This window comes from Perissodus microlepis, chromosome 14 (assembly GCF_051167445.1).
Source record: "Perissodus microlepis isolate ML-2025 ecotype Zambia chromosome 14, ASM5116744v1, whole genome shotgun sequence".
Taxonomy (NCBI): Eukaryota; Metazoa; Chordata; class Actinopteri; order Cichliformes; family Cichlidae; genus Perissodus; species Perissodus microlepis.
Window position 1 is genome coordinate 31,567,289 of NC_140474.1, and position 144,179 is coordinate 31,711,467.

General features: G+C 42.0%; 1 protein-coding gene and 1 long non-coding RNA gene across 4 annotated transcripts in view; one reads left to right on the plus strand and one right to left on the minus strand.

Moving 5' to 3' along the window:
- Positions 1–31,520: 31,520 nt before the first annotated feature.
- LOC146374225 (uncharacterized) lies at positions 31,521–88,938 on the plus strand. Of its 2 annotated transcripts, XR_014802288.1 has the most exons (3): positions 31,521–31,796; positions 32,437–32,539; positions 88,769–88,938. It is a non-coding gene; the product is annotated as an uncharacterized LOC146374225 (long non-coding RNA). The 2 variants fall into 2 exon arrangements; XR_014802289.1 differs by lacking the exons at positions 31,521–31,796; positions 32,437–32,539 and adding an exon at positions 85,802–86,260.
- Positions 88,939–101,986: 13,048 nt separating this feature from the next.
- The window catches only part of epha4l (eph receptor A4, like), a 61,437-nt gene continuing 19,244 nt past the window's right edge, over positions 101,987–144,179 (minus strand). Inside the window, exons 4-18 of one of the 2 annotated variants that reach the window (XM_084951805.1) lie at positions 136,132–136,287; positions 126,669–127,004; positions 121,367–121,491; positions 121,101–121,260; positions 119,303–119,414; positions 117,120–117,175; positions 116,559–116,672; positions 115,842–116,027; positions 112,471–112,532; positions 111,780–111,989; positions 111,520–111,669; positions 110,890–111,086; positions 108,562–108,720; positions 105,701–106,960; positions 101,987–103,697 (exon numbers count right to left, since the gene is read on the minus strand). In XM_084951805.1, the coding sequence (XP_084807931.1) occupies positions 106,846–106,960; positions 108,562–108,720; positions 110,890–111,086; positions 111,520–111,669; positions 111,780–111,989; positions 112,471–112,532; positions 115,842–116,027; positions 116,559–116,672; positions 117,120–117,175; positions 119,303–119,414; positions 121,101–121,260; positions 121,367–121,491; positions 126,669–127,004; positions 136,132–136,287 (2,138 nt within the window). In that variant the 3' untranslated portion in view covers positions 101,987–103,697; positions 105,701–106,845. Of the gene's footprint in view, positions 103,698–105,700; positions 106,961–108,561; positions 108,721–110,889; positions 111,087–111,519; positions 111,670–111,779; positions 111,990–112,470; positions 112,533–115,841; positions 116,028–116,558; positions 116,673–117,119; positions 117,179–119,302; positions 119,415–121,100; positions 121,261–121,366; positions 121,492–126,668; positions 127,005–136,131; positions 136,288–144,179 lie in introns of both variants that reach the window. The other variant, XM_084951804.1, reaches the window with a different exon arrangement.

Below are 144,179 nucleotides of genomic sequence, written 5' to 3' on the forward strand. Positions count from 1 at the left end.
TTTGGTGCTCTCAGTGGTGGACAGCGGTCAGCATGGACTGTCTTCTGAGCGTATGCTGTATTCTGACACCTTTTTATCAGAACTAGCATTAACATTTTCAGCTACAGTAACTCATGATCAGTGATTATGATCCTCAATGATCCTTGGCTGTCTGTCCCTGATTCCTCCACCACTCAACCATTCAGTTCCATCCACCACTTTTAAACAGATACTGGCCACTGCAGACCTGGAAACCCCCACAAGAGTTGCAGTTTTGGAGATCTTACCCATTTGTCTATTCATTACAGTTTGGCCCTTTTCTTATTCCTTCAAATACTTACCCTAGCCCATTTTTCTGCTTCTAACATCAACTTTGAGGACAAAAAGTCCACTTGCTACCTGATGTATCCCACCTAATAACGGTACTATGATGGAGAGATAATCAATGCTATTCACTTAACCTGTCAGTTCTCATGGGGCTCTGCTTGGTTATTGTACTTGATCTCTGGGACTTTTTTACTTTGTATTTCAGTTTAGGTCAGTTCATACTTGTTGTCAGTTCATGTTGCCAGCTCATACACGGAAACTGTGGGAAAGTAAAATAACCTTCTGCCTAAAGATTAAGAGAATTGACTGAAAGGTAAATAAGTAGTAACTCATACTTATCTGATTAAATATTCATTTTACATCCATATCCATACTTTTAGTGCTAATTTGTTTACTTTAGTTTCATCTTGTGCATGTGTGTATTGTGTGTATTTTTCCTTGCTGATTGCCTCCTATAATATACTTTGATTGCGCGGCAGCAGCTCTTATATTTCAGGGTTTTTTGTATTGCTTAAGAATATTGTTTCTCACAGACAGCCATATCCATCAAGCCAACAAATGAAAGTAAGTGATGGCATAAAGCAGACTCCCAGAGTACATGATTGAAATGTGTCTAACAACACTTTGAAGCGAAGGCCAGCTCTCCATGTAGACCGACAGGCAACTGGCGGAGAGCTCAAGTGAGGACAGACCACTGAGAGTCGGGCTGAGGGTGGTAGACAGGGATGGAGGGGAGAGGGGGAAGGAGGGGGCGAAAGTGATAACCTTGTCTCTCGTTCATTGCTGTCTACTCAGTGATTTAATTTGGTCGCGCCGTCACACCTGAGCTAAACCTCATCCATCACAGGTACTGCAAGATCCCTTCATCGCTCCTCTTCCCTCCATCCATCCTTCTACTTTCTCTTTCTCTCCTGCTTCTCTTTTCTTTCAAGGCTCCATCAATTGCTCACCATCTCTCTCCATGGCTGTCCCAAATATGCTTTTCTCCGTGTCATTCTTTGAGTAACTGCCTCTGCAGACTTCTCTTTGTCTCTGCTCGGAAACTGATGGCTCTCCTGGGGTTTCTTGGTTATGATAATGCAATGCAATGATAAAGGGTTGTTTATAAAATTTGAATATGGCCACTAATGAAATGAAATAAAACTTAAGCTTTTCTTAACAGCACACACGCAAGTTGGTACACTCAGTTAATACATGTGCAATGCACAATTAGTGAAACCACCAAAATTGTAGTGATCTTTGCTGAACAGTGGATACATGCCCCAAATGGTATCTTAAAAATTAAACTGGTCCTAGTTAGTGTGGACATTTAGTTAGTACTGGGTTGTAGCTGCTTTTGCCTTACAGATTCAACAAGGTGCAGGAAATTTTCCTCAAAGATTCTGGTTCATATTGACATGATAGCGTCACACAACTGCTGCAGATTTGTCAACTACAAATCTATGATGCAAATTTCCTGTTCAAACACATCCTAAAGGTGCTCTGTTGAATTGAGATCTGGTGACTGTGGAGGCCGTTAGCCTACTGTGAACTTGCTGTCATGTTCAAGAAACCAGTTTGGGATGATTAAGCTTGAAGCAGTCTCACTATTCTTCTGCTGCTCATTGGATGTTTTCTTTTTCAAACCATTCTGTATTCAAACTAGAAATGATTTTGTGTGAAAATTCGAGTGGATCAGCAGTTTCTGAAATACTCAGACCAGACCATCTGGTACAACAACCATCACACCTTCAAAGTGTCTCAAAATCGCTTTCTTTTCCTATTTTGGTGCTTTGCATTAATGAGTGGCTGCCATGCGATTGGCAGATTAGATGTGTGCTTTAATTAGCTTTAATGAGCAGTTGAACAGGTGTACCCGGTGAGTGTATGTTGAACTAACAACTTAAAATGTCCAGTAGGTACACTATGTGTTTATCATATAAATATAGGGAGCATTTAAGAGTATTTATTGGGTAGATTAAGCTTCTTCTTTTTTTTTTACTTAATGGCAAAAGCCAGTAAAATTTTAAAAGAGAGACTATCTGATTTAAATTTATGTGTGGATACAAGCAGTCCAAATGAATCTTGAAATTTTCTGAGGTGCACAGATGGGTAGAGGATCAACTGCTTATGTTTAGTGATGATGTCAAATCTGTGCTTAAAGCTCTGACACCAAATGACTTTGTTGGCCTTGCCAGCATTTTTGGTTACTATACATTTAAAACTTTTAAGAAAAGAAGTGTATTGTAAATTTCCCTGCAGGTATATGTAAACACCTTTATGGCAAAAGCTGCAAGGTTGGCCAAATTCTTCCCTGCATTTTTGCCAGTGCAGCATATTTACAACAAAACCTTTGCTTTGCTCAAGCAGAGCCCCTCTGGCGTGTCTCTACTGCATGTTGTGCTTACACAGGTTCACCTCAAAGCATTTTGGTACAGTCCACAGAGCACCCAGTGGGTGTTCTGGCTCAGCCTGGGCCAAACTAATCAACGCATCCAACAGGGGACATGGGACCCCTCCCCTGTGCTGATAGACCACAGGAATATCCAGCACACCCGAGTTCGGCCAAGTGGGCACGAGTCACACACTCACGCACGCTGCATGAACATGCTCAAATACTGCTGCTTTACACAAGCACCCAGTGTCAAAGTCACTTTTTGCTGTCCGTAGCTTCTAAAAGGGTTTTACAGCAAGACAGCAGCTAATGAAAGGGCCTCACAGGTAGAGTAAGAGCAGTGCTCATCTGTTTGCTGGCTTACTGTTTCTCACAGAAGTGCCATCAATTTCTCAGTGGACTGGTTACTATGACAATGGCTTGGCCTCACAAAAGTGACTGGAGTGCTGTTGTGTGTGAGGTTGAACACTGAGAGTGCTGCCCTTGGAAAACAGCAGCAAACACAGTTACAGATATATGGTAAACACACAGTCAGACTTCCACTGCTTCAGAGGCCATTATACCAACTGCATTCATTTCCAACCTCTTACCCTAACCTTCACTGAAGTCTTTGACTGAAAATGAACAGACAAAGCAACTGTGAAAGTGAGCCTCTGCTGTGCATCAGGGGGAAGTGATTCAGCTCACATGTATCTCAGTTCAGCTAAGAGTGCCACGTGTCTCTTAAGTCTTTAGTGATGCAAGCATACCTGCACGTGCACACAATCAGCAAACGCAAACAAACACCACATATTATTTTTCCAAATGTATTTGCAGTTCTGAAAACACTGAAACATTTTTTCTGTGGTTGCAGTTTTATTATGAGAAAGCTGGATATTAAATCTGTCTGTTTTGAAGTTATTGTTCGAAATTGTTACAGTGTAATACAGTGCCGAAAAATACCAGGGATATTTTTATTTCCCATATTGATCAGATCTCTAAATCTTCTAAATCTTTAAAGAGTCTAAAGAGTGTTTTAAAGTTGAATTTAAGTGAAGTCAGTGGGGTGTTTTGAGCTTAATGAAAAAATCAGCATGCTAACATGCAGTGTTAATTTGATGATATTTAGCAGGTGTAATGTTAGCTACACTCAGGGTTTCTGCCAGAAAAGTTGTTAACCCTTGCAACTTTGACCAGCACAGGAGGCAATTTAATGTTGCACTCAATTAATGTAGCGCTGTCAGTCCCCTATTTCGCTAATTGTGAGGCACAGATGGGACAGTGGATAAGCATGAAGTACACAAGACAGGGAGAAACCAAGGCATTTATTTCCCATTTCACTTTACTCCAGCACTAACCCACAGTTAGCATTGTTCACATATAGCAACAAATGATCTACCGTACTGTTATTTGCAGTTACCATACATACATAGAGAGAAATTTTAAAGTTGTAAAAGTGGTTCTTTACTCATTGCTTTATTTCAGACTGTTTGCATAATTGCCAAACAGCAACAGTAAGCTAATAAAAAAATAGTTGTGATTAGAGGTTTACATCCATTCATCATGGGCAATACTGTCACGGTCATTTGGAGATCTTAATGACTTCTTTGAACTGTCGTATGATTGTAGTGACTCCTCTGACAACACAAGTGTGCAAAGGTGTGAATTTATTTTGGAGCCAAGCCCAAAATTACAATGAAATCTCTGCCTTTACGTACATCTGAGTGTATGTAAACTTGTATATGATGCAGGTATTGCATGGAGTTTAAATGATTTGTGCAAAACTAAGACTTATAATTTATGCAAACAGCTACAGTGATCTAATAATGCTCAGGGACTGGGCCTCCACAGAGGTGGCCCAGTGTCCCACCTGGAAAACACCTGACACGCTCTTACTCTGTAATATTACACACTGCCTCTTCTGTTTCAGGAAGGCTTGCTAGCATAGAGAAAGACAGTCTCCAAGGATGTGAACTTGAAAGAACGTAAACATGCAAACATGAACTAAACAAAAAAAAAATATGAATGAACTTTGGTTTTAGATTAACTGGGTCATAATGGACAATATGGACAAAGGTATTAGGCCACAGGTCTTAAACTCAAGCAGGTATAAAAGTTTGTGAACGAATGAAAAAGCTCACTGATTTAGTATTGTTCAGGACGTCAACATTGCAACAAGTCAGGTTGTGTCCCTTCCTCTTTCCTAGATATAAGTGAAAGAATTTAGGAAGCACAGCAGCTCAGGTATGATGTGGCACACCGTGCAAAATTCTAGAGTGCTGAGGCAGTCACCAACTCTCAGTAGCTGCAGAGCTCAAACCTCCTCTGACATTAACATCAGCACAAAATGTGTGTGCCAGGAGCTTCGTGACACAGGGTTCCATGGCTGAGCAACTCCTGTAACTTTTAGGTGGCCCAGTTTGTCAGTTTGTCCACATAGCGTATATCTGTAGTACGAAGTGAGATGTGAGATGAGATGCTCTAAGACTGTAGTGAGGTGCTGACATGATGCAGGATGGGGTAAGAAGATATTAGACCAGAGAGAAAAGAAAAAGGAAAACCACAGGAAAAAAGGCAGACGAAGCAGAAATGAGAAAAGTCAGACGCCACACTGTTAGCATGTTTAAAAAGTACCTGCACAAAATCTGATTATGCTCGCTGCTGATCTGTGCTGTTCTCAATGCAAAACTTACTTAACTCTCTGTGTATTAATTCCATCATGGCATGTAAAGAGAAGGATTGGTATTGATCGGATGCCTGTAAGCCACTGATCAATTCATTAACAGGTCATCTCTCCGGCCTCAGCACTGGCCTCGACACTAAGTGATTTTTAATTAGCAGATACTCTCCGGGCATACACAACACAGCACTCACCTAAGTAACTCTATGCATGTGCATTTCTGTGTGGCAGGAGCAGCGTGTGTAGGTGAGTGTGTTTGCATAAAAGTGTGTGTTTAAATAGAGCTGGCAGGTTACACGGTGTGCTGGCTGGCAGGATCGTGACCTGGTGGCCCTGAAGGGGAAAAAAGTTGGCAGAGAAAACTGTCTCCCTCCTCCCTGACTGGCTCATGCTTCCTATAAACAGCTCAATAAACAAAAACACAAAAAGAAAACCAGCACTGCTGTCCATTTGGGGAATTTGTTGTTTAATAAGGAGCATGTTCATTATGAAAAGAAAACACACAAAAAAAACCCTACTTCTCTTGTGGATTCTCCACCAAGCATGACATGACAGCATCGCCAGGGCAAAAGCATGCAGGAAATTGCAAATAATATGCTTCCTGGCTTAGCTAAAGAGACAGTTTCATCAAGAACCCCCCCCCCCCCCCCCCCAAACATCTATAAATACAGGGAACAGAGACATCTTCAGTGGAGCATGCTGGTGGGGTCGTGCTGGTTTTCTGCCATGCTTCGCCACTCACTTAAGCCGTGGCAATGGGATTTTCGGACCGGAATTAGACTCTTGTTTTCATCCAGAGGGACTGTGGGATATTTTAATAATGAAAGAAATACAGACATGTCTTTGCATTTACTCTGTTTTTTTTAAAGGTGAAGGTGAAGGGTGAGTTAAAAGAGCTGTTATAGAGAGGGGGTGAAAAAAAATTCTCATCTCAGCCCTTCCCCCTGCTGCTTCTCCCTCTCTTCTTTCCTCATTCTGCCTCTTTTTCCTCCCTTCTCAAGCTCTCTCACCCCCTGCTTTTTCCCCTTAGACGAGAACCCTAGATAACCCCGCATCACCACATCAAAGAAGAGATGAGAGGAAGATGGATACAGGGGGCGAGAGAGGACGAGGAGGAGCGGGCCAAGCTTGGGGAGGTGGATCAACAAAGGTGGACGTTAGAGGGAGGGAGCAGAGCAGAATTGGGGAGGGCTGAAAAAAAGTGCCGGAGAAGATGTAAACACCTGAGCAGGATTGAGATATAACCGAGAACTCTATTTATATCACACCATGTCTGTCTGAATCTCTCAGCGTGCCGTTCAGCGTGATCGCTCTTCACTGTCGCACACGCGTGTTAACGCACACAGTTCCCACGTCCACTTCTTTTTTTCTGCCTGAAAACCGAGCGAACAGTTCAATTAGCCGAAGCTGTCAGGGCGCTCCATTTCTGCGCTCTCCTCTCACTTCAGACTCTGGGATGAAGGGAGGAGAATAAAGCAGGGACATCAAAGCTCTTATATTCAGAGAGTGCTGCACTTCACTGGTGTGTGTGTGTGTGTGTGTGTGTTTAGTTGCAAGATCAGTCACCAGCCATCCTGACCCATGTTCCACCAAGCAATAATTAAGCAAAATTCATCTGTGGGGGATTTTTACTCCCTGTGAGCTCATCTACTGGTGTTACACTTGTAAGTATAATTCATCATGTTTAAATCTTCATTCATTTGTTTTTCTCTGGTTAATTGTAATGTTGTGTACCTATGTAAATGTGGCCGGGTATTTTTAGATTTTCACTGTGCAGCCTGTGCTGGGAGCAGGTGTACAGATAACAAGTAGAGGACGGATGAGGAGGGAGAGATCAGAGAGGCAGGGAAGGGAAAAAATATCGCAGATAAGTGGGTTGACAATGATGCCACCAAGGCTTCTTTCAGAAGAAGACGTGAGGTGGAAGGGTGCTGACCCAGGTAATGTGACCCTCACTGGGAGTGACGTGGAGAGATGAAGGGCAGGCCGAGACAGACACAGACACAGAGAAGAGAAAGTTAAAGCAACAGAGGACAAAATAATAATAGGATCTAATACAATATCCAATATGGGGATGCTGTGTGTCACACATGACTTAAATGTGAAGTAATTGATTTCCCGGCCTCTTCGTGAGAGAGCAACAAGCTCTAATTGATGCTGACCAGGGCCGGAGTGGAGCCAATTTTTAGAGCAGGAGTTTCGTCCTCACGAGGTCAGCCCAATTTCTTCTCATGTTGGAGGAAATAAGATAAATTATGCTACAGTTCAGTTCTTGCTAAGCGTTAATATTTTTTTTGCTGGTCCTTATCAATCACCTGAGTTCACTAACATGCTTGTAGGTAGTTTATTGCAAGCTGCTGTTGTCTCACCGCTCTCTGTCCGTGTCCCTTTTATCCCTTCTCCAAAATAGTCCCACATATGTTAACAGAGACATTTCAATAACGAGAGATCATTTGAACTGAACATTATTAGATTGAGTAAAACTACATTTGGTGAGTAGACTCTGATAAAGCTGCATAGCTTTGTGAAATCCAACAGCAGTAGAGGAGCTCTATCTGGATGAAGTGTAGATGTGGAGGAGCTGGGTCATATGAATGAGAGGCTGAAAGGCAGAATGACAGAGGCTGATTGGCTCACAGAGAAGAAAATGATTGGGCCAGAGAGAGGACAGCAGATCTAAGTTTGACAGTGTGGGGAAGTGGAAGTAGGCTAGCTAAAGAATAGACTAGCAGCCCACACGGGAAACCAGGCAGATAGATGAGCTTCTTCATAAAGTTAATGTGATGTTGGATTGCACATGTCTGTAAGTGCAGCTAATCAAGTGCATTGACTGCTAGTGGTGTGGCATTAAGTGAGATAAAAAAAAGAAAATCATGACTTCCAAAGTTGTATTATGTGTGAAAAGGTATTTTTCTACAAATGGTGCTTTGGAATCTGTTTTGTGCCAATGAAAGAAAAAAATGAAACAGAAGAATGTCAGGTTGTTCCCACTAATGACACATACTCATCTATTTTTCTTCCACTTTTCCAAGTTAAGGTGTTGGGAGTAGCAAAGATTTGCCAGACCAAAAGGCTACTAAGACAGCCAAGAGTCATCCTGCCCAAAACACCTCACCTGGCTCCTTCTGATCTTGAGGAGCAGCAGCTCTACTCTAAGAATCTTCTTAATGACCAACTCTGTCTCTGAGGGAGAGCCTGGACACCCTTCAGAGGAGTCCTGTCCTTTTCCTGCTCTTTCAGGTACTAACCACAGCTTTTGGCTGTAGATGAGGGTGGGACTGGAGATCGAAGAGTAAATGGACAGCTTCGCCTTGGGCTCAGACTTTTCTTCACTGCAGCAGGCTGGTGTGTAAATATTTATATAAATAGAGAGAGAGAAAGAGAGAGCAAGAGAGACAGAGAGAACCTGAGCCACGAAATATTTGCCAGAAAACAATCATTGAAAAATGATTGTTTACTGAAGGTGAAGCTCCAAAAGTATGAAGGTTTTTAAAATCAATTACATATTAATTTGAGTTTGTGAGTTTAGATTTCTATCATATTTACTTTCCTTTTTTGCATTTTATTGATTAAAAATGTATTTTGCTACTTTTTTCGTTTATCAGGGGGAATAAAATCAAATTGATGATGCAGAAGTCTCAAAGACTTACAAAACCCCATGCAACAACACTTGGCTTTAAGAGGTAAGAATAAACAGATTCTAGTCCTGTTTTGTACCTTCTTACCCTATTGTGAGGGTAGGCTGCATTACAGTAGGGAACGCCTTTGGGTTCACATGTCTGTCGTCTAACTTGTTGTATTTTTGTAATGATTTGGTGCATCTCTAGCACCAAAGATCACAACATCTTTGGCCCGTAGACTTAAGGTAATACTGAGGCTTTGTCTTTCTGTGAGTCTCCAAAGGTATTACTGTTTAAAGTTAAATCTTAAATCCTAAAATTGTAACTCAAACCCACTCCAGCCCTGAGAATTTAAAAAAAGCCTTTATTTTGGAGTAGATTTTCTTCTCTTGTCAAAACCACCACAACACACGAGGCTGGAACCAAAAACCCAAGTGCACTGGCAACCGTGTGCGCTCCACCAGTGAGTCCAAGATTTCTCTCTTTACTAAAACATCGAGTTTGTGTAGGATTCAGTCATGGGAAGGACCGCTGCAGCTCTGCCAGGGAAAAAAGAATGTCATATTTGGAGTCCAAGTCATGCACTCGTTTCTTGTCTGTGATCAGAGTCCCAGGAAAAGATTTAGCAGTGTGTGTGTGTGTGTGTATGAAGCACAGAGAAGGTGCTGATGTGGGTGAAACAATGACAGGTTTGTTGCTTTTACACCCTTTCCCCGTGGCCTTGTAGTGGAGAATATGGCTGTGAGTTCTCACAGCTCCTGCATACTTATACACACACGCCACACACACACGCACACACACACACACACACACACACACACACACACACATGTTGAACATACAAACACGCTCTCAGATCCACATAAACTGTGTAAACCGCCAAGAGGAAGATGTCATTATGCTCCCTGAGGAGCTCGCAGGATGTAATTTAAAAAGATAAGAGAACAAATTAACTGCAAATTCATTATGTGTTTATATTCAGTGAGTGGGCATTATGGGAAGGCTTTTGAAAGGACTTCAAAGGACGAACGGCGGCAATGAAAAATGTATTCTATGCAGTGTTTTCTTAGTGGATCATTTCATCTGAATGGCATTTGTTTAACCCGCAGTATCAGCCAAACCCGCTCTCACGTTTGTTAACATATTTTGTACATGTACGTATAGTTTCGCTCGTGTCCAGGAGAACTGTTATGATTTCTTGTTTCTAGGAGAGGCAAACAGCAAAAACCTGATCCGCTGTGGAAAATCAACAGCATGGGCGGAAAAGGGTTCAGACACCAAACAGCCCGTGTTTAGATCCATGTTTGCCCACTTCCACTTTGTTTGCTTTCTCTGCTGGGCCTGGGTAGCATAACTGTGGGGGTTGTACTTGGCTGTGGTGATACATGTAGGCATATAGAGAGCTGGGAGGTTGGGGGTAGAGAAGACAGATGTTGGGATTAAATGGGTGGGGTGGATTTTGAGCTGGGAGAGTTAAGCTGTACATGAAGAACAAAGGGTTTATGAAGGGATTTTAGGATGGCGGTTCCACATGTAATGACTCAAAGAAACAGCGTTTCTGCTCTAAAGAAACAAACCTGCAAATTAGAATGAGGGGTACTTGTAATACTTTTGATTTAGAGCAATACAATAAATAAAAAGAACCTAAACTCACATTATTCTTTTCTTTAAACTAGTTTGGTGACACGCTGTAAAACACAGCCGTTTTTAATTTCACATGGCTAATATGCTTGTAAACATTTACATATCATATGAATGTGTGAGTTGTACTTTTGTCCACATTTGATATTGTCTCTCCTTTAAGATGTTTTTGATTAAATGTATTTAGTGGAAACTTTATTTTGCTACAAATGGAGACCACTGAGAGATGTTAAAAGGAATGAAAAGTTTAAGGGTGCAACATTAAAACCCAAATATGTTCAAAGGCATTAATATTATAGACTGTATATTAAAGATGGATGTAGCCACAAGGTCTATAAAAGGCCACCAGGGGGCAGCCAAAAGAAGTAAAATTTTATAGCAGTCTGTGAGAAAGTGACCTTATATCTAATGAGTAAATGTCTCAGTCTAGACTTATCTAATATAGCATCATGTTCATTTTGTAAATTATTGCCACATTCAGAGTAAACAATAAAGTAGAATAGAGTAAAATAGGGTGGCTGTGGCTCAGGTGGTAAAGCAGATCAGCTACTGATCGGACGTTTGGTGGTTTGATTCTTGGCTTCCCCAGTCTGCATGCCAAATATCCTTGGGCAAGATACTAACCCCAAGTTGCTCTCCGATATGAGTATATGCATACTTTTTTACTTTTCAATCCTTACCCCAGGCTTAACATGCACACAGATTTGCCATGTTTATTGTCACCCCCACTTCACCTCAGCACTTGTAAACAGTCACCCCACACTATAGACATATTCATCTGTCATTAATTTCATATTCTTCCAAAAGTTTTTTTAACTGAACAATGTGTACATTTCTTCACTTACTCCACAACTGGAAATACAAAGTACTTACCTGCTGTTTCATCACCATCCTGACACGCCAAAGTCACTTTGAAGACTGAAGCTCCCTATTAGTGGCTGTAAACCCGGTCACCTCAAAGGCAACGAGTCTTTAAGTTCATTGTATAATATACCAATCATTATGGTTATTTTTTAAAAAGAAAAAATACATATGGTAATTTCAAAAATTCCGGCCTTAAAATGATGGTCCACTAAACTTCAGGGGCTGTCATTCTAGTTTTCTTTCATCTTCTATATACAGTCTGTAGTTTAAGTGTCCAATATAACAAAAGGTACGTCCACTCCGAAATTGTAATAATCTGCAGTTTTATTGGTCCTTTCACATTAAATATACTTATTGAATTGAACATAAAAAATAGTTTTGCAATATAGGGCTGCCTTCATTTTAGACACTAAAATCCTCTGTGGCTTTTTAAAGAAAACAGTGGTTGTGTTTATAGAAAAACTATCCCAGTACCATAAAACAGTCCTGTTATTACTAAAATGTGCCAGAAATATGGCTAAGCTCGTGTTTTATAGCTCCATGCTTAAAATTTTCGGTCGGGGATGCCTTTGAAGCTGCAGTCCACTTCATTACACAGTGTGACCATGAAAGTGATCAGCAAATTAAACAGAACTAATTAAATTCTAGCTGGATATCGTGTTGTGATCAAAATAAGCAGCAGAGAAGACAAAAAGAGAAGAAAATAATTTTTAGCTTTCATGTCCAGTGTTGCAACACCAGAAATTCATTTGGACAAAAATCACTTCGTAAAACAGATGCTTGTTAAGATGCTTCAGCCAGTGGTGCAGACCAATAAAGCTGTGTACATCTACAACAAAAAAAATCTGCTTTTACTAGTTATAGCAGAAATGAAAGCGTTACAGTTCCTTTTTACATTTTTTTGGATGGGTGTGGGGGGATTTCATAACCCACCTAAACCACTTCATAAAGAGTTGTGTTTTTACTGGGACTGGTTGGGTGTTATTACGTGTGTCTGTGTTTGACTGTTATTGTGTGTGTGTGTGTCTGTGTGTCTGTGTTTCTGCATGATAGACCTGCAAAGATGATGAGGGGAACGTGAAACTGGAATGCTAGGTTTCACTTAATCATCTCCTGATGCTAGTGTAAACACTGAATCTGATTTGAGCTAATTGGGTTTGCAGTCAGGGTAAATAGTGTAAAAGGAAACCGCTCGCACATTCAGCAAGATCGTTCCCAACTCCCAGCCACCTCCCCCGTCTGTTCACTCATTATTCCTGCTTTTTAGCAGGATGACAAAAATGTGGAAACTGGTGCCAGGCAACCCTCGACTTACTACTGATCCTCCGTCATAAAAAAGGCCTTTCCTCCCTCAAAGTCATGTGTAATTTAAATAATGCTCTTAGGTTGGACTGTTTTTTCTGCTGTGGTATTTGGATAATTTGATTTTTGAGAAAAAAAAAGGACAAAGAAAGGGAAGAAGGGATGATTATATATACATATATATATATATATATATATAAATGTATATATAGATAAAGAACCGCTCAATTGATTTCCTGGCTTTGGGATCTGAGATATTTGTGGTTATGGAGCTCCCCTCCCTCCTCCACCCCTCCACCCTCCTGCTTGGCATTCGCAGCACAGTCTTGAAAAGTTTTTGCCGTCCAACATCTTGTCACTCACATCTCCTCTCTCTGCCTCTCTCATCATACCCGGTAATGTAGTCACACTGATTGCATTCTCCCACTAATCTAATTCTTCCCTCTCTCAGCCCCCCAGAGACTTTGAGCGGATTCACATCGCATCCATTTCAATGACCTCCCACCCCACCACCACCACCACCTCCACTAGCCCGTCCTCATGACAGCACATACTAAGTTTGGATTGAAAAGACCCATAAGCTTCGCCTGCCTCAGCCGCTCCGATCACATTACCGCCCTCTCAAAAACAAACCCTGCTTCAGCTAACTCCTTAGATCTCATTATACATCCTCAAAAAAACGCTGGACATCAGTGATCCACATCAAATGAAACCCAAAGGGGGAACCGTACCTGCCAATTAAGATAACATTTATTCGCATGCAGCAGATTCCCTTTATCGTATCATTAATTTCACTACAGCAAATGTAATTAGTGCAGGCTTCAAAAGCAGTGACTATCGCTATGTGACACTAATTTGTTCTAGATTAGCTGTCCCAATCCCACTAGATCCATATGGCCAGATATCAAACCTGCAAGTTAAAGGAACCCTCACAGGCACTCAAATGTGTCTTCACTCAAGGACTTCACATCCCATCGTGCATTGTTGTCACAATGATCAGTGGCTCCCCAGGTCACAGGGGTTAAAGGTTACCAACCGGACTTGTTAGGGATCACTGATTCTTTGAGCTGCAGAGACAGGCGAGACAAAACAACCATCCTCCTATGCCTTTGAAAAAAACAGAAGAAGAAGAAAAAGAAAATGAGGGGGGAAATCAAACTGCATCTCAAAGACATAACAAATCAATCTTTCCCCTTCTAGCAAAAGATCAGAATCGATTATCTGGATGCACAAAGGCCTTTATGTTTTTTCCAAGTCTGAAATGGAAGGATAAACAAAACATAAAACTCAATAGTTTTCAAAAAGTGGAAAAAAGAGCACTTTTCTTCCAAAGAATTGTCAGATGTAGTTACTGTATGTCCTTGTTTACTGCCTCTGCCTTTTAAAAATGCTGAGCGCTCACAGCACAGACCTCGCTGCTGGAATAAACCAGCCCGCTCTTATGCTTGGGGTGTCCAATAACCCACTGTTGTCAAAGCCTGTGGCACGTTTATGCACAAGGTGTGCTTTGGAGAAGGAGCTTTATTTTTTAGTGTTATGGTATTAGTAAGCCGGGTCTGCCTCTGCACATGTCAGTCAAAAACATGCTCTTTCCCAAAACCTTAAATCAGTTTTTATTGCCGAAGCCTAACACTGTAGCCGCCTATGCTACCTCTCCCATCTCTTCACCTTTTAGGCCTCTAAAACAGGAAACTTATTTCTTGGTATCTCATACTGATGCAAAATGACACTTTCCCTCTGCTTCTGCAGTAAATCACTGCCAACAAATCACTCTCATTCCTTTCACTGAGAGGTGTAAGCACACAGTGCCATTCCTGCTATTCACTCTTTTGCAAATAATTGGGTGTGAATGATTCAAACAATGAGCCTTCCCTCACAGCAGGGGGGTAATCGTGTTTGTGATGGACTGCCAGAGTGCGTAAAGAGTTAACACAAGTATCCGCGTTATCACTGTCTGTGCTGCAACCACTTAAACCGCTCAGGGTCCTTTTTGCACAGCTACATGCCTTGAGGAGCAGCAAATGAAGCTTTAAGGCTAGACCTACAATTGCACAGTGGGCAGAGCGCAAGTGGAAGAGTGGCTCGTTAGTTGTGTGGGGTTTTTTTTTTGTTTTTTGTTTTTAATCGTTGTGTGTGCCAAACAAGCCCATGTTCATCCCAGTGTGAGTTAGCTAAAATGTGCCAGACACACTGCGTTCCAAGGCATGTGCGTTCTATTTTATTCAGCTTTACTGTTTGAGTGTTTCGTCAAAGTGAAGTCACAGTGTGCCTGAGAGGAGCCTGCTTAGTTTCCATGTGTGCTACTGCAGCTCACATAGGTCTGCAAGGGAGTGTGTACCGCCGTGTTTGTGTCTGTGCATTCGCTCATAGTTGGGTACATGCCCACCTCGATGCCACAGGTAGCTGTGTGCTCAGTGGAGTGTGTGTCGCTACACCTGTTCTTCCCTCAGGGAGGCGCTGTCCATGTCCAGCTGGCAGAGCAGATCCGGGACAGAGAATTGGACAGATTGGATAAGCGGTGGGACATCGGGACGAGCAGAAGACATGGTTGAAGGTGAAGGCAAAAATAGAGGGAAAAGGAAAAGTACAGAAGAGAGAACAATAAGAGCTGGGTGGGTGACAGATTTTGCAGGGAGCTCTGTGAAGATGAGAAGGGCATCAGAAGGACAAATTGCTAAAATGAACTATAGCTTACACATCACTTTGCACTTAAATAAGCATGCAAAGTGTTTGGTCAGCATTTTGCAACTGATGTCAACTGAATCTTGAACTCATGTTAAGGTGATAGAAAACATTTTGTACCCGAGTGTCCCGTGACTTGAATCCTTTGTAGCCTCAGTCTGAGCACGATGTATTAAAAGGACTAAATCTCCCACACATCTCTGGTTGTGGACCTTTCATAGCACAGCAACAAGAACAAAACAAACAACAGTACAAATATACGTAAACTGGACTGTAAAACACGACTGATGACAGAAGGATCTGAGATTTTATCAATAATTATATGTATTGGAAAATGTTCTTCTGATACTTGATGCCTGTATTCGAGGTCTATTCATTCAATAAGAATTTTAATGTCCTGTATTTTGGCTTCACAGGCTGTAATTCTCTATTTAAGTGAGTAAACTATCTGAAACTGAATACAATAATCCATTCCAATTTATTTTATTCAGAATAAGAATATGTTCTAGAGTTTTAGGCTCTGAAACACAGGAGGCTAAAATGTAGTCGACACCCTCTGTGTGGTTGTTAAGTGATGATGGATAAACACTGCTTCCAGGTCAAAACTCCTACTGGGTTCATTAAGGCTGTTGGAATTCTTTCTATATTGTTCTATTTAATCTGAACGAACCCTTAAAAATAAACAGTGATCACTGTCAACCTGTCTGCGTTTTTATTACCACTATTCATCTGCAGCACGTTTTAAAGCTCAGTTTTTAAAACCTTGCGATACAACTACAGCCCATCGGCTCACGGTTTGCCACACACTAAATATTTGAACGGGTCTCACGTTAACTTTTATCGAGGGGAAAAAGTTAGCATTGATCCTCCAGCTTCAACGTGCTATTGTGTTTATATTAACCTAACCATAGCGCTGGCAATACAAAGCTAGCTACCACCTAGCACACCATTATATACCAGCTAGCCTAACTTCAGAAACCCTACAAATAACGCTGCTTAGTTTTCTGTCTTCATTTATGTCCGAAGTGATAGAAGAGCTGTGAGTTTTATTTTTTCAGAAATTCCTCAGTCAGAACATGGTATATTATCATGATATGATGCAAGCTACAGTAAATGCGTATGTGCAATAAAGCTGTAAAATGACAGATTTTGCAAAAATCTGTAAATTTGGCATATTTTGGGGGTTAGGGTTTGTTTGTTTGGTTTTTCAAATATAATATTAATTATAGGATAGAAGACTCAGTTCTGAATTATAATGATTTTTTCTTGAATGCGGTTATACTGAACATTATTTTTAATGTTCAGTACATTAGGCAGAAAATATGAAACTCCAGACAGAATAGTTTGTTCATCAGAACAACTTACTGTAAAAACACATTTTTTTATACTTGAAAAAATTCTAGACCAGAATTCTTTCTACATGGCAACTTTGTTTTTGGAGAATGAAAATGTAATATATTTTCTAGATATTTTTGCAAATCATTTCTGTTTATAGAATACACAGTGAATACTCGATTTAGTTCAACTTACTGTTGCATCTCAAAGTCTTTCTCATTCACTACACACATACCTACAGGTCATACTTTTTTTTTCAAGAAGAAGAGAATCAGCTGCCACATTCCGCTGTAGGTCTAGTGTGAGATTAGGATTTGTACCTCACGACATGACCCTCTGCCACTCAATAACAAACATCACCTTGTAACTGTGGCGAAGAGAATGCCACTAGAGGAGAGGCTACCTGGGGAGATCAGTCATTTTCAAAATGTCACCTTCCAGTGCCGAGAATTCATCGCTAACACTCAGTGAAACCGAATCAGCAGTATTTTAGCAGAGAGCCTGAAGAACTGTGCCGTAACAGTGGATTGAATTTGTTTAGTATACCACCATGATATCTACCTGTCTTTCCCTATATATGAGCTGTCTCCAACTCCTTCTTTCACTGTCTGTTAGTGTTATTTCACTATCTGTAACTTCATCTCACCCACTTTCAGTCTCTTGGGTCTAGTTAGGGTGTGTGCCTCTGTTTTCTCTGTCCTACCTCCAGGCTGAAGTGTCAGACAGTGAAGTGTAATGTCTTTCTTTCCCTCCATGTGCAGCTGTTAGCTAAAATACTGCAACACTACTGCAAACAGCCGTAGGGGCAGTCCGTATAGACACACAGACACACTCTCACATTTTATATATAGAGCGAGAGTGTTCCTCTGTGTCTATATGGAATGCCTCTATGGCTGTTTGTGGTAGTTATACATATATATCTATGAGAGAGAGATATACTGTATGAGTATTACACCCCCACACACACAACCCTCAGAAAGAACACATTCCAGAACTCATTACTTGGCAGCTGCTTCATATCCATCACCATGTTTGAGTTCATTCAGCAGGGAGCATATGTACGACTTACTGGGCCAAGACGACAAACACATAAATACACACTGTATCACCGGGATGAACCGAGTGTGTTCAGTTGCTCATTCACGTGAAAAAAAAAACACATGGTGATCGTTTATGCAATGCACTCGTCCACTGTTTCATATCTACATGCATGCATAATAACAGACAGACATCAGCACTATCCTGCGTTCCTCATTAGGAGAGCAGCCTCGGTCCCTTGAGTGTCCTTCCACATCGTCACGGCCTTGAGGGACTCTCATTCTCGCTCCCTTCTTCTCCCTTCTTCTCCCTTCTTCCTTTACCTTTTTCTCCCCTTTTCTTCAAACTTACACACACATACCTGAAAACACACACACGAACCCCGCACTTGCTTATCCATAGGCCCTATCCACTGGGAATATAGCGCAACGGAAGGTAAGGTAACAAAACAGAGTGAGAGCTGACAGTGATAGTGGGTGAAAAAGCGATGTAGGCTGAGAGGCAGTGAAAGAGGAGAAGTTTGGGGGGGGCAGGGAAATAGGTAAGCAAGAAGAGTTGAGAGAAGGAGACAGTGAAAGTGGTGGGAGGGTGCAGGAATTTGAGTAAGAGAGGCCAAGAGGGTACAGAGCAGAAAAGGCCAGGTCTGAAAGGTATGGGAGTGGGTTTGAAAGAACAAAAAAAGCATGTGCCAAGTATCTCAGAAATGAACCGCTGGGCAAGGAAAACACACACACACACAGACATGTACACACGTAAGTTTCTGAAATTGAGCTGAATTCAGCCCTCCCTTTGAACAGGCAGCTACACCCAATGTAGGCCATTCCCAAGACTTTAGAATTAGGTCCCGCTCTCCTCTCCCCAGAAAAGAGAAGCGTGAAATTTGACCAAGTCAAAGCTGCAGGCTGAGCAAAGCTGATTTCCTGTCATTGTACCAGAGGCAGCATCTATGCAGTGTGATTCTGCTGTTGTGATCTGGGACAGAGTTTATGTTTCACCCTTGAAATTCTTTGTGAGGCTTGTGTTACATATGGGATCGTGAATTTTTAGGATTTAAAAACAAGAGGACATGTGTCAAAAGAAAGCAGCCTGCTTTACCTAAACGAGCGTGTTTCACAAGTTTCAGAACATCACATATGTGCACACAGGCTGCAGGGTCCCGCATTACAATTTTGACTTGCAGATTAATTATGAATGTTAATTCTAGCAACAAATCAGTGAGAAAGAGATATTTCATCGCAGCCTGTACCCCTTTACGGCTGAATATATCCTACTCCTACTGCTGTTTTATTGCCTGCCTTGTCAGTATCCCAACATTTATTCAATATCATACAAATAAACTGAAATCTTTGTCGAGACTATCTGCCTGTCCAAACCACTGGGTATCAGAGTAATGCATGTTAAAATTGGCTAAATGTGACCAGTTTAATTGCTGCCTGCTCAACTCTGTGTGTAGAGGGGGGCACAAGCATGTATACAAGCTGGCAGTTTTATTAGCTCTCTGTTTTAGGACCTGCATTCACATTAATGCATTCTCAAGCCTCGTACCCTTAGGTTTAACCATCACAAGTCCAGCTTGATCCCCAGGACCAAGGAACTATTAGTCACTTCCACCACTGATGAGCTGTTTTGGATTTTTGGCCAGAGAAGATGGTTTCATATATGGCTCCTTTGTTGCATGACAGAACGTTTCCCTGCATTTGTTGATGGCATGGTGAACTGTGTTCACAGACAACTGTTTCTGGGGGCGTTCCTGAGCCCATGTGCTGATTTCCTTGCCAGAGTCATGGCTGTTTTTAATGCAGTGCTTTTGCACAGTGATCAGCATAAAAGCTTGAGAAATCTCTATGCGTAATAGCCTAGGCATCCAATACAGATTTTTAGCTTTGTCCAGTGCGCACAGAGATTTTTGCAAATTCTTGAATCTTTGCCCATCTTTAATTCCCAGTCATGTTAGTGACTTGTTACTAATTTAACTAAGTAGCTGCAAAATGTTCCTCCAGATGTTTCTTTTTAGCACCACTTGCAGCGCAGACGTGTTGCTGCCATCACAAATTTAAGCGAGCTATATAATAAGATTTTTTGTGAATTAATAAAACTTCTCATTTTAAAAAATATGTTATGTTTTCTAAAAATAATTAAAATATAGGTTTATGAGGTTAAGGAAAAGCTGTTTTCTGTTTTTATTTACATTTTATTTACAAAGTTACTGTTTGGAATGGAGGGAAGCTACACTCACTGAATGTACAGTGCCTCAAAGGTTTTACAACCCCTGTTGCAAAACCTTTGAGGCACTGTACATTCAGTGAGTGTAGCTTCCCTCCATTCCAAACAGTAACTTTGTGGTTCCTGAATGTGACACATTTAGGGGACATCTGTAAATTGTAGGCAGGAAAAATGACCAGGATTACACTCTCTCCAAACAGGGTCTGCTTTAGTTCTAATAATTCTGTCAGTCTACCTTTTAGACCTGCTATTGCACAGCCCTCTTCCTCTCCATCAGAACCTTATCCTCCTGGGAGACCTAATAGCGTGAACCAAAGTGTCCATCATTCATCCAAGTAATGCAACAAATCAGATGCATTCCCTCAAATCATATTTTAGGTAACTGACAACAGTTTTCTGCAGTCAGACTGTGAGCATACATCATTCTGTGCAGTAAAGCTCAATCATCTAAGGGAGACTAAAATTCAACAATCAAATGACTTGAATTTTTAAAATAGGTTTTGTAACTTGTCTATCTTTCAAGTCCTCTCACTACATGCTCTATATGCTTCTTCCAATCCACACCAGCTCCCAAGAGCATGGATACTGTGTTTGACTGTGAATAAATTTAACGCACCTGCGTCATCTCATATGATATTTAGCTCTTAAACACCAGGATTCTTTTCATTGCTACTTTTCGCCATCCAGTCTTGTTCTGCGTTTGCTTTCGACGTGATGAAAGGTAACTCAAAACAGCTTTACCTATAGTGCAGCAGGAGCAGATTCTGTGAAATGTGGCAGAGTGCTTTGGACCCACGGGAAAGCTGAATGGATGACAACCAAAGCCAGACATGCTCACGAGAGAAAGCAGAACAAACCGGGGAGGGGATCTTGCATCTGCTCTCTTTTACTTCTGCTGCATTCAGACCCGCTGCTCTGGCACAGCACGCACACACTCACACAAACACATGTGCTCTGACTTCCTCACCCAAGTATCTCTATGCTGCGTATGGTTTGCATTGGTTCTGCTGCTGGCTTTTGTAAACACAGCTAACTGGTTGTGTATGTGAGAGTCTGAATGAAAGGCTGCATCTATCTCCGTGCCCCCTTCTACGCCTGCCCCTGTGTATCGCCTGTCTTGCTTTCCTGCCCTTTGACCCGCTTTACTGTATGGGCTGCCAGAACCGCGTGCTCTTGTGTTTAGGTAAATGTCAGACTTGCAGGCCAAAGGTTATACACTTGCCCAATGATGTTGATTTTATATGTGCTGAGCACAAAGAATGTCTGTGTGTGTTCCCATCACGTCTGACCTTGCTCATTTCCCCCAGCATTCAGAAGCATCTCTTTATTTAAGGTATAACTAAAAGCAAAAGTGTATTACTTTATGGAAATAAATGAAGTTTGTGATTCCAGTTGAAAAAAGGAAAAAAAAGTAGAAACAGTCTTTCTTTATCCATTAACTAGCAATACCTGATACCTGTGCAATACCTGTGCAATATTCACTCTTTGAGGTCTACTTCTGGTCCCTACCAATTGTGTGAATCTTCATCTGTTAAATGACTCTTGAGTTCACAGCTGTCCACTGAATTTACCTCTTGTGTGGTGCTAAGCAGGTATTGCACTATATGTTTCTCATCCAAATCTGAGACCATCTTAAAAGATGACCATGTTACTGGCTACCAGAATAGCAGAGTTAAGGTCCGGAAAGCTAGCTTAAAGCTTTTCTGTATAGCTACTGAATTTGTGATTTATTGTCTTGTGTTTTTGTCTGCATAGGTCTTTGCCTGCACAGAAACAGGGATTTGGGACCGTGTGTAATGTGTATGATAGAATGGTGATTGTACAGTGGCCCTGAAAGATCAACTTAAAAAAGTCATAAAACAGAAAAAATTGCTGCAAAACACAAAGGTAGTAGAAAAAAATCAAATGTGTGAGACAGAAACCAGAGCATGTGAAGGACTGCACAGAAAAGAAGCAGAAGACTCTTCAGTGTGGTAAGGAAGTGCTTTCTTTGCATTATTCATAAAATACTATAGATACATTTTCTAACAGCTGTTTACTATTAGCTTGCGCATCTGTTGTGTTGTGTAATTGTCCTCCCAAAAACATTTATGTTGTGTTTTGGTTATTTGTGTTTTTTCTGTGACCCTTTTTTTAAATTTCTGCTGTATTTTATTCAGCTTCTGTTGTGTTTCATAGTTTTCTATTTTGTGGCGTTTTCTTAAGTTACAGTGTGATTGATGTCTCATCGCGCTTTCATATGATTGGCTGAAAAGCTGGCTAAAATGACCGAGGCATGATCCACAGAGGACTGAGAAAGAACAAATGGAAAGCATCTCTGATTAAGTGGCACAATGGATGTGGTGAAGAGTTGTTGCTGGTTTTACGTCACAACAAAGAAGTTCTCTGTCTGTTGTGACGTCTATGGTTTCTGCAGCAGGGCTTAAGCTAAATAAAGGCCAAAGGCACAAAGATGAGCCCATAGTACAACCTGCTGTTTTTAACAGTAGTGACCTACAACATGTAGATCCGAATTGTACTAGCATGGCAGGACCTTAGAGCTGAGGAAGCTGCAGATTCAAGTCAGTCTGACTGTTTTAGCTTGAGCTTGCCATTTTGAGCAGCTCGTTTAAATTTTCACATTATCTTCAGATTTTGATATGAGCCATAACTCTAACTGCAGTTTATTTACCGGAACCATGAAATTTCCCTAAACTACGCCCTAGCAGCCTGGTAACCATGTGCAGATAAAAGAGTTCATTTCACAAACATTTGAACAACAAAAAAGCTTTAGCAATGAACATAATCTGGGCTTTTGAAGAATGAATCAATATCAGCATTCTTGTGCGATGATAGGGTTGTGATAGATCATTTTCATTTTAGTTTGCAAAGCTTTATATTTGTGCGGCAACTCGATTTAACTCGTTAGCTTGGTAGAAGAGCTAAAATCTCAAACGGAAAACAATTCCTGTGTTCAATAAAAGGAGAATGCAGTTATGACTGAATGCTAAATGCATTTAATAAGAGAGCTTGTGAGTAAAATGTCAGAAGATATTAGGATTAAATCCAAGTTTACAAATACTGGAACTTCCTGTAACTCAGAGAAAATGAGATTCACATTTTATGTTCTTTTTCCTAAACAATCACTAAGCAAATCCAGACTGACTATTATTGCTCCATGTGTGGTTTGAGCTGGGAGGGGAGGCAGATTTTTAACTTAAAGGCGGGGGGGTGTTCCACTTCGTTTTCTCTCTGTAATTTCAGCGTTCTTTCCTCTTTTTTCACCCTTATAAATTTTGATAAATCTAACTCATAAATGTCTCATAAATTTACCTCATAGGGACAATAAAGATGGAATGACTTTAATATGAAATGACTATGCAAAATGAAAACAAAAAAAAGATGAAGAAAGGAGGAAAACAGATCCATAAAAATCTGACATGTTGCTCCAAAATACTGAAATCAATCAAGTTTCAAAAGCTGCAAAAAGACATACAGATGCACAAACACACACACACACACACACATCTTGTCCACATTAAGACAGTAACCCCTCGTCCCCGTTTGCAGGAAGTGAGGTCAACACATAAACAGTGAGTGTGTGTTTTGATGTATGTCCCCCCCTCCTCCTCGGTGTCTCGTTTCTCTGGGAGATTAGGTTTCAGCCATCACTGAGGCCTGCTAATTAATGTCACAACCTGCTCGCCGTGTCAGCACCAATTTACTACACATACACTCTCTATCTAAAGACTATATACACCTTTGCACACACACACAAACACACACACACAAGGTGGCTCACAAACACAAGAACAGCGGACACACACACATATGCACACGCACTTCCTCTCCTTACCTGTCACAATTAATGTCATACTTTCGCTGCTGACATTTGGGTTTTTTTCTCCTCTTCCTCTCTCCGTGTCACTCTATCCACACAGTTCTCTCCCTCACCTCCAGCATCTCATCGTCTTTCTGGCTGCGCTTTCTCCGGTCCTGTCCTTTTTCACCTCGCTGTCATGACCAATTCTCCACCTCTTTCTTTCCCTCCCCAGTCCCAGGTCCCTTCCCCTCTTATCTCACCTTGTCAGCACCCTTCCTCTCTTTGGTCCCGTTAGACCTCTCCTTTCTTCGCGCGTCTTTCTTTGCATCCTGCTGAAAAAAATGGGCTCCGTCTCCCTAATGTTTGTCTTTTCTTCATCATCACATCTGTTTACTTACATTGTGTCATCACCATCTCTTGTTGAGCAACTCTTGAGAGGGATACAGTAGCTTACATCAGATCTGGGACCTAAAAGGGAGTCCTGCAGACTTGATTCATCAGGTTTTTCTTGTCGCTTAATTTACAACAACTGTCATAATATCTTTGACATTTCTGGAGAAGCTTTGTGAACTTGGCTCTAGTCTGAAGTTTGAAACGTCAGTGTGTTTACGAGTCAGTGAGGATCTAATGAAAGCCCCTGTCTGGTTGCACTGTGGGAAAAGTTGGACCTTTTGTAAATGATTGAGCAAGGGACAACTTTCAAGACTGAGAAATTAAGCCAAGACAGTGCCAAAAGACTGCAGTTCCGAAAATGGCCACTGGAGGCAGAGTCCAAAAAAAGCAAAAATAAACATGTTTAAAACTTGGTATTCAAAAGTTTTTTACTTTCCACTTACTAAGGTCCCTTCCCATAACAGGTATGCATGTGGTGTTTTTTTTACAATTTAATTCAAAATAAATTCAAGTATATTTAAGTTACAGTATGTAAACTCTCACCACTAGATGTCAGTAAATTGCAGTCAGATGAATTTTGTTTTCCTACCGCTCCCAATTCAAGTGCATAATCCTAGCTAACGGTCCGCTGCTGTAAGACAAACAACTCTGTTTTATCTGTAGTTAATTTAGACTATCAATATGCATCCACGTCTGCTTACTCAAGAGGAGGCTGTAAAACTTTGGGAATGAGTAGATGGGTCAGTGACACTTCTGTCTAATTACAGCTATTCTGAGAGGAGTTGCTGAGGGTATTCTGAAATTTTCTGTCGGTAAGTTTTTGCTGCTGTGAAACTTTCTTTGAAGTGGATCTCACATCGTTGGACTCTGTAGACACTTTTTATCCAGATGCCGGTCAAGGTGTCCCATTCCTTCGCATTTCCTCTTCTTTGGTAAAAGCGACCACCTTTGAGGTGAGAAAACATAGGCATGATCTTTTATCTATTGAGTGTGCAAGTACAAACATAAACATTTGTGTTCTGCAGGCAAGCACATACTAGTTTTCTTCCCCTCTGCTGTACTACGTATGTGGCCGGTCTCTAGCCACATACATAAAACATGAAACATTAGGCAGAACAGCAATTTACATCTCAGCCGCTGTATTCAAGATGGCAGGGCATCATGGCGACATTTGTAAACCTGTTTGTATGATTTTTAATGAATTATTTCAAAGTTTATGTGAATGCATCACTTTCTTGGAAGACTTAATTACACAATTACTCGATGTATATTTATGAGTGCAACATTGTTTTTTCTAATAAATAAACTCAACAGATAAATGTACCTTCATGACCTAAAGTGTATAATGAGCAGTGTTGGGTAAGTCACTTTAAAATAGTAACTTAGTTACATTGCTTCCGTAACTGGATACCCAGCGAGATTGCCAGTCTTCTAGCTTGCTTACTTGCCACAAGTGCACTGTGCCACCTACCAATAGAAAGGAAAAGATAATGTGCATATTTCCACGAGAGAAATCCCAGACCTGGACCGTCATTGACCGCTGCCATGATTCTAGCCTATGTCACAGCGTCATGTGCACTTTTTACATCCAACACAAAAACTGCAGTCTCGGTGCTTTCGATTGTACTCAGAACTCGGAAATTCTGCCTTACGAATAGGAAGATGTAGGTAACACCAGACTGTAGATGAGCTGCATACAGGGCTGGACTGGGACAAAAAATCGGCCCGGGCGTTTTGACTAGAGACTGGCCCACCATTATAGGAAAAATCATAAAGCCTTTGAATGAAAACAAACACTGTTGTGACAGTGATGTACACTGTTTTGATGGTATATATGTATCAATCTATCAATCGTTTGTTGTAAGATTCAGATAATTATTTTTTAAAAGCTAGACATTTTAAATGAGAATAAGAAAGAAAAGTATTTCTTTGTGCCCACCTTTCCCTGTTAATGCCCTACCTGGCCCCCTGACAAAACTTTGCTAGACCCGCCCCTGCACAGTTACCAGCTGTCAGCTACTTAGAAAAGGATCCTGATGTTTTTTGTCTCTCAGAAACAGTTCATAACTTCCCTTCAACTCATTCATGTCACCTAAAAGGTAAACCTGTTTCTCCATCACCTGTTCAGCTCTGATGATTCAGTAAGGACATCTCCTGGTTTCATCGTCATGTTTCCCTCTCACCAGATAACCAAACCGACATCATGACCAGCAGCTTTTACAGCTGTGGCTCCAGCAAACATCAGCTGATACTAGAAATTAATATTAAATAAATTCTAACAACAGCTGATCAAGCTTAAACGTGCTGCTGTTGTTTAGCGCGACATCCACTGGTTTCCTCTTTCTGGCGCAAAGTGGGCGATAAACAAACGAGAGAAAAGCCGATCAGCTGATCATTGATCAGCTTCATGATTGAAGTAGAAACAGGAGAGGGAGGGGAGAGAATGAGAGAAGAAGAGGCAGCTGTGCAGCTCTGGCTTTGTGTCTTTTTCATTGTAGCTGAAGTACGGGACAAACTGTGTTCCTTTTCACCTCAATACGAAACGCGTGATATTTTCTCTGAATACGAGACAATTCCGTTTTTTACGGGACGGTTGGAAACTCTACTAACAAACCTTATGAACAAAATAAAGTTCAACATCATTAACATCATAGCACCCACCCAGCTGTACAGAAACTCCGTCATGCTACCTAGTACGCAGTAGGAAAAAGTCAGAATAATGAAAATAAACTCCACCTAAACTTGGTTTATATCTGACCCAGATAGACTGCAGGTCATAACTTCTTACCTGAAGTTCAGTTCACACTCGGACCGGCGGCCGCCTCGGGTCTCTCCTCCTCCTGCCTCCCCTTTCTCTCATCCACCTGCTGGCTTCCACCACTTGCTAATGTTACTGAATCTGTGGAAGCTCCGCGATAGCCACCACGCGAAGTAACAAGTAACGACCCTATCTAAATCCCAGTAACGACTAACGTGTTCCTGATTTTGGCATAATAACTAGTTACCGTGTTCGTCACCACAATAATGTAGTTACTGTAACGCGTTACTTAATAACGCGTTAGTCCCAACACTGATAATGAGTGAGAAGGGGTTCCTTTTATCAGAGTTAGGTGTAATTAAAAATAAACTTGTTAGCTGTTTTATTTCACCACACCACAATGTGTTTTTTAAGTGCCTAAACTAAGCTACAACTGCAGTCAGATGAGACTTTCAAAGGTCTACCCTTCGTCCACATGCTCATACAAAATGACAAGATGGTGACAAAGATGTGATATTCCCAAATCAGTGACCCACCGCACATGCTTGACCCTTACAAAGAACATTAGTCGAGTCTTCATCCAAAAATGTTTCACATTTGAACAAAGTATTCATTTAAAACCAAAGAGGAAAATGAATGCACGTTACATCCACTACAGGTGTGCAAGTAACAGAAGTTGGTTGCATCGAGATGGTGCTGGTTTTCTACTTAGAGTCCATTAAACTTAGCGTGAGAAGAAAGTGCAATGAGGCAGTTATTAACACTTTCATCCTAGAGATTGGAGTGCTGGGACCAATCTTCTGCCATTATTTCGAAGCTTGCTGAGCATGGAACTTGTGGTGCAACAGATAAATAGCTAGATAGGCTTGCCTGTGTGCTGTGTTCTCCCTGTGCCTGTGTTGGTGCTGTGAACTGGTTCTCTGGCTTCTTCCCACAGTCCAAAAACATGCATGTTAGATTAATTGAAGATTGTAAATTAGCTGTAGGTGTGGATGTCAGTGTGAAAGGTTGTCTGCCACTCTGTGTTAGCCTTATGATAGAGTAGCAGGGTGTACCCCGCCTCTCACCCTGTGGCAGCTGGGACAGGCTCCAGCTCCCCAAAGCTGTCACCTGATAAGGGGTTAGGAAAATGAATCCATGTATGGATGGGCAGCTAAACAAGACATAATATATACATATGCAAAACGCAATATTGTATTTTCAGCACAGCCGTGTAATGAAAATGTGAAACAATAAGAATAAGGAGTCAAAATGCATCTCCAAATAATTAAATAAATTGTAAGTGTGCATGTATTTGCAGACAGTGTCTTTTTATTTAACTTTTTTGTAAACGTCATGATACTGAATTCACAGAACATTAAAATTTAAGTGTGTTTACTTCATTTTAGACAGAAACTGTACATGTTTCTAGGATGTAGAGCGTGCAGCTTTCCAACATGGTCCTATTTCGATGCGACCTCGTGTTTAACCACACCATTCCCTCCTTCTTCTAGCAATCAATAACTCTTCATTCGTCCAGCCACTCAGAAAACCTCGCTCAACCTCTGATTTTCCTGCAGCTTTCTTTTTTTCCCCAGTCAGTCAGTATGTAAGTATGTTAATGTGTGTATGCGTCAGTGTGTGCACCTCTGTCATTAACCCTAATGATTGACAATGTCCTCCCCACTTCCTCCTCCTCTTCCTTCCTTTATTGACCCTCCTGTCAGCGACCTGTCACTGGGACTTCCTCATGTCATCAATAGCAAGACTTTATCTAGATGGACAGTCACTCCCCCCTCTCATGTACCTTATGGCTTATCTGATATACTGTAGCTGGCAGGGAGGTGAAGCGTATGTGTGTTTGTATATTTCTCTCTTTAAAAGGGCAAAGCATCCTCGTAGGGTAGAAAGGTGAGAAAGATTAGTTTTGCTCCTCACTTCAAGGGCTTACATTCCCAACAGCGTTTGACTTTAGGCTTTAGAGAAAGGTTTCCAACACCATAAAAATTCACTTCTCATAGTCATACATCAAAGTGCAATAACAAAAATGTATCACCAAAGGTTTGACCGTTTCTAACCACCTGTTTGTGTTGAATGGCACATTAATGAATGTCAAAACCAATTCAAATACTGCACATGCAAAAGAGATTTATTCAATAAAAAGAATTTACAATTTTAATACAGCTGTTTTGTTTGTATATGATATCATATGTCCTCTTTTACTTGGATTAATTTTTTTAAATGCAGGTGGGATCACTACCAACAAATCTTGCAGAGCGCATTTATATAGCTGAAAGCAGCAGCTGATGCAATATTACATCATTACCTGCTTCACAGTCTTATAACGCAATCTATAAGAAATATTGCCATACACGTAGGGTATTTAGATGAGGATTTCAGCAGCTGATGCACTGGAGTAAGTGTCAATACTTCAAATGGCATAGAGCTCAAGATGTTTCGACACATATAGTCCATGTCAATCAATTTACCTTCAAATATTTATCCTTTTTGTTCGATTTGCCACCTAAAAACTGGATCTACTTCAGGCACCTTAAATTCCTTTAAATTACACCATCTATGAAGGAAAAATCACTGACAGCTAATGTTTGGAGGAAGCCATGACCTGAAATTAGGGGCTGGCACTAGGCATTGCATACTTTAAAGGTACCACAAGGCAAAGGGGTCATTGAGGTCTGGGAATTAATGGGAAATAACAAATAAAGTGTTGTACACCTTTAACCTGCAGTAACGCTAAATGAGCACTGCCATTAAATTAATGGGCCCATTTAAGATGTTTATTGGCTTAAAGAGTAAATCTCGCTTCTTCGGGTGTCATCTCATTTCCTTTCATAGTACATTACTACAAATCTATCGTTTTAATTACTTTAAAACAGTAAGATCTGGAATATGGCTGTGATTGGATGTGAGTCAAGAATGGAAGGTCATGTGAGCTGGAAAACCTTTAACGACAAATTAAACATAATTTTCTCATAAAATTACTTCACACTCATTAAAAAAATCAGTATAAAGTACTTTTTTTCATTAGCAAAAAAAAGGATAATTTAACAAAGACAGTTATAGTCCAAGCCCACATTAGGTTATTCTGGCTTTTGTGTTTGCTAGTTTTTCCTTCTTTCTTTATTTCCTTTGCTTTGACATCAAGAGACTGTAATGTGTTTTTTGTTTCACTGTGAACTGATCTCCCTCCTCACTGTATTTGAACTTGTTCGGGTATTTATGCCCAAGATCCTGACTTTAAGTAATTTGATTATATGAAAGTTTTCCATTTTATTCAGTTACATATATACAGTGTAAAATGTTCAGTTTATTGAAATCTGATCAGATGAAATTGACTTAATTGTCACATTCAGTTTATACCCAGCATATTTTCCTTAATTATTAATTTATTTAAATAAATGGTTTATTTTACTTAAATAAATAAACCATTGATATAATATGTTTCCATTGCATTTTACCTAAAATTTTTCTGTCATTTTTTAAATTCCTTATAATTCAAATATTTCTCAGATATAAGCAACACATATTTTTTAGGTTTAAAAAGGAGTTTTTCCTTCACACTGCTGCCAAATGCTTGCTCATAGGGGGTCGTCTGATTGTTCGGGTTTTCTTTGTATTATTGTAGCATCTTTAACTTACAATATAAAGCAGAGACGACAGTTGTTGTGATTTGTGTGATATGGTGCTATATAAATAAAATGTAACAAAATTTCATTTTAATTTAATTTGGTCCACAGCTTGAACTTGGTTGGAGTTATGGACCAAAATCTCTGAGGAATGTTTCCAGGACCGAGTTGAATCGAGCCAGTTCTGAAGGCAAAAAGTGGGAACAATCTGGTAAAATTATCTGGTGACTATATAAAAATATAATTAATAGTTTCTAATGTGCTATAAATTAAGATGTAATCAGATTTGGTGTTGCATGTATCTCGCATGTGCAACTCACTTTGCAACCCACCTCCCCCTCTGCTGTTCCTGGATAAACAAAAACATATCCGTTGTCACTGATGCCCCCTGTCCTCTTAGCTGTGTTATGTGAAGCTGTAAAGCTGACTATAGCAGTCCTCGCTAAAATGTTTTTATTGTGCTTTTAAACATTAAATGTATTAAAGAGGAAAATGGGCATTTTTCAGTGTTGTGCACCTTTTAAAGACAAAGATATGTGAATGTCCTCTCATTTTAATTACAATTATTTAAGACAGACATGGAATGGAGTCATACCCAGTCCATTACAACCTTTCCATTAGTCATTAGTGATGATTCTTTTGAGTCTGCAGTTCATGGCAAATGCAAGAGGAGTCATACTGCTTTTCCAAGCAGCGAGCCAACATGACAGAGACAAAGATATACAGAAAATCAGGTTTCATCATCAAAAATATCACCAAAAGAAGCCTTGCTGTGCTGGCCACCCTTTAATGACAGCTTATGACATGCAGAACAAAACACCACGACTGAAATCAAAAGCGGGATTATAGTGCTATAAGGCACAGCACACTTAGTTCCCAGTCAGTCCCCTTCCACACAAGAGTATTCCCAGTGCGTATGCATGAGAGGGTCTGCGCGTCTGATGTCGAGAGTGTCAGATTTTGGGCTTTTTTTCCGACAGTAGTTCTAAATCTCAGTGTTTGACACGAGCTCCGAGACTCTCTATCGCTCCCTCCTTCCTCCCACTCTCCCCAACGTCTCTTTCATCTGGGATTTGGATCCTTGCTTCAGTGATACGAGAGCGAGAAAAGAGAAGATGACGGAGAAAAGGGAAAGGACAGAGAAAAGCAAAGAAGAACGTGAGAAAAGGTTAAGAGGTATTACAAGGAGAATGGAGAGTGAAGGAGAGAGGGAGAGAATGACAGATGGGCCCAAAGAAGAGAGGGCTGCTGGGTTCAGCACTGCGGCAGAGCTGAGCATATGACAGCTTTACAGTGGGCTCTCGGTGTGTGTGCATGACTGCGTGCGTCCTGGCTTTTGTTCAAGTGTGTGAGTGTTTGTGTGTGTGCGTTTGTGCACGTGCTCAGGTTCGTGCGTTGGCATGATGCCATTGTTTACCTAGGGCTGTTTCTGTGTGTTGAAAGTAGCTGGAGGGACACTTCTTCCACCTGTTAGCCTTCCATTCTTCCACCTTCCCTCCCCAGCTCCTGTCATCTACCTCTATATTGACTTAACCAGTGATAAATCTGGGCTGCTGTGTGTGTGTTTGCGTTAGAGTTGTATGTTTGTGTTAGCTGCAGCACATGGGAGGATTTCTCACCCATCTTAAATGCGCTGAAATTTGTTTACATGTGTTGCTGCACTCATTTCCTCGCCACCCCTCCCCAGTGAGGGTTTGCAGAAATTTGACAAACATTACAGAGCAAAATACAGAGTGAGCATGTGGATGTAGTTTACACACCATTTTTCTTCTTTATGCTTTTTTTTCCTGCTCCAATGAAACCCCCACCTTCCCAGCGTGCAGTCACTTCAGCTCCTTCTGATCGTCTTCCTCCTCCTGCCAGTCGTAACTTCTGCACTTCCTGTTTCCCCGGCTTTGGCTGTGATGTCTGGAGCTGAGGTGAGAGGTCGCGGGGACCAGGTGCGCTGGAGCTGGCGTCGACCAGTCCGCCTGCTCCGTTACCTTTGTCTCTCCCGCTGTTAATCTGGCGCGGTGTAAGCACATTTTGTTCTATTGTTCTCCCCATGAATAAGGTGTTATGCTAAGCTGCTTTGTCCGCCTGCCACGATTTTATGAAATGATTTGAACCAGGCTCTGTTGCCAATTTGTAGAGCTGTGTGTATCACAGACAGCACAGACTGTGCAGAAGTGGTTTCTTAGTGACGATAACAGTTCATAAACTCTTAATGTGTTATTGATCAGTTCTAATCCTCTAATAAGGCTAACATCTTCTTTGCAAGGGCGTGAAACGTTACCTTGACATTAAGATTTTTGTAAAAAAAATTTTTTTCTGCTGGTAGAAATTCAAGCAAATATGCTACTTTGCTTTTAGTTTTATTACACAAAAGAATAAAAGTGTGATGGTAAAGTGGAAATCATCCAGAACAGAAACAACTACATTACACTACTAACAGAACTTCAGCTCATTACAAGCACCTGCACAGACAGCATGCTAATACAAAGCAAACCAAGAAGTGTGTTAAAGTTGAGTGAATGCCAACCTCAGCCCAGCAGCCAGACCCTGAACTTTAACAGGAAACAGGATTTTTACCATCTACTTAATGATTAAAGAACTGACCTCACAGCCCAGTGTTAGTCAGTAGTGCTACTTTCAGTCATTGTGCAAAGGTTCTGTCTGTGAGGCTGTGGAAACCTGCAGTCAGCTGTGACTGAAGAAGTCACTTGGATGAGTGACAAAACATTTCTCACTGAAAACATTACTTCCAGATGAACAGAATCAACCTTTTGGGGAGGATTTCTACCTCCCCAAAAGGTTGGTTAATGTTAATGTTTCTAAATTAGAATCACTCTGTTTAAAGTTTCTTTGTGCTGGTTTTCAACTTTGTTTTGTGTTTTCGACTTCATAATTAAACAGTAGAAGAAAGATTGTGTCCTTATTAGAATGGGGATTTGTGTGAGTGTGTGGAACTGTAGCCTATAGGTTTATGTTGTTAACCGCTAATTATAAGACAATGTGTTTCAGGTCATTTCACATAGTTAAAAGTAATGTAAAGAGTAGTGAAACAAATTTCTTCCTCCAGCAAGTGATTAAGTAACGTCAGAAGTAATGTGTACTAAATTACTCTTTCTGAGTAATGATCCCAACGCTGGTGAGTTCAGACGCTGCAGGTAGTTGATTTGGGATCTGGGGGATCTGAAGGCTGTAATAAAGCCTCTGAATCTTTGTTGTGTTCGTCATTTTCTTTACAAGCAGTTTTTCCTGCATGGTGGACATATTATCCTTCGGGCACAAGCTGCAGCTCATAGGAAGTGCCTTTGGGGGTGCGGGGAGAGGTTCATGGTCTGCAACAATGTTAAGGTGGGTGATACATGTCAAAGGAGCATGCACAATAATGACATTTACTAAGATTTCCCAGAAGAGACTTGCACTCTAATAAAATAATCAGTGGCAGGGATTTTAATGTTGTAGCTGATGAACTAATGCCGCTGATGATCTAACAGCTGACATGTTTGCAATATTCAGTACTAACAACTCCTAGAGCTTCTTTCTATTATCTCTGTGCCAATGTCCTGCTGACTTTTTGTTCTTGGGACTGATAGCATGTAAAAAGAAAAGGAAGGAAAGACAGAACCATATTTATACCACAAGTTCTGCCAAGAATTGCACGAGCAGTTTATACTCTCAATCACTTCTTTGCTGTCCTTTGAATCCAGCACATCTCCTGTGATAACAGCATTGCTCTATTTTCAATCGATAGTTGTAAACTTGGTGTGCCCACTGTCAAACTTTATGAAAGTAAAACAAACAATTTTTTCATAATAAGGTTTCTATACTGTGTGCTGTGGCTGTTTAATGTCAGAAGCCTGTGTTAGACCTTTTATGACTGTTTCCTGCTTGAGTAAAGAGTTATCATCTGTGGTCATTCACTGCATAAAAGAATAGGGAACATTTTAACACTCATGGTGAGAAATAACTTCGTTCTTCACTACAACCTTTTGTACCTGAACCATACTGCATAAAATTTCCAGTGCCAAGTCATGGGCTCGGTGTAACAGATGTCAGCGATGATTTCTGTTTGTGTGAGGTCACAAGTTTGAGATGAGTCAAGGAGGAGAGACAGAGACAAGCAGTCTGCCAAAAAATGAAATATGCTGAAATCGTGACTGTCACACATCATTTAAGGGGAGTCAAGGGTGACGTTTACTTTCAAAAGCATGCGCCACACAGTAGGGGCTGGCTCAAAGGCATGCAGGACACACACATCCATAAACACACTGCATCACATTGTATGCCTGCAGCCGTGTTTCCGGGGCAATAAGCTAAGCATGCAGCATTGATCTACAGCTGGTTTGGCTATGAACAAAAAAAAAAGCAGAGGGTTTAGGGTTTCTGCCTTGTCTTTAAACTGCTGAGGTGGATCACAATAGGGCACAGAGTGTGTTGACAGGCCAAGCAGAAAGGCCTCATAAAAGCCTGGGGATTTAACTAGGGCTAAGGGAACACTGGGGAAAGACTGCATCAGTGTCGGAGGGAAGATGATTTAACTTTGCATGACATCTGGAGATGTGTTGTTGACGTATGAAAGGTTTTACAGGGTTTAGGGGGTGTCAGGGAACAAGGTGGAAGAAGCTCGTGAAGGAAAGAGGAAGAGGCAAAAAGAAAAGCACAAGCAGATAGAGGTGACATAAAGATAAGAGCAATATGAAGAGACACAGAGGGAATCTATGTGAGAAGTTTGCAAAGGCAAGATTGCATGTGCAAACTTGTGGCCTGTGACATACCATTCATCTTAAGTCAAGATGACTTTGAGTGGGAAGCACTGGAAACCACAGAACGATCGCTTTTCTCCTCCATTCGCTCTGGGTCGTCATTCCGTCGCTAACCTCTGGTGTCTGCTTAGACCTTGTTTGGGCTTCAGCAGATGTGTATGACGTGCCTGTACCTACAGTAGCATGCTTGAAAGTGGGTGTGTATTTCTGTACCTGGTACTGTGCCTCAGAGTACATGCTGAACAGTATGTAAATGCCAGGCCATGCTGAGCCTCGGGGCAAACAGGCCACATAGGGTTTAGAAATGTTTTCTCTGCACGCCATTTCAGAACACACTACCCTCTGCTGCTTTCTCGCCTGACTCTCTAGGTACAACCAATCGCTCACACATGCACACACACAAACACACATCATGTGACAAGCATCTGACATTTTAAAGTGACAAATCTGCAAATAGGCCCTCCCTTCAAAGCATTTCTAACACTGAACTACCAGTGACTGAATTCTAGTAACCTGCATTTAAAGGAAAAGTCTGGTAATAATATCTATGTTTTATCCTTTTCATCAAAACATTGAAAAAAACACAACACATCAAAGTGACCTGCACATAAGTGTTGTGTGTACAAGCTGCAAACCCTGGGGCCGCACTAAAAGTGCAGCTCCTGGGGTGGCCTCTTGAGACCAACCTGTACACCATTTAAATACTCAACTCCACATTGCCTGATAACTAAGCTTATTAGTATTAGCTGATAATTTAAAGCATGTCAGGTAGGTTATGTCCTAATTTATTTATACTCTGTAGTATCGAAAGCCTGATACAACCTACTCCTGTGTACTATAGAGCTAAACTGTTGTCCAGGAGTCATTGGAAATGCCTGACTATTCATGAATCCATCCATTTTCCTCTGCTTACCCAATTCAGGGTCACCATTCACACTCGCGTTCACACCTATGGGCAGTTTAGAATCACCAGTTAACTTAACCCAAGTAACTAAAAGTGGGAGGAACCCAGAGTACCAGAGGGAATCCACACAGACATTGGAACAACATGACTTGATGTTTATGGTCACTACTCAGGAGATGCAAAAGCGCAAGCTTTCAGACTGGGACTTCCAGAGAGTTTTTCAAAAAAGACTGCCAAGCCTGAATCATTGCTGGAGAGGAGAGCAGTAACATTTAAGTTGGGTATGGTTTAAATTTTTATGCGCTGATATGTGGAACACTATGATCACATCTTGTACAGCACCCTGGTGCAAAGTGAAAAGCATCCACAGGTACTCAGCTCTGAGGAACCGATAAGACCTGATCCAGTACCAGGTGCCTTTGGGATACTGGCATCAGATATTGCAGGGCCTCCATTTAGTGGCACACATCTCTAGTCTACATGCCAATTAATTAAAAACCCAAGTACATCCGAGCACAAAGTAGCACTGATAATTCTCCTCTTAACATACAGCATGCCTTTACATTCACCTTTAGCATTTTTGCAGTTATACACCAGTTCTTTTGCTTGTTAACTCATCGCTATGCATCATCATGCTGCTGGTCTGTGCAGGTTGAGCTGCATTTTAAGGTTAATTATATTTAGATAAGGTTGGCTGAGATTAGGTCCCTTTAGGCAAACAGTCTAATCATCGATTTTGAAACCTTTTTCGATCCATGAAGACCTCGAGCATGGATACACTGAAACTCCCAAACAGCTGCGTTTTTGTTTTTACTTGTCTTAACAACTCCAGAGCCCAGCTGCATCAGACAGTGAGAGTTTTCTTCTACATGAGAGTTTCGTTTTGGGATTTTTTTGCATGGAAATATGATATCAGTGGGCATTTATGCAAACAATTATATTATCTGTGCCACACAAAACATTATAGCATTGAATTTAAATGGAATACATAATGTAAGCAAACTTTTCCTTGTCCTAGAAGCCTTTCAAGGACCCCATTTGAGAACTGCTGAAACATCTCATTCCCCCTTCATACCCTTTCCTGTATCAGCACCATCCTCTAACTCTGCAGTTGTCAGCTCCCCATAATGTTTCACTCTCCTGTTCCACTTAACCTGTCTCAATTAATCCAGGAAGTCCCACTGAGATAAAGGATCTGCCCCATCTCGGCATTCAATTGTCACTCTCCTGACGAATCCACTCACCTGGTTGGCTAGATTGCAATCAGCGGGGGTTGATTGAAAGGCAAGGACACAAAAGGACAAAGACAGAATCACTTAGGCAGCCTATTAGGCCCGGAATGGGTTGCCCATTCGCAACAATACAGTAGGCACTGATAATCTGCTGCTGATAAGGAGGAGGAGAAAAGTTTGCTGGCCTCAGGGGGGCTGTCAAGAGGTGTGTGTGTGTGTGTGTGTGTGTGTGTGTGTGTGTGTGTGTGTGTGTGTGTGTGTGTGTGTGTGTGTGTGCAGAAGTGTAGTGCTGCTCCACAGATAATAAGCATCCATGTGGAAGCAAATTATGGCCAAAGTGATTTGAATCTTCGCCACTAAATATCTTATTATAAAACTGAGTCACAACTGACTTCTTAGTGCTAATTTATTTGTTCAATTTGTGCGCTTTGAAATATTTACCAGTCAATTACAGGCTGTGTCTGCATTTTCAGGGCGTTTTTTCAGACATTAACGCAGAGTCACAAAGCTATACTCGAACTGCTTTAATCCAAAAAGTGGTCTTTCAATTAAATCGCAGATATAAAATTCAGACTTAATTGGTGATAGTTAGTATCAGGACTTTTCAGGTCTGACATTTTTCTGGATTTGATTAAAGCTGCTGGCATATGTTCTAGTCATTACACAAAGCTTTGCAGACCCTGGTATTGCAGCTGTAACCAACAAAAGAGGTCAGTTTGTGCCTATATGCATGTGTAGAAACACTGTATTATTCTGACTAATGTAACAGTTTCCTATAATAGCTAAAGCAGTGTAGAGCTGTTATTTTACTTTGCCCGATATAATGTTCATATGCTCATTGTCAGGATATGTGAGCCCTCTTTGTGTGGATGTGTGAGTGTCTGCACAGTATGCCCACATTTCCCTGCTTTAATTATGTCCTTGGCCCTTGTTTCAGAATCAGTATGGCACTTGGATTACCAGTAATACCACCAGATTCCCACAACCATACAATACGGCCAGTTTAGCCAAAACCTTAGCAGCTTAAAGCCCAGAGAGCCCGAGTAGAAGTCATGGATTATGCTCTGGCCACGAAGTCCCTTATTTTATAAGAGAGGTCAGGAATGTTCTTCATCACTAACACCCCCGTAATCCTACATGTACTGTATGTGAGCATTTGTGCATGTTCGAGGGAGACAGAGGGCGAAAGTCGCTTGCTTGAGAATCTCCAAGCTTGTGTATGGATCAACAGTCAGGTGGAGGTCAACTGGCTCTGTTAACAGATGGATTGACAGAGGGATTGGGTCACTGTGTTTGTGTGCATGGAGGAGGGGAAGGATGTGTGAAGTGTGTGTGAAAAGGGGGAGGTCCCAGCTTCAACAGATGGTTTGTGACTGATTCCTAGGTGAAGGTTAAGAAAATATTCAATATTGTTTTCCAGCAGCTTTCCAGACACACCCGCAAAGTAATTTGTTACCTTGCTGTGACAGTTACATTTGAGCACATTCCCCAAATCCTCCACGAGTATTGCCGATGTTTCAGGGTGACAGTAAGAGACAGTATGCACATAGTGCACTGAGGCATCTTTTCCATTAGCAAATGTACCATAGTGTGTGGCATTCACGTCTGCAGGGATTGGTTTGAGTTTTGTGGATATGCCTTTTGTGAGAGGTTAAATCCACCGCTGTCTAATGATGCTTTCATGTTGTCTGTCTCTTCATCTCCCTCCCTATCTCTGCCTTCATCCCTCTCTCCTCTAATAAAGAGAATGGCGCTATATGCATCAGACATCAAACGACATCAAAGCCCACATAATGTTTACCTCCGATGCTTTCTCTCCTTCGTGCTCCTTTTTAGAGCTTTTTTTTGTTTTTTTGCACACACATTACCTGTCTGCAGACGTCGTTTGATGTGGAGCTTCGGCAAACAGTGAGTGTGTGCCTTAGCATCAATACATTGTGGCATTGTCCATGTCTAACAGGCTAATCAGTCTACAAGTCACCATTGCAAGTGCATTTTCCACACTTGCAGTACACCTGTATAAGGGTGTCTTTGTAATGCAATTAAGGCAGAAAGAGAAAGAGAGACAGAGGAAACCTGGTGTTCTCAGCCTGAAACTCAAACCATCTCGATTTATGTTTCAGGCTGATTTTTATGTTATATCATTTCTGTCTGCCAACATCAGTATTACCACCAAACAGAGGTAGTGCATTTTCCCTCTGGATTAGTCCACCTGCAGGCAGGCTACATGAAATTTAAAAGATGAGGATGTCTAATGCTGTTTGATCATGCATTAGACTGGGCAGCCAGCTCCAGGTGTGTGTGCATGTGTGTGTGTGCATGTGTGTGTGTGTGTGTGGCAAACAGGGTTATAAATTTATCACCTGTGACAAATCCGTCTTTCTACTCCTTGCCAATTTTGCTGTGGGACATTCTGAATTTTTAAAATAGCACACAGAGATAAACTCGGTGCATTGTGCTTAAATTGTGTCAGGCAGCCAAACAATTAAAAACTGCCTCCAGGTGCCCTTTGGAAATATCTGAATTAGAGGGTAAACACTGATACAAACATAGCAACAGCAAGAATGCTCCATGTCACTGTACTGGATCGAAAGGAAAAGTGTGTGTATGTGCCGACTGTTGAATGTGCCCCTGATTTTATGAGGTATTCAAACTCTGTTCAGGCAAGATATACAGTTCAGGAGGTACAGTTGATCGTCCGTTGTTTAGACAGTCCATTGTTTCCATCCACAGCTCATCCACACTGCATGCAAAAGTGCCCTGAGACAATATACTGAACCCAAAAAGCCCTGTGATACCCTGAACCTCTAATGCATCATATGTTAAACGTTATTGTGAAACCCCTATGTGACTATGTAACTGTGGCTTTGAGTGAGCTAAACAAAAAGACAAAATGTTTTTAAATTTGAACAGAAACACTAAGTGCAGCTGAGACAAAGTCTTTTGTTTTGAAGGTTTTTATTCATTAAGCAAAGTACTGGACAAAGCGAAATTATGCACCGAACATGGTTATGTATGAACAATTAAGGGATCATGAAAGTTCATCGTGAATTAATTTTTCACACAAAGTAAACTGTCAGGAGGTGGGGCTGTTAATGTTTGTACAAATTTCCTGAAAATACATTCATAGATTAGTAAGATTACAAGTATAATCCTGTTTATTCTGCTGTTCTAAGCTTAGCTTAGAGAAACACTGTCAATAACCTCTGCACCTCTTTACCACAAGTGAAGGAAATCAGTGATGAATCTAGATAATGATGGTTGTGGAGCAAACCTAGATGGAACTTGGGGACTGGCTGCTGGATAAGGTGATGATAAAAGCAATCAGGTGGATAGGCAGTGACAGGAACTCGACTATGTTTGATGAACAGCTTTAGCTGATCGACTGAATTGAGAAATGTGGCATAATTACCTGCAGTCAGTACTTACAAGCTGCATTTGCAGAAATATGGCAGTTTTGACGAACCAGTTGTTGGCTCTGGAAAGTAAGTTTTAATATCAGAGGTTACTTAAGGTGATAGTTAGCACCGTCACCTCACCGCATAAAGGTCCTTGTTAGTTTAACTGATTATTCTAAGTTAGATTCAGGTGTGAATGGCTGTCTTCCTACTGTGTTAACCCTTCGACAGAATGACGACCAATCCAGGGTGTACGCCACCTCTTATACAGTGACAGCTGGGATAAACTTTACAGAGTTACAGAGAAAACCACAACAATCACATGACCCCCTATGAATAAGCACTTGGTGACAGTGGAAACAAAAAACTGCCTTTTACCAGGAAAAAACTTCCAGCAGAACCAGGCTCAGGGAGGGGCAGCTATCTGCCGTGACCGGTTGGGGGTGATGGGAGCTAATACCTAACGGTTTAATGCAGAGTGGTATATAAACAGTCTAATGGGTGAAAAAGGTGAAGAACAATCACTCTGGATCATGGGACCCAGGTAACCTGATCCAGCCATAACTATATGCTTTACTAATGACAAAGGTTTTAAGACACAAATCCTAACATGGAGCTGGTTCCACAGAAGAGGAGCCTGAAAACTGAAGGCTCTCTCTCCTGTTCTCCTTTAAATATCCTGGGAACCACAAGTAAGCCTGCAGTCTGAGAATGAAGCGCTGGGGATGGGATTCAACAGGGAGTCAGTATGGGAGAAATATGCTCTCTCTTTCTAGTCCCCGTCAAGAAAATGGATGGGTGGATGGCAATTCAATTGAAGCATATGGACCACTCGTAGAATTTAAGATCTGTATGGTTGGGTAGAGTCATCAGGTAAGTTCAGATAGCTTGTATATTTTTACAGACATATGTGACGGTTGTCAGACAAACAAGAATACACTGGTTCGCTCAGGCCAACTATTGTATTATTCATTTAAATCTTAAGGAACTCTAACTTTCCTGCACTCACCATGTACTGCACTCTCAGATATTCAAGTATCTTATTGCACAAACCTAATTCTGAAAAAGTCTGGCTGTCAAACTGTGGAAGTGCAACAGCTTGTCATCAGAACACTACTCTCTAAAGTGCTGCCGTGTAACCTTGACAAGTGCTTGATAACCTTGAACCTCTGGTGACAGTTTTATAACTTAAAAAAATTCAACTTAAACTATTTAACAACAAGGATTGCAAAGTACATGAAACTGGTGGGTTGCAACAATTTACACTACTTCATAGAGGGCATAGATCATAGTTTCGCTTGTTGATGTCATAAACATGTTGAACTAAAAATTTTGGCATACGGCGGGTGATTTGAAGAGAAACACATGTGCGTTGGTAACCTTTATAGTTCAAATCGGAGATGAGTGGCAGCCAGTTTTGCTGCATTAACCACACCTTTATTTCATTTCTTATGGGCAGCAAATACAGCGCACAACATCTGGACAACAGTTATACTAAAGCTCACGCATATTTAGACACTCGAGGTTTGATTACAGTAACTAATCAATGTCAGATTGCACAACAGTGGCTGCAGCTACTTCGCAAAATTCCAGCATCAAGGAACACCAGGTCCTTGGAGGAAAAGGCTCAAGAGTATCACTCCACCTCAAATTTCAGGCCCTCATCAGTAAACCACAGCCACAGCACTTGTAGCTATGTGGATAAGCAAATGCTCATTTTGTTTCCATTGATGTTTCCAAGCATCGACTTTCAGACGGCAGCCCTGATGTGCTGCTTAGAAGCATACGGCCTTAGCAGTAAGCAAAAAGGCGTTGATGATGTCTCAGTGTTTTGACAAGGAGGCTATTGAGGGGTTACACCGGGGTCAGTCACTGAATAGAAATGTATGAGCGCAGATGTCTCTGGCTGACTGATGAGGGATTTTGAAGGTGTGCGGGATCAAAGAGTGTCAAGGATGTTGTCAGGAGTTCAGCATCGACAAAGACGTGTGCGTGCGTGTGTGTGATTGTGATGAAGTGAGGTGTCCCGCCCTCCTCCAAGGGCCTGTAACTGAGGGTTTTCATCAATCACCCCCTGTCCTCTCACTCCTTTAATTCTCTCTCACCCTGTTGCTGACACATTCCTCAGCCAAACTAGCGCTCGTCTTTTTTTTTCTCCTATGCCCTCTAAGACTCCTCATAAACTTCTTCATGTTTCTGTCTGTCCTCCTCTTCCTTTTATCTCTTTATTCTCTCTTTTTAACTCACCCTGCCTGTCACTCCCTTCGCACTTGTCCCCGTCACCTTATGCTTTAGCTCAGGTGAGTCCCATTGTGGTGGTATAGTGTATACAGCGTGCTGCCAAGGCGTCCCCCTGCAGTCATGATTTATGACTGCTTTTACAGCAGGTATGTTTGCCTAACAATCACCTATCAAGGAGAAGTCCCTCCTCCCAGCTCTTCATTTCCTTATGGACTCTTTATACACCCCAGCTGTCATCTCCAATGACCCTCTTTTTAAAAGAAGAGTCCAAATAACAGCTTGCAATCCAGTGCTCATATGTGTACCTTAAACTGTGTGCCAAATATCTTACATACTCATTTATATGACTGATTCAGGACACTTGGAGGGTGTGTGTATGCGCTGGCCTGTTTGAAAAAAACTCCTGTTAACCTTTAAAGTTCTTATGTTTGTTCACTGGGGGTGCCCTCTTGTGAACATATGCTGTGGGATATTTGAGTAATAACGAGACACAGGCGCCTGATTTCATATGTACAGCCTAGAGAATGATCGCCTGTTCTTTGTTATTGTTCTCTGTTGCTGATACAAAGGGCCAAATTAGGATTTTTGTGCATCTGTGCAAATAGATGCCGAATCAAAATCAGTCTCTCTCTGTAGATTCTTGTTTATCTTTGCATTTCGACCTCTGTTTGAACTGCTCGCGAGCGCAAAGGCCCGCTGCACATAGCGAAACGCAAATTAGTTTTCCCTAAACCCTCAGCATGAGCTAACTACTGAGCATTAGTAAGAAAAGTTGTCCTGCTGAGTTGCCTTGCTAGTCTGGAACAAAATGCCGGCAGGGGAGGTTGAAAGAACTTCAGTGTAACGTTAGAACCGGCAACGGGCCTAGAACTGTTTTTCATTTGCATCACTGAGTGAAGTACGAGGCGACGGAAAAGGAAAGGGAAGAAGGGAAGGATAAAGATGAAGAGATGTTTTGAAGGATGTTGTTTGGGTGTTTGGAGGGAGGGAGATGTGAGGATATGGCAGTATCCTCCAGAGGGGTGTTTGCTAGCTTGTAGCCATCCTTGGCTCTTGAAGCACCGATAGACATGTGCTTCATAGCACATTTAGCAGCATGTTGAAGTGAGACCAACAGCACTCACAGACTGCTAAACAGGTGGGGAGAGGTGAGCGAGGTGCCGTCTGTGTAGAACTGTAAGATTTTCTTAAGTCAAAAAGTTTCCAGACTGCGTCTGATTTGCTATCTGCATTTGCAAATGTGTGTTATGTCTCGGTGCAGTCTGTCAGGGAATCCTTCCCATGTGTTTTCAAATGTGTACCGAAGCCAAATGTGAAACTGAGCTAATTCTTAGGGGTGCAACGATACTCGTATCAATATTGAACCGTTCGATACAGTGCTTTCGGTTTGGTACGCATATGTATCGAACAATACAAAATTTTTAATTTATTTTATCAACTTTTCTTCTGACAATGCTGTCTGTGTTGAGAGCTCAGTGGATCTGCGTTCGACTACTCCGCCTAGGCTGCACTGTCGAGCGCAGATCCACTGAGCGCAGCACAAGCTAGCAGGACAGAAGCTAAGCTCAGAAACACAGGAAATCACTGCTACCTGTGGCCACCAAACTTTACAGCTCAGTGTATTTTTACCTAGTGTGTAGTACTGCTGAAGTTGGAGTACTTAACACATTGCACCTTATTTTTTAACAGTTTGCACTTTATTTTTTACTCATTTTTCAATTTTATTTATTTAACTTTCCCACATTTATATTTTAATACAGCTCTGTAGCAAAGACATTTCCTAATGAAGAACCTTCTAAAAACATTTAGGAGAAGATTCTTCTCTTAAATATTTCCTTCTCCTGTTTTTGGATTAGGTTCTTTGATTGATTGATTGATTGATGCTTCAATTAGGCCTCTATTGACCTGCAAACCAACTGTATTCAGTTGGTAGAAATTAAAGTACTTCAGGATCAGTAAATCTTCATATTAATCAATCCTATTTGTATATCTATCATTTATTTACTGTCTGACCATCACTTGAATCAGTTTCATCTAGTTCTTCTATATTTACTGCAGTTTTAGGTAGAACTTCACCAATAAGCTGAGATCTCTCTGAGCATCAACTGGAAGTCTGCAGGAAGTTCTCCAAAGACGCAAAAATAAAACAGAAATACACACAAAATCTATGTGAGCCCTACATAGAAAGCTAGCAGCCAAGTGCTCACACACACACACCTTCAAAATCTCAGCAGTTTGTCATGCACATCAAGAGAAGTGAAGATGGTTTCCCCCACTCGTTTTGAGAGGCACATTTGAAACATGCAAGAAAACAATCCAAACACTGATTTCACTGCAATATACATCATTATTAACCAGGATAGACTCAACTGGAGACAACTTTATATTCCATTTTTTTCAGCTGCTCATATTATAAATACAGTCCTTAACAAATTTATAATTAACAAAATCACTGTTTTAGGTTTCTGTAATGGTTAATATGCAAGCTCTTAAAATCAAAATGATATTTTTTATGCTAAAATATAATTATCTTTGTTATTCATGAATTTTCACATTTTGTGTTTTACAAAAAAGCAGAAAAATATTAAAGCACATGATTATTTTTTGATTAAGATGCCAAATTACGACTATTTACTTGCATTCCTGAACAGAAAAATGGGTTTTAGTGGTTGAATGTTATGCTTGATTCATTTCTGACTTTCTGACTGAAGTCCAGCGTGTCGGGTCTAATTTTAGTATATAAATATGAATTCAGTTTGTTATTTCGCATTAAATAATAATCTAATTTTTAGTTTTAAATAAAACTAAAAACCTCCTCACACATATATTCCTAAGATTATTTGATTATTATAAGAGTTACAGTTCACCAGTCAGTCTACTATCACCTCTGCAGAACAAAGCCTGCTTGTCAGCATGTGGAGTGTGTGGGGCGGGGTGTGTGCGTGCATGCATGAGGACGCTGGAGTGTGTGAACATTTGCGACCCCTCATGTGTGGTCAGTATGTGAATGGCTTATGTCATGGATGGAATTTCCACCACTTCACTGTGTCACCTGAGCTGCTCCTGTTCCTGGCCACTCACCCTGAGGCATCAGGTGCAGGAGCCTATCATTACCTGCCAATCACCTTGTCAATAGCGGCGGGTCGCCTCCCCTGCTGCCCCGTGAGTATCTCCACCTTTGCTCTCCCCTCTCTCCCTTTTAAACAGGCCCCCTTTTAATGTTCTCTGATTACTGTTGTTTTTCAATTTCATGCCCATTTCTCCCCATAATCAATTTGCACAACATGCCCATCACTTATTGCTGTTTGCCTCAGTTGCAATTGTCTTGGAATTCAATAATCATTTCTGTTCTTTTCTGCTTGGTAATTGAGGCAGTGGAGTGTGTGAGTGTGCTTTTCTTTTCACTCTAGTCAACTCCATCAGCCTGTCTCTTCGTCCTTTTTTGCATTGTGTGAGCATTGTGCGGCCACGATGGTGAAACAGCGCACAGCTTGAGCATTAGGAACCAATAGAGCACGCCACATTATTTACACTTAGATAAAAACACAGCAAAGAGCGTCCGCACTCATGTACGGGGAAGGAAACCCACACAAGGACACGCTGTCTCTGTCTCTCCCTTTTCAGCATTTTAATTAAAAGCCAGAGCTCCCAAATGTCATGAAAGTGAAACACACACACACAGGCAGCCTCAGTATTTACAATCCAATGAATTATATTTTCATGCTGAAAACACAACACTAATAAATCACACTTTTCACATTTAATGCAGGATCCGGTGACAAAATATGACAAAGTTTTATGCTGGGTTTTCATTTCCTAATGGCCTCGCCTCTCACATTCATTCCTTTTTTTCCCTTCCTTGTCAGCTTCCATCACTGTCCTCATCTATCGTGTTCTGCTTCCTCCTGCCTGCACCCCCTGAATTTCCTGCCAACATTACTTCTACCTCCTTTTCCCTCCTCCTTTGTCCTCTGTTTTCTTCATTCTTTCTTTCTTTCTTTCTTTCTCCTGCGCCACCACACACTTCCCTTTCCCCCTCATTGGGAATGCGAGGTAATTTAGAGCGATGTAGGTTAATGACAGTGGAGACTTGCGTTGGCCACAGTGGCCTGGTGTCTGGGAACACGCCTGGAATCCAGACTAGGACATCTGACACCCTCTTCCTCTCGCTATATGTGCTGATGAGCCACCTTTTATTATCTTGTTTTAAGTCGGATGAATCTGGAACAGATGCCTCTAAAAGCCCTATTTTCTTGGTAAAACTGAAATTGTTGAGGCTAACAAGGCTTCATAAAGTTTGTGCAAGTTCACATACCTTTCACTGTTACCCAACTGACACCAAAATAGAGTGCAGTGCGCTCTCAAGCCTGAAATATTCATACATTTTCTATAGGTGACTTCTGCACAGTTCCCTCTCAGCAGGCTCCTTAAGACTACCCATCCCATCCATCAGTACAGTATACAAGAAGGCATAAATCAGACAGCTCTTGACCATAACAGACCCCCTATACATCTCCCCAAACACCCCTCAATTCTCACACTGTTGTTTGTCAATGTCCAGCACTCTCTGCAGTGACAACACAAAACCCCTCTTTGTCTAATTGGCTCTTTAAGACACCCGGCGATTAAAAATCTCCCCGGTGGCGGTGGAGGAGGCAGCGGCTATAGCATCTCCTGCTGAGCTGTGACAGGCTACTGTTTACCAAAACTCTCCCTCTGTTCTCCACTCTCTGTCATCTTTGCTTTCTTTCCCTCTGATTCTCCCACACAAAGGGAGGCTGCTCAGAGCAGGGAGGGGGAAGCCCTAAGGCAAACAGAGGCCCAGGCAGGAGGACAGAGGGCCATTGATGGCCAACATATTGACAGGGATGCTGAAAGACACCTCCAATAGAGGGGTAGAAAAAGAACAGAGACAAATGGTGGGGAAATGGATGAGCTGCGTGAGGAATCAATTCACTAAATCCTATGTTAAAGCAAGGCGCCTGAGGTTACCGTTTTAATGCCACCAGAATGTCCAAACATATGTTTCTGGGTTTAACGTGACAATCAGGTTTGAGAAAGCAGAAACGCCATATCAAGACTCACAAACCCAGTCTAAATCTCACAGTCTCTCTTTTCTCCACAAAATATTAGACTCAAAAAGGTGCATTCATTTAGAATGAATTAGCCATACAAGTAATCATCAAGGCTTTTCTCCCCCTTAATTTATACAGACAGCTTCTACAAAGCTTGTTTTACCTGGGCATAAAAGACTCTGAGGGTAGGCTGAATTGGTGTTGACTTGTCGCTAATATAAACCACATATAAACTGTCTATCCTTAAAAGATGTTGGCTCTTTACTGTTAGTAGGTTCACACACCAAAAGTGGAGCACAGAGTTCATGAATAAATGTGTACAGTTTTGTTAGAACAAGTTTGTAGAGCACCAACACCACAAACATAGATGACAATATTGCATATTGTCTCAAATCAGCAAAGGTGAGCCCTAGCAGACAGCTAGTTGGCACTCATTTATTGTGGTCATATATCCACCTCTCCTTCATCTCCCACTTATCCAAAGTTGGGCTGCAATCTCAGCTGGCTAAGAAGATTATTCCAGACATTTTTCTCCCAAGGAACCATTTCCAAGGCAGTCCCAGGACAAAAATGCAGGTTCCGGTTTACCCGGGATCTCCTCCCAGTTGGGCATGTCTGGAAAACCTCTAAAGGGAAAGTTGAGGATGCATTATGATCAGATTCCTAAACACCTCAACTGGCTTCTTTTGTCACAGAGAAGCAGCAATGCGATTCTAAAGGCTTATTAGGAAGACAAAATCTAAACAGTGGTTTATTATATACAGTGATACAGCTAATCAGAATGAAATTGGGAGTGATGAATAATTATAATGGAAGACTGAAAGCAATTTATGAGAAACAGTCATGTGTGAGCGCTGGTACCATTTGTGAGAAGGGACTACTTTAGTGAAATTTACAACTGGATTGTAGCAAATTTTGTGTATTTCTGTGGAGAAATAAAGAGGTAAAGTGTTTTTGTTCTTTTAAAAAAGGACTCAAAATGTGGGTTTCACATATTTGATTGCAGCCAAAAGTCTTTTCCAGCCAGTGTCAGATTAGGTTGTGGCATAGGAAAAGCTAAATTAGCCTATATTTGTCTTTTGGGGAATTCACTTAAACAAAAGTCTCATTTTCAGACGGCGCTGATGTCACACACTGATGGTGATGTAAGAAATTTTTAACCTTGAACCAAAACTGAACAAGATCTATTTCAGTCAGAATTAATGTCGAAAGGGTTCATGTTGACATCATAAAAAAGAAGGCTTGCTCATTGTTTTCCCTGTAAAGGTCGTGAAAACTTACCTGCCTTAAGCAAACGGATACTGAGATTTTCCAGGGCACAATCAGTAGAGCAGAAATTGTGAATTACCCAAAGGTTTCCTCATGTGAATGATTCAATGAAATGCTTGAAGCGAATGAAACTGTAGAGGTTTTCACACATGAATTCCAGACAGTGCTGGAAAAATCAGGTCTGGACGTCGTCTGAAGTTGGCTTTTCTCAAAGGACAGAAAAAGGAGTACGAAATGTTCACACACTCCGTACGAAAACGAGTACAGTAAAACTAAAAACCAGCTAATAAGTGATTTTACCCTTACCACTGGTAGGGCTTAACTTGAATGGTCAAGTAAGACTAGACTAGCACAAATACAAAATAAATTCATGATTACAAATACTGTTTTTTAAAGGTCTGTTTTTGTACCATTACAGAAAATTCTCACACGAGGTTCAAGACTGGTCCTGAAGTACAAACCACAAGCCTGGTACTTTCAAGGGTACAATGGCAGTACCTTGGAGGGTTATGCCTCATTGACAAGCCATTAAAGGTACAATAAGGCACTTATTTTCTGCGACTGTAAGGAAAGTGTGCACAAGGAAGGAAGCAATGACGCCCACTCACTGGGAATGCACAGGACAATTAGCCGTGCTGTTCTTACATGGACATAATCTGACATCACACAGACTTCGTCCTAGGAAGCAGGCAGTTTAAAGATCATATAATGTCTGACCAAACTGTGCTGGACATTGGTTTCCTCACATGCTTGTAATGGAGTCAGGGTGGCTCCACTGAACTGGGTGGCTGGAAGGCAGAGGGGTAATCTATAGCGAGTATCAGGCCACGTTTTTTTTCCCTGCGGTTTGTTCATTTTCAGCGAGTGCGTATCTGCTACGGTATTTCACTCTTTTCGCCCGGGGCAAATTTGAGCCTTATTATCTGTTCAGCAATTAGCAGGCAATCTGCTCATTATCAAGCCAATTATCCTGCACTAATAGCATGCTTAATCAATCTCATTTTATCAATTATTACCGTTTAACGAGGTGCGTGCCAGAAGTCAGAAAGAGTTGGAGCGATAAGAACTAAGTTGTTTAGACTGGGAAGTTGGTTTGATCGAGTGCATATGTGAGCGTTTCGGGAATTTTTTTCTGTTGCAGTGGAGCGTTGGGTTGTGCATTGTCACTGAGTGTGTGTGTGCGTGCAGTTTTCGGTGATTGTAAAAATCTGCGTGCATGCGCTTGTGTGCGTCTGTGTATCTGCATGTCTGTGTGAAGTTGAGCGTGCAGAGAGATGAATGGGAAGCCATGAAGCGGCAGGAGTGTGTGAGCTAGTGTGTGTTGTGCTGGTGGCGGCAGCTGCTCTGAGTGCAACATCGTCCTCTGGAGATAAGAAGACGGGGCCACGGTCACAACTGTAGGACTTATCAAAAGGGACCACGCACCATTACACTGCTATTCTGACAGCCTAAAACCCACCATCACACACACATACACACACAGGCGCGCGCGCCACACAAGCATATAGACTCACACCACCCATATGGACTCACATGCTTCAATAGATTTGCTCAGAATATACACAGGCATATTCTATATGCATACACAACCCATGTGGACGCACGCATGAACGAGCACGGATGCCCACGCTGGCACGCTCAAGTGCATGCGCACACTTTCGTAAAAGCACACTCAGTAATAACAGACACTGTGTTCTCCTTTCCAAACCACAGTCATTTCTAAAATAACCCCCTCATGCAAGTAATCTTTGTGTTTCTCTCTCTCGCAAAAAATAGCCCACAACACAATTTGCGCTCACAAAGAAGCACACACAAATACGCACACATACAATTTCCTTGCCATTGCCCATGGATGCCCAGGTAGGATGCCCTAAAGGGGGCACAGAGGACAGGCTATCATTTTCACAGGAGACCCACTGGGCCGTGCAGCCCTCACCCCACAGGGCACGGTATCTGTGTGTCTGTGTGTGTCAGGATGAGGAGGGTAGGGGGGGGGGGGGGGGGCAATAATTACCTGTGTGCTTCTCCTGCTGAGGGAGGCACAAAGGTTGCCCCCGCCGAGGGGCTAATTATTAGGAAAAGAGCTTTTTAATTTACCGTTGTCTGCTGCCATTCCAGGGAGGAAGAGAACCATGTCATTCAGCGCCGCTGCATGTGCGTGTCTCCGTCGGGGCTGAGCGCTAACAGCACTGCACAGGTGGCCCTCTGTGTGACCCCTTGACCTCTGAGGACACGCACAGTGTATCTGAAGCCTTATTGTTTCCCATAATACCCACATTTGTCAATCATCTGAGGTGGAGAGGATTGAGTAATAGAGGTCTGCTCTCAGGTCAGATGATGTAATCTATGGGAAAAAGGAAATGTTGAAAAGACAAACAAAGACCTCTGGCCACATTGTACACTGTGTGCACTTGTCAGCTGCAACATTAAAACCACTGACAGGTGAAGTCAGAGGTTTTAATCTTGTGGCTGCTCAAATTGGACAGGAACACTGGCTCCTATCCAGTTTGGATTGTTTTGAACATTACTTTTTTTCCCCTCCTTTTGCTTTCATGTGTGGTTTCCACATTTGCCTAACAAACCAAAGCTCACAAGTTTGATCCCTGGAGGAGACACAAATCCCTTGAGGTTTGAGTCAGGAAGAGCATCTGGCATAAAAATCCACCAAATCAAAAATGTGGAGCTACCCGCTGTGGCGACCTCTTGTGAATAAGGGACCAGCTGAAAATAAGTTTCACATGTTGGTTCGGTTTAGCTACTAAGAGGTGCTTGTTTGGGAGTAGGCATTAACGGGCACGTGGTTACGTTTATACACTAAAGATCACTTGGTTAGTTTTAGGAAAAGGTCATGGTTAGGCTTAAAATAGATCCCTTGACAACCCTGCTCACTGGGGGGGGGAAAGAAAAGTTCAGAGTGCTCAGAGCCAATTACCTAAACTAGTGTGTCACCAGCCAGCACCAAAGAGAACGTAGACACAGCTCTGGTGCGAACTGCTCTACTTGATGTTACTGGATTGAGAATAGCCTCAGCAGACAGTGTTAGGTGCCATCCTAGCCTAAAATGTAACTCATTCCAGAGGTGAGGGGCCACAGCTACAAAGGCATGATTTCCCCTTGGGCTTCAGCCTTGATCTTGGTATAAGCAGAAGCAAGTGTGAAGCAGACCCAAGTAAACTGTAAAAGGTCAGACAGATAAAGTTATAAGCACACACACTGTGTTTTAGACAGATTACAGACAGGCACAGGGGAAATAAAAATGAACTTTTCATAATAGTTGATATTAAGATTACATCTAAATTGCAAATGAATTTGCGAGTTCCCTTTATTTATTCATTGTTTTTAGCTTTTCTTTAAAATGTGCCCTGGACTGTTAAGTTGGCATTAGCTGGCTGTGTGGGAAGGTGGGTTGACTCAAGACATGACTGCACAACATATGGTCAGTGTTGGCGTCATAGTAATGCAGTAATTACTTGCCAAGAAAGTATTTAAGTTACCCTACTCAGCACATTACTTTGTCGTTACACCGACAAAAATCCCTATGTTAACACGCATGGTCTTTCTTTTGCTGGTTTTGTATAAACACAAAGCTGACAGCACAAGGCAAAGATGAAACCCAGCCCAGAGAGGCTACAAAGCGATCGCCACAGTGATTCTACTTTAGAAACATGCACAGGCAAAAATGGAAGCTCGCTGCTCATCACTGCTTTTGTTACCTTCTGAAGTTGAGGCCGTGGCTGCTGGGCTGGGGTCACTCTAGGTACTTGGCTAGCTTAGTGTTAGCATGCTGTCTGCGCAGGTGCTTGCAAAAAGCCGAAGTTGTCTTCGTAGCCTAATGCAGTTATTTCTGTCTTTGATGTAGTTCACCATCGCACTCTTTATTCTTTTGTGCAATAACATTAAAAAGACTGCCCATATCCCTGCTGACTGCTCCACTGTTTTTGTCCTTCACATAAACTAGAATTAGTTGGCAGTAGCGGGAGGAAGAAAAAAACATGTTTGCTGAACCATTTTTTCTTTGTGTCCACCTGACATGCAGATAACTGAAGGACCTTTGTAACACCAGTAATTACTGAATTTGCACTAAAACGTTACATTACTGCAGCGGTCCCCAACCCCCGGTCCATGGACCGGTACCGGTCCGTGAGTCGTTTGGTACCGGGCCGCAAGAGTTGAGGCTCGGGTGTGAAATTTATGGTTTTCAGGGTTTTTATCGTTAACTCGGTTTCCCTGGGTCTTTTCCTGTGTTGTAGTTGTGTGTCTTATTTTGAAACAAATATTTACATGTTACCATAGCGACCAGCGAGCATTAAGCGCCAGAGAGGAGGATGTTACTCTCAACGTTGTTGGTGCATTTCAGGAGGATGCTGCTAATAAAGTTACACAATTACACAGTGAATTCACGTTTATTATTATATTTACAAAATACCACAGTTTTTGTCTTGGTCGTATCATTTTATTTATTTCCATGGTGCAAAAAAGGTTTGGGACCGCTACTTTACTGCATTGCTAAAAAATATAATATGATTACAGTGTTACACCCAACACTGCACATGATTCATGCCCTTTTGGGGCAGTGGGAACTGTGAGCTTAGATAACATGCTGGGGCTGAGTTGGCTAATGCAGAAGTCTCCCAGTACCTAATGAGCTGAGTAATTTACAGGCGCTCGTGCACTGGCAGAAGTGTTGGGCGTGTGAAGCTTTAAGTGTCATTCTCTGGGAAAAACATTCATTTAGATGTTAAGGATTTATTACATAAATCCAGCACTGTCAGTAGCAGTATGACTCATTTTACAAAAATTAGAGATTTTGATTTTTTGGTTAAATAACTCTGGTTTAGGATTTTCAGCCAATAATAGCCAAAGTCATAACTCATTTTTCACATCTTAAACTTATGCGGTGACTGACACTGATAATAAAACTATTATCACCAAGGAAAGTGCTGATAATATTGCTATGGGCTGCTTAGGCCTCTACCATCCAACACTGGTTCTCAGGCAGCAGACACACACATGCACACACACAGACGTTCACATTCGTCTCACATTCTCTTTGACACCTAAACTCACCCCCATCCAAAACCCCAATTCTTTGCCAGTCTTTTAACATGCGACACCACAGCTGCACCCGCGCAGCAGGAGGGAGGGGGGTCTGTAGATTTTTCAATCAGCACCAGCTCTACGAGCTTCTCCTCTGTTTGAGATATTCTGTCAGGTTCCTCCCTCCCAGCCCTGCCTTCCCGCCGTCTGTCAGATTCTGCTTCGTCAGTCTTCGCCGCTCCGCCTGCAAATGAGTGAATCCAACTGCTCGCTCGCACCCCCCAAACCCTCAATGCACCCCTGGCACGAAAACCAGCATGAGGTCCCAGTTTCCTGACACACAATGATCTCTCAATTTAAGGGGAAGTAATCCATTTAGCTTGTGCACGCGGCCTCCATTTTGGTGTTTTAACCCCCACCCCCCACGCCCGTCCTTAGCGCCTGCCCTCCTTGCTGCGTCTCATGATGCTGCAGCCATGGATTTCAGAAGCATTGGGGCTGAACTGATCGGCGCACGGCTGGCTTCGTCTTTTCAGTCAGACTCGTGAATAAGCCAGGTCAGATTCTGTTCCACTCTCCAACATCTGCTACATTGGACGGCTGTTCTTGGACTGAGAATAATCCACTCCAAATATGCTATTCAAATTAGGGACTGTTGTTCCCATTTATAGATAAAAAAACAAACAAAAAAAAACAAATGTACCAAACAGCATGATAGTCATTGGTCATTATCTTTCAAAAGTGTGTTTTCTCCATCATTTCAACATCCACCCTCCAAAAGCTGTACTCATATCTTATATCACTGTTATTCTGGTTTTCTGCAGTTTTGGTTAAGATGCAAAGTACTTGGTCAAGGTTAGGAAAACATTACAGAAAAGCTCTTAAAGTACACCTACTGTGTTCACTTCCACCTGTGTATTTTCTTTCTTGGACTCTTCTAGAACAGTTTTGGACGAGTTCAAAATATTTATTTCTCCAATATCATGCTTTGTTTTTTTCTGATTGGCTGCTCCTTGCAAGCTGATGGGTTTGACCATATGAAGGATATCTACTGTCAGTGTCAGAGCCATGAGTAGAAAACCTTGTCTAAAACTGAACATTTAGAGGAACATGAAGCCTGACCTTACTTGCACAAACACTAAGCAGCGTCCTACCAGTGCATTCCTCGTGACAAGCCTGGAATTCGAATATAAACCTCAAAGTTGAACATTAAAATTAACATGCTTTCACTTAATGGTAAAATACAAAGCTTAAGTTTGCTACTATAGAATGAGCAGGTGAAGTGACGGTGCATGTAATGCGGTGTAAACAGCTAACTGGTAGGCATGGTTTCTTGTACTAGTGATGGAGTTTCCTGAGCAAATCAGCTCAGACTGTGACAGACTGTGTCACATTGTCAAACAATCGTGTATATGGACTGGTTCTTATATAGCACTTCTCTACTCTATACAACACGTTGCACTTTTTTTGTGCTTAAGTATTTCTATCTACCATTTACACTCTGATGGATGCATTGGAGAGGAACTTGGGGTCAGTATCTTGCACAAGGACATTGGACATAAACCACCAACCTTCTGTTTAGTAGATGACCTGCTCTCAATCCTTAACTATAGCCACCCCAAGCTTGCAGCACCTGGTATTCACAGACGGGCTCCCATCCAAGTACCAACCAGGCCTAACTTTCCAAAGCTTCCGAGAGCAGATGAGATTGGGGTGCAGAGGCAAATCTGAAACCTCACATCAAATCGAAGTATCTGGCCAGTCCTGGGAAATATCTAAGGGGGAGAGATTTATGAGTGGAATTGATCATAACAGGAAGTCACCACAGGTAAAACTTCCTATAAAAGTAAAAAACACTTGTAAATTGACCCACCATCAGTGAGCCTGCTTTGCGATTGCACACTGTTTAAATGTACTTCAGCTGGTGTGTGATTTATTAGAGTATGTGGTGCAGATTTGGGCATAATGGGAAGTTTACAGCAGGCCAAAATAATGTAAGAAATGGATGTGAATTTGAATTGTTAATTGTGAACTGAACATGAGCATTCAGTGCATACACTGTGCACAGTAACTGCTGTTCACACATAAGGATTCAGGGTTTAATAAACCTTAACCAGCTGAAACGCTCAGCTCTTTTCCTGTGACAGAAACCTGCCAGCGACGCCTTCATCCTTTTGCTTTGTTTGGGGAAAAAAGTGAGCAGCACTGAGAGCAGTGGGTACTCTGACTGCAGTCTAAGTATTTCAGAGGCGACCTCAGAGTCAACGGAGGAGAAGTAATATTTAATGTCGGGGAAGAGAGCAGCAGCAAGATCTCCTCTAAAAACGAGAGCGACTGGCCGGCCCCGGCCTCTGCGGCGAAACTAACCGGCTAAAGGTGTCGAGCTAAGAGGTCATGACTCACATACACATACAATAAGTCGGCGCACACACGACCCAAAGATGGGCCACTGTTGCCATGGGAACAACCTGACAAATCCTGTGAGTGAGATGTATTTAAATGGAAATCTATCCTCACCCCCACCCTCTCCCCCTTCCTCCTCCCTTGCACAAATCCAGATTCATTTCAAACGCCCCCGTTAGTCTCTCCTCGCCCCCTTCTCCCTTGTCTCCATGCGTTTGGCCATGGCTGATCGCGCTGCATAGACAGCACAGCCCAGAGGTTTTTAAGCAGATTATTGAACTCAGAGAGAAGACGGTGGGGGCTGGTGTGTGTGTGTGTGTGTGTGTGCAGAAACTCCTAAATAGAGAGAGAAAAGATGTTTTGGGGGAAAAGGAGTCAGAATGGGAGGAGGCTCAGCGATGATTTAATTCAAATTGTCATGTTCCCGCTTGAAATGGAAACAAACTAATTCTAGCTTTAATATGAATTTATAAATTGATGCTGAGCCATTTGGGGGGAATGCAGGGAGTGGACTCTGGTGCAACGCAAAAAGAAGGCCGAGGCTCAAGGATTTGGCCGAGGGTGTGTTACATGGGCTAAGTGGCAAATTAAGGTTGAAGTTTTTTCCCCTCAGTTTCTTGCCTTAAAGCCAGTGTGTGAAACAGATGCGGCGTTTGATGTTGAGGGAAAAAAGAAAGAAGAAAAGTGAACAGGACAGTATAAACCAAAGGAACAGAAGATTATTTTCTCCTCCAGTATGTCACTCCTAGCTGAAAATAAAGGTACCTTTAAACTAACTAACTAAAACTTTTGAGCTATGCTGTTAGTCTGACAGAGTATGTAATAGCTTTAATATGAATTTCTTTTTAAGTCTTTTATGATTACCAACAAAAAAGCAGACAATTTGCTTTGAGTTTCACTGATTCACTGTATCTATATTAATTTGTGGTAATCAGAGTAACTGCATGGATGTTTATTAACATGCATTAACAGTATATAACAGATGGAGCTAACCGCCATGTTAACCAGTGTTAGTGAAGTCCCATCTAAAAATCAGAGCATTGGGCACATGTGGAATTCTCAGATCTCAGGTTTGATCCTGGGAGGAGATCCAAACGCCTTTGGGACCTAACCTCTATGTTAAATAGCCGAAGAGTAGCTTATTTACAAAATAAACATTATGTTGCATTCAATTAGATTTACAACTAGTGACATCACATATGATGTTGAGATCTCATCACAGATCAAGGAAGTCAGAGAGTCGCCCTGTGCTGCTCTACTTCCACATTGGGGTCACATCTCAGATCTGGAGACTACAACAGTCTTTTATGTACAGTCTATAACAACATGCAAAAGTAATACAGTAATACACAATAAACAGAAACAATATGAACATTGGATAAAATGCTATTTTATGTCATTCTCTTTCTATAAAAATGACCCTGAACTGAACCGCTGGAAAATGTAAGCATTTCTTCACGTAATTATCTGACATTGGTTCTGGAAAATAAGCAACTATGCCACTGTTACACAATTCAGATGTTTCCAAATTATGATTACTGAATGTAAGTCGTTAACTTTGTTGAAACCAGCCCGACCCACTTCAAACCAGCGAGAAGAGCTTCGGTAGGCAGTTTTGGTGAGCTGTGGCAGAAAATCATGTGTTCATGCTGGACCAAATTACTCAGGGTATGCGGCTGATTGGAAAAACAGGTTTTCTCAGCCTTTGTGGCAAATCCTGCATCATTATTCCCCAAACCTGACATTCTGTCTTATACAGGGTTTCAAAAAGCAAATAAAATAAAATTTATTTCACCATCATATTATGATCCATCCCTGAATATGTTTGAAGTCTAATTTCACCACCAAACACGTACATTCAATTGTGAGTACGTTTGCAGGGTCAGCTTGGGGTCAGCTAAATAATAGAGAAAGGAGAAGTCAAGGGAGAATTTTTCCTCCCTTCCCGAATCATTCCTTGATTTTCACCATTCTCCTGTAGAATCAGAAGTCTACAAATAGCCCGTGCTAAATAATCACAGATCTTGCAGTTCCCACATGCGATCCTCTTCAGTGTTATAACCTTGATATGTAGTTACATTTTTTATGAGGCATATGTCAGATGCTTGCCTTAGGTACCAGGTTAGCACTAAGCTCTGAGATATGCCTCTAACTTTAGTTGTGCGGTCAGATAGTAGGAGAAAAGATCAGGGGTGAAGGTCGGTGGAGCCCACTTCACAATGTTGCCCTAAGGTACTAACACTGGATAAATCCAGCACCTGCACCTGGTTTTGTTCCAGTTGTAAATCAAATTCCAAGACTTGCTACATATGTAGAAATAAAAGTGGGCTGGAATGATCCGGTTTAGCAGTACCTTCAATTAATGAGTAATTAAATCTTATAGGCTGGTCAATGCAGGTTACTATTGAATGAGTTAACAGTTTGCATGATGCAGCCTGGCTTTGGTTATAGTGTGGAGATACTTGCTTAATATTAGAATAATGACATCCTATTACTCGCTTACATCTTTTATGTGTTCATGCTACAGATGTGCTTGCCGTGCTTTAGCACTTTAGAGTTTTTCAATCAGATAGTGGATCTACACAAACCAGGCACTTTAGGGCCCAATACATAGGCATAGGCATATATTTATCCCAATGCATGCCTATGTATTGGGATAAAAGTTGTTTACAGCAACACACTACGTTACACTGGTTACATCGGAGGAAGCATAGCTAAATTTCTATTTGAAGTGATGATCAGAATCACTCACTGAATTCTACAACTCAAACTCACTTTGTGGTGTCTAGAAATCAGCCATAAAGCATCTGCTTGTATCTCGTTAAAAGCTGACCGCGGCTAAATCCACAAGGATCAGTGAATATCATGGTAGCCGTACAGGTCAGCTCATCATAGTCCTTACACAAAGAAAAATCTATAGTGACTTTTTGCTACAGCCTCTTAAGGACCTGCCAAATCCCACTTTAACCCCAGTGCACATGTGAGACTAATGTCTCTTAACAGTTTCGGCAGTAGCAGTGTTAGTCTTGAGTAGACACTGATAACTTGACCCATTAAGGTTAGCCACCGTTCCTCGAGGAATACACAGTATAGACGATGATTCTTCTTGTTCTACCAGCGCTGCCGCCCACATTCTCGCTCTTTAGTGTTTACCTATATATTTTACTCTGACGGAAGGAACAAATTAATCAGCATGTGCTTTCTGTAGCATCGCGCAAATGTGCTGCTTGTGACTAATGATAGTTTGAGGTTAATTTGTACACCTCCAAATGTGTCTCCTGTGGAATGGGGATGTGGGTGTGTATGTGTTAATGCCGCTTAGTGTGCATACACACACTTGCTTATGTTATTTTACTGCTCTCCCCTGGGCTAAGAAAGTGCTGTTACTAATGAATCACTTAGCTAGCAGTTACAGCTGCTTTAGCCCATATAAATAGATATTCCAGCCTGTTTTACATTTTAATACACATCATTTACCCCGTTTTTTTTTACCTACCATATGAAAGCACATAAGGGCCCTTATCCTCCAGTATTAAATGTGAAGTGTTACCAGTCAAGCACCATTTAGCTCCATTGCTCAGCATGTGCTGGATGTTTTGGGGAAAAACCCCAGTTGCCAGTAAAGAAAGCAGAAAAAGAAAGAATAAAAAATACAAAACATGAAAACGGTCCAAAGTCTATTTACATATAAATGTAAATGTGCATATTTGCAGAGACAAGATATTTTTGGCTACCACACCTACTCTGTTACCAGAAAGACAGAATAAACTGATTAGCTTAGCATGTGGAAACAAGCATGTTATTTGTCTAGAAATAACAACAAGAAGCTCATGAACATATTATACACTCACTGGACACAATACATCAGTGAGTATGAAGCATTGGACCCTCTTTTTCCTTCAGAGCTCTTAGTTCTTTGCGGCACAGATTAACCAAGGTGCTGGAAATAGTCCTCAGAGATTTTGGTCCATATTGATATCACACAGTTGCTGCACATGCTTGATGTGAATCTCTAGAGGTGGCTGTACTGGAAAATCCCAGTAGATCAGCAGTTTCTAAAATACTCAGTCCAGCCCATCTGGCACCAACAACCGTGATACATTCAAAGCTATTAATTCATCTTTCTTTTCCGTTCTGCTCGGTTTGAACTTTGGTTTGAAATTCACCATGACGATGTATACATGCCTAAATGCACTGAGTTGCTGCTGTGTGATTGGCTGACAAATATTTGTGTGTTGTGTCCGGTTCTTTAATTGGCTCTAACTCCAAATTGTAAAGATGTGTTTTTTTGAGATTACACAGAAAGCCTGTGCGACTCTTTTTGGATTCACTGTACCGTCCACAGATTTAATAATATGCTAACACTGATATCTATTTTTCCACCTGTTTCCCTTTTCAATAAACGGCAAATAAACAATGAACCTTGAGTTTAGCATTCTGGCCATGTATGAAATGAGACTTCAAAAACGAAGAGTAGATTTTACAAAGGACATTGCATGCTAATGTGGTTGGTGCACTAAATTCTATCTTTCTTTATGCTTTATTTTAAACTCTAATTTTGGTCATATTACATTACAAACTGGAGATCCTTATTAAAGAGTACTTGTTAAGCCATGGTTGAGACTCTAACCTAATTAGTAGTTCTTTACTGAGGTAAGAAATTGAGTGAGAAGTGGGGTCATTTTCTCACTGATTTCTCTACAAGCTGACTTCTTTTGGCAACAACAGGAGTCCCCCACTGTTGACCATTAGAAAGAAAATGCCTGCACTGATTTCCCTTTTCACACCCAGAAGTCTAATCTATCTTTTATACACAGTCTGTACTGTCTGCGAGAAAGTGATGAAAACTTTTTAAAAATACCTCTGAAACTGCATCCTGATGCGCAGTTTGCATTACATCACTTCTCATGAAAGCAGTATCACATTGCGCTTTATCATTAAAGACCAGCGCTAGATTTATGATGGCAGATACTGACACACAGCATGACACACTGCTGAGCTCATTATTTAGGCGAAGCCCCATTTAATAAGCATAAATCTGCATACGAATTAAAGGAAACTTAAACTTGCATGAGCTCATCACTTTTCCAGGAGCATCTGACTGGGTTTTAGTCAGCTGAATGACATTATGTGTGCCTCTGTGATTGTCAGTTAAATACAACCGGTCATCATTATGTCACTTGATCTTGAATGCCGGAGTGGGATGGTGTTAGAAGTCTGTAGGCGTTTTATTGCAGCCCGGTGACATAGCGCTACCGTACCCAAAAGTCACGCTGAGTGCATCTGTCGCAGAGTTTAAGTGGACTGAGGGAGCTGGCGGAGGAAAAGGCACAAGTAAACATCTAAACCGCTTATTTTCACAGAAGAAGCAAAGACATGAAGGAATGATTCTTTATGAATGATCTGATTTTCCCCATGAGCAATTCCAACTCGGATTGCTGAAAATAACCAGAAGAAAATAAAGTGGCTATGCGGTTGTCTCGGTAACATTTCCCACAGCTTTGTTGTGTTTCCAGACATTTTCCACACCAAACTGATTTTCCTCCATTATAAAGCACCCCTGGGTTCTGCTGTGGATTCAGTATATAAGATGTTTTCATGTGTCCCCTGCCAATCGCTCGCTCTCCGCTGAGCATGTTAACGACCACCCCAGATGGACTGCATCATTTCCAATGAGAGCGGCCTGTGACTGCTCAAAGTGAGACAGAAAGACAGGGAGAGAGCGCAGCGCTCGCCAGGGGAACAAGGAAGAACAGATTACTGGATAAATTTCTATTTCACGTCACAAACTTGCAAGATTTTGACGAGCACTAACATGAAGGAGACGACCACGTTCACAGCACCCTAAAAAAGTACACTCCATTCGTATCAATGACCAACTGTACAAACTAGCAACAAGTAATATATTTAAACTAAACCCATAAAGTAATTTAAATGTTGTAATTAATTGGATGTTAAGGTTTAATTATTACCTACTCGACTCGGTTTTTAGGGTTTTCCATTAGGTGGCAGTACCAGGTGTCTTTTAGTACCTGCTCATCCGGGAGTCCAAGAAAAATGACATGAGCCAAAAACGTGACGACAGACTGCATGCCACGTCATAAGAGCGACTCCTTTCACAAGAATTAAACCCAACATTTTTGAAACCCAGCATGGCATAGCTACACACAAACTGTACACACAAACTGACACCGTAATCCAACGACAAGTTCCTACATTTACCATGAGTTTAGCAGCTGGTATGCCATCACCATGATGTCCTCCATTGTTACATTTTTCTCAGACGTCATGGGACTTTTGGGCCGCCTTGCAGTAACGAACCCACCCACACTGAGGTGGTACTCAACTGTAATGTAAAATGACACAAACCAAGTAGAGTGAGTGGAAAAAAGGCAGTATACCGCAATGCTGTTTTTCAGAGTGTATAACCTTAATTATAACCTTAATTTTTGTAACATTTTAGTCCTACGCAAAGAAAACATTAAGCTAGTCACGGTTTACTCTTACACCCACTCCAAAAATTCTTTATATCTTCAATTAGTACCCTTTGTCCTAACTATGTCATGCCTTTATTGCAAGCCATAAACACTGCAGACATTTTCAGGCTTTTGCTTTATACAGTATCCACATTGGTCCTCATATTTTCAAATGCGCCAGTGTCTCTCACGAGTTTAAGCTGAACACTCTGTGGACTCTTCAGGTTACATGGAAACAGCTTGGCTACAGATACAAAAAAGAAAATACTGCTACTGCCTGGCCAGTGTCTGCTTTAATGTAGCTGTAGTGGCATTAATCCCCTAACATGCACAGTTTAGAGGATTCTGGTCGAGGTTATATGAGCCAACCTGCTTTTATTCATCTGATATGTAAGTCATCATCTTTGACAACTTTAAGGTTAACCCTAGAAAGTATAAAGAGGGTTTTTTTCTAACGGAAAATGTAAATAGTTTTTGATATGTGTCACAGAGAATTCCTTTTCTTCTTGATGAAAAGATTTGGAGAACAATTAAAACAGATAATAAATAAAATGGTATCTTAGGGTTAGAGTTAGGGTTAAAGCTAGGGTTGGGGTTGTCACCAATGACAAGGACTGAATGGACAACCACCTTTGAAAAAAATAAATAAATAAAGACAAAAGTAAAACAAAAGAGAGAGTGCTTTCATATTGTCACTTATGTATAATTGTGACATGCCATGTCCACAAAACAGAGGTTGTATATCTTGAACGCATTTCCACATTTTCCAATTTTTAAGTGAGGCCATGCCTTAAAACAGTGAACTCCGGGCCTCAAGGGCCAGTGTCCGGCAGGTTTTAGATGTGTCCTTGATCCAACACAGCTGATTCAAATGGCTAAATTACCTCCTCAACAAGTCTTGAAGTTCTCCAGAGGCCTGGTAATCAACTAATCATTTGATTCAGGTGTGTTGACCCAGGGTAATACCTAAAACCTTCAGGACACCGGCCCTTGAGACCTGGCGTTCCCCACCCCTGCTTTAAAATTACAAATTATGGAAAGTAGTATTGGGCCACCTACTGGTTAAACCAGCAGGAGCTGCTTGCTGATGGAAGCCCATGCTATGAAGCTCCCAGCACACACTTTCTGTGCTGATGTTAATGTCAGAGGAGGTTTAGAAGCCTGCAATTATTGAGTCCCCAAAGTCCTGTCCAAAATGCCAGCGTCAGACCTCAGAGGCTTAAATAAACTACTTGTTACTGAAAGTAGTTAAATGATGACTTTGCTTTCCTGAAGCAGCAAAGCTAACACATTAACACAACACTGTCCGGTGGCCAACCCAGAACCCTGTGATCACCTGGTTATAATCTTGCCAGAGACTTTGTAGCATAACCTCACCAACATCAGGAGATCAGAAGAAGAGCAGGAAGAATCTCAGCATTACATCAGCCTCAACCCCTCTTACCAGCTCTCCAGACCTAACTCCTCCCCTCTTATACCAGTCTGCTTTACTGATTACCTTCTGAATCTGTAGATGAGAGGTGCAAGCTCTCTATCACTGGTGCAATCCCACAGTCGTATCTTTAAGTGAAACCATAGCTGAAGTTTCTCTAATTACCACTTGAGGCCGGCTCCACAAATGAGTCAGTCCCAGTATACTCCCATTTTAAAATTCCCAGTTAAACAAGATTAAAAACCATGTTAACAGCCTGATAGAACAGTATTGATAGTTTATGGTTGGTCTTTCCCCTTCATAACAATGTCAGAGTGGACCTTTTTTGAAAAAAATAACTCATCCCACTCTGGGTGCTGTGACCAGCTAGGCCCGTGCTTATTCCAGTTCACTGAACTGGGCCTCTCATCTGTGTTGGTGCTGTTGGTACCTTTTGGAGCATTTTTTAATGGAACTATCTTACAACTAGCATGACGTGCTGTGTGGTCCAGCCGGTCTAAGACATTTGTGCTGCAGTGTTGGTGTGCAAAGATCTTGTATTGTATTGGTCTGCTACATAGCACGTGTGTCTGCGTTTGCTAACTAAGCTAAGATAACTTAGCACTTACTCTTGCATCAAAATATTGAGACATCTAATTCCCAATCATCAACAAAGGGAACACTAAAGCTCTAGAAGACTGAGTCTAGAAAGCACATACATCTGTGATAGCAACATGGAGTGATGTGTCATTATGACTGTGAAATGACCCAAGTTATCATTCATCATTTTTATCATTTAGGAGCAAGTTCAACAGCTATTGTTTTACTATTCCCATGCCAAAAGTGTTCACATGCCTTGTGAACCTCAGATAATAAAATATTGTCACCCCCACCTCGAAACAGCTTCACTGTTCCCAAATGTCAGGCCCGGAGGGAAAAGCCAAACATTGGCCACACGTACTCCGGAAACTCCCGAGTCTTTGCCTCCGGGCCTTCAACCTTGCATTTCTCTCTGATCTTTTACACCATGCAGTTGGATGGATGTCAAGATGGAAAACGGCCACCCTCCAACTCCACAATTCTGTCCCAGGAACTTTTCTGGATGGATATCCCACAAACAGCTCCCTTTTCCTCATCCTCCTTTTCTCTGCCTCCCTCACTCCAACCTCGTATTTCTCTTCTTCACACGTGGGAAATCCCTCCACCTCTCGATCCAACCTGCTCTCCCCTGTTAAGGTTGCGGCATTCGTGGTATATTTTGTCTGAATCAATATGTGGAAAATGGAGGATGGATTGGATCCTTTTGACATTTTGGATCTGTATATATTTATGTGCTGTTGTTGTTTTTGTCGAACGGCTCTCCAGAAGGTCAGAGGCAAATGTGGTTTCATGTTTAGTTTGGATCCAGGCTGACTGTGATTTTCTTGGCTCCTGCTACATCTCACACTGTTGTAATGCAATGGGATGTGAACCTCGAGGTCAGTTTGCTAGCTCATGTGTATGTGTGTGTCTGTTTCACATCGTGTGCACTTCTTTTTTGTGTTTATCTTTTAGTGTGCCTGTATTTTTTTTTCATAAGTTTACAGCCATGTTTGCATTGCTTTCTCACTTTGTCTCGCTGTCGCTGTGTATTTGTGTGTTTGTGCGTGGTTTAGTTGAGGTTGATGAGAAATCCAGCGTTTGGCAGGGGAGTCATTGTGGCCGCTGCTCTGTTTACACAAGTTTCAGGCTTGGACTCTGTGTAAAGCCTTTAGTCCTCCACTGGCCTTTCAAACAGCAGCATACACACACACACAGGCTTGCACACTCCTCGGCAGCTTTCATTTTCACATCATTCACTATTGTAAGGATCTGCTGTAAAACCCGAGTTAAAAGCCAGTCGGATCAGGGTGAGGGAATTAAAATTAATCAGTCTTGTAAAACTGCTTATGCTTCACTCAGCCGCAGGCCTCAGTCAGCAAATGAATCACGCTGCCGTTTGTTTGAATCCAAGCGAGCTTCAACCGAGAGACTGAAAACAAATTAGCATCAGCTACACAATAAATTCTCAAACTAATTAAGTAATGGTCACATTATCAGAGTTCTTTCAATGGAAAAGGATGGTAAATAGTGCTCTATATTAAGTTGAAAAACATTTATATTAATCGAATCATGAATGCCCTCTCAAAAAAAAGAGCGAAAGAGAGAGAACAGCTTCTTAAGTCAGGTCTAGCTTACACTGACCAAGCAGTTCATCAGTCATGCCTACATTGGTTATTCATACAGTTATTCCATCAGCCAGCCACATGTGGCAGCAGCGGCAGGAGGAGGGACGACGACAGTGATAATTTTTGCTGGTGTCAGATGGGTCAGTTTGAGCCTCCTGGGATTTTCACAAAAAGACTAACTCACCAGTTACTCAGAAATGTGTAAAAAGAACAGCACGCGCATCCAGTGCAGAGTATTGTTGTTGACTGCATGCATCTCGTTCGTTGCTATGATATACCATCTTATTATTTCTGTTTTCCATCACCACATGTCATGCCAAGAGTAGACCTTATGGGATACCGGAGATTTGCAGAATGGGCGTGTAGCTGATGAATCTAGAGAGAGGGAGCATCTCAAAGGAGAGTGTCCAACATCATGTGGAATCCAAGAACTGAGGATGTTTGGGAGCAAATAGAGGCCCTACCCAGGATCAGCACAGCATTTCCAATGAAGTGCTCCTTAAGATTATTTGCGTGGCTAAATTATTTTCTCTCTTGTTCTTTACCCTGTTGCATTTCACTCTGTTCTTCAAGAAAAACAAAACATATTGATTTTGACAAAGGCTGGCTCTACATACAAACCTGCCAATCAAACTTGGCTGTGGGATTGATTCTTCCTCTCACTGACACTGCCGTCTCATTTTGGTTTAGAGAAGTCCAGACCTACTACTGTTGTTCCTTTTGACCTTTAAGACCATAACATGTCCTTGTCTCCATTTTAGTGAGTAGTAGTCACGTAAAAGTATTTATGTTGCACCATGTCCTGAAAACAGCAGAGTAACACAACAACGCACTACAACAGCTACTGAAATATTAGTTTTGTTTTTCACATACATACAGTTTTGTTTCTATGATATCCTGACATGATTAATACATTTGAGTCTTCAGTAACTCCAACTGATGTAATTGTAAAACCTTAGTGTCATGACAATTAATATTTATGTTTTATATTGAATAGAAATAATGAGATTTGTTTTTCCCATTGCTTTATTTTGCCTTAGCTGGCACTAGCGTCTTAATTATTCATTTTGTAAGATGGGGTAAGCAGTAACATTGTTTAGCAAAATGCATTTACAAAAAACAACGCACACGTAACGTACACATAATGTCGCTGTTGATTAACGCATCTAGGAGGCATTAGGGAACAGAGAAACATATACTATGATCAAAAATAAATGTAGGGTAATGTGTTGCTTGGCTAGCCAGAGCATCCCCTTGTTCACATGTTTGTTTATGATAAAATCTTATGTCTGGTGGGAAAATCAGCCCATCCATGAGGCTGGTTAAGCAACCATCAGTTGCCAACAGCGAACGTGTACAGTTGAGATGAATGGAATCAACTGTGGCTCCAGAAACCTGAGAGCATGGCTCCCTTTAAATGATGTACTTAATGTAGAAAAAATCAATTGTTGTTTATTGTTTATTGCCATAGTTTTGGTTAATGATGTTGCTTTTCTCTATATAGAGAGAACATAACATATGGCTTGTATTCCACAAAGAAGGTTGTCTTTGGCTCCAAAAAGCGCTGCTAATTACTTAGCCTGATAGATGAGACTTATGAGACTTACCCCTTTCTTAAAGAACTTCCACATTGTGGTTGGTCTGTTTGGTGGCTATGAAACCATTGCCTTCATCTGTCTCTACTGACTGAACTTTTGCGCCTGACTGGGAACACTTGAGGTTTCTTCCTGAGAAATCTGGCAAGAACGCAGCTTTTGTGCTACATCTGGATAATGTCTCAATAAGCTGAATTACATTTTCACCTGACATTCAAATCGGCCAGCAACATACCCAAATTGGATTTTTCTTTCCTTTGCCAAAACGCAGATTATGTCTGTCTTTCCTTCTCTTAATATTTACAAGTTGTAAAAGTGCCAGTAAACACCTTGTCTCGATTGCCGCCTTATCCTGGCGATCCATTAGAGACCATGATGTTTTACTTACTAAACTTCCCGTCACTTGGTTGATTCACAAAACAAAGATTATTTCCATTTAACACCAAATGTAACAAAGGTCACTTCAGTGTTTGCTTTTGTTCAGATGATGTTGAATAAATTTACGGCTGGATTTTATGTCATGTTTGTCTTTTAGTTTGAAATAAACAATTCCCCCGCACCTCGGCAGTAAATCTCTTGTTCCTAGCTGAAAGTGCTCAAAGTAACATGAACATCATTTTTGGTAATGAGTTGGCCGTGACACAAAGACAATGCAACTGAATATTTGGAACCAAGTGTATAAACAACATATTGGATTGAAATATTTAGAGTGAACCCAGTGCCCTTTACCTGTTTTGGCTATTAGATACAGTATTTTTAAATGTTACAAAAAAAGAAATCTGTGGCGAAGGCCATTATAAATCTTATTGGAGGCTTAGAAAAAGCTTTATGAACGTTTACAGCTCGATATTCTTATTCTTGGAGTTTTAACTGTTCAAAAGCAATTGTCTTCTATTTGATCTTGATGCATCCGCTGTTGATCCATTTTCTGAAAGAAGCTGCTTTAGTTCCCATTCCTCAATGCCACCCTCATTCAAACAAACCGTCATCTGATTGGTTGAATATAATTTGTATTTTCTTTATTTAAATCCTATCTTATGTTATCCAGATTGTATCTGATCCCAAAAATCCAACATAGAGTAGACATTATGAACTTTTGCAGCAACAAAATGTATTGCAGAAACATGTGAGAGGACAGAGGAGAATAGTAACAACCGGGCTTCATTTAAGCATGACAGCCTACATGATGTTGCCACAAAGAATTGGGGCTGTTCTAAATATATGTGTATACATACACACAAAAACACACACCGCATATATAATAGGTGTACTTGAGGGAAATGTGCTAAAATACTGACTGAAGTAAAACCTTAATGGTATCATAGCAGGAAAACTGTTGTTCTGCTATTAGTAAGTGATTCTCTTGTCTCTCCTTACCCTTTTATACATGTAAAAACATCTTGCAGTAGTTAGCAGAACAATAAAGAGCAGCGTAGATACTTTGTAAATGTGGCTGTTACCAATCAATAAATCATAAATATCAATAAAGGACAAATATTTCAGGGTTGTTATGTTACAGCTTACTCTTCTGACTCCTCAACAATATACTTTAGAGATAAAACAGCCCAGGATTTTAACATTAGCTTAGAAAAGCCCCCAAAATATAACTTTCCTTTACAAGTGAAAAATCTCTTTTTTTACAGCAGTGATTCTTATCATCCTTGAATCACTTACAGAGTACTCCTACACAGAGTGGTGGAAAAGGCAGGTAGATAGAGCTGCCAAGCTCATAGTCTGTTTAAGCGCATTCCTTTCTCTTTAACATCAAAGAGATTCAAGAGCAGAAAAAGTGGAGCATTTAGGGAAGCTTGAAGTCTGAGCTGGATAACTTATACGTACATTTGAAAGCAGGGACATTTTGAATTTCAGCTCTCCAAAACCATTGATGGAGCCAGCTCAGGTACCATGTGAGAGCCTGCCCAGGCCTTGTTTCAAGAGGAGGCTCCTGTATCACCTGGGATGGTGGTCAGAGCCTAAATAGTTTCTTCCTACTGGTTTTCAGTATTGCACAGTGTGCTGTATCTGCCCAGGGAAGATACTGGACATTGTGCAATTATGAAAACCTCAATATCCCCCAAAAGAGCTGCAGGAGGCACCTGGGAGAGGGAGGCCTGCTTAGACTGCTGCCCATGTGACCTGGATAAATAGGAAATGAATGTATGAATATTTCAATTCAAGACTTTTTTTGTATTATTGTCTCTCAAATCTATGTCTAACTAATACCATTACAGCTTCATTGCTTTGGATTAGTTGCTTAACTGAGCTATTGTTAATGGTATTAGTGCTTTTTCTGCTACAGTATAAGTAGTCAAACTAACTGCAGGGACAAAGGCTTATTGCATTAACTTCCTTTCAGGCATGTGGTCATGACATCAATGTGATGTGTTGTCATTTCGAGTTCTGTACAAGTCTTAATTGTATGCTGTCAGACTAATATAAGGGAGCAGTGGTAGAAGATTGCTGTAATAATTTTATAATGTCAGCCTTCATCTCATATATACACAGAAAATCGGTTTTATTTACAATGAAACACCATGAAGCAGTCAGTTTGAAGATGTTGAGGAGATTTGTTTACCGCAGTCTGACCAACAGTTGCAGCCTATATTTTCTGTGCTCATTTGTGCCAGCTGCAAGGATTTCTCCAAGAATATCCTGCAAAAGACTTTATAATCACCTGGAGCAGTCCCAGTTTAACACACTGACAGATTCAGCACTGTTGAACTTTATAACAAAATAAAGTTATCAGTGAAGCTGATGCTGTTGTTTTAGATTCTGTGTGATTTACGCTGACTAATATAGTCATTCTCAATCCATTTTACAGACTGGATAATTAATCGGTAACGTTCAAACACGATGAGCACATTGATCGTTAAACCCAAATCTCTAAATGATGCTGCATTCCTATAGGCTAATTAGTAGACATAGGACATCGTAGGGTGTAGGACATCAGAAGATGCTTGTCTGCAAACACTTCCAGCTTTGCTTGGTAAGATGTTGCAAAACTGTGAAGGCCTCGGAAACCTTTGCCTTCAAAGCAAAAGTTGCAAGATTTTGAGATGCGTTGGTTGCAACAATAAGGCAAAGCTTTTGCTCTCAATGTTTTCTGATTCTGGTCTGTTTTCAGACAAACCAGCATCTTTTATGCAAACTACGGGCAATCGTGGCAAGTCTGCTAGTGACTAAACCAATCAGACACAGGTTTTGATTCAATGCTCATTTTTGCAACCAATTTCACCTGGCAACAGCAAACAACGTCCAGCAACCACTGGCCAACCTTTCAGGTAATGCACATTTTTCCCTAGCAACTGGAAGCTGCCAGCATGTTGCCAACCAGTGCAGGAATCATTATGAGGCAACTGATAGTCAAAGATGATGTAGATGGAAATCCATGCCATTACTCTTATGGACACAGACTCTGATTAGACTCTGATTAATATATCAGTTGTAGCACTCAGACCCAGACAATTAAAGGAGCCAGGCTCAGTTCAGATGGTCTGGACACTTTTATAAGTGGTGAGTGCCAAAAAAAAAATGCATGAATTAAAAGGTTTTAGAATCCCTAAAGCTTTAAACAGGAATTGAAACACGCTAAAGACTAAAGATAAAGAATCCTAATCGTTCTTTAAATGATCGGGACCGACTCGTCATTCACGGCGTTGATGTGCAGCAGAACCACTGACTCACCGGGGCTCGGCCGCCTCAAACGTGCCCCTGACCACAGTCTCATGAAGGCAGAAGTTACAGTTGTAATTGAACTGGCGTCCACCCCTTATTAAAACGAGTCGCTTCGCTTCACGAAGCAGCGCCGTGCTCAGTCATGTAATGATTCCCCTGCCTCAGAAGCTGCGCCCTCCCCGTTCCGAAAGAGAGTCACCTTCCCTGCCTGCGCCACAGACACACCTGTTTGTAATTGGCTCTTATTAAGGGAGTAATGTTTTGCACCTGTGCCACTCGGCACACTCAGTCATCCCGCCAATCAGGAGCAGAAACTGTAAAAGTCGGCCTATGAGGGACGAGGCTTGTAAAAGTCGATTAGACATGAAAGAGGAGCTCCCCTTCAGGGGAGGATTTTGGTGAAAGGTTCTCAGAGCAGAACAGCTTGGATTTATTCCAGTGGTGAAAAAGATACGCAAGATGGGACAGATAAGTGTTTTGTCAGATGGATGTTGCTGAAAACACGATACTCGACTGATATAATGTTTCAGATCAGAAAGTTCATGTTTATTTCTTTCTCTGTGGCCATCTTACACATTTCATATATTTTTCCTTTGGTTCTCTTGTGCATGTGTGTAAAAGCAGGCGACTCACAAAGGGGTTAACAGGTCTGAAGGAATCGCAGCTTTGTCATAAGTCTCACTTTGACTCATCTAATTCACTATGTGATCGGCATAGTGTGAATACACACTTTATCATCAGCAGACCTTGACCCACATGGACCAGTAAAAAAGGAGTATCCTCCCCTACCAACACACACACACACACAAAAACATTCATTCTTTTGATCCAGACAAAATGAACTGACCATGAAGAAAGAGTTCTGGCTATATCACTCCTCTCCTCTTTCTTCCGTATCCCATTCCTCCTCCCTCATTCCCTATCTTCCCCCTCAGGACAGGTTCAGGGTGAGGGCAGCGTAAAGAGGGAGAGGATGGAGAGATGGAGGATGTGAAGTATGGAAGGAGACGCAGCAGCAGCTGTCCACTAATGAGGTGCCTGGCTCCCTCTATAAACCAATACCGACAGATATAGCCAGAGGACAGCCACACTGTGTGTGTGTGTGTGTGTGTGTGTGTGTGTGTGTGTGTGTGTGTGTGTGTGTGGGTGTGGTGTATTGCATTGTATTTGCGTGTATGAGGTGCAGGGGGGACTTGTGTGTTTCAGTGTATGAATGCGATGTGATGGGCAGCGAGAAAGTATGGAACATAAATAATATGGTCAAGTCTCATGACTTAAAGGCACATAAAAGCTGTCATGAGTGTTTGCCCAAATTAGGATCTATGCTGTATGTGAGAATTCATTTTCTGACCTTGGAAATAGTACACAGTGTATTGTTACCAACTTTTTCCCATCAAGTCCTCTGAAAAAGTGAACATAGAGATGATTTCTGTTCTGAAATGGCCTCTGTAAGGAGGCACTGAGCCACAAACTCATGTATGGCACAAACACACCCTCTTTCAACCATCAGAGGCTGACTCCTGGGGTACTTTCAGTCACTGATTACATTCGTTTTCACCTGCTGTTTGGATAGGTTTAGTCACATTTGGCTAGACTATAGAAATATCATGATAAGCTCCATTTTCTGGGCACCAGTGTGCTGAGCTCCACCCCATATAACTGTGACTACACCAGCACATGTTCAACACATGACAGAAGAGGTTAACAGAGGACTTTAAAATGTTTAACAGCTTGCACTTATGACCTAGGGACCAATATCTGCAGGACAGACTCCTTTTTCCAGACCGTTTTATAACATTTTAGTCAGTTTTAACTGATTATACTGCATTACAAAAGACTGACTGGAAAAAAATTATAACAATGGATGAAATTTTGAGCATTTTCATACAGTAAATACATAAAATCTTTAGTTAAATGTCACATAATCTAGCTCAGATGTTGGAAACCCAAAATACTTTATGATGATTATGCAGATTTATCTAGCAATGTCATTTTGGACTCATTTCCTGGAGTCATAGAACAAATAAATACAATTTCACAATGCAGACCACTAAAGACTAGGCTTGGAATCTGCAGTGTAGTTTAGGGTTAACATTTTCTTTTATAGTGTTTCCTTCCAGCGTTTTAACATGTTTAAAAAAAAATTTAAAAAAATTGTTTTTATACAGTTATTATTTTCGGAATTACTTCAAGTATTACTCCATGGTCTTCGTTAAGAGATGGAGTTTGATTTTTGGAAAAATAGAAAAACAAGAAGAAGGTATTACACTAAGATTACAAATGATATGTGTGATTTGGGTGAAAGCTAGGTTTGCATAGGAGTGTGTGTGCAGATATGTAGAAGTCATTAACTCCCAACATCTCCTGACAAAGAAAGAATAATATTTTTGCAGCGCTTACTGACTGATGCTTCTATGTGCATAAGCAGCATTAGCTAAGAATTTCAGGATAAAGCAGCTACATGCTGATATCTTTATCTCACTAACACTGAACAGATGCAGAGATAGAGTAGAAAGGACAGAAAGTAAATGCACGGTTCTTAACATTTGTAATTGCGCTTCTTATCATATTCTTGCAAAATTGTAGGCTAATGCAAAACTACTTTGAACAAAATATTTGGACTTTGTGAAGTTGGTTTGATATGACTTTCCAGATGCCTGAATGGGTTCAAAGTAAGCTCAAAATTTCAAAGGTTTGATAAAATCTCTTCTGCTTGTGTGTTCAAAAATAAATAGATTCACTCCGTTTTTCTTAGCTGACATAGTAAACACAGTAAAGGAAATGAGTTTGTATTGCCTGAAATTTGACAGAAATCGATGGATTTTCTTACATTTTTTTACCATTAGCTTGTACATTATACACAAATTTTGTTTTGTCCAGAGTTGCAGATATAATTGAAAGAAATAAGCAAGAAAAAGTTTGAAAAGTTTGAAAAGATGTGATGGCCATAAACAGGACAGTTATTATAAAGGTGTCCATTAAAATCACACATTTTGTTTGTTTAGCAGTCTGATATTGGTACGGTCCAAAGGACAGCTCATGGCGCTTGGATTTGCATTTCCTGTGAATGCCTCGTCAATGGGCAATAGTGGATATTCATTTCAAGCTCACACATGAGCTAAACAATCAAAACTATAATTTTTAAACCATGACATTACATGATATTTTAAATCTTTATACAGTTCTTTAATATATGTTGACATATGAGAATCATAGTTATAAGGCATTTTGTCAATTTGGGGCCAATAAATCGTTAAGCTGATCTTAAAAACCTTGGTGGATGTGAGCCAAATTTGAATGGACTGTTGACATGACCCCACTGTACACCCCAACAAGGATTTAGCAGAATTAATTCAAAACCTTTTGAGCTGTCAGGGTTTTAGACAGAATGATGAGACATGCACAAATGCTACCAACCAAAACTCAACCTTCTGGGCTGAGATAATAATTAATTTTGCTGAAAGTGGACAGCTTGGCATCTAGTTTTTAAGTGGCTGGTTCATTAAAACAAAGCAAAAAACTTTACATTACTTTACACTAAAGAAAGATGGGGTTTTATGCGGTCACTTTACTGGTCAGGCCCACCTTGGCTCATATTGGGCTGCATGTGGCCCATTAACTAAAATGGCTTGTGTAGAACCGTGAATGTGCTCGTCACCATTGTTTTGTTAACTCTGCATAGAGACAACGTGGCTAAAGCATGGTGGATAGATGAGTACAGCCCACGTCTGAACCTTAAAATGCTAAATGCTGCTAAATGTGTGTTAGAGGAGACTCTGGGCAGTAACAGAGATCCTGCTCGTGCTCAGATCCAATCAAAACAAAAACTGATAGCTGGAAGTTAGAAGCATTTTTTTAAGTTAAACATGCTTCATGTACAACTGCTGTTCAAATATTAAAGATATTTGAGGCAATTTTTAAATTTGCATCTTACCTTCTCACTTCTTTTGTTTTCGCTCTTTGGAGTTGGCATATGGAGGGATTGTCAGAATTTTCTGAAGAAAAAAACCTCCTCAAACTCTCCTCAACCTGCTCCTGATAAGAGAAGAAAGACACAACCGTTTTCATGCAGATATTATTAATATAAACACATAAAAGTTAATTTTAAGGCCTTAAAAAACAAAAAAAGGGTTAGATGTTTTTGAGTTAAAGAAATCCATATTTTGCTCTGAGGACTAGAAAAAGAATGATTAATAATAATTTTTAAAAAAAAACACCATCTGTTTCTGTGTAGCTGATTCTACATATTTCTCATATGTCTAAAGAAAAAGGAAGGGAAAGGCCCACCAGGAGAGTGCTGGGAGTAAAAAATGCAGCGCAAGGCCGAGACTAAAAAAGGGAGTGAGAGCAGTGGAGAGGTGTATTTCACAGCACTAGGTGCACTGGAAATTTACAGCGTGTGGTCTCTTGCTCTAAATGCAGATATTAAAATCATTGCCGCTGTGTGTTAGCATAAGCTTTCCTCCGGTAGAGCCAAAGGGCTGTGTTTTATGGCTCTTTTATTTAGTAATCCACAGTGGTTTCGGCGAAGCGCAGTTTCCCCTCCCAGCCTCCTGCTCTGACTGCGTTTCCTTTATCAAAGACGGCCATTGTGTACTTAATATTGAGCCTATAATCCAGTTATCAATCCTGGCACTGGGGGGAAAAGTACATACAGTTAGCTCTGAAGGTCGGCTCACAGACAAATAGATTTTGAGACAATAAAGATAGAGGTTGAAAGAAATATTTCCACAGTCGGAACCAAAGTCAGAGGCAAAAGCACCATCGTACGCATACACACACACAGACGCCCAGACACCTTGTCCTCATTTTAACAGCGTTGTAAAAATTACAAATAAAAATGTGATGAATTTAAAACTCTTATAGGTGTGTGCGTCAGTGTGAGATGGCGGTCATCCGATATGTAAAGCCTCAGGGAGAGAAGCAGGTCTGTGTATCTGGCATTCCACTGCAGGGTAAACACAAAGTCAATGCTATGTTTTATGTCAAGCCAGAGAAATTCATTACGTCTTATCACACATTCAGGTTTCGGGGTCAGCGGCAGAGCGTAAACCCACACATGTACTCAGTGTTTATTATTGCGCACTTACATATTATTACACTCCTACATTTTCATAACTCACATATGGGGCAAAAAGGCCGGCCTGAAATTCAGTGTTTATTAAATGGGCTGCTATGCAGGAGAATGAATGGAAAACTCATTGCTGGCGTTCCCCTGCACATAAACAGAAGCAAAGAAACACGGCAGACGGAGAAAAGAGAGAAAAGCAGCGGCATAAATCCAAAGGATCCCTTTAAACCAAATAATCAAAGTGCATTTTATCTTTCAGTAAGCGGTAGCTCGCCAAGTCATGTGTGTTAGGTTTATTTATTTATTTATTGGTCTCAGATATTTAGATGTTTCTTCAAAGTCTTTCTGAACTACAGTACTACAACACTACAAAAAAAATCCTATAAAAAATGCTGACAGATTATTGTGTGGCTCGTTTAGAGTAATGACCGCCCCTGCAAATTTGAGTGGTTCTCCTCCAAATTAAACAAAGAAATGTGCAGACATCATTTGCCTGTGTGTTTCATTAAGTATAAAAAATGAACCACTGAGGTTCAAGTTTTGTTTAAGCAAAAGGGAAGAAAAAAATATGGAGTAACGATCATTGTTTGGGTGAAAATGCCTGCTTGGCTCATGTAAAACAATTGCTGACGTTCAAAGCACCTAGAAATACCTGCCTTTCATGATCACTCACTGGTCTCAGAGTGTGTTTGCATGTCGACTGCTATCCCTATTTTTAATCCTGATATTGATTATATTTAGCAGGCCTTCACCTCTCACGTCTCAGCCTTCTTGAATGTTGAGAAAACTTGATAAGGGCTCTTTGTTTAAAAGGCCATAATATACTGGTTTGTAGTCCAAGAAGGATATCCATGTCCATGCTCATAAACCCTGGCTATAACCAGTATACTTGTGTAAACAAAGTGGCTGAAATTAAATTTTGACTTAAAATTATAGTCATCAAGACTTGAGCAAGACAATTCTTTATTGGCGGTGCCATGGTCAAAGGAAACCAACATTAACTGCAGAAAAAAGGAAGCAAACAATGGTTTCCCACTGAAAGTTTGATGTTTTGTTGACCTGTCCTACAACCCCAGCCTCCTACGTCTCCTGACTTCCTGACTCGATAACAATTTTACACTGTTTCCACTCTTGCTCATCGCTGACATGACTCATTAGTCATGGCCGCCCATATCTTGAAAGTAAACACATGTTGTTGTAGGGCTTTTGTCAGAATGACTTGCTACAACAATCTCCCTGTTCCTGCCAAATCTGAAAAAAAAAAAGAAACCCAGACTGAGACTGGAAGCTATATTTTTCGTTTACTTCATCATGACTGACTGTTACCATGCCAGGCTCATGCAACACATTTGCCATGCTGTGTCCTGATCTCTTACTCCCCACTGGGCATTGTAGATCGACTTACAACACATGACAAACATAAAGGCAGAAAGCAGAAATATCTTAATAAATGACATATAAGTGAAAATAACCAGAACCATACCCAGCTGGAACCTAGAAGCTTTACGCAACAAAATGGCACAAACCCAAAGCAGGACTCAATAGTTGGTGAGGACCTGGTAAATCTGAAAAGCATTTTGCAGTAAAACATTTTCAGTGCTTTCACATATGCAATTCAGTGTATTGACTAAAAGTGCATTTTGTTAAAGGTATGTTTAACCCCAAGTAACACCAAGTGAGAAATTGTTTCTTTTTTGTTTAGTGACCCCTCAGAGAACCTAAAAGAATGACTCTGAATGTGAGCTGTTGAGAATGAAGGACAAATAGCTGTTTTAAAGAGAGTTGATTTAGATTCAGGCATTCCTGGCGTCCCTGACAGGGACCTTTCACTTTTCTCCTGTTGTTTTATTTTTTATTTTTTGCTGTCTTCAAATTGTCTTCAAATCAATATGCTTTTGATAAATAGCTCTATTCAAGGCCACGGAAAAAAAACTTTGCTTCGCTTGTTTCAAGCTATACCATTGTATAATTTACATTAATGATCACACCATGATTCAGAGCTCGTTGACTGTTAGCTCTAGCATAGCCTTGTCTTTTCTCGGTTGAGGTTTTCTACCTTAATATATTATATCCAAGGGGTTTGAAGGCCAAAGAGAAGAAACGCACAGTCTGATATACTGCATTATTTGTTTTGACTGGCTGTTGCATGAGCTAATTACGCCTAAAACCACACATTAAGCCCTTCCAGTCCTGCACAAACACACACTTTATTGATTTAAAATCCTGTCTAACTCCTCATTACCGAATGGCTTCGCGCTTGCACGCTAAGGCTTCCTCCCGTCTCAGTTTTCCTTGCATACAACTTTCTTGGCCTAGAAATGAGGGTGCTCTTCTGTGGATAGAGGCTCCCTTGTGTGCAGGATGGCTTTTCATCCGACTGTAGCAGATACCCTTGGCCCAGTTCATCTGCAGCTCATCACATGCATGTCAATATGGCAGCCGTGTAGGCCCGTTTCACGTGCTGTTGAGCATTAATGGCTGCATCGTTCACCTGGTGGCGTGCAAAAAGCCCCACAAATCACCCTGCGAAGTCACACTGCAGCGGTGCTCAAAACACAGGCTTACAGCTTGTACGTGTGCAGTGTGCACCGCAGGTGACTTCTTTGATGCTTTCGGTTGCTGCTAATTAAGCTGTGTGTGTTTTACCCCGTACTGCATCAGTTACTGGAAGAGCTGAGTGTTAGGGGGAGTAAAACTGGCAGAGATCTGAAGCTACAAAGCAAGAAAGACAAATGGAGTATTTGTGTCAGCGTGCACAGCTGTGTGTACGTGTTCGAGCTTCTCAGTGTGTGTAACTTTGGATGTGGTGTGCTGCATTCTGCGGTTTGCAGCTCTGGTGACTGATGTCCCGTCCTTCCTGTCTTGCCTGTGTGGATTGATGTGCTCGACTGCTCTGCTCTCAAGGCCGGCTCTGCCCCTCCCTGACCCTCCCTTAGCCCTGGCTCGGCTCCCATTAGCTCAACCTGACCCTCCCCAGCCTCTTTTGACCCTCACCAGCCTGGCTCGGCTCTGTTCTGCTCTGCTCATTCAAATCGGACTCGCCTCAGCCGAGCAGCTCTTACCGAGGGGAGGATGGGATGGCTGAACCTTGGGGCCGGCAGATATATGAGCCCTAACTGCTATTTCATTAAGCTGACTGTCATTATGAAAAAGCCCTTTCTTTTTCCTTGTTTTCCTTCTCTGACTTTCTCTCCTCCTCCTCTGCAACCTCCACCCACCTTGTCTGTCTCCCTAATACTCTTACGTTCAAGGACGGAGCAGTCGTTCGATGCTTTACGGTGGAGAGGAGATGAAACAAAGGTTTGTTCTACTCTGTGTTTGCGAGGGGAAAAAATGCACTCCAGGGGAGGAAACTGGGAGGTTATGAGGGTCTCGCAAAGCCTGAGGAGATGGATGGCGAGACATTGTGAGGTGGTGACCTCGGTGGTGTGGAGATTTAGTGTAGGGCAACGCACTGTTTTGAGAAATGGAGATCAGGTGATTAGCCAGCACTGGTTCCACTGCGGCACAGGCAAACAAAGTGTGTACTGTATTGAAAAGGAGAGTGCTAGTGCCCTTTTTTCCAGCTTTGTATTTTGCATTTGCATCTCACGCAAACCTGGTGATCAAATATTATCACAACTCTGTTGCATGTGTTGCATTCAGTTGATTTATTCTTCTAACGGGATGTAATGACAATTTGATGCAACAGCACCCGCAGCAAGAGTTACGTGCACGACACGTCCCCCTCCCCCTTTTAAATTCTCCACACATGTGAAGCAGACAATCTTCCTTGACATCTCTGACACAGCAGGGCCGTATAGCATTTTTATTTTTCTTCTGTCCCAAACAAAACCCATAACTCAGCCACCCTTTCCCCTCCAGATTGTAAAGGCAGGGTGGAGGGAATGAAAGGCGAGCAACTGTTTTTACGACAGAGTGAGGGATGTAAATCGTGCAGGTCGTCAAAGCGGAGGGGCTGAAGAAGGCCCCTATGACTCTGGGGTACAACTCCAAACAAAAGATGTCGGCCTTTCTCAAAAATCATGAAGGACTACACCCCCCCACCCCCCTCCAATCCATAGGTTTGTTACAATGGAAGCGTGTGACTGTACAACCAGCTCAGCAGCAAAAACATTATATCATCATATTCTCGTCTTCATCCCTAACTCTCCCTGACTTGCTCTGCTAACTAGCCGGGGTTTGGGTGACCATAAGTGCTGAGAGGGTGCCATGCTGACGAGCGGAGCGACTGTATTTATGGCTCTCTCACAGGTCCCGCATGAATTATACATGAGTTCTCATTGTGGCGCGGAGGAGCTCTGGATGTAAATCGATAGGTGTTCACTTCCACTGACACAAATGATATCTCCCCTAAGCAGCTCCCTCATCTGCCTCTCTCTTTTTCTGTGTCTCGCTGTCATTTTACACCTCGTCCCGGGATAATAATGTTTACCAATCCGACATCTCTCGCGCTTACAAAAACACATGTGAGCAAAACACAGGATTAGGGTAGCTTTGATGAATGCATTGATGCGTCGCTCGAAACGGATAAACAGATGAATAAGTAAATGCTATTCATTGCCTGAAAGGAGACGGGGACGACAAGCAGTGATTGGAGCTTCTCTTTCTTTCTTTCAGAGAATGCGTCTCGTCTGAAAGGGGAGAAACTGATGTAATGGAATGCAATAACAGTATGATCTCTGGATTACAGCACAGGATAAAAAGGTGTAATTTAGGTGCTAATTACTGTTATCATTCACATGATATCATTTCTAGAAATATTTCTTTTTTTCATACTTGTCAAACTCTGTTATTTTTGATGGGCCCTGGAGTCTCATCCTTCATCCTGTCCAGATAGATAGATAGATAGATAGAAATTATGCATTCTCCATGAAAGTTGTTGCAGTCAAGGTGAAGGAAGCCTTTTTTCTCATCCATCAGTGAGAGTGCTGAGTTCAGTTTCTGCATAGTGTTTGCCGGCATTAAATGTTCCACTGAGCATTTGTATTACATTAGATTTTGACTATAGATTACATGTCTAATTCTGCTACCGGGCCTGTTTTCATTCAGTGTTTATTCCTATGGCATCAGTGTTTTGTATGTAAAATCGTTTATGTGATTTTTACAGTTGCTTCTCCCATTTGATATTTTTCCTAGGGTTTTACTACTGTTACTGCTACTGCTATCCAGCTCAGTGGTCAGGACAGGTTGCAAATCTTTCAGAATCAACTTTATGATTTAGGGCAGAGTAACTGCATAAAACAGCTACTCTTTTTCTCTTTTAAGGAACAGAGAGCTACAAAATCAAAATTAAAGGTCATTTTATCAGCTTTAACAGTTTGAATATTGTTATTTAGTGAAGAAATGTTCACTGTGATGTTTAGTTTAGCAGACAGATATAAGTACAGTAAAAAAAAAAAAAAATTCTAAGATATTATATATCAGGACATAATGAAAATCAGTCCTTACCTCAGAGTCAATCCTCTAGTCCTTACTAGGGCTAAATACTATTTAAGTACAAACAGAGATGAAACATGAAAACACATGAAAAGTAACATTGTGCCATTATTTGTGTAACTATGTAACACTTATTTAACAATTTAACAGTTTAATATGTCACGTTTTGTACTTTATTTGAGGCTGCATTTATCAAATTTTAATACCTGAGATGGACCCAATTGTTTTATGTTATAATATATAACACCTTTAGAATTTAAAGAGCATGTACATCTTTTTTTCACCGTGACTTGTTTCAGTAGTCTCCTGGCACTTAGCAACTAGCGCAATAGCATTATAGTTGCTAAGTGCCAGTAGTTGCTATTTTCTAGACGTACATGAAAACATAAACACACTCGATTTATGATTTATTAGACATTTCCAAAACTGTTTTTTTGCTGAAGAATTCCCTATAGCAGGCAGACACAAATACATATTCTGAACAAAATGTTTTGAGCTATATTCCTGTTAGCGACCAAATTGGCTAGCTTCTTGCATATAGCAAATTGGCTAGTAGGCTGTTATGTTAAATAGCAGCAAAAATAAAAGAATAAAGAAAAACATGGGTCTGGCTTCTAAAAATTAAAGCAAATAGAGAATGCCAAGATGGGCTACATATCTGGTTGCCTAAAAGTAATATGATTGTAAAGATGTTTACAAAAAAATAACACTAATATAGACTAAATATCTTAAAGTTTTCTTCAATAATACATTAAGTTTTTGATTTGAATAAAATAGCCTAAAAAGCCTATCTAAGGTTTTATGTATCCTACATCTGTTTTAGACTGTGTTGTTTTTGGCATGTTCGTAGCTTGTACGCCCGTCCTCAGTCAGAATCACTCATAGTTTGTGACATCTGGCTTAAAAACCATGATGTTAATGTTTCAGCCAACAGGAAATAAATGTCACTGATTTAAATCAAATAAATGTATTTCAAATATATATTTAATGAGAATGTAATCCTCCTCTGTGTTTTTTTTTTTTTAACGTTCTCAGGCCAATCGCTCCTCTTCTGACTTTTTTCCACTTCAGCGCCATCCGTCTCTTGTTGTTGTTTTTGAGCCTGAAGCGGTGTTTCTAAGAAAGAGCCTCTGTGACGACCCACTGACACACCTGTTTTAGAGGTCAGAAAGGTCATGGCCTACAGGTGAAGAGGCAGGGGAAGTACATATCCTTGACTTTAGAGTTTCCAACCGACTCAGAGCCGACACAACCACTGTTTATGTTGTCTGGTTAGGTTTTCAGTGCACATTTTATTTGAGTCATTTATTTTATTTTTATTTGAGTCACATTTTATTTTGTTTCATTTAATGTAGTGCCCGTGTAATGTAGTGCCTTCTTTATTTTGTTTTCTTTTGTTTAAGGCGGCATTTTTATGCCTCTGTTATACATTTCAGTTCTCTTACATGCACACCCACACACACCCGCTTTCAGCGTGCTCACAGGGGCAAGTTGTCTTAATCCACCTGGCTTTGCCTCTCAACTTTCCAAATGCCGCCATGAGAGCCGGTCATAACTCATCACACACGTACACACTTTCTCACACACGCATACACAGTCGCACAATGGCCGTTGCTCCAGAGCCTTTCTTTGGTGAGCCTTCGGCGCCGTATTACATTAAAGGTCAGTTACTGAGTTTCCATTTTAGCCTTGCCTTCCTCCGGTAGCATGCTGTGAGCTAAAGAAATTGGAGGATTGTCTGTCAGGCCGCCTATTTGATTTTTTTTGGATGGCTGGGATGGTTTGGCTTGAAGGAAACCATCTCTCCTTCACCCTATCCTCCCTCCTAGTTCATGCAACTTTATACTCCACCACATTACAGAAGGAAAATGATTGTACTTTACATTTATTTGGCCGTTTTAGTGACAAGTTATCATGTAAATGTAAGATTTTTTTGAGGAAAAAAGGGAAAGTAGCTAGTAGATATATAAAGTTGGCTCATTAATAAATCGATTGTGAAAAAATAAATCATATGGTAATATTTTTTCTCTCTCTCCTAAAATGACCCCATATATTTCATATAGTCCAGTTACTTAAACACCCTATTTTATTTTTTTTAAATGACTCAAAAAATTTAAAATTATGTGTGTAATGATGTTCTCACTTGGGCTGCAGGTACCTGTGATAACATTACACATCAACAATTTTTTTGATCAATGCATAACCAATATATATCAAAAAATAAACTGTTTTTTCACACATTTTCTGTATATGAATTTTACTTAAATCTTTAGTTTAAGAGGATGACGTGAATACATGAGAAAGAGATGGCATGTCATGAGAAATGTACCACTACACACCAAAGACAAGAAGGCAATCACTTAAATATCAACCACCATGCTCTGGTTGGACATATATGTATGTATTTACATGTATGTATTTGTCTTTGTCAGTTTAACAGTTTCTGTTTTGCCTCTCCCTGTTCCCTGTCTGTTTTCTTACCTGGTTCTTCCTGACCTTGTACTTTCTCCTCACGTTCCCCTCTTTCCTCTCTCCCTCTTTGGTCTGACAATCATACACAAACAGATTGTATTCAATTAGATGAAAAATTACATTAATATGAAAAAAATTCTATTAAGATCACTAACAAAATGTCCTCTCTCAGTGTACTTTCAACCAAAAGGCAAATAACCAAACCACATGAACATCTAATAAAAGATATAAACATTGAAACACTGATCCAACATTATTCTTGATTGACGGATCATTTGATCTTACACTTTTACCTGAATGTGGCTCCTTTTTTTGAAAAAACGTCCTTATATCCATTATGAACCTGGCTGTCTCTCTGTACACAAACACACACACGCACACAACAGTTATAAGGTCAATGGGCATTCAGTCAGTTAGCTAGTTAGTATCCATTTCAAACAGGACAGTGGTAACCAACAGTAGGCTGCGGACAATTTAAAGTTTTAGATTTTAAATAGGCTGTATACATTTCAATGGGAGCAACAGGACGGTCAAATGTCGCTGAATTTACTACAGAGCAGGACGGATTGTAGAGTAGTGCTGAAGCACCCCCAATTTCGCATAGTTATACTGTGCTATCAAGTTGCTTGACCATTACACAACTTAAATTTAGTCCCAACTTATCACATATGATTAGGTGGTGTATTTGTGAATCAATACAAGTTTGTGACATGTTCTTTTAAACGACTCAACCTAATAAATTAACAAGACACTGTGCTACATCGAGAAATATAGAAACCAGGTAATTATTGCTGCTCAACAGTAGCCGGGGGTGGAGCTTAGCAAATGCGTCAGATGCATTTAGAATTTTTGTTCAAATGAATGTTGTCATAGCATTTATGGAAAAAACACATTTTGAAGAATGCTAGCAGAGCTGGTACATGCACTTTGGATTACAGAGGAGAAAAAGAGAGGAGAGGAAAGAAAAAAAGATTATTTTTTAAGGTAAGGACCGCTTGACAAGTGACATTTGCTAAAGGGGAATTATTAAGGGGACATGCAGTGTCCACGTTTATGCTAAACTTTTCTAAACACAGTGTGGAGGGACCTGTACATGTGTTGGTCTTCTAAGGTACCTTCTTGCTGCATAGTGTGAAATGCTTTAAAGCAGCGGTCCCCAACCTTTTTTGCGCCACGGACCGGTTTATGCCCGACAATATTTTCATGGACCGGCCTTTAAGGTGTCGCGGATAAATACAACAAAATAAAACTAGTACCGGTACCGAAAAAAATAAAATTTATTCATAACACACTGAAAAGACCAAGGAAAACCAAGTAAACGATAAAAACGATAACAAAATAACGCTGAAAACCGATAAAAACCCTGAAAACTATACATTTCACACCTGAGCCTCAACTCTCGCGGCCCGGTACCAAACGACTCACGGACCGGTACCGGTCCGAGGCCCGGGGGTTGGGGACCGCTGCTTTAAAGAGTAGAATTTGATATTCGCTGCATGCATGTACATGTACATGGGTGCTCACATTTTGTAATTTCTTTAGTGTGATATAACCAAGCAAGTACTATCTTACAGCCTGTTCTTACACAAATCATGTTTGTGTTCATTTTCCTGCCTACCGCTAGACTCTGAGTAACTGCTAAAATCTAAGAGGAATGAAAATGTTTGTATCTTAGGATCTGTTATCTTTTGTTGTTTGGCTACAGAAACTATGTGTGTGTGTGTATGTGTGTGTTTTAATTTTATTTCAGAATTAAAAGCACACTTGAATTTGTGTCATCCATCAGTGAAAACCCACACTGACAGTTTAATGCTTCTCTTTCCTAAAAAAAAAAAAGTGAGATTTGTGCCATAAATCAGGTCGATTATTTTAATTAGAAGTGTGTTTTGTTCAAATGAATGTTGTCATATTATTAATAGATTGAAACCTTTTGAAGAGTGCAGTAAGGACCGCTCAGCAGGTGACATTTGCTAAAGTGGAAATGTTAAGGGGACATGCAGTGTCCATGTTAATGTTAAACTTTTCTAGAATCAGTGTGGAGGGGACCGGAGTGTTTTTGTGGCGTGGGTGTGGTGTGATCCTGTGCGCGTGCAGGAGCAGCTCGGAGTGACATAATCTGGTGCGCGTGCGAGAGGTGGCCCGGATTGAGTGGTGGGCTGGGTGTGGCCCCCTCTCGTGCGCGTGTAGGAGGGGCTTGGAGGGGTGTAATCTTGTTGCGAGTGCAAGAGGTGGTCCAGTGTGACACTCTCTTGCGCACGTGCAGGAGTGTGAGGTTCAACGCTGGAACGTTGACCCTCCTCCCCCCCACTTCCGGACCAGGTTATGGATCGTTCCTCAGTGGGTTTGTGAGAGGTGGCCCAGATTGAGTGGTGGCTGGTTGTGGCGCATCTTGCAGGACGAGCTCCGAGTGGCGTAATCTTGTGCATGTGCAAGAGGTGTGCAGGAGTAGCTCAGAGTGTGAGGTTCATCTGTAGGACGTTGAACCTCCTGAATCCCTCCCCCCGGACCAGGTTATGGACCTTTCCTAAGTGCACGTGTGAGAGATGGCCCGGATTGAGTGGTGGCTGGGTGTGGCCCCCTCTCGCGCACGTGCAGGAGGAGCTCGGTGTGGTGTAATCTGGTGCGCATGCGAGAGGTGGCCCGGATTGAGTGGTGGCTGGGTGTGGCGCCCTCTGGTATGCGTGCAGGAGGAGGTTGGAGTGTTCAATGTTCCAGCGTTGAACCTCCTGAATACCCCCTCCCGACCAGGTTATGGACCTTTCCTCAGTGCACGTGCGAGAGATGGCCCAGATTGAGTGGTGGCTGGGTGTGGCCAACTCTCGTGTGCGTGCAGGAGGAGCTCCGAGTGGTGTAATCTGGTGCGTGTTTGAGAGGTGGACTGGATTGCGTGGTGGCGTGGGCGTTGCGCACTCTTGCGCGCGTGCAGGAAGGGCTCAGAGTGGGTAATCTTGTGCGCCCAGATTTTATGTGGGAGCAGCGCCCTTTCGCACATTAGCGAGAGGGCATAATCTGGTGCGCGTGCGAGAGGTGGCCCGGATTGAGTGGTGGGCTGGGTGTGGCCCTCTCTTGTGCGCGTGTAGGAGGGGCTTGGAGGGGTGTAATCTTGTTGCGAGTGCAAGAGGTGGTCCAGTGTGACACTCTCTTGCGCACGTGCAGGAGTGTGAGGTTCAACGCTGGAACGTTGAACCTCCTCCCCCCCACTTCCGGACCAGGTTATGGATCGTTCCTCAGTGGGTTTGTGAGAGGTGGCCCAGATTGAGTGGTGGCTGGTTGTGGCGCCATCTTGCAGGACAAGCTCCGAGTGGTGTAATCTTTTGCGTGTTTGAGAGGTGGACTGGATTGCGTGGTGGCGTGGGCGTTGCGCACTCTTGCGCGCGTGCAGGAAGGGCTCAGAGTGGGTAATCTTGTGCGCCCAGATTTTATGTGGGAGCAGCGCCCTTTCGCACATTAGCGAGAGGGCGCTGCTCCCACGCGTTTTTCCTGTCCCTGCAGGAGCAACAGGAACTGAAGGAGGAGCAGGAGCGGCTGGAGATGCGACAGGAGTAGCAGGACCTGCCGGACGAGCATGAGCAGCATTCTTCACCTGATGGAAGAGACAGGAGCAGCAGCCATCATTAATAAATGCAACATCATATCAAAATAATAAAATCAATCAGTGTCATTCATAAAGTCGAAGTTGTGTCACTTCAGTCTTCAGCACTTCCTCAAAACATGAAGAAATCCTTTCTCCTTACAAATATCTCTGCCTCAAGGTTTTATGACAACATGATTCTTTGATTAAAACTCATTGTTTAAGTTTATTGGTAAATATTGACACTGATACACACTGTGAATGTGTATGTCAGTGTTGGTGGTCATCTCAAGTTCACTGTACAGATAAATATATACATATACGTATACATAAATATATGTAAATACGTATAAAGTATGCATTTTTAATGTGCCGTGCTCAGTTATGTTGCAGCACTGACTCAAAACTCAAAAGAAACCCTTCAGATTTTTCAGCAATGTCTTCAAACCTGGCTTTTTACTAGCCAAACATGATAATTCCATTTAATATCACATGTAATTGTGGGTGCTAAACTTAAGGTTCCAATGCTGTAATCCACAAACCTATGGGTGATGTCAGGGTGGCTGCATTGATCTTTTACATACAGTCTGTGGTTAAGATGCAGAAGTGCATCTTTTGTACCACTCTAACATAAACTGCATCAAGAAAAAAACATAAATCTATTTTTAAGCAAACTGAATTCACACAGTGATCACACTTTCTGCTTCTTTTACCTGCACTGTTCACTATTGTCTGCAATGGATATTTAATTTCCTCTGTTTCAAGGCTTGAATTAGTCCAGCAGAAACTTCATTTAGATGAGAAAGAGAGAGAAAGTTGAGGGGTGATGATTATAGGAGTCTGTTGATAGAATTAACAATCTCACAATCATGTAGTCAGCATAAATTATGAAAATATTCAGGACTCTTTGTGGCCTGCAGCAGAAACACCTAAGAACCTGAAAATTAGCAGCACCTGTTACAGTCAGCAAGTAGTTGCTGGAGGTTGCCAGCTGTTGCTAAATGAAATTGGTCACACAGTGAGCGCTGTACCGAAAACCTCCTTATGATTGCTCCCTTGTGGATCTTCACCCTAAAATGTCACGGTCAGGATGAGGGTCAGGGGAGGGTGACCCATGACATAAAAATTACAATTACTTTATGCTGCTAACACAACTTGTGTTAACAAACATGTGCACAGACAGCATGATAACACTAAGAACCCAGAGTGATGTTAAAGCAGAGTGCATGCAGACCCCAGGCCAGCAGCCAGAGCCTGAACAATCATGAGGTTGCAGCGTCACTTTTTACCTGTTCATATTTCTGGTAGAGAATCACTTTGCTTTGAAGTGTCTTTGGGCTGGTTTCGGTTTGTGTTGTTGGTTTTGTGTTACATTGCATCAAGTAGACTCAGATTTATATTGCTAACCTATAATTTTGTGACAGTGGGTTTCAGGCCAGGGCAACATGGTGGTCCCTCACAGCAAGAAGCTCCTGAGTTCAAATCCACCGTTTGGCTGGGGCCTTTCCGTGTGGAGTTTGCATGTTCTCTGTCTGCTGAGATGTCCAGGTTGTACCCCACCTCTCATTCTATAAGCACAAGAGAATAGATGGATTTTATGGAGTAGAGTAACAAATTACTTACTCTGGTGCATAATTAAGTAACATACTGCACTGCTAATGTGTGACGCTGTTTTCTGAGTAATGACCTCAACACTGCAGTGTGTGTGATGTTTATGTGAGAAACAACAGTTCCTCTAATCTTGACTATTTTTAAGTTTCATCCTATTAAGTTCCCAGTATTTAAGTTTTAAAAACATCTCAAAGAAGAAAAATGAAATCCACTCTACACTTATAATTAACTATGAATTCTGATTGGAGAAAAGAAAACTCCTGAAAAACGTAAAAGAGGTCCTATTATGTTCATTTCATGCTCTATATATTTAGTGCTGGGCTCCACTAGAATTGCTTAGCATGATTCACAAATCAAAGCAGTCCTTATTTGTTTTTCTCTGAGCTTTAGTGCATGCTCCCCAGTTAATCCTCGAGCTGAAACAAGCCGTTTCTGCTCGCTTCTCCCTTTAAGCCAGCTTTCTCCGGACTCTGCCCCTCTCAGGGAAAATATTTGAATAGTAGGTGGGGGTTTCTTTGCTCACAGTCAGAGCTGTGTGCCTGAGACAGCTATACTATAAGGGATGTCCCCTCTCACTGACATCACTATAAATCCACGAGTAGAAAAATATGTAAGTGTTTAAAGCCTGCTGCCTGAGGTTTTGTCTCACAGGGATTAGCGGTCCACATATGCTGACCTCATTATTTGAATCTTTGGCCACGTTTAATATGACACAAGTAAGAAAAGATTAACAAGTCCATATTAATCATGTATCTACTTCCTGCTCTTGCCCGTGTACCCGCTAATATGCAAACCTCGCCTTCATGCTTCACTGGTTAGCTGTTCACTGTTTTTTTAGTAATATCACACATGCTCGTGGACGAGGAGGACATTTAAAGTTGTTGAACCTCTGTGATTTGTTAAGACAAGTTTCTTGACCTAGTTTAATTGCCAATTAATAAGGGTTTGGTTTCCATGGTAATAGTCTAGCCATAAGTTCCCTTGATAGCTCCGCTGACCTGCAGTAATGATGGTATAGATACAGCAATTATAGTTATTAATAGATACAGTAACAGAGCTGAGCTGAAAATAAAGGTTACATCCTGATAACCAAAACTGAACCCTTCATGGAGCAGTGGCTTTGTGCTTCATATTGCTGTCACTTGTAATGATTTCTGCCCTTAAACTTCCATGCAAAGCCCCTCTTCTTTGGGCACGTTTACTGTTGGCCCTTTATTAGTACTTAATGGACTGTACGATCAGTGTCATGGGTTCAAAAAGCGCTAGCAGGCTAACCGGTGAACCAAAGCACGAGCCACTTCATTTAATTAGCCTGGTTGTAATCTTATTATGACACAGCCCTGTCTCCATCAGTACATGCTGTGTGGTCCCCCTGAACTAAAGTCAACTCATCAGATTTACAGGCAAAAAAAAAGCTCCCACAACAAAGAGACAAATAATAAAGAAATCTGCAGATACTTATGTGAAATATAGCTGTTTTGATACATTTTATACAAGCGCACGCTCACTAAAAATTATACAAACACACACTCCTCCAATGTACACACCGTAATTACCTAACAAAGCTTGCTATCTTAAACTTTTATCCCCATAAGCACATTTTCTCACAAACATATAGAAACACACTCTGGCTCATTGCTGCACATTTATTGTTACTGGGTCTCCTGGGCTTATTATACATGCACACACACACATGCTGCAACCGACTGGCCAGTCAGCCTTAGTTGTTTTTGGACTCAGGAGTCTAGTTAGCAAAGCCTAGAATCAATCATTTAGGCGGCGTAGAGCAGCTCAGTCGATGGGGTCGCGCATGGGTGAAGAACCCAGACCGGTCCCAGAATCCCTCACTCTGAGGGGGGTGCAGGAGCCAGGACAGCAGGGGTTGGAGATCACAGATTGAATGATGTCTTCAACGGGATGTAAGGACACAAGCTGAGTGAGGGTGGGTGAAAGAATTGTAAATAAATATGTCGGCACACTACCAGCGCTGCTTATTATACGACTTTATTAAGCACTCCATTTTCACTGCCCAGCTGAGCTTTGTTATTTTGGAAAGGCACACTCCTCCTGCCTCACATCAGATTATATCACTCTGCCAGAGCTTAGCTCAGCTGCTTTTGGTGATGCCTGATCTTAAGGAAAAAAAACTTCAGTGAGTCATTAGTTTTCAATAATTTCTCATTCGGGATCACAGAGGGACTGGAGCCCATTCCAGCATGCATCAGGATATTTTTCATACAAAAACATACTGTACCCACAGCCTACTGAGAGCCTGTTGTTGAGCTGACCTTCTTGTTCTGTTATTGGGGAATCCATCAAGAATCCAAACAGCAGAAACATGAAGAAGTACCCACACTGTGAGTGTTCCATTAAGAGATTTGTTGGTAATGATTCAATCAAGACATCGCAATCCCTCAGGTAAAACTTTTTGCTTGAGGCACAACAGCTGCACCTAAGTCTTATTTCAAACAGGGAGCCGAAAAACATCAATTTAATTGATTTGTCATTGCCCCCTAATTAATATGTGGGAAGGCTTAACCTAATGTAGAAAGGTAAGCTTTTCTTTGGATATAGCAGTTTGTACACAAAGGCAATTCAAAGAGGTGCTTAGAGAGGCAGAGCGAAAGCCTGAGTTGTGCTCCCTGCTAAGGATCAAACATCGCATCTGTTATTAGAACTCCCCAAGTGGGCTGTTAGCAGGCTGCAGAGGATAAGGGGGTTATATAATGAAGGAGAATCCATAATAAACTGTTGCTCCTAATCATCAGTGAGAAAATTGTTAGTTACACCGCTGCATTTTCATTTTAGCTGTACATTTTTTCACAGTTTGTAGCACATTTGTTCAGTGTGTGGACAGGCAGTGCTTTTTTGTTGTGAGGATTCAGGTTGTCATAGGAGAGATACGACAAACAGCCCATTGCTAAGTACCATTGTTGTCTTCTATTGTCCATCCATCCATCCATCTTCTTCTGCTTACCCAGGGCTGTGTCGCAGGGGCAGCAGCCTAAGCAGAGAAGCCCAGACCTCCCTCTCCCCAGCCACCTCCTCCAGCTTATCTGGGGGAACACCAAGGCGTTCCCAGGCCAGCCAAGAGATATAATCTCTCCAGCGTGTCCTGGGTCTGCCCCGGGGCCTCCTCCCGGTAGGACATGCCCGGAAAACCTCGCCCAGGAGGCACCCAGGAGGCATCTTCGTCAGATGCCTAAATCACCTCAACTGCCTCCTTTCGATGTGGAGGAGCAGTTGTTCTACTCTGAGCCCCTCCTGGATGACCAAACTTCTCACCCTATCTCTAAGGGAGAGTCCAGCCACCCTGCAGAGGAAGCCCGCTTGTATCCACGATCTTGTTCTTTTGGTCACTACCCACAGCTCGTGACCATAGTCCTTAATAAAGTCTCCAATAAACCTGGAGAGATAGTTCTCCAGGTTTTTTCAAGGACATTAAAACCTCTTTTTTGGCTGCCTTTTGTTTTGTTCTCTATTAATGTGATCCAACACTGCTTTCATAATACTGAGGATAGATAGATGACACACATACTACCCAAAGGTGATGCTGAGATTATATTTTAGCTATCGATGCTATCTACTGATAGAGACTACCAATGTACATGACATTACTGGGCAATGATCTTTTGTATATTTTTCCATGTCCCATAAGTATTTTTTCTTTGTTTTGAAAATGCTTTAGCAGGAACGTTGTGTATATTATAAGCCAAACCATTCCCATGTTTGTATTTAGCATGGCTGTAGAAGTTGTAGTACATTTTTAATGTGAAATATTAAACCACTTTATCTTTTATATCAGAACCGTGCATATCCCAATTTAACAAAAAGCAGCCAGACATGAAAGAAATGCTTACACACAAATGAGCTAAGCTGTTGCATACTATATTTCTCATGATCTTATCATAGAATGTTGTATCACTATTCCCTGGCATGAGTGCTATTTTAATTCCATTCCCCAACCTGCTGAAAACTAAGGATTAAAATTGTACAGATCATGTGTCCATATGTTTATGTGTGTGTGTGTGTGTGTGTGTTGGGTTGCATGTGTTGTAGCCCACATGTGAGCTGTGATAGGAATCTTATTGCTGTCAACAGACCAAAGGCCAAAGCTGTGCTGAACAGAGAAAATCCCACAGCCCGACTCTCAGCAGCATTACTGAGCTCTCTGTCTCTTTTAATCTAGACTCCTTTTTCTCAGCACGAGGATCAAAACAGCAGATGATGGATGGCTGCTGTGTCACATGTTACCTTTTCCCCTTCACTCTATCGCTTTCTCACTCTTCTTACCTTTTTTCTCCCCAACTTTTTAAATAAAATGAGGTTAAAAAACTAGTTTGAGGGGCAATTGTTAGGAGTTTGAATTGAATCACTCGGCTGTCTCCCAAGTTCTCCTTTCATCAACAGTTCTCTTTTCACTCCTCTTTTCCAATTTTCCCCCTCTGTCTTTCTATATATACATAGCTGTCTGTCCATCTCAGTCTATCAGACAGTTATCAAGGGGATTTTGAACATTGCTTTCACCGTGATAATCAGGTTTCTGCTTGAGCTGATAGCCTGCTGGACCTTCATCAGGCTTCCATCCAGACCCAGAGGGGGAGGATGAAGAAGAGTGCAAGGGCTAACTTGATTATCTGTCATCCAGCTTGCATGTTGAGAAGGCCCCACACAAGAGACTTGGTGCTAAGAGAAAGTATTTTGCTTTTAAGATTAGCATGTTTGTATATTTGGTTGTGTTGTGCATGTGTGCGTTCAGGGAGGTCAAAGGTTAGCCTATCAGGTGGGGTCAGTCTATCCGTGTGGCCAGCAGCCATGGATAAGAAGCCACTCGGTGGTCAAGTAGGTGACCTCCCTTTGGCTTCATATGGGAACAAGACACCCTCCAGCACCCTTTGGCCTGGAGGTGAGATTAGTCTGGTGGGGCTGATAAAGCTTCTCGTTCTCCCAGAAGACCAACAATCAGTGAGGATTATGCTCCTGGAGAGAAACGGGTTCCACAATAAGCAGGTGGGGAGAGATGAAAAGACTCCATACTTAATGGCTCTTCATGTTATTGCTTCACCGTCTATAGCCTTGTAGCTTTTTTTTCCCAGAAAAGAAGGTGCAGTTGTTGACTGGTCACCTTTTCAACTTGCAAATAGTTTGGCTTTGATACAAATGTGTCTCCCAGTGTTGACGTCTTCGCCCTCAGACAGATGTTCATGGCCATGACATTTCTGAAAACAGCCATGCTTTATGAGGTGATAAATAGTGAGTTCATAAACTGTGGAAGCCTCCGAAAGTCTTCATTCAGCTTTTCCCAAAATCTCCTTTCCATCCCTCTGTGTCCTGCAGGGATAAACTGCTAGTTTAGTCACTGGCAGTGCAAAGAGCGACGGTACCAAGATCAAGACAAGTTCATCTTGTTCTGTGATTCTGTGATTAGCAGTTTTGTTTTAGCATCATACTAAATAACCAAACTTTTAGAAACTATTAGAGTACATCTTTTTCTCATAAATACATTTATTTTGGCAGTGTAGTTCCTCTACTAAATGCTTTCCCCTTTGTGTGTTCCAAATAGGAGAAAACTTTATAAATCTTACCCCAACAGCTACACTCCAACACCAAAGGCGATCTGGTGGATGTTAGGAGGTAAAAGATTTCAATTCTAGAGTGTCTGTGCCCAAACGCAGCTCTATTTTGAGCTTTTTGGTCATAAACCAAAATACTAAGTAAATTTAGACCTGATGCTGGAACTAGATCTAGACGAAAGGTCAGGAAGTCTTCAAAGCTTATTTTAAAAAATCATTTCCAGGGATTTTTGATTTCTGCGCTACAATTTTCCACAATCCATTCAACAGTCGTGATAATATTTCAGTTAAAGAAAAGAAAAGAAAAAGATTATTGATGCCAGAAGGAAAGTCTGTGGATCAGTTCATGGAAATCCATTCCCATAATTGGGAAAACATTTCACTCTGAGCTCAAAAGTTCAAGCTTTTGATTTCACTGGAATTGTCAGGGGATCACTAAAGTCACTGGACATCATATGGAAACAGTTAACACCGGCATCACATTTTTCGCCAATACATCTCATAGATACATCTCGTAGATGTACAATTGTGTGTCTTCAGTTGGCACTAAAGGTAAGTGTTGAACCTCTGTGTGATATTTCACTTTGAACTGCAGTGGAGGACTGGTCCACCATCGATCCATCACTCTGACAAAGCCACCAGAAGAACCCAAATAGATATCAGTACAGCTAAATATGTAAAATTCTGGACATATAAGTTCAGCGATGCATTTTTGTTCCGCCCTTTTGTTTCTTTAAGTTGCTCTCACAACAGAAACCAGAAGTTTCTCTTGTATTTGCCTTGAAAAATCTTCAATGAACATTTAACATCTGTTAGATATTTATTTTTATTGTTTTCAAGCATCCTTGAATCAGTGTTCTGAGATCTGCTGCCAATTACTTGTAAAGTTCTCGAGTCAGTCTTCTTAGCTTTGTGCCGAAGTTGTCACCGATCAATCTTCGCTCACTTTTCCCTTTATCTTTTTTTTCTCTCTGTTTCTTTTGTTATACCAACTCAAAGCTCTGTTTTCTTGTGTTTGTTTTTGTTCTGTGATTCTTAGTCGTCTCTCATTCATTTCCATTACTCACAGGAGGCTCTGCAAGAGGAAAAGGAAAAAACGCTGCCTTTAGGCGCGGTTGCAACGAAAAGACGGTGCTTCTCCCGTAAGTGCTTTTTCATGTTCTCGGGTGTTTGTCTGCGATAGTTTCTGTCTCTCCGAACCAAAGCCGCACTTGATGGATACACACACACACACACACAACATTTGACTGTGAACAGAGTGATTTCAAATGTAGCTAAATTAAGACACACTCTGTCCTGCTGCCAGAATTTTCTCATGTTCTGTTCCAGCACAGACATTTTTTGGCCCTTCACATCTAATGCTACATGTGTGTTGTCCATCGAAAGCCCGGAGACGTAATATCTCGCAGACCAGACACAAGGTCAACTCTGTGCCGGAAGCCTCTCAATCAATATGCTCAGACGTTTGAGGGGCTCTGCCTGGCTATTTTCCCACTGAAGCTTTCAGTTCTTGTTGTTTTCTTCACCCAGCTTTTCTGTTTCGTTTTGGGGTTTTTTTCTTTCTCCATAAAAAAAACACTCGGTTTGCCTCTTCATTCGCCCTTCACAAAAACAAAAACGATCGAAAACGAAAAAGAAAACTCTTGAGTCAGACGCAACTGGGGATTAACACTGAAGTGTTTGGATTAAGGATTATAATATTGTTCAGACCTAAGGATGCACTTTAGAATGACAACACAAAAGACAGAGTAATATTGTCAGTGTGTTGCGCCCCGTTGTGAGCGGCTTAGAGGACGAGCCTGGAGGGGTTTCATCTTTTAGATCAGAAAATTGAATTATGAAGCAAAGTGACCGATGAAAAGGGGTTGCAGTGACAGTGGGGGTTAAGCCTGTTTGAGGGCTGCCACTTCACCTAAGGCTTTCTTAATTAGATTGGATGACAAAAGCACTCAAGCTTGTAGCATTGTGTGGGTGTATCTAGAAGAAGGGCTGAAGTGGTAGGCTTGTTGTGTCTTGACTTGGTCATCATTTTAGACTCCCTTGTCAGGTATGCATGTGAGAGGGGTTACTGAAGAGAGGCTTAATTGAGATGTAGCCAGAGGCCCTTTGCCGGGGAAGGAATGAGTATGGTCGGGTAAAAAAAAACCAAAACATTTACCTAACAATTGGTTACAAATTTAGCGAGTTCTAGAGAGCCACAGTAGCTACATAAACATTAGGAGATGTAATGACAACTTCTCATCTCAGGCACCAGATTCAGCTAGAGGTTGAAAGAAGGAAGAGATTTAAAAAAAACAAAAAACAATATCTCCCATAAACTTTAATTTATGTTCACCTTAACCTTCCTGTCGTGTTCGGGATAAATTAAATAAAGGGGTTACAGCAGGGATAGACAACATTTGTTTCCAGCGTGACATACTATCTTGTTGCATCAGAAACCTCTTTGTGCTTGTTTTGGGTGTTAACAGATTACTGTGGTTGCCTGTAGTTAGCATGAAAGAGTCAACTTCTCTATAAACATTCACCATTTACTCACAGCGCAAACTGGAAACAGAGACTGTTTGTCTTCATACTAAGAGCTGGTTGCATTACCGCTGCAACCAACACATTTGGAAAGGGATAACTTCACATTTAAAGGCAATTTATCCCGTGTTCTGGTTTGTGTTACTTTTTTTTCACAGTTTCATACCCCTTTGGCAAAGTGTTGGCAAATGTTTCCACGCAAGTCTACGTCTTCTGTGCAAATTACTGGAGACCAGGGTAACCTGCTTGCACAGGCTGACTAGGGCCTACCTTACCCTTGAAAATCACATTATTAGACTTAAAGTTTTAGGTCTCACCATGTTAGTTAGAGCTAGAAGTTACCTTATGCTAAGTTATCAGCTAACACAAAGTAGCTTAGTTAGTAAGCAGCATTCATTCAACTCATATATTAAATAATTAGCGCTAATGGGCAAATCAAATAGAAGAATTTCACCATGGTCTGCACCAAACATCAAGCTGTACTAGATAATCTATTAGAAATGTTCAAGGCACCAATAGTGCAAAGTGAAAAGATCTAGTTTTGGAAATCAAAATAATGGAGGAGAGACCTTATAGCTGCCTGTCAATAAACGCAGACACCAGTAATTTTAAATCACCCTCCTCTGTGTTATTATGAGGAAGAATCTATCCACAAAAGCCAAAACCATTTTATGCAGCAGCCTGTTAACATGCTTTCTAATGCTGTCTGTTCGGCAATTTTAACATGGGAGCCTTATAGGGATTTGCTTTTGAAGCCAGCCTCAAGTGGTCATTAGAGGAACTGCTGTCATAGGCACCTCGGCACTGGCCTTATATTTCAGCTAAGGAGGTTAATACTTGGTAATTTGTCTGTAGGTTAGAGAATAGTAGGCATATGAATTAGAAGTTTATGTTCTGTATTTATAATTAGCGCAATAGCGATAAATTAATTTTATTAAATGGTAAATGGATTGGTGCTACTCTGTTCAACTGAGCACTCAAGGCACTTTGTACTGTAATTCTTGCTTTGTACGTCAATTCTCATTTACTCAGTCACACACACGATCATAAAGCATCTGATGCAAGCATCAGGGGCAACTTGCTCCAAGGATGCTTGAGTGTGCAGGCTGGAGGAGTCAGGGATTGATCAATTGGCAGATGACCAGCTTTACCACATGATCCACAGTCATCCCAATTATATATTATTAAATATTATACCAACGCACCCAGCAACAGGTGGAATTGGAAGGTCTGGATATAACAGTTTACATATTGCAATGGAAATGAATTGGCTTTTTTAGTCTTACCGCACAAAGTGCTTTAGACTGCAAGCCATACCCAGTGCTTTGCACACTTCAACTACCCACGGCCAACTTAGAATCACCACTTGCATGCTTGTTTTGAACTGTGGGAGGAAACTGGACTACCCAGAGGAAACCCACGGTAACAGTCACAGAAAGGTTGCAATCCATACAGAACCTTACACCACCACTGCACCACCGTACCAAGTCTGTTGACCAGGGAGCCTTCTGATGCCACACCCCTGGATGTTACCCCTGACACAATGTTTCTTGGGAATAATAGTTGTATAGGTGTCCCTGGTGAAAGATTGTTAATTCATGTTCTTATTCACTAAAAGAAACATTGTTTTCAGCACTGACACTGGGAGTAAAACGTGAAAATTCCAACCAACTAGGCCTGCGTATCCCACATTACAAGTAATCTTTAGAGATTTGTTAGAGATGGAAAGCTTCTCATTATTTGGTAGATAAAGTCAACAGTGACCCAAATATCGGATTGTCTCTTTCCCCCCAACATCTGTGTTTTATTTCTACCCATAAAAAGGGCCACATGCTAAAGTACCTGAGAGACCTCTTTTTCAGTATCTCCCTGAGAAACTGGCCCTAAAAGAGAATCTTTACTGACAGAGGTGTTGGATTGCACTGATTTTGTTAAGAGGAAGGCAGCAGTCCAGCTGAATAATGGCCATTACCTGAACTTTTAACTGACTTTGGTTAGCCAACTCCAGCAGTCGGCCAAGTATTTCTGCACTCCCAGTGTCTCGGTTTCTTCTGCTCTGTTCTCCTTTTTTCTTTCAATTAGGGCTGCATCAAGAACTTTTCTTTGATTTATTTCCTGCCTTTTGGGGTTTTTTTTTTTAAGCTTCACACCTTCTTGATTTTAGTTATGCTGATTTACCACTTTGACTGAAATATGCCAACAATGTTAGATGTAGTACATATTCACGCTCCCCTGATGGTGAATCTTAAAGTAAACCTTTTATGCCTTTCCTTGTTTTCTGACATATACTGTTATAATGGTAGATACAAAACCAAAGTTTTGTACATAAAAGGAATCTTTTTGGGGTAAAATCTCAGGTTTCTAACTGCTCTGCAAGCTTGTTTTTGTCTTCTCTACTCATTGACGTCACATGAAGGAATATCCTAATATGGTCATCTCAGGCATATACTTCAAGCACAGAAGCCTGACAACTGTTTTACAACTTGCCATGAAATTTGCTACAGATATTCAGGTTCCCTTGTGGATATCTTAAAATGACTTTCAGTGAAATAGTTTGACATCTCCATGGATCCACTGGCCTAGAATTTTGTACAGGTCTCCGTTTCCCAGAAAAGAATCTACTGTCAATTCCCACGACATAGATAAACCTGACTTTCTCTTGACATGCACAAAATATTCCCAGTGTTTAAATGCATGCTTTACACATGCAAAATCAAAAAGGAAAAAAAGAATTCTGAACTTCAGGGAAAATTTATCAACCCAAGTCTTCTGACTAATCGTCTTTCGTGTTCCCCCTTCAAGCTTGCCAACAATCTCCAAAGGAGGCATACTTTCCCCCTTTGAGGCCGATAACAATCTCCCACTGCAGACTTCAGGCTTTAATGTACGCTTGCCTTGCGCTGGTGATGGCTCAAGGAACGTGTAAAACGCCATTTGGCTCAACGTTCACACAAGCTGTTTCTGAAACTGTACCCACCACCACCACCACCCTCAACCCCTCGGCCCTTATCAAAGACTGAGGACAATCAGTGGTTTATCGCTGCTGGAAATGAGTGCAGGAAGCAGATGTTGTTCTGATTAAACACACATACACACACACACACATTAATAGACATACTGTATGCCAAGTGAGCAGCCCCTGCTGCTGCCTCTTGGCCCGAGAGGAGTTGTCCAGAGTCATGATATCTGCTGAGCGTGTGCTGAAGAGCGAACAAACTGCCAACAGACGGGCCACAGCTACGAATCTGCCTGATGTGCTACCTTGGCCCGTTCCTTTAGTTACATAAGCCATCAATTACACGCAATCATGTAACACGGTGCTCCATGTGTGATAGCTAGGTTATCAGCTCTCCTTTACGGGCATAATAGCTCCAACAACAGATGAAGGGAACGCCACGTACGTGCACGCATAAATGAGAGGCACAACGATCATCATGTACTTTCTACTTTAATAAGAATGCACTTTGGCACCCCATTATTTTTCTTCACTTTAGGCTATTATTTTACAAACTAGATATAAAAGGACATAAATAAATGACATAAGTTACATGTACCTAGAGTTCATTGACCAAAACAAAAACAAAGCAAAAGAAAAAAAACTGAAAAAAATCATGACCATGCCCCCCCCCCAAAAAAAAACAAGTACAAAAAAAAGATTGAGAGAATGTTAGATCTACATGGCTAGATCATATGGCATCGGAAGGCATACAATGACAAACATTAACTCTTGCTTTTTGTTGTTGATTTTTTTTTTTTGTTGGTTTTTTTCTTTTTAAATCATCTGACATTTAAGTAAAGGAAAAAAGTATTTTACAGTACATTCTAGTTTCATTCTCTTTCCCAGCATGTCTTGCATATTTCCAAACAGGTCCTTTTGTCCACAGATAACCCCAACATCCGAAAACACACTGCTAAAAAAAAAAAAAAAAAAAATGGAAACAGTAGAGCTGTATTAAGGATGGAGGTGTTTCTTTCATATTACATGAAGAATCACTTACGAGTTCAAAACATTCACATAAGTATAGTTTAAAGAGATAAATGAGCAAAATATCCATCGTTAAACCTGTAACTGTATGTTGTGGTCTGAATATTAAAAAAAAAAAAAAAAAAGCAACAACAAAATTTAAAAACAAAAAAACATCAACAGTTCTCCCTCCTTAGACACTATATTCCTCACGCCACTTGCTTCTTTAAAGGTGTGTCATTTAGAATCTGTTCTCCCCTCCCACCCCACATCCACGTGGAGAAGACGGCGCCAACGTTTCCTCCTCGACTTGTCACGGGCTCGCAGTAGTCTGAGGTCCAGATTGATGCGATTGTACGCACGGGGAGACCGTTAGTCACGTGCAGCTCTGTAGTCTCCATGTGTCCATTCACAAGCCGTCGTCGCTGCCGGAGCAGGAATGGGTCGGATTCCATGAAAGTTGTTTTAACAAATGCTGTTGCTGAGTAAAGTTTGCACAACATGACCGACACACCTTACAATGTTTTTCCTTTTTTTTTTTTTCTTTTTAGACGACACAAAAAAGCAAAAAAAAGAAAAGAAAGAAAAGTCTTTTTTGTGTTTTTTTTTAATATCAAAAACTATACAACTCTGTTATCTCCTCCTCCTGCACAGTGGCATGAAAACAGACACATTTACTGATAGTACTTCAAAGACGTTGCCACTCACAGAGACGCACACACCCACGTGCACACCCGTCATCGCATTCGCTCAAATAAAACTCTTGTTACTTTACATGCAAACAGAATTAAACAATAATTAAAAAAAAACAAAAAAACACAAAATAAAACCAAACTTTCAGGAAAAAATAATAATCATCATCATCATCAGCTGGAGAGGGGCTCCTCCGTTATTTTACATTCTTCCTTTGTTCTCTTTTTGATGCTGTTAAATTAATTCAGAGTAATTCCAGCGTGGGGCCGGACGGATGGACGGCGACGAGTTTGTCAAGTTGACGTGTTTTGACGGACAGCGGACGTCTCAGACGCTCGAGGGGGTATACATTTGTCATCTCTGTGTCGGTGAGGAGTGGAAGGGTAGCCAGGAGGAGGAAGACAAAGAAGGAACAGCAGGGAAGAAATCCAGTTGTGGCGAGGGAGCGAGCGAGGACGGGATCCTGTTTGTGATGGACGGCAGCAGCTGGGGAGAAGAGAGGAAAAAAAAAGAGGAGGGGGAATGAGAGGCTGCATCAGTCACGGTGGTTTAGAACATAAACAATTTCTGCTTGGCATCCAGTTCTGACCAACAACCCTGCTCTCCGGCTCCAGCTCCATGGAACATTCGACTCATCTGCTAAACAAAAACCGAGCGCCAAAGCCAGAGCGTCCAGAGTCTGCGAACTGCCGGCCTGAGGGGGCGAAATATGGATTTCCAGGCAAGAAGTGTACGAACTTCTGCGTGCCACATGTTGCTCTGCGCGCACAATATATGAAACATGCCCTCAACTTATTGGCGCACGTCAAGAACTCAACGATTTAATTCCTTTGTAAAGTTGTCAACATTTCACAGGCAAGAAGTGATTGATCGTTTACAATTAACCACACGTTCAAAAAGATCTTTAATAAATGATAGACACTGATATAATAAGAAACTAATAATTAGAAATAACTGCCTGTGAAACAAAACACGTATATAGTCACACATATACAGTAACAAAACCAGAAACATTCTTCTGGTGTGTTGCTAAGACAAAACAAGCAATGCGACTACACCGGCTTGAGCTTTGGCTAATCCTGCATAGACAAAAATTAATTAATTAAAACGCAGCGAGAAGTAACCAAACGTTCCAACACTCGACTTTTAATAACAGGGTTTTTGAGAGAATGCTGGTGAGGGTTCTGCTGCTCACTTGTTTGCAAGGAGCCACCACAGCAGATAAATCAAATGTTTACACCAGATTCCCTTCCTGACTCAACCCTCCCAGGGATCCGTGTCTCCTCACAATCTCAAACCGAGGATCTTTTGCATGTTACAACTGATCGATTTGCCTCAAGTATGAAAACACTCCTAATTGAGCCAATCTGACAACTGAAACATTCTCTATAAAGATATTTATTACATGTCTCTTTATTGGAATTATTGTAGGGTCTTTGCCTCAATACAAAGTGTCTTGAGGTGATACATAAATAGAACTGAATTGAGTTGAATGTATACTTAAATGCCACTGAGAAGTTTAGGATTTCCATAATACTGCACACAGTGTTAGATAGTTTGGCTTTTTTCAGAAAGTAGGGACTTTTTACTCCACTCGCCTACATGTAAACATTCATTTTCTAGATCTGGTTCATCTTACTTTCCACTGTGTTAACAACCTTCCATCACAGAACCAGACGGGGGTTTGCATCTGGGGGTTTAACTGGCACTGTACTCACGTAGAATATGAACAATTACGTTTGGCATCTAGTTTCTCTCTTGTCAATGAGGATAGTCAGCTGTTTCACATCCATACTGCTTTACCAGTATCAAAGTGGTAGCTGTGTCCAATAAATCAGTGTTGAATGAATGAAACTAATCCTTGAACTGTGTAAGCTTAACCTTCACTTTATTACCTTGTGGGCAAGTGCTAATTTATGCACATAAATTATGATGCTCAAATTATTAAAAAAAAAAAAGTCAAATAAATCTGGCCACGGGTTAACCAACAAGAGAGCAGTACGTAGCATCTGATATGCTAAAATTAATTAAGACCCTGCGTTAGGACCCTCTGGTACCGTGACAACGTGCTGGTGTGTTGGCTCAGAAGAAAGTTAACACCCCAGAGCGCCTCTCTTCGTTCTTGGAAAGTGCCTTGGAGCTCTGCTGGGCTCTGTCAGGCTCAATGGGAGTCAGCCGCTGATAAATTTTTCTCATTAATATGCCAGAGGCATCAGGCCCGCAGACTGATCACAGACCAGTGGCTATTGATCCGCTCTTGCTGCCTGAGGTGGAGCAACCTGCTTGTTAATTAACACGGCTTCTAGAGCTGAGGGGCCAGTGATAGGGGGATCTAATGACTCTCACAGGCACTCTGTGGTTATATTAGAAGCACACTTCGATAATAAAGGGAGCTTTAATCCAATGTCTGTATTTTCTTTTCTTTAATAGAGTTGTTTCTTTGCTAAGTTTTGGTAACAAAATGAAAACAAAAGACTGTCAACTCTCACCTTGATCCTCCATCGTTTTCTTTTTCTTTCTTTGAATACGCTGATGACTCTTTCTGCATCCCTGTTGCCCCCCGTGTCCGATAACGTCTTGGCAAATTTCTTCATCTCACATTCCGCTTATAAAACCAACTCATGTGGTCCAAACGCGCGTCCGTCAAAAGTGGTGTGGAAGAGTTGGTTGGTCCTGCAGTAGTGATGGGGATGGGACTTCGATCCACATGGGGAGATGGATGGGAGAATCCGAACTGCATGTTTGTTGAAGGTGTAGCAGGGTGGGATTTTTTTTTTTTTGACTGTGTTTTTTTTGTTTTTGTTTTTTTGGGAAGACAGGGGAGTGGGAAGGCTCCTCTGGAAGATCAAAGACATTCTCAGAAATGTCCTGAGGGCAACATAATACAGCGATCTGGGAGAAAAAAACAGGCCAGAACAGAGCAAAAAACAAAAAAAACGCAACACAAATACCTCCTTAAAATAAGCCCTCCCTGCACAGCCATCTTGACCCCCCCCCGAAGAATCCAACCCCCAGCCTGTCAGAGATTCACTGTTTATATCTGACGGCTAGGATTGTCCATTTTTTCTGGAAGATATCAAACAGTTCCAGCTGAGAGAGAGAACAATGGTGGCCGGGGCAGCCTCTGAGTCCCACAGAAACAATTCATGTACAATAAACACAGTCACAGAAAATCAAAAAAAAAAAAATGCTCTGTGGATTATTCCAGAGAGAAAGTTCCAGAAATAACACTCTCTGCAAAAGGAGGAAGAAAAGGTACGATCCCCCTCCCCCGCTTTTCATTCCAGACCATTAAAGGCACTCCAGATTGGCCTCTCGGAAGCACTTTTCCAGCCGTCCCCTCCATCTATCCATAAATGCTGCAGATAGAAGTGTCCCATTCTCCAAAAACAACTAAAAGGGCAAGGTAAAGGTATGATTTTTGAAAAAAAGGTGCCATTTGCAACACTTTTTCTCTTCTTCATCAATGTCTTCTTTTCTTTTAGATCCAATTTAAAGTGCATGGATGAGGTAAACTATTTCTTCATAGTTGATTTGTCTCTTTTTTTAATATTTAATCTTTTTTTGTTATTTGTTTTTTTTTTTCATAAGAAACAAAGTCGTTTTGCTTCCTTTTTTCTTTGTTTTAATCTTCTCAGACGGGAACCATTCTGCCTTGCATCTGTTGCATTTGGGATAGCATTCCCTGGACACTGGTCAAGATCTTGTTCTGGTGCGCTGTGGAGGAGATGCCTATGCGTGCCATGTCCCTGAAAAGGATTGGGAGAAGAGGCCTTTTAGGACCGAGGACAACAATAACATGCACACGGAGGCCTGATCCACATGATGAATTTTACAGCCTACCAGTGGAAACTGATCTGACAGTTTAACTGCTGTATAAGGAATTTCACTTGCCAACACGGCAACTCTAATCGTGTAATCTTAGCAGAAGAAAAATGTGGATATAATAAAGAAGTGACAAATTTAACTCATGTTTTCCTTTCTAAATGTGTCACAGAATACCTTAATAAGGGGATAACAGAAACTGTGTGCTAAAAATGAAGCAGAGACACCGGGGGAACCGCTTAACTTGACTAAAAACTTAAGCAGAGGGAAACAGCCAAAAACATGCTCCAATTACTTGAGGTAACTAGCTTAGCATAGCTTAGCTTATCCGTAACATCTGAAGCAAAGTTAAGTCGCTAGCAGTGTGCTCAAATTATTTGAGTTGACTGGATTAGATTAATTTAGTTTATTTTAGTTCATATATAACTGAAGCAGAGGTAACATAGTAGCTGAATTCCTTGAATTATTTTTGAAAACTAGCTTAGCTTATTTTAGCATAAATTCTAAAAGCACAGTTTGCCAGGATTATTTCAGGGAATTAGCTTATTTTTGCCTGATGTAAAACCGAGTGTTTGCGTATGAACACAACATGTTTCTAAGCTGTTACATTTGGAAACAGCAGGTTGGCTGTTTTCATGTCTTATGCTCAGCTTAGCTTTATATTTATGAAGGTGTTTTAATCGGTCTCTCTTTGAAAAGGTTTAATGAGAAAATGTGATTTCACCATTTTGTCATAAAATAATAGATAAACACAGTTGTTACTAATCATGTCTCCTAAGATCTCTAGTAATGTCTAAATAGGATCCCAGTGACACCACTTGCCCCAGCCAGTTGGCAACTGTGTTCCCAAACAGCTTTGTAATGCTGCCCTAAAACCTCTTCACAGTTGTTTTGGTTGTGAGGATATTCCTGCGGGCACGGGTAGTTTGCGTGGAAATCACTGACTTGCCTGCAAACTTTCACCAACTATGTCTGTGAAGGTTCTCAGTCATCCAGGTCATCGTAGTCAAAGGAGCTTGCAAAGAAAAGCGTCTGGACTTCTTTAAGTTACTTGAAGACGTTTCACCAACTACTTGCAAACTGGACGGCAAACTGAAAGGGGAGACCATTCATCTTAAAAGTAGATGTTTCATCTTTTGAAACAACTTTAACTTACTCTCTTTCCGGTTTGTGCCACACTTTTGCAGGTTTTTCTTCTGCTCTGTGGTAGATAAGTGGGTGTTTGCAAACAAGTCACCGTCTGCCATGGAAACTAAGAGCGACCTGTCGACCCACTAGTAACCAAAACAATCACAAGGAGGTGGTGCAGCACCCTCTTTGTAAACTGTTTGTAATGGTTTGTGTGAGCTATTACAAACTGAATAATAGCATAACAAGTTAAAAAGAAAATTCATAAAATTGCCTACTTTTACAAAAACTTTCCTATTTCACTGTGATGCTTGGCATTTCCTTTAGTTTTCTGTTTCATTCTTCTCATCCTTCAAAATCACTTGCAGCATGGTATGATTGTGGGCAAAGTGCTTACTCTTGCGTCATGTGGACCACGGCCTCTGGAGTTGTGTAGCCGGCGGCCGTGAAGTTGTCGCAGTATCTCTCCATGCCGATGGCCTGCAGCCAGTCCTCCACTGTGCCCACAGCCGCGGACACCTCGGGACTCCCTGGCTCAAGCAGGGTGGTAGTGGGCCTGTAATAGGTGGAGAAAAGTGACGAGGTTATTTCACGAAATCAAACTTCTCGTTGTGTTTAAAGCTATTGCACTGTATGCAGCTGTTTGCATGTAGATGATGAAAACCAGTTGTTTAAGTGCTTTTGACTTGAAGCATAATCATCTCCATCTTTGATTACCTCCGATTCACCTCAACTGCAGCAATGGCCACATTGCGGGAATTATTCCATAATTCTTAACTATGCTTCTGTGCTGTAGTGTCAAAAATGTGTGACAATTACAAGCTGTAAAAAGCACTGAGCTACACTTCTTCCTAGCTTGTCCTCCCTGATTGAATCAGCAAATGTGTCAGCTTAGCAATTTTGTATTTTTTTGTGTCTGTATTTTGCAGGCTGCACCCAAAAACTGAGCCAAGTCAAACACAGCTCCTCCTCTGGTGTCACCGATACAGTTAGTTAATCCTTATTTCACGGAAAACACACAACCTGGGCACACTTCGGTGAATTTTACAGTGAGCTTGGAGTCCCTCTTCACATTCAGATATTCATCAGCATATTTTTCCTCCCTCTTTTTTCCCTGCCTTTCTCCCTTTCTGTGGCAGCAGCTGTGAAACATTTACACGAGGCCGGTGAGTCTGAGTCACACTTGTCCCGCCTGGGTGAGTTTTGCACTCTCGGCCTCTTTATCGTTCTCTCCTTTTTAGAAAGGATGTCGAGTAGAGTTGTGAGAACTGGATGTCAGGCTCTTTATTAAGTCGTCACTTCTAAGTAGGTGGAAAAGATTATGCGCAGGGATACCTTCCCACACACACACACATACTCTTCTTTCCTTTTTGTAACCGTAGAGCTGCAGTTATAGGATTCAGCTCTGCTAATTACTCTACACAGACTCCACGCTTGCTCTCGCTGTATCCTATTAGGAGTGCGCATCTGTGTGCGATCGCGCAACCCGCTCGCGTGCGCTCGCACACTCGTTAAACTCAAACAGACTCCCGTCGGCCCGCGTCGAGTCTGTAAACACACAAAGGTCATCCTTAACACGTTTGGCTGCTCAAGAGTAATGATGTTGGAGACGTAGGGTCGTGTTTGTTTTTAACTCGGTGTAACGTTGTAATTCCTCCCCCTGTTAGAGCGCCTAGATTCCTGTGTGTAAAGCACCATTAAAGCTAGTTTGCAGAGAAAGCCATTATGGAGGTTGTTTGCGTTGTAACGAGCCACACGGTGCTGGCAGATAATGTTTAATGGTGAATGTAAATAGCGGTGACAGAGTGGGACGCTGTGTGTGTGCATGTCAGTACGTTGGTGTGGCTTCTCAAATACTATGTGTTATGGAAATTTTGATGCTCTCATACAGAACTGTATGTAGACGAGAAGCAGATGATGAAGAGTATAAAATACAGATGCATTAATTATGAATGTCAACGTGATATCGAGGTTGACAGGTGAACGCATGTGTTACAGCAGGCAGTCACCTCACTCTCAGACTCTGCTCTCACACAGAGCATCCTAACTTGTCTCAGGCCCACTCTCAACATACGTCTCTCATTTTCCTGCAGCTGGCCGGTCCTCGAGAACCATCATAGAGCCCAAACAGAAAATAACCCACTGAAGTATCCAAACAGTATTTGTATTACTTTTATACAATTTGCTGTACTTTGCAAATGTGGCAGTGAATGTGTGACTAGTACATTTCCAGGCTGTTTAATTAAACTAAATGGGAAATTCCTATAACACAATTGCCAATTTATTTTAAATTAAGTGTAATAAACCTATATAATTGTCAAATTTCCTGATAATGTTAATTAGCTCATTCAGTGGATTCCAGAGCGATCGTACCTTAACAGCCACAAGGCAGCAAGCTGATTATTAATAATTAATTCCTATTATGCAATCAGAGCAATCTTAGAAGTCTGACAAAGAAAACTGTTTTAAGATGTTGCTTTTTATTTTATTTTATTTTCACTCTCCTGCTTTTATGCATATGGACTGATACTGTTTAAGCCCGAGCCTGTGTGACCAATATTGGGACTGCTCATTGCTAAGATTAAAATATCCTCTGAAAACACACTCAACACTAACTCAACCATCACCTTATGATATTTCCTGTCATCGTTCATTTTCCAAAGCATAAACGGAACTGAAAACTCTTCCTCTTTTCAGCCCCTTGCATCATTCTCCTCCTTCTCACCTGACGGTGGTCTCTCCCCCGGTCCTCTTCAGGGTGTTGGGGTTGCGGATCAGTTTGTCCAACATGTTGACTATTTGCCCAAACTTTGGCCGGTCGGCCCTCTCTCTCTGCCAGCAGTCTAGCATGAGTTGGTGGAGTGCCACGGGGCAGTCCATGGGCGGGGGCAGTCGATAGCCCTCATCAATGGCCTTGATCACCTGGATAGCAGATAAATGTGGCTGTAAGACTTTATGACTGAGCAGAAGTGTTATAAAAACTTCAGGCAGTTTGATTATTAATCCCTAATTTCCTTCGGGATTAATAAAGTATTCTGATTCTGATACTGATTACTTTGTCATTTTTATAACTTTTTTCTTAATTACTGTACTTTACACACCTACACAATACATTATCTTTTTCTTTTCCTTTTTCATAATTAGTGGAACCACACATGTGAGCTCACTGTGCAATAAGGAAGAGGAACGCTCTGCTGGTGTTTCATCACAGCTGCAGGTAATTGTATAACTATGTTAAAATGATGAAGCATTCTTATAAAGTTGTTTGACATTACCCAGCTTTAATATCTCACAGTAATTCACCCTGTGCATTATTCATGACTATCTGCATATGATTACGTTGCTTCTGACTTACATCTTGGTTGCTCATATCCCAGTATGGCCGCTCGCCGTATGACATCACCTCCCACATGACAATGCCGTAGCTCCACACGTCACTGGCCGAGGTGAACTTCCTATAAGCGATGGCCTCCGGGGCCGTCCAGCGGATGGGGATCTTTCCTCCCTGTAATTGAAAGCTGGGCTGATTAATGAAAGCCGACAAGTGAGGGTACGGACAGCCCGCTGACTCAGTCAGACAGATGCTCACCAACACACAAACACGCTTGCACTCACCCTGGTAGTGTATGCGGCCTCAGGGTCATCCTCCAGGACTCGGGACATGCCGAAGTCGGACACCTTGCACACCAGGTTGCTGTTAACCAGGATGTTGCGAGCGGCCAGGTCACGGTGGACGTAGCTCATGTCTGACAGGTACTTCATGCCGGAAGCGATGCCACGCAGAATGCCGACCAGCTGGATGACAGTGAACCGACCGTCGTTCTTCTGCGGGGGAAAAAAGAGAAACGCTCATCCTTATTACTGTTAAATGTCCACACTGTGACAAAAATGTCTGCTAAGTAAATACAGGGACACTTGTGAAGGGTCACTCCTAATAGCTCATTGGGTATAGTAATAAGTAATAGTCTTAAGGTTTAACTTTATAGCGTAAAGATCCGTAAGATTAGAAAAGACCTATAAAAAGTCCACTCCATTCCACATCTCCCTTTAACTAGCACTGTGCAACTGGTTAAGATGTATAGTGGACCTGTAGTGCTGTGAACCTGAGAAACACAAAGTTTCACCTGTTTCAACCTCATTGTCAGGAGAAAAGCGAGACGATAAATGGGAAGGACAAAGTGCGAATGTTTGTGAACCGACACTTGGATATTTGGTGGATGACATTACAGAGATAAGATGGGATCAGCGTCGATGCACAAACACGCATGAACACATGTGTGTGTGGAGACAGAAACGCATGACTGACCCTCAGGAACGCATCCAGGGATCCATTTTCCATGTACTCTGTGATAATCATCACCGGTTTACCTAGAAAGAGAGAGAGAGAGTGGGAATAAGAGTGAGAGAAGGAAAGGCAGATGATTATAGAGGTAAACGACGCACATCACAGCTCAACGCAGCAGGAGGGGGTTCTCCAGGGAAAATGCATGTGTGTGTGTGTGAGGCCATCCATCTCCGTCCCATAGTGATTTAATTAGCTGTGTGTTACCGTTGCCCTGACGTCCCCCGTCTTTCCCTTAACATGCAAAGGCATCTCCACTGAAACAAAACACCACACACACACACACACACACAGACACACACACCATCTTGTGTTTATGCAAATATGATCTGACTCTGGGCGTATTATCCAAAGTCTCATCACAGTCACCCACCCAGAATCCCCCTAACTCGCTATTTCTGTCACTCACTGTCCCTTTGCCCTCTTTCTCCTCTGCCAACTTTCGACGCATCTGTCACTCTCCTGCTAGCTCATCTCTGTTGCTCTCTTTTTTCCCCCACTCCTCCCTTGCTCATTCCCTCTCCTCGTTTTTATCCTCCGTGAACCCTGCCAATCCTCTCTGGCCTTTTTTCACCCCATCCCTCTCTGTCTCTCTTGGGGGAGCGTCTGCGTCTTTATCTGAGCCGGGGCAGGCGGCGGGGAGGGTGGACATTCCCTGGTGGGTCTCTGTCTGTCTGTCTTTGTCTCTTAGGACGGAGGGAGGGAGGGGCATATCAGAGGAGAAGAGAGATAAAAAAGGGAAAGGAAGGGCGACCCGCTTGTTTTTGTCCCAAAACTGCAGCAAGCTGGTGCCTAACCAGCCACGGCAACAACACATGCTGAAAAGTGCTGCCACACATTCGCCTCCTAGAACAGCGTCGCTCTTTGTGCTCCATTTCGAGTGGCACAGTTAAGGTGGACTTAAAAGCTTACAGCCTTATAGAAAACTGCTGACTTAAAGCCTCCGCCTTAAGGGGAGCTTGTATGAAGCCTCTCGAGTGCTCCAGCAGAATGCCGAGAGCTGCAGAAGCCCGCTGAGAAGGTGAAGTTCCTCTGCTCTGCTGTGGGTCTCTGGCCGTGCCAAGAGGCCGTCAGTCACTGCCTTACCCGCTGCGTGATTGGCACTCCATTAATTACGGGGCACTCCGGCGATGCCCTAAAAAGAGGAAGTTCGGCTAAAGTTGTGTGAGAGCAGAGGGGGCCGTCTTTGTCAGCCATCTTTGTTCCCTTTGTTGCGTGCCTCTGCCCCAGGGCCGCCGGTGATTGACAGCTCCGCAATCAAGTCTGAGGAGAGTCTGACCTGCGACCTTAAACTCTCGCCTTCCCAGCCCCGCCCTCTTCCTTCCAGTCCATTTGCATGCTAATTCCTTGTTTACTGAATACGCCCTGCCGCCTTTGGCAATGAACTCTGGGCGAGGAACCCACCAGTGGGCCGATTATCACCTGCCAACAAAACAGGGAGATGGCAGAGGGGGAAAAAAAACGCGTCAGGGGGACAATATTGGGGGAACGTTGGGCAAATGTCCTCCGGAGGCCCTGGCGTTTGCAGCAAACAAAGATCTGGGTTTTAAAAGCGGACCTTTTTTTTAAAAAAAAAATCAGCACGCTCTTACTTCATGTAAATCACCCATTAAGCACATCACGTCTGATTTCAAGCTTTAATGGATGCTCGATTTTTAATTACACACCAACGCGATAGAAACATTAAATATAGCCTTCAAGATGGTGGACCACAGCCAGCAAGTCTTCAGCGAGAGATTTTTGCACATTTATGTATTTTAGTCCCTATTTGGAGTTCCTCCATAATTAATAAGCCTTAATTGGCTCTGTTGGACATGCCAGCAAACTGAGGCCAGATTGAGAATTCCTTTTAACTTGATTGTAATGGAGAGTGGGGCGCAATTCAAATAATGGATTTTTAATAGATTCCACTGACACACTCAAGTGTGAAGGACTAATTTGCCCAAACCTCGTGTCAAGCTCTCAAAAGTAAGAGTGGAAGGAGGTGGAGTGGGAGTTTTCGGACGCCCTTCTTGCGTTTGGTTCGCCGTCCTTTCACTCCAGCTCTCTTGTCACCGCTGCGTCGCTCATTCCTCCCCCCCGTCTTTTTGTTTTCAGCCTCCGGTTGAGTAGCTCGAGCACCCTCTGCTTTCCCTCTCTCTGCGTCGCCCTGTCTTTCCTCTCATCCATCAGCTCCTAACTGTCCGGCATCTCTATTTGCACCTTCCTTGGCAGCAGCTCGTCTCTGGTTTCTCTTCCTTCCTCCATCTGTCCGCCTTTTTTCTCTGTCGTTCTCGCGCCGCTGCTGCGAGGTCTGAGAGGTCATTCCCCGCCATGTGAGGTGTGATAGGTGATAAGCAATTCTGCCTGTGCTGCTGTTCACTTTCAGCTCCGGCTGGGCTTCATGTTTGTGTCTGGGTATATCTATACATATATATGTGTGTGTGTGTGTGTGTGTAAAAGCGGTGTATACTACAGTGAGAATGGCAGTTTTATCTAGCACAGATAGAGCTGAGCAGTATCACGACACATTAAGGCACATGTAGCCGTTACATGGTAACACTCAGGCACACATGCATGCAATCAAAGGTACTGGATGTTGGCATGTGCTGACAAGACACCCACACACACAGCGCACACCCACACCTGCACACACACATACCTATAGCCGAACAAATAACATCAGGGGAAGGTGTAAAAGAGGGGGAGAAACGGAGAGAGCGCTGAGGGCAGGAGGAGGGAGATTTGGCCAGTGTTTTGTGGCCATGCAGCAGCAGATAGAGGAGGGATAGGGTATCACTCCCTAACCCCAAACACATTTACAGCTGACACCATGATTAATGAGTCTGGTGCCGTGCTACAGGGCCTGTTCCTGGGCCCATTAGACTCCCACACCCACCCCTCTCCCAACTGCCCAGCTACCTCTACAACCACCTCCCCCTCCACGGCAATGCTGGACCCCTTCCATCTGGACAGAAACCCACCTGGGGATAAGCCAGGATGGAACGTGCGGACGATGCTCAAAAATACACATTTATCTGAGAATATTGTGAAATCTTTGTAAAATGTCCGCACAGAAGCATTAAGATACACACTAGTGCGCAGGCGTGTGAGTAAAAACAGGCTTGTCCCTACGCTCACCTTTCTCCAAAGTCACCCACAACTGCACTTTGTGATGATCTATTGCTACATTTTTCGAGGGAGACAGCAGAAATGACTGCCCTTTTAGAATATAATAGTAATTGTATGTGTGTGAGCTAAGCATTATTGCAATTTCCAGAAGCAATTTCACCTGCGCAAAACACTTTCCTCCACTCATTTGAAACACATTCTGTAAAAATGAATCCTTGACATACATTTGGTGACCACACCCTCCAGATGAATGATGTTGGGGTGGTCGAACTGGCCCATGATGCTGGCCTCGGACAGGAAGTCCCTCCTCTGCTTGTCCGTATAGCCAGCCTTCAGAGTCTTTATGGCCACGCAGATCTCCCTCTTGCCGGGCATCTTCAGGCGTCCACTGCAGACCTCTCCAAATTCCCCTGAAACAACAGCAACAACAGCAAAAAAAAACCCCACCGATGAAAATGTGAAGCGCTGATACACGAGCACTCTGATCCACAGACTATAAATCAAATCAAAAACAGTGTGTGCCTACACGTCTGTTTGTGTGTGTGTGTCTGTAGGTTAGAAAGGTTCCACTTTAAACATTGATCAGGGTCTCTAATCCTTTACTCCCCCTCCTCCCTCCACCCACTGGAGCAGAGAGAGGGGGAAATGGATATTGATTCTTTCTCTTTATTATTTTGTCATTGGATGACTTTTCTCTGGCCCAAGGAATAGCATGGACAACGTATTTAGCCACTGTTGATTTTTTTTTTTAACTTGTTGACCTCTCTAGAGCCAGAAGCCACATGTTAAAGTCTGGGAAAACAATGGATTTTAATCTCAAAGAGGCCACAAAAAGTCCACATATCACAGAGAAAGGTGTGTTTGTATGAAACAAATACAAAATAAGATCTTTTTCCAATAGGTATTCATGCATGTAATGTAGGAAAAAAAATTCTCCTCACCAATGCCAATCACTTTCTCAATCTTGATACAGGAGGCATCGATCTCTTTGGCGAACTCACGGACGGCCTGGTTGGGGTCCTCATAGGTAAAGGGGTCAACATATATTCTCACTCCTGGGGAAAGAAGTTTGCAAAAAAAGGAAGCAAAGAGAGAAGGAAGTTAAAAAAAAAAGCGAAGGTTAATTTATTCCAACTACTACTCTCCATCTGTTCTTTATTTCCATCGTGCTGCAGGCTACGCTGCCTTCCTCTATGGATCCTCTCCTCCTCCTCCTCCTTTCTTCTCTCCATACACACTGACTCCAGCGCTTTTCATGTCACTATGGCTGACTCCGATGAAGATGGAGCTCATTAACTTGAAATTTTTGTGGCACACAAATAACAATGCTGATGACTTGATAATGAGGTGTTTGGAGCATGGTGGGTTGCAAGTACATTAACTTCAAAACAGTTTGTTTTTCCTCCCATTTTATGGGCTTCATTTGTGCACACAAGCATACCTGACAGCAATAATGTTTTACAATTATAAGGTCTGTAGGCAGAGTGTTAACTATGAGTTACCTTGATGTAAGTGCTTCTCTTCATCAGAGTCCTGCTTGGCTTTGCTGTATTTACTCCTTCTAGGGGGCAAAGAAAAGCAGAATGGTCACTCATGGCAGGGAATCAAGCTTTAAATCTCAGGAAGTTAGAACACAATTATATCTTATACATATAAGATGAGATATGGATATTCCTTTTTTAATATAATTAAACAACGCTCATCACAAAGATTTTAATTGTCTGTGGGTTCTCAATCATCCAGTTCATGTGTCTTTTACCCCAAGTCCACTTGCCTTCTTTTTTCAAGCTCTCAAGAAAGATGATTTAAAATATCATGTTATGATAAAAACTTTCAAAATAGTTAAAACGTTTTGCAAGCTCATTTTCTTGCTTATGTGTGGCACATGTATGTCTGTAAAGTAAATATTTTGCCCCCAGTTGGCTGGAAAAAGGGACGTGTGTGTGTTTTTGATTGGCTGCCCCTCACCATTAAAGACGTTAATTCTTAGCTCTTCCTCCATATTTCAGGGAAATTCATTTATAGCTCTCAGAATAAATCTATGGAGCCAACATGAACCTGTGTCCCCATTAAAGGAAGGGTTTCAGGTGACTAGTTACTAAAGAAATTCTCGTGAGGTGACAAAAACAATGCTGGAAACCAAACCCTAATCTTTATGTTCATATTGCACACGTGGACTACCTTTTCCATTTTCTGACCCTGTTACCTGAGATTTTGACCATGCTTAAAGATGATAATCCACAATTGTAGACGTAAATATAGCACAAATATGTACCGATACCCTTTAAGACTGTGTAATAATAATACAGTCTTATTAGTATTATGCAAAAACTAAATGATTACTTCATAAAATACATATCAGTGCAACAATAATAGTAATAATCCAAATAAATAATATAAGTATCTTTAGTTTAGATGTTTGTTGATAACAGTTTTACTTCGATATATTTTTTGCATCAAAGTCAAGTGAGAAATCTTCCAACATTGAAGCTTTCTGAAGGGCACTGAGCGTATAACAACAACATGGAGCAGAGAAGCTGAACGAATATAAAAGCTATAAATCAATTCTAGAGAAGATGCACTTAAATCCCTGCGAATCCCTCAGGCTGCCTGACACCTGTGCTTATTATTGACGTGTTAAGGTCAGTGGTGGAAATGACCAGATGTGCGAGACATTGTCCTCTTCTACGGCTGTGTAATGATGGTAAACGGCTACGTGATTACAGTCCCTCCCCACAATCACAGGATGAACGCGGCAGCACAATGACAGTGGCCGTCACATGCATATAAAAAAGCCTGAGACAACCACCTGCTTGGCTGCAGAGAGAGGCAATCACATGGAAAAGAGAGCACACACACACACACACACACAATCAACAGTCCCCTTCACTCCCTATCATTCACAGCACCAATACACACATGCAAACAGTGATTTGGTCAATTCAAGAATCAACACACAAGCCATTGACACCCCCCTCCCCCCACTGCCACACCACACACACACAAAACTTTATTTTTTTTCCACAGGATGTATGCACTCGCACCCCTAACACATATGGAAGCGCACACAAACACACACACATGCAGAGAGTGCGTGTGGTTTTACACCCTGAGGTGAGGCAGCCCCATCTGCATGTAATCCCATCTGTGTGATGGTGCTTTGTCCTGCTCGCTGGTTAACACCCTGAGATTGGGTCACTGCAAATCCACCTGATGCCTCTCTGCCTCGTCCTCGCTCTATTCTATCTCCCACTTTTTCCCGCTTATCTCATTGTCCACCCTCCCGTCGCTCTCTCATTCTCGTCGCGGCGGTCAGCAAGGTGCAGCAGGAGAAAATAACTAGCGGCAGGATTACAGCCACTAGCTGAGAGATAGTGGGAGAGGGACGGGGTGGAGTGGAGGCGGGTGGGACTATGCGACAGGGAGCGAAGGGTCGCTGATTGCATCCCTTCAGCTGTCGGAGCTGTCAATCACATCTCCGGTGTGGCGAGTCATAACTCATCCGACGTGAGCGAGTTGCACTAGCTGTCTGGGAGTGTTAGTGTGTATGTATGTGTGTGCTCTTTTGAGTGACTTCCATTTCCTGACGGCACTAAGTAAGACATCCCTCATCTGTGTGCCGAGAAAGAGAGATAGACAGAAAGCAGAAGGGACAGAGTTCGATGGAAGGGGTAGCGAAGCTCACCGTCGGCTGATGACGAAAGCACTGATGAGGATGATGAGCAGAACCACGCTGCCCACCACTGACACCAGCAACACCGTGGAGTTGGCCCCGTCGCCGATAATGGGAGCTGGGACTATCGGAGAGAGGAGAGAAAAAAGGTTGGAGAGAAACAACAAAAAAAGAGCAAAGTAACTCAATACCCCTCATCCCTCCGCCTCCTCCTGTCCCCACGCAGTGTTTGCTCGCTCTCCCTCCATTTTACTATTCTGATCATAAAGTCCACTGTTTCGCATGCTTCATTGGGAGACAATGACAGCCCATTAGGATGTGTGCTTGACCGTGTCATTATCATGCGCTGCTGTCTCTATCTGCATTACAAAAGGGACACCTGGGCTTCTAGTGGATCTATCTAGCCCTCTGTGTCATCAGTAACGGGAAACATTATGTGGAAATATATTCACTGGACCAAAAGCTGAATGCTAAGAAAACACAGAAAGCTGAGATTAGATTTAATAGGCCACATATTATAATTGGAGTGATGGTGCTGTTTACCACTACTTACAAGCTACTCGGGTGCATAACAACTGTTTTGTGTGTCACCCGTCATCTTAGAGGCCAAGTCCACCATAAACAGAAGCTCTAGCAGGTGGACGGCTGGTTTATGTACCGTGCTGTCAGACTGGAGAGATTACTACTCAGTTATTTATCGTCACAAAGTATGTACGATATGTATACTTATAGAAGTGCCCAACTCGTGCCCCTTTCACCACCACAAATGCAGTCTGATGCCAAATTTTTGCTTCAGTGAGAAATCTGTGTCGTAACTTTAATCGGAGACCCCTCTTAACACTGCACCAAAACCTTCCACGCCAATGAGAGTCGTTGCAGGCGGGTTGCGTGTAGTTACATTTCTCTGGAGGTGCACGTCAGGTTACGTAGAAGGTTGTGGCCTCAGGGTTAAGAGGGGTTCCTGTTTATGCAGATTTCAAGTTGAAGCACAAGTCGGGCATTAGTCAGTAGTAAAATTCTTCCTGAAAAAACAGACTTTCATTTACATCTTGCACAGTTTTCCTCGTTCATTTCCCCTCAAAGGAGTTTTATAAGGTCATGTTATTCCACTCTGTCTTATAGCATTTGATTTATTTTGTAACAGATTTTCCCAAGTTTTTTTTTTTTGCTACTCAGTATCAAATGGAAATCTTTGGAAACTGTGGGATCTCCACTAGAATTTCAAATAAACTTCTCGGGGTCTGAACAAGTTTTGGCTGCACTCTATATCACTGTAGTAAGTAACCCACTAGTGGGTTAGTGAGGTTTGAGAGGCTAATCTGAAATTGTGATCAGAGTCCACCTACACAGGTGCTGTTGCTCCGGTTATCACAGGGTTTGTGTGCCTTAGACTCTGGTAGAGAAATGAATACATTTATTTTGGCTTGAAACTGATTCAATTAAAGAGTTCTGGCGAGCAGTGAGAATTATCTAGCAGCAGCTTCTGACTGAAAACGCCACAAATGGTGCCATTCTTCAAAGCTTCATACAGTTTAAACATCAGCTGGCACGTCTACTGAGGCTGATACTCAGACGTGAATAATGGAAGATATTCAAGTTGCCAGTCAGGTGCCGGAGGACAATATCATTTATCTTTTATAGACAACAGCAATTTTGATTAATGACTCTCCAATGAAAGAGACAAACTTGTAAGAGATGCTATCATTGTAGGAATTTTTCAGACACTGCCATGGCGGAGCTGGAATCATGCCTCTCTTGGCTCTGCAGGGAGAAGAAGACGAAGATGAACAGGCAGTGTGACTTAACTCACCCGAGTTGGTCATGAACTCAAACGGGCCGCTGAATTCTCCGTAGCCGGCCGCTGTGCGAGCCCGCACATGGAAAACATAGGAGGTGAGGGGGGTGAGGCCCTTGATGTCGGTGCTCCTTGATGAGGTTTTTATGATGCGGTAGCTTCTTTCATTCTGGTCCTACAGCGGGACAGGAAAAAAAAGAAAGAACACAATACAACTTATTCAGAGGCTGCTTTTGCTTTGACGGTTCAGCAGAAACGAAATCTCTCGCACCGTCCCTCACCTTCTCGTAGTACTTGACCTCATACTCCAGAATGACCCCGTTGGCTTTTTCCGGTGGCTGCCAGGCCAGGGAAATGGTGTGTCTTGTGATATCCTTGGCCTGGATGGAAGTCACTGGAGAGGGAGCTGGTGAGACGATCAAAGAAAGAGGAAACAGAAGAGAAAAAATATGTTTAGCTGTTGTTTTCACCCTTGGAGACATTGAGTCTGTTCTGTCCCACGCTTTCTCCTGCTCATGCTGAGAAAGTCAAACAAGCCACGAGGCAATCGCTTCCACTTCTCTTTGAGCTTGGCTCTCATTCAGAATCAGGGGTCTTGCGAAACCGTGCGGCCACACAGCTGATTTGACAGAAGGAGCGTGAACTAAACGTTGGCGTCTATAAAACCGATACAAGCTCTCCCGTGACACGAGCGTCTCAGGCACTTTTCTCAACCACAAAGTATATGAATAAAATCAAATGGGCTCGACACCTTTGCATTTTTTTGTCTTTAAGAGAGCAAATCAATTGGTTTTCATTAAAGCTCCAGAGAGCGATCTTATCTCGAGCCTTTTCTGCAGCAGCTGATAATGAGGCCATATTTCAAGCAGCCGTGCTATCTGTGTTCAGACGCCTTTAACACGTGAAGGTTAAAGCACAGATAATGGCTTCTGCTCGCCCCCTCCCTCCAAGTGCGTCGCCGCTGCACAAATCAAACCTCTATCTCCGGGGAGTGTGACAACACGTAAATTGGGTCATACACGCTCGCGACTTTACGAAGAGAAAATCCATAGGTGTAGAAGAGATAGAGTTGTAAACAGAGGAACAACTCGTGTAAGGACTGAGTTTTGGGAGATATAGCAGTGCAGTCACGAGATGATAGAATAAAGCTCCACAGATAAACACAGACAAAAAGACCAAAATAAAACCATGATGGATTTATCATCAGCAAAGTTCCTGTAAAGTAGAGGGAAAAATGCAAATACTTTGTGATACTTGTGTCAGCTAAAATGCTTGATTTTGGTTTTGGCCCCTGATTGCAAAAACCAAACGTCACATATTCTAATAACACGACGTTAGGGTTAGGACTCAGGGCACCGAGACCACAGAGGGTTAAATAATACTCCCAACAACCTCGCCCACAGAGTCAGAACAAAGCACCACACAGACAAACATTCCCACTAACGCCCAGGTAACACAGTTTTTTTATGGCATCTGCTCTTACGACTCCAAACGGAGCAGATCTTTGACCTCTGCCCCTCGCTGATTACTGTAACCTTACTCGTTCCAGACCATCTGCCTTTTAAAAAATTACAGTGGGGATGATTAATGAGGGGTTCACAGTCCACCGATTATGATTGGATTATCTATGACATTATATACATTCTCATCACTTTGACCGGGGGCTCCAGGGAGCCTAGCCCACAAGCTAATGCTAACAAAACCCTGCTTTTAGCTGGGGGATTGAGTTCAAACGGGCCTGGAATTCAAGCACCAACCAAGGGATTGAGTTTCATTGGGGTGAAGAAGCGACAGGGGGAGATGGGGGAGGGGAGGGGGAGGCAGAGGGCTTGCGACTGGTGGGGGTCGACTGTGATGGAGAGGGATGGGATTGCAGACATCTCTTAGTAAATAGATTAACCCAAGGTTGTGTCATCCTGTTGGCCTAATGTGTTGCGTCTCCCTTAAACAATTACACGGCGGCCATTTGTAGCCCTCCGATCAATCTTAGCCGGCAGCAAGAGCCAATTTGAAGGCCCTCCTGGGGCCGACTGAGGATGCTCCAACTCCGAAAGGAAAACCCCCGAGGAGGTCACGGGCCTTCATTCCCTGGAGGTAATCCACACATCCATCTTCCCCTCCGAAGATGACAGATATGGCGATTTAATCGTGTTCTGCTGCTCCTGTTGCGTTTTTATTTTCCTCTCGACTAATGTGAGGATAAAGATGACAGATTTTCTGAGTGATCCCTTCTAATGGACACGACCAGGCAGCTCGGCTCACACACAGAAGAAGAGATCAATTAAGGTCTCTTTAAAAAAAACTACAAAAACAAAAAACCTGGTAAAATAAAAAACAAAACAAAACTGTGCACAAATGCATACAGACAAATCGTGCACAGCTAAACTTGAGATCCTAAAATTGAAACATTCACCTGAGGCACAGCGTGCTAGACTTGCTGGCACCTCTGTAGATGAATTTAAATATGTGGGACAGATCTGTAATTTCTTACCGCCCCCCTCTGAACGCGTGGGCTAAACACGCCGGTGGAATAATAAGTGTTAGACGCAATGAATATTCAGATCTTATTTCAGAATTGTGCTCTCTCAAAAAAAAATGCTTTGCAACACACACAGACACACACACAGACATACACATCCCGGCAACACAAAGGAACTCATTATACAAACAGAAAGATAGAAATTCACATAGAAAAACACACACCTAGCCCCATTATCTCACACAGCTCAGACAGCAAAAAAAAAAAAAAAAAAACTCAATCACTGCGCACATGCATAAATTATAATCGGTAAAAACCTGGCAGAGGCACACAGAGTTCAGGGTTTGGTTTGAAAAATAACCTTCCTGGCAGAATAGCGGATTTTTATTTTTTATTTTCTTCTTTCTCCTTTTCCAGCTCGTTGAGCGAGCGTGCTCATCACGGAGTATTTGTGCAGCGAGGAGCATCTGCGGTGGAGCATTTGTACGAATACGCAGCCGATTACAGTTTGACATTAAAACAGACAGGGGCTGCACATGTGGTTGCCAGATTGGAGCCTGGTTGCCAGATTTGAGTCACTCTTTTTTTCTTTTCTTTTTTTTTCTTTGCCTTCGCCGCCAAGGAGAAAGAGTCGAGGAGGGAGCCATTTTTCAGGGTGTTGGGAGAAAATGGCTCCTGCTTACAAGATTCCCTCCTCGCCCCCTCCACCTATCTAGAGTCAGCCTCCACCTCCCGAGAACACATTTCCACATGTATGCCGGCCCATTTGTTGCCAGAGCGATGGAAACTCACACACACGCAGTGATGGAAGTGCCCACACACACGCACGCACACAATCCTTATGCATGAATTCACTTTTAGCCACCTGAAGTATTTTGTATCAGGACATAAATGGCCCCCACCCCCTACCTCTCTCACACACAAACACACATCGACATATAGAGCGCTTGATCTTATAAAAGGGGAAGAAAACATCCATTTACAGCCAGGGGTCAGTTCAAAGCTTGGACATCTCACCCTCCCCATCCCCGTTTCCCCTCGCTTTCCTCCTGTAGCCCGGGTGAAAGGGTTACACCCCGCCTGATTTACGACAGTGGAATTGTTCGTGGCGACACATGGAATCTGACCTTCTTGTATGCACATAAGTACATGCCTGGCCACAGACACACACACGCACATTAAGCGGCACTGCTCATTTTTATCTGACGGAATTCATTTTTCTCCACTGCACCTTCCTACACTTTCCTCTCGTGCCGAAAAAAAAAAAATCCAGATCCTTTCCAACCTGCCTAACTCACTTCTTCCTCCCTAGCCGAAATTTGAACTTTTATGGGGCGGGGAGGTGGCGGGGGTGTCTTTTCCACAGCACTTATAAATCCTAATAAATCTATCATAATAAATGTGTAATCCTCGGTGTCTGGATGAGGGGAGGCGATACAGAGAGAGGGACAGCCACAGATGACTGGCTGGATTACCAGCGGCTGAAACCAGAGCTTCTAAAGCCCCTACCGAGCATTAGCAGGAAGAAATCCAATCAGTCTGGAGCTATTCTCTTTTAACACACACACACACAAATTATAAGGGACACAAGCACACACATGGATACACGCACAGACACACAGAGGACATTGTTTAAGAAGCAAATGTAGATCATCTGCATTCATGCAAGCATCTCTGCAAAACATTGTTTTACTTCTCACCATGCATGCAGCCAGTGCTGCACATGTGCAAGTACACGCACACACACACACACACACACACACACACTATAATAGAGCTTCCAGCTGCAGCTTCATATAACTAATCCTGGCGAACATTTGTGAAACATGCACCAGTGACAAGCCAAAGGCAACATCATCTGTATCTTACAACTTCAAGTCAGCACATTAGCCTCCAGCAACCTTAGGGGGCTCTGTGTGTGTGTGTGTGTGTGTGTGTGTGTGTGTGTGTGTGTGTGTGTGTGTGTGTGTGTGTGTGTGTGTGTGTGTGTGTGTGTTTGGGACTGAATCTCTGTAAGAAAAAAAAAATCTGCATTTTTTTGTGCAACTGTGCATCAGCATGGTCACGCTGACATGCTATTATGAGCCTTCAGCCCAGACTCCAGGGTGTGCTGCATTACAGCTCCCACATAGGCCTTTCTGGCAGTACTCTCAGCTCTCCCACAGGCAGTACATCCATTCATCTCTATCTTCCTGACCCCGGCTGATAAATCAAGACACTGTGTCCTTAAATTGCCAGTCCAAGCCCTATTGAAGATATTCGCTTTTCCCAGGGATGGAAATTAGCGATAAAAGAAGACACAAAAAGGCACTTAGCTTGCCACCCAAGAGGAGAGCAGTAAAGCAGACCAAGGTAATGATCGTCTATAAGCGGAGGATAGACGGGAGGGATGAAGAGAAAAGACCCGGGTCATAAAATCCATTTACACAACAACTGGTCACAAAATGGCTAAATGACGAAATAACGGGAGGCTTTGAATACAGCATGGAAGCTTGAGGGCTCTTCTCCTGCTCAGAAGGGGAGCCTGTGGTTGTATTCTATGACAATAATTACACACACAGGCACCCAGGCACATGTAATCCAGCAGAATTTGTAATGAATCCTCCCCAGATCAATACCACTCATCTAATTCATTAGTTTGGGTGCTAAATATAGCACGGTGCCCCCATCGTCAGCCCTGGCTTCTTATGCCTAATTATGCAAAACTCCAGTGAAATATTGCTTAAAATCATTTCCCTCTGCTGAAAATCCATCATCATCCTCCTCAGTAATCACCCAACCTACCCCCCCAATTATTCACAACTTTAATAAACATGTTTTTGACATGCCCCCCAAAAAGTACTTTCAAGCATTCAGTCAAATGAACCCGTGCTCTGTATCATACATGAGCCAGCACACTCTGGTAACATAAACTCTCACACAGTGTGAGAGTGTATGTTTTGTGATCTCCTGCAAAACCAGAAGACCCCCCTGAACTCACTAAAGTAAGCAAGCGTAAGGAGGGTTTGGAATATATGTTAATAAGTGATTAAACAGATGTTTGATGATTATGGGGTCACAGGAAACCATGTTAGGATCGGCTGAATCAGCTCCCATCGTCTTACCGGCCTGGTTGGTGGTGACGGTCACTGAAGTGGCCTGCTCAGGCCCTGGGCTCTGAGGTGAGACTCCATTCACCGCCCACACCTCAAAGGTGTAGTTGGTGTGGGCCTGTAGCTCGTTGATGGACACCCTGGTTCCCTTCAGGCTCAGCTGCTGTGGGCTGAAGTGGATTCCATTTCCGCAGGGTTGACAGCGCCGGCCGTCAGAACCGCAGCGCTTACACACTACGTTGTATGTCAAGTCCTGGCGACCCCCAGAGCTCCGGGGTGGGCTCCACTCCAGGTTTACGGAGGTTTCGTTCACATTGGAGATGAGATGCACAGGCGCCGACGGAGGGCCTGCAGAGGGAGGGAGGAGAGCTGGCGTTGTAAAAAGCAGCATGCCAAATGCTAAAAAAGCACACAGATGCAATAACATTGACTTGTGGTTACTGAAATTGAGAAGAAATCCATAATACAAGCAGCCACGTTTTCACGATTCTGTCTTTTACTGTCCTTTATTCTGTCAGTTACTTTTACAGTAACTGCTAAGCTGTTAGCTACTCATGTGTTAGCGGTGCTTTGTGGTGAAATATGCAGTTTAATTGAGCTTGAGTTTAGCCAGCTTTTATTTAGAACATATTTTTGTAATGATTTAAACAGCAATCTGTAGGTTTAAGAAGCAGCTTCAGTAATGTGTTAAGTAATTATAAGCTAATTAGCTGTGTGCTCATGTTGCTTATGCTAATAAGCTATCTAAAGCGGCGGTGGTTAGCGTATGGTTTAAAGCAGTGGGGTTTCTGCCAATTTATTGCAAGATGTACACAATTTCAAACCCAACCCCCACCCCCACTACTGACTCTTTTTAAAGACTGTTAAATGAGCTTAACGTAGCACATTCAGCTAGTGTTCCTGTTAACCATTTTTTGTTTTTACACATATAAATAGGCCTGTTCAGCCAGTGTTGCCAACTCCTCAGTAAGTAAAATCGCTATTGGCTGTCCTAAAAGTTGCTAGAAGTCACTAAATGACGTCATCGCTCAGTTTGCATAACTGGTCATGCCTATGTAATTGTAACAGACCCTGTAGGAGAGAGAAATAACATTGTGGAAGAGACATAGTGAGTAAAAAAAACACCCTAAAAGCATTTAGAATATATTTAGAACTAGAAATTAAATTTCTTTCCCACAAGAGTTAGCTTGTGTGTGTGTGTGTCTTTTTAGGTCGTTTTTAACCTTGTGATCCATAAAAAGTAACAGTAAAAGAAGAACATTTTTAACCATTAACAATCAAAATGGACATGGCAAGCCTCACCAGACAGCTTCATTCAAAATCGGATGTACAAGATGGACTTAAGGCTCTGCAAGGACATTTCAAAGTTTGGGGGGTTCGCTTTGCTTATGCATTCGATTCATTTGCAGTTTGTACGCGTAGGGGTGAATATCTCCTATGTGCTTTCATGTCAAGTCGTCATAAGTCTCCAATAACACCAGAAAAAAGTAGCCAGATTTGTCGCTAGTCGCTTTTTAGAAAGTCGTTAAGGGGGGTCTGAAAACTTGCTAAATATAGCGACAAAGTCGCTAAGTTGGCAATACTGTGTTCAGCATCCATTTACTAATGTTCACGACACACAAAAAAAGAATTCTTGGAACAACTTAATTATGTTATGTAATAATTATGTCAACTGGTATAACATGATGAATTAACTTGAGTTAATAAGGCAGACTAAGCCTACAGATTTAAGCTACACACAATGCACAATAGGTGAACCTTAACTTGGAAGGTTTTACTTCAGTAAAAATAACACGTTAAAGGAACAGGCTGTCATCATATTCACCAAACCGCAAAAAAACATCAAGGTCTGAAATTAACTGCTGATCTGGACAGTTGTCATAATCCTCATGAATACCTGTGGCAATTAATCCTCTCTATACATAAGTTGTGAATTTGTAATTGACTGGGTTCTCCGTTTATTGGGAGCTGAGGCTTCTTGAGTTACCTTTTAATGTCCTGTCCATTACAGAATGGGAGGATCCAGTTTCACCTCAGTTAATTCAGAATGCTAACAGAAATCCAATAGGCCAACAGACTTTCTTTCAGATTCCTGTCGAATCAGCTGGAAAGTGGTGGGATGCCTGAGCCCACTGCTAACAGTGGGACTTTATGGCAGCCAGTGAATAACTTTAAACAAAGTTTGCTTTGGAGGCTGTTATTTAGTCCCTGCTTTGATATAAAAAGCCACATGCTGTAGTTTTATATGGAAGCAGCTCTGCAGCTATGTGACAAACTTCCTGGCACATCAATCCCAATTTACATGTCAGCTCCGTTGTAATTAGTGTGTTTTTTTGCGTTGTTTTCAAACATAAGTGGTGGTAATTGACTTAACTCTCACTTTCTCTCTCCCCGTGTCTCTGTTTTCCCTGTCTCACTGCTCTCCACTCTCTCTCTCCCTCTGACTAATGAAGCGCACGCGAGCTGGCTGGGGGGATCGATGCAGGGTGAAATATGAAAGCTAGTCAGTCCGCAGACGAATCATTTCACAACGGAAATTAATTATCAGTGTTATTTTTGGAGAAGGAGAATGGCAATGAATGATTTCACAGAGACACCAAGAGCAGCGGAGGGAGGACCGCGTGTGGGGCTGTGCACGCACGGTCGCCCGAGGAGGAAGAAGCGTGCTCTGAGTGTCAGCGTATTAATGGAGACGAGTAACTGTGCGCTAGGAAGGCGCTTGGCTGTGCGTGTATGGACACGACTCCAGCGTTATTCTGGCAGAAAATTCGCAAATGCTGAGGGGAGGCAGAGGCTGAGAGGACGGAGATGGAGAAGACAAACACCGTCTGTTCACCCAGAAAGCAAAAGAAAAAAACCTGATTAGTATGTAAGGAGCAGGTCTGGAGGGTTGGATACAAGGAGGGAGGGCAAATAATGAGCGTGGCTGGTAAGGAGAGGTATCTGTTTAACTGCCCAGTACACGAGCGTTGAGATGAAAGGATGCAGAATGGACTGCGCTAATAGCACCACCGCTCAGCCTCCCCTTACCAAGTGTAGCCCTCCATGAAAATCTATTAATACATTCCCATTAAAAATCATGATAAAGGACTCATCCACCATCCTTTGCCCCTGCCTTTTCATCTCCTCGCCCACTTTTCCTCATTTGCTCTTTCACCTTATTCCCCACATCTGCTTCCCAGACAATGGGAACAAGTTACAGATGGGATTTCTAATTTAAGGTGCCCACTCAAAGCGTTATCACAATAGCGGCTTTGTCAGTGAGCTAGGTTTAACTCACACCTACTACCTTTACACCAATTCTTGAACCACAATCTGAGATACTGGGCTCTTATCTGGACTTCAGGTGTCATAAACGTAACAGGACAAAGGTGGCTGATCATTTGCACAGCAGTGCTACGCTGTTAAATTAATAATTGAAATGTTATGGAAACACAGACGCAGTTCCATTACCTCAAAACTATAAAACTAGACATCCTTATGTTAGCTGAGTTTTCTTTAGCTTTTCATATAAGAGACAGCTAAAAAAAAAAAAAAAACTCACAAGGAAAAAATTTCCCTTGTGTATGTATTGAACAATTACATATACTGTGCTGATGAAAGGGTGCTAGACAGAACTAATCCATCAAACATGATTCAAACCCCAAAATCAGCTCCCTGGTAAAAATGTACAAACTGAGAAATATAGATCATATTATTATCCAAACTCATTTGTATTTGCTTTGCTTTTTTAAACAAATTTGTGGCATTTATCTTTTTCTAACCAAGCTGGATTTTTCAGATTTTTGAATGAAACAAACAGATCTGACTAATCAGACCACTGCATTTAGGAACAAGCCCACTCGCAGCATTGAATATCCAAATATTAAAATAATCCGGTTTACCTCAGAAACACAATTAGACGCTGTTCCGGGTCAATCGACTCTCTGAAATGATTACTCTGTCTCCTCAGATGTGGTCGCAACTCTGCCAGCAAGAGCTCAAACTGTCCCACTGACTTCCCAATATGTGTACAAAAGCAGTCGGGATACAGTTTCAACTCCTGGATCAAACAATAAAATTCTCCCTGCTGCTGCTTGCGAGGATCGGTTTCTTCCTTTTCTTGTGTAGAAACATCAGTACCAGCTCATCATTGCTTGACGTCAATTCAATTTTTTTCATAGTGCATTTTCGTAGGACAAATTTTTCGAAAAAATTCAGTTCTTGGTGTGTACGTTATAAAACAAGCTTGCATCCAAAAAGTTTGGAATTTCAATTTTTTGAAAAGTAGCGATTTTTTGGTGTGTAAAGGTCTTTAGGGGGCAGGATGCCCATTGACAGGAGAATGTGTATAATCATCCCAGAAAGAATTTTTTGTTCTGCTAATACAAACCTAACAACTGCACTATGTAGCTTTGCTTTTATAAACAAATAAAAATAAAATCTAAATCTTAAATACCATATCAGTATTCTTCCTTGCAAACACACACACACACGCAAACTACATTTGCCTGTACCTGTCGCTCTCCCAGAAGGCACCATTGGGAACAAGGGAGCGTGGGAGAGCCGTCAGCTGTGACTGACACCCGGTAATTAATCCTGGGAGAAAGAATGGCAGGGGGAGACGGGAGCTCATGCTCGCACAACCTTCATACAACGTTAGCTCAACATGGCCTCAAAATTCACGCTCCTTATGGGAGGAATCCAGGGGGACACTTGGAAAGTTTCTCCTAAAGAAAGTTGGTGATTTCTTTTCCCTCCCTTTCTGTTCGTTTATGGCCTAGCAATTTGCTCAGAGCATTACTTCTTTATTTCCTGCTGCTCTTTCACTTCCACACTCCCCCCCTCCCCACCTTAATCTGTGTTTCTCATTTTTACTCCACTCCCATTCTCCATCTTTCCCCACAGCAAGCTCCCACCCTCTCCACCCCTATCTCTGTCTGTCTCTTTCTATCAGTAATTGTTAGCCTAGTGCAGCGCAGGACCGAGTTAAAGAGCCGGGCTAAATTGGCCAGAGCAACGACCCTGCTATTACCATCCGGCTGGGATTCATTCAATGCCCCCCTTGAGTCCTCCACAGTCTGCGTTCATTCCTTACTCCGTACCTCCTTCTTCCTCCACAAAACCACCGCTAAGAAAACTGGGGAAAAATCTGAAAAACACATCAAGGGCCAACAGAAACCCCAAAATGGAGAACAACCCCTCCTTATAACCTGAACACAAGCAGAGCAAGCAGCTCCCACGGGTGTCTGTCGCTGGTCCTCATTACTGCTTTGTGTGTGGGTGTATTTATACCCACTCACATGGGTATTTTACCTAGTTTTAATATTGTACACTAAATTGTGTTCGGTGATATCTTCTACCTGATTACTTTATTAAAAAAAATAATGAAGTGTATGCGTGTATGGATCTCAGTGCTCCAGCTGCAGAGCAAGATCATTTCTATAGAGGTGGCCAGGCTGAGACTATTAGACACTATTACATAGACTGGGGTGGTACAGAAACTGAGGTCCAAATAACCAATTTTTTGGTTACTTTGATCTCTTTTGTCATTTACTTATGAAGGCATGAGTGCTACATATCTCTATATATTATTATGTAATATAAAGTCCTTAAATAATTATTCCTTTTTACGGCTGTAAAGCCTGAAGCATGAAATAATTGCCAGAAAATTCTGCTTGTTTGAAGCTGGAGTTGTTTTTTTAATAAATAAATAAATAAATTTTTAGATATTTGCATATATCAGTTTTAATTTATATCACTTTTGCCAACGTCTGCCATTTTGTGCAATTAATTTAGGTTGTATTGCCCCCCCAAGATCTCACTAATGACACAGAGGTTGCAAAAGCTCACAAAAACTCATGTATCAAACATGATAAACTTGGCATTAGGGTGGCCATAGTAGTGGCCAGTGCCCCCCCTCTGGCAAAACCTTGGTTGCACCCCTGCTGAGAACATAAAAATCTTTCCAAAAAATAAAAATGAAAACAAAAGTAACCACAGCTAAAACCTGTATCCCAACTATGAAAAAGACTAGAGCTCAAGGTTGATGGAACAAAAAAAAGAAAGAAAAATGAAACCCCAGAATTCTCAAAAAAAATTGTTATAGTACATAAAATCTCCTAAGATGACTATCTGACTAGTAACCAACGTTTCCATTCACATGCAGCGTGCATTAATGGCTGGCCAAAAGAACAGCCCAATGAAAAAGGTGCGGGCACTGAGAGCTAGAATACAGCTGGAGTCGTGCAAATGATGAAACTACAACATCCAGTTTTAATCATAATGTTACTTTGCTAGACTGCAAACTAAGAGAGAGGAAAAGTGTTTTCAATAACCCATACACGCGCACACACGCGCACACACACACAAAGACATGCTCCCCAATTACCAGAGATGCTGGCTCGTTCCCAGCCTGACCTTCAGCAAAGCAAACTGGGAAATGAATTTAAGAGGCTTTTTTTCTTCATCTGCTCTGTTCGTGACTCTGAGTGGGTTTTTAAAGAAACAGAGAGAGGGAGAGAGTGAAAACAAAATGTGGATGAGTAGGGATGTAAGCGTGACAGCTGTAATTACAGAGCTCTAACATGTGGATGAGATGTGCAAAAAACAAAAAAAAATGTACGGGGAAGGAAAACAGCAGTCGACAGACAGGGTGAGAGTTCAAAGATCAAATGTTGACCGGCTGACGAGCCAGGGCAAAGGTCGCTGAGAGAGTCGGGCTAATGTTCAGTTCCTAACCGCCAAGTTAGGAATGTAGCTGGAATGACAAAGCAGGGTCCTATAAAATCAGTCGAGTAATGAGCTTCGACAGCTGTTACTTGCAGCCGCCGTTGTGAAATGCCGTACTGACTAACGAGACAATGGGGATGACCTCCCTGCTCGTCCATTAAAAGACGGCTAGTAATCCAGTTTATATGAGATGTTGCTGAACAGTGAGGCAGGAGGGTGGATTAGCAGTCTGTTACTTTCATTTATGAAAACTTGGGGATTTATCAATATTTGCACTGCAATTGAAAAACAATTCAAATCAGGTGTAAGTGTATTAAAGAATAAACAGCAGGGAATCCTGTTTTTTGTTTTTTTCAAAAAAATGTTTTGCAGCACAGATTCTTTGTTTTTGAATTATCTTGTTTTTTTTCAGTGATTCATAATCAGCAGCACTGCACTTATTTTTCTTCTTCTTGTTTTCAACTTTAATTTCTATTACAGGAAGCTGAACGCCCAGGTGGAGATTGTTTGCTGAAAACATTACATGTCCTCCTGCAGCATGAAAAGCATCCAAGCAGAATTCCTGCTAGAATATCAAGCTCTCAAACAGCCTTAAAAAAGCCTACAGCATAGGATTTGAAAAAATTATTTATTTTTCCTAAGGCCTTTATGCATCAAGCTCATTGCCAAAAAAAATGAAATGACCACTTTTTTTAATGCCAATTTCTCATGTAACGTATATACACACTGTAGGTGTTATGTTTTTTGCAAGTAATTTATCCTCACTACGGAAAAAATTAAGTCGACATGCGACAACGAGCTGGTACTGATGTTTTTGCCCAAGAAAAGGAAGGCGGGGAGGGGCGGAAAAATCGAGCTTGATCTGAAAAAAAAGCTGCAAATTCATCCAGCAGAATTACAAAGTCATGGATGACGTCACTAACAGTAGATGAGTCCGAAAAATATTTTTACCACATGAAATATTTGCACAGATTTTACATGTCCAGTAGATATTTAGACTTTACTAGAACAGCCTTCTATCATTCACAGTTCAGAATAACCGTCATTTCTCTTATACTGGGGGCTTTGGTGCACTTGCAAATGCTTGTAACTCCATATGTTTGTACTACAAGTCAGAATTTGGACATCTATCCTTAATGTGTGTATTAAGATGTCTTTCTTCTGATTGGCTGCTTCTCAGAATCAAAAATTAGCATGGCAGGTGGGCGGAGCTTCTGTGCTGACAGCCATATTAGGGATATCTGCTCATGTGACGTCATACAGAGCCCAGAGTAGAAACTGACCCTTTTGGAGGTTTGGCTAAAGGGATTTATGTGTTTACGCGGCGAGCCGATTATTTGAAACCTCGGTCATGTTTAATGAGCATCCACCATTATAACAGTACGTGTACTTCAGAAAAAGAGGAAAGGCATAATAGGTCCCCTTTAATGGAGTTTTTTGTTAAAGCTCTACATTGTTGTCTGTCCTTCAAATAAAATACCCATTTCACTCCTTTCTATTGCCACTTTATGTGACACATCCAGCCACTGCATAAAAGCTTTTGTACTCGCTGCTCTGAGTAAATACTTTCCTACTTTCATGTTTAATGACAGTTGGAAAATACGTGTAAACTCTGTAGCACTTTGTAGCAAAGTCGAACATTTCCAATTTTACAAATTGCTCACAGTGGTGTATTGCTTTGGATCCTGTATAGATACTATGCTAGAGGGAAATAATTAGTTTGGGGCTGGGGGGGTACTTCATCCACTCTGATTCAGTGAGCTGATTTGCTGAGTGATGACTCCTCAGGAACTTGACAGAAAGGCGAGCCAACTATGAGCTAAGCACCTTAACAGATGTTTTCGTTGTTAAAATTACTTCATGACACTAAAATTACTCATTCATAACACAAACGGCTCTCAAACGAACGTATCAATCTTATTATTTTCCCGTAAGATGGGAGTGCAGGGATTCTGGTGTTATGTGGCTTTTCCTGTTCTCTCCGTGTTTCTGTGCATTTCTGCCACTATGAACTCCCAGTTCTGTGACTCAGAGAGGGAACGAGGTCTAAAAAAGGCAAGAGGTATCATTAGGCAGCAGGATTGTTGGCAATATTTGTTATCACAGACGTGGTGAGTTAGTGGGGTAGGCTTGGAAGGACCAGATTCACTAGCAGTTCACTCATACAACCGGAAGGAGGAAAGTGAAGACACACACAGATGAATTTACCACTGAACACCTTCCTCTAGCTTGATTCATTGCTGTCTTCTAGCTTTCTTCCCTTTATCCCCCTGGTCCCCATTGCTTTATTTTACATATGTCTTGCCCTTGTTTTCCTTTTTCATCACCTCCCCCAAACAGTTTCATTCCTGTTCACCGTCTGGAAGACTGAATCTGGGATGCAGCGGTTTTTACCCTCATTAGTTCTATGTCACTGTGACCGATGACTAAGTACCACCTGAGATCAAAAGACGCCTATTAAACCAACCTGCGCCTTCTTTATGTTTGCACAATTTGCATGATTATCTGTCAGTGTGTGTATACGTGTACGTGTACATGTGTGTGTGGGTGTGAGGGCCTGGCAATGCATGTTTTAGAATCAATGCCCGTGTTTCGGTGGAGGCGGTCTCTCTCAGTGTGTGTGTCGGGGTTCCTTTCCAAAACAGTGTTTGGTTACAGCTATCTTTGGCTGTTTAGAAAATCACTGCAAACCACAGCCTGTCACGGCCTACTGGTAACATAACTGCGTGCTGTGTATCGTTATGCTACATGTGGGTGTACTTACGGGTGCAGGGCATGGATGCCGGGTCCGTTTCGGAGCGGAAGTATCCCTTGTCGCAGGCACAGGAGGTGGAGCCTTCTCTGACAGAGTAACTGTGAAGAGGACACTTGGAACAGGCGCCATCGGTGGCCAGAGCACGGTAGTAACCAATCTTACAAGCTGAAAGATAGCAAAAACACAGAGAGGAAGTCGGGTTAGGGTTGCAAATCTGGACAATATGAAATACATGTTTATGACTCAAATGCTTTTGTACTAGAGGGGAAAGTTCTGGAAGAAGCTGGAAGGCTGTAGTTCCCAAGCAGCCCACTAATAAATTAGTGGTGGTTTTAGCTGTATGCTTCTGTCCTTGCACACAGCAATTGCAGCTAAAACTCATTGGAATGTCATTGGAGGGTTTTTGCTCACAAATCAAAGTATGGAACAAAAATTTAGATCTGATTACATAGATTAAGATTAAAAGTCAGCGAAACACCAAAATTATTACAACAGTCCACAAAATCTTTACCCACTGTATGGACTGCAATGGACCAAATACACTGCAGCAAATGCTATGGCAAGACATCCAATAGTTACTGAGATATTTTAGTCCAAACCAAAGAGGGTGAACACAGCAGAAACACCCACAGTTAATATATGCAGTCGCCTGGGGTTTGTACTCTCTGCAAACTGGAAACAAATGTGGAGAATCTGAAGGCAGTGGTCACGATTTTTAGAACTGGAAGGTTTCTGGTTGTGTAGCTACTTTGTAGTTTTTGATCACACTTGAAAAGGCTTTGGATAAATGCTGAAATGCTGACTTTAACTAATTTAATTACGTGCCACTTTTCCATGTAATTTTGTTACACAAGTACAGTGTAAAATTTTAACTGTAACATCTAACGGAATCTAGTCAAATGAAATGGACTTGATTTGTCTACACCAAGCACATCTTCCTTAGTGATTAATTATTTGATTTTAGATATTAGTTGGAATTTACTCAAAATTATTGCATCACATTTATTGAGGATGAAGAATCTTTTTTTTAGTGTGTGTGCCAAAAAGGAATTGAATTTGCTGAAATGCAATCTTAAAAGCATCAGCAACATCTCTCTGTGTAGCTTTTTAAAAATTATGTCAGATTTATCTATATATTCATAAACGATGAATGGACTATTAGATATCACTTGGATACATTTAAAGCCCATCGAAATCGCCTCTTGTTCCCAAAGGCTAAATCAGTAGACTCGCCAGCGTGTCCCTCAACACTAGTTTCAGTAATAAGGATTATTACCTACTCACTGAACTTGAAATTTACCTGTATTTTATCCCTCTGAAGAGAAGAAGAGAGCAGTGTGGGCTTGACCAATTCCCCCCAATTAGCAACAGAGAACAACATGTTGCAGAGAGGCCCCTGTTCCTTTCACCAGTCCCCCCCCTCCTCTCTCTCTTTGTCTTCGTTTTTCTACTTCAGCGCTTTCTCCCTTTTCACCTTTCTCACAAGCCTGCGTTCCATTACCAGAAACAACAGAACTGGAGGAAAGGGTGCTATTTCCTCTGACCAAAAAAAAAGGAGAAGATCAAATAACTACCTCTTGTCTCTCTCACAAATTTAGGCTATGCTCTGTTGGCAAGATGTGGAGCTGCAATGAAACCAGAGCCGATGGCATTTCAGACCATTTAACAAACAAATGCCACCACACTTGGCACACCGGGAGCTCTGTCACTCTCACAAGGCTGTGAGCCCGGGCCTAACACAGACACACACACACACAGACACACACACACCTCACAGCCTGAAATGGTAATCTAAGTGACACTTTTCCTACTTTTGGCGACATTGCTCGCCTTTCCTTTGAGTGACAGTTTGATTGGAGGGCTCGTCTTTCAAGGAGTTTCTCCTTCCTCTATCCATTTCTGTAATGGTCGGAGAAACCTAGCAGGGTTACGTTTCAGCCCCTGAGCGCTGAACCAGAAAGACGAGGACAATAGAACAATTCTCCGAAAGGTGCGGCGCAGACAGTCGCAACACCGATTGGACAGAATAACCTGTCAGTCAGTGAGGCAGCCGTGTGCTTGGCAGTGGGTCAACAAATGGTATGGAGGCCAGAGGGCTGTGGTTTGGGTTTTGTTAGAATGAAATACTTGAGTGTCTGTCTATATTGTTATGGTGTTAAAAAAAAGAACTCCAATGAAGACAGATGGGTAAACTCATACCCAATATAAGTCAGATAATTACACACTCACAGTCTGCAGGGGTAAAGCAATCTCCCCTTTTCTTCAAAAGCTCACGCACAACCCGGATCTCAAAGTACGTTTTGAAAGGCATATGGATTTCAACACCACAGTCATAAATACATCAAGGAAACCTGCATATAGTCGAATAAACAAACTTTTGCATGAGTTACCCACACCAGAAATCAAATCAGAGCCTGTCCACGTTCACCGCACCAAGAGGGAAGTCGGGTCTTCCAACGAAAACACATATTCCGCCACCCGGCCGACACACTCGCACACACAAACAGCAGAGGAAATCCACAAACCCTCTAAAATACTGGGAAATCCCTGTCTTGGAGGCGCAATAAAGTCAGGCTATTTAGCCTGCAGACTCTCCTCCCTTGCTGCTGGATTAGCATAGCGTGGCGTTAACAGAGCCAAAGCTAGCTGCTACCTGCTGAGCCATTCTTTGCCCAGTCCCATTCCCTCAATCAGCTCTAAATCCCTGTCACTTTGCTCGCTAGCACTAAGCTAAGGGCCTCATTGACTGTAGCCCGCAGGGGTGCGTGAAGCCTCCATTTCTTTTTCTTCACAGTAGCAAAAAAAAAAAGTGAGGAGATTAGTAAGGGGGTACTTTGTCTTATCTCCCTGTCTCTAAAGGAATCTTTCAGCGCCCGGTGTCATCATTAGAAACAGGAGGACACTAGGGTTTGTGGGTTTTGTTCGAGAGGTTGTGACCGCTTCAGGCGACAAAACACAAAGTCAGGGTTTGTACATGTGCGCTGACCAGGAAAGTGTCCGGAGCTGAGAGCAGGGTCAAGCAGCTGTTTGAGAAGGTGCCCCGCACCCAACCCCCGAATGCTAAAAGCTGGTGGGAGAGTTAATTGAGTCCCATGCTTCACAGCCTTTGGGTCTGAGCCTCTTAAAAGTCTAAAGACAGTCTAAGAGCAGCCTACCTCAAACTGTGCACGGTTGATGAGGTTTTTTTTTTTTTTTTTTTTTTTTGCCCGTCAATTATTAAGCTGTCCCAAGCTGACCCTCACAGGCTGTCCCAGAATTCTTTGCAGAACTCCAAATCCCCCCGTTTTGCCATAGACAGGCTCTGGCATCTTCATCTGTGGTTTGAAACTCAGGATTTCAGAACTTGTGTTTGAAAATGTGATGTCAACATATCAGGGCTTGTTTATAGCAGCGACTGCCCTGCAAAGGGAATAACTGGAAGAAAAGAGAGGTTGATATCCAAGTAAAGCTGGGGGAATTTGCTTCCTATTAGGAGCCTTCGTGTGTGTATGTGTGTGTGTGAGAGGAAAGAGACCACAATAGTGGGTGGTCCAAGAGACCGTGGCTTCAGAGAGGAATCTCCCTTAAGACTTGCTGGATTTATCACTGTCCGGACCAGCCGTGGCAAACCTATACAGACGCAAATAGAGGCGCACAGGAACACATGTGTATTGAGTTTTAAAGGGATCTGAGCTGAGACGCCCTCGTCATATCCTCTAATGCAGCCCTCAAAAGTCTAACCCAATTTTTTCCCCCCACACCATCTTTTTTATACGTCTCTTTTTTTCGCTCCCGATGCTGTCTAACTCTTTTTTCCCTTAATTTTTTTTTTTACTCTTTCTGTCTCCCGCTCTCAGAGGCTTTCTCTCAGCAAGCTTCCTTTCAGAGACAGAGAGGGGTTTGTCAGGTGCCAAATCCCTGAGCTGAGAGATCAAAGACAGACAAAGAGACTGGTGACTTACTGTTCTATTCTAGAAAGGCAAAAATGGAATCCCTCATAGGCCGGGGACATCACATTCTTCCCCTTTTCTACCCCAGCAGCTCTTTCACTCATTCAATCCTCCTCTCTAGCTTTAGTCTTTTTCCCCCTTTGTCACTCTTTCCCCTGCCCCATCCCTGTTGTCTCTGAGCTAAAGCATGTTTGGAGAAAAGGAGACTGGAGTGAGTTGCAAGAGTTAATGAGTAGTTTTGTCTGTGCAGTCGGGGACTCTGCTGGCTGATTTAGTTTAATGGAGAGGGGGGGGAAATGGGACCATCGATGCGTCCATCTGTAAAAAATAGGAGCACAGAAAAAGCTAACGATACAATGATAGCTACCCACAGGCGAGCCAACTACAAAAAAACACAGCTAAGTTTTCCTCCGAGTGGCAGCAACCCACACACCAGGCTTTGAACAGCGATAGATGCCGCCAAATAAATCCACATCTACCCACACACCCACCTACTGCAGCCCACCTTGAGTGACCCGCATGCTAAGCCTGATAGGCAAGCTATTCTGCAGCCTACACAACAAAGTAACCAATACACTAGGGAATGAAAGCATGAGAGCGAACTTGCACTACAATAAGCATCCGAAAACCCCGGGAATGTAACACCCAGCGCACGGCGCACAATAACCAGGCCTGCCCAGGCAGAACAATTGCCTCTCTTGTAATCAAAAAAAGGGAGAATTAAGTTCAAACTGCTGCCTTTCCCTCCGCTTTCAAAGCCGTGCTTTATCTTCTATAGGTGATGAAAACTCGGTCACTCTTTTTTAGTCATAACAGACAGTGAGCGCTCTTCAGAGGAGCGGTCGGAGGCATCCTCACAAAGCCGCTCTTTCAAAAAACCAAGCGATCGGCTTTCAGGACCTGAGGGCAAGGAGAGTCTCGCCTTCTCCTGCACCTTGAGGAGCCAACGATCTCTATTCAAACTGCCTTTCTGCCTTATCCCCCTGCCTTTGTGTGTTTTCAATCTCTTTTTTTACCCTCTCTGTGGAAGGCAAGTTGCTCAGGTGAGACTCCTGCTAAAAAAGATTACGATTCCAATAATGTTTCTCTTTATCCCCTAGCTATGGAATATACACTCACAAGCTGAACGTATATTCCCCACACGAACATGAATGTATAGAACAAAATAGCCTCCATATCGACACACCTGAGCCAGTGGCATATTATCGGGGCTAACTAGCTGCTGACCGTTAGCGTCTGTCACTGGGACAGCAGGAGAGTGGAGCAGGTTAACTCATTAATTCTGTCACTCTGGGTTATTAATTACCTCCAGCCCTGACAGCGACGCAGAGCCACACGGCCAGCGAAACACATCAGCGTGATGGATGAGGGACACACGGCCACCGAAACTGATCACCATGATTGATGACATACACTCGACACACATCTTGACCTTGACCTGGCAGGGGAAAAAGGTCCTATATTAGCTGTAGCATCCTTTAAGATGCAAAAGTGAAAAAGTCTGGGAGCGACATCTGGGCCGACATCCTCACTGGTGTTAATGAAGGCTTCAAACAAAAGCCATCGAGGCTAACAACGTTAATAAGACTCAAGCCAACCTTGCTGACAATCACCGATGCTTCGCTACCAGCGGCCGGTGCCAGCAAGCGCGAGGGTTGCCAGCAGTTTGTCTGTCGAAGGCCAGATGATTTATAACTGTATTTTCAGCCACACCAATCCATCACCCGAGAACCACCCAAGACGCTGCCCTAATTAAAATGTCTGTACCTGACATATAGGAGCACCGGCCAATGAACCAGATGAGCAAAGCGTGTTGTAAAAAAGGAGAATTATAACAAAAGAAGGCTCCGAGAACCAAGGTTACACCCGTAAAACAAACTGTTCCCTCGTGCTGATGCCTTGGCCTTTCATCCAAATTCAACATCAGATCTGAAATGTTCTAACCTGCAGCGTTTCCACAAGTCAGTACTGAATTTTTGCTGACACTGTAAAAGACCTTTGACAGCACTGTTCACCCAAATATAGACTATACCGCAGACTGGATATGAAATATGGACGCAGCCACAGTGACGCCACCTATTGGTTTTGGACTCCGCAAAACCAGTGAAGCCTTGGTGAGTTTGGTTTTTTTGGAGCCAAAAGCGATGAAATTTGGAGCACATGGAGTGCTCAGTTACCAATTCCTGCTAGCTTTTGTCTGCTAATCAGTGCTAAATAACAGACTAATAAAATACGATTAAGTTTATCACTCACCAGGACTGAAGCACAAACTACTTGGATGGTCGTGCACCACACTGTACCACACAGGTTAGGCCTAGCAACCAACAACAGCTTACTGTGTGCATATGTCAGACAGGAAGGGTTTTCGTAGCATTTAACTGAATGAGGTATCCATCAGTTAACCTGTTGTGAACAGAGGTACTTTCGAAGCCAAGCTCAAGTGGTGACATGTTGTCTTCATTTTTCATCCCAAGGGGTTGCTGCTCAAATAATACAAGAGACTAACGAACAGTTTCCTGCTTCATTATGAAGCCGTTTTTGCTAAGAGCACAGTGTGGTGCCATATTGTAAAAAGAAATTGCAATATTGTTCTGAGGACTTCCTGTAGACCAAGGTCTCAGCGTTCTTATTGACACGTAGGCCCCAACTTCCTCCCTAATTCCTCTAAGTTCACCTTAAGAAGGAGTATTAGTACAATGGTCATATCGCAGAAATCTAAAGTATTCCACCCAGCCAACTTCACAACATACAATACAATTGCTTAAAGAATGAGAGTCCTGAAAGTAAATGTAAGGAAAAGAATGAGGCACTTCAAAAAAAAAAAAAAAAACCTCAAGAGACGAGGCTAGAGAGCAGAAATTGTTAGGACTTTGAAACGAATGGAGAAGAGCTACAGCTACAGGATGGAAAGATGAGGAAGAGGTGCAGGCAAACAGATCCATCTTTGTCTGGTGAAACACTATTTGACTTGGCTGCGTTAGGTGGGAGCCACTCAGATTCCACATTTGCGCCCATGCCAGGTCGGCAAGGGTGGCACCACCCAAAGCCGGGCATTGTGCCAACTGACTAAGGACCTTTTGTGACCTGAGATTCACACAGCAGGTGGGTAATGGGCTATAATTCAAGGCAAACAAGACAAGTGAAACATACACAAACAGAGGCATGCAAACTTCTGTGCACCTGCAGACCCTCAGGTATGAACACAAAAGCCCTTCAAACGTCCTCTGGACTATGCAGATTCACTTTGCAGAGCCATGCATGCATGCAAATACACACAAAGATGCACATATCAGCTGAACAGGCTTTGTGTAAGGAGGTTAAGCACGGTACGGCAGCAAAGCAGGGACCAGGGGAGGTAAACAAACACAATCATGGCATTGTCTTGGTCCAATTTCCTCAGGTTCTCTATGGGGGTTAGTGTCTCATGTTGGATATGTGTGTGTCTGCATGTGTGTGTGTTTAGCATACTTTCCTGACATTGTTTACAATGAAAAGAGCCGCATTTCAATTCAGTTATGACAAAAAAAATAAATAATAGGTAGATAGGTGGGAGGTGGGGTGGTATGCTAATGTTGTTGTGTGAGGGGACACTCGCAGGGGCGCACACGCTGCTAAACAATTGGGGGAGTTTAACTATTCTGCTCGCAGTGAGTCAAGGAGAATGAGGCAGGAAAGGGGAGTATGTGTGAGGAGAACACACACTAAGAATAGGTGAAGAGGAAGCGATAGGAAGCGGTCTCAATGGGGCCTCGTAGCCAATTCTGTAAACAAGTGTAAACCACTTGTGACATTGCAGTACAAATACACAACAAATCACTGCACAGACTCAAGGTGACACATGCTCAATGCACAGCTTGTTCACTCGCATATCCATTTTTTCTTGCACAGTGCACAATACGTCACACATATTTTCTGAAACTGGGAAATACATCAACATCACGAGCTTTCTGCGCAAAATGGGAGAAAATATCACGACAGCTAAACAAAGGACAATCTAGCTATGCGTCAGCTGAATATATACATCACACACTAAGAAGCGAACTTGGTAAGATTAATTCAAGTAACAAACAAAAAATGTGCCTTTGTGATTAATGCATGTGTATGATGATGTTGCTATTTCTCTTGCAG